This window comes from Crinia signifera, chromosome 4 (assembly GCF_055691185.1).
Source record: "Crinia signifera chromosome 4, ASM5569118v1, whole genome shotgun sequence".
In the NCBI taxonomy this organism is placed as follows: Eukaryota; Metazoa; Chordata; class Amphibia; order Anura; family Myobatrachidae; genus Crinia; species Crinia signifera.
Genome location: NC_139220.1, coordinates 272,054,763 through 272,198,941, shown reverse-complemented (window position 1 = coordinate 272,198,941; position 144,179 = coordinate 272,054,763). Strand labels below are relative to the sequence as shown.

General features: G+C 44.1%; 2 long non-coding RNA genes across 3 annotated transcripts; one reads left to right on the top strand and one right to left on the bottom strand.

Annotated features, from left to right (window-relative positions):
• Window positions 1–42,005: 42,005 nt before the first annotated feature.
• LOC146075395 (uncharacterized) lies at window positions 42,006–137,291 on the top strand. 2 transcript variants are annotated; one of them, XR_014473567.1, is made up of 5 exons: window positions 42,006–42,117; window positions 43,565–43,639; window positions 43,786–43,913; window positions 108,814–108,963; window positions 137,265–137,291. It is a non-coding gene; the product is annotated as an uncharacterized LOC146075395 (long non-coding RNA). The 2 variants fall into 2 exon arrangements; XR_014473568.1 differs by lacking the exon at window positions 43,786–43,913.
• LOC146072594 (uncharacterized) lies at window positions 120,119–133,696 on the bottom strand. The gene is made up of 3 exons (XR_014473205.1): window positions 133,113–133,696; window positions 130,423–130,548; window positions 120,119–120,249 (listed from the first exon to the last, which is right to left on the bottom strand). It is a non-coding gene; the product is annotated as an uncharacterized LOC146072594 (long non-coding RNA).
• Window positions 137,292–144,179: the final 6,888 nt, after the last annotated feature.

Sequence of the window (144,179 nt, the reverse complement as noted above, 5' to 3'; positions counted from 1 at the left end):
CTGTTTTATGCTGTTTTCTTCCTTTGAACACTAAGGCCATTATCTGTGTGATGAACAACTCTCAGTGTAATCCAATCTCTATTTCATTGTGTGCACCCAGCAATCGACTTCAGTCTCAAATGCCAACAAGTCTCTGTTATGCAACAGCATGTGAGCTTGGTTAAAAAAAAAATTGCATTCTACCTTCCCTAATGTGCAATGTATTTCCTGGAGCTGTAAGGACTCCTCTGGATTACTAGGTGTAGCTGTAATTCACACAGGAGAAGTGGTAATAAAAAAAGAGAAAAGATTGCATTTCCCCAGACAGCTTACCAAATGTGAAACACTATTTAAGGGCCTGGATACACAAGTGCTTTATTTCATCAGATTTTGTGCTGCTTGAAACACAGAACATGGAAAAATGGGGAGGAAGTTCTAAAGGGGGTGAGCACAGCCACCTCCAGCTGCGGTATGAAGTCTAGTCAAACGGGTTTATATATAGACCATAGGCAAACACACTTGGCAATTATGAGAACAATAGCATTGCTATATAATATGATCAACAGAGCTGCCACCACATCATGCAGTGTAAGGGACAGAGCAGAGCTGATGCATATGCCCAGTGTACCAGCTTCTTCTACCACATTTGCTGTATGTGTGGATCTGAGCCCTCAAACATCGCAATGGACCAGAGAGTAGCTGCCAAGATGAAGAGATAGGAGCCTTACCACGAAGTGGGAGATTATGAGCTTAGAAAGTGCAGTACTGGTTCTATTATGTTTGTTCATGTATTTATTATGATATATTTAACCGTTTCCTGACCACTTATTTAAGTGTTTGAAACAGCCTATATTATAGACACGTACTAATATTAATGCTGTATTCCATGCAGTGTGCAGTGTATAAAAATATAATTTTCAGGGCTGTTACAACTCCCGTACTTAATCCAATGCGCTGCAGCATGAGAGATTTTGGATTTCATTTGGAAACACCCCTCTAAAAATCCTCTGAGACGGGAGTTCTATTTCACATGGGATGTTGCTATGGGTAATAAATAAAGTAGTACTAGACCCCAGAATGTCTGGGGAGAAAGTTGAAATGTCAACAGCAGAAGGCTGACATTGATGATGTTGATGTGGTTAAAAAGTCAACAAAATTAATGTCCATACCTGCAAATATTATTATTGACAGAATGTCGACAATGTTAGAATGTTGATATTTCCATTAGGGTTAGTGTTATGGTTTGGGTAACCATTAGTGTTAGGGATGTAGGGGTTTATTTATCAAGAAGTGAAGAGTATAAAAGTGGGCTAGCGGATGAGTTGCCTATACCAGCCAATCAGCTTCTAATGTACTGATTATAATATAATAATATAATAAATATAATGAACAATGTACTTGATAAAAACTACCTCAAAGCTGCTTGGATGATATTGGCAACTTCTATAATATTTTTACATCTGTATAGCTTTGAGCAAAAGCACAGTGTCAACATTTCAACAATGTTGGCATTGCATCAGTGTCAACACAATGAATGTGGACAAGATATACCACATCCTGGCTGGTGACGAAGTTGTACCCACTGCATACATTTTTCCGAAACGTAGAAGAGATGTCCAGAGACAGGAACATTGTACTGGTATAAAACTCTCTACTAGCCTCCAATCTTTCAAGTGATCCCTGAAAATTCACCCCTTCAGGAAAGCCTATTATTACATTTTTATTTTTAAGGCGCCACGTGGTACGTAGCGCTGTACATATAGCACACATTAGAACAGTACAGAGTGCACAGAAATAAACATAAAAGCAACAGAACTAAAACAGAGCATAAGTAACAATAAGCAGCACAATTCATAGTACACAATACAGCTGAGATGTAGGGAAGGGAGTGAGAAGAGATGCAGGTATAGATGGTAGGTGAGTAAGAGAGCTGTAATTGAAATGCAAGAAGAGTGCTGCAAACAGAGGAGGGAAAAGGGCCCTGCTCCAAGGAGCTTTCGTTCTAGAGGGAGACAGACAGGTGATGTGAGGTACAGGTAAGAAAACCTGAAGACAAGAAGTGAGCATGGTAGGGATGGTCAGGACATGAGGCAGCAGAGAGTGGATGGACAGACTAGTCCTCTTCCTCCTCCTATCCTCCTCTCCACCCTCTGCCTGCACCCTCAACCCCTAACAGTCCTACACTGTGGCCCATGCCACAACACAACTTGCTAGGGGGAACAAAGCATGCAGAGTGAATATATAGCACTGGATCGGGGAACCATGGCTCCTGTACAATAATGTAGCTCAGGGTTGCCTCCCTGGCACTCTCCTTAAGGGAGAAAATGCTCTGTTCCTGGACTTCCCTGATAATTTATGATTGCCATCATCTGTGGTGAAACACCTTTTTTTATCATTTAACCAGCTCACCACAGGTGATGGCAATCATACATTACCAGGGAAGTCCAGGAACAGATCATTTTTTCCATGAAGGAGAGGGTCAGGTAGGCAACCCTGGTGTAGCTCAGAAAGTGAAGAAAATTAAATACAGAGTTAGGGTAAGTAGCGTGAGAAGCTGGTGTAGATGGACATATACACTGCAGAGGGAGCTGATGTGGAATCTGGCACACTAAAATGCTTACCTCCCAACATGACCTATTCCAGGTGGGACACAATGCTATATTCCTGGACTTCCCTCTTAATGTATGAGAGCAGGACCCTCATACCTCTGTCAGGACTGCGCCATTGATTTAATTCTGGCCTGCAGTACCTCTGGTCTGCCAGAGGTGCTTCAGTTCACCTTTGGCCTGCAGTACCTCTGGTTTGCCGGAGGTGCTGCTGTTGCATTTGGACTGCAGTACCTATGGGTGGCCAGAGGTGCTTCTATTATTTTCAGCTTGCAGTACCTCTGTGTGGCCAGAGGTGCTGCTGTCATGTTTGGTCTGCAGTACATCTGGGTGGCCAGAGGTGCTGCTGTTATGTTCTGCTGTTCTGCCTGCAGTACCTCTGAATGGCCAGAAGTGTGGTTTCTGAGAGCAGTACCAGCTGGTGTAATCAGCTGGATCAAAATAACTCACCCAAATCTAATTCTCTCTGCACAAATTACATCTGCCCCCCCTGCAGTGCACATGGTTTTGTCGTTTGAGAAGGAATTTGCTTTTGCGAGTGAACCAGAATAAGGGCCTATATTTTTGCTGCTGATTGCAGATGGCATCGATAGTGAACTTTTTTAACATGCACAAAATAGCATGATTTACACCAGCTTAACACATATAGGGCCTTATTCTAGTTCACTCTTAGAGGCAAATTCCTTCTCAAATGGACAAAACCATGTGCGCTGCAGGTGGGCAGATATAACATGTGCAGAGAGAATTAGATTTGGGTGGGGTTTTTCTTCAAAGTGAGATCTATATTGCAGTGTAAAAATAAAGCAGTCAGTATTTCCCCTGCACAGAAACAAAATAATTCACCCAAATCTAATTCTATCTGCACCTGTTACATCTGCCCCCCTGCAGTGCACATGGGTTTGTCCATCTGTGAAGGAATTTGCCTCTAAGAATGAACTAGAATAAGGCCCATAATATTAGATACAGTATATTGTTGGATAACGTTGCAGGATGTCTATATGGGGCCCCTAGGGGCCAGCTGAACCCTAGTCAGGCACCTAGGTTACCTTGTGGAAGATCCGCCTCTGGTCGTATCATATAACTGGGTGCAAGATTTGAATCGATGCTCAGAATTCAAATTGATTATTTGTTTACGTAAAAACATTTTTCCATATATATTCGTCATCTAAAACAAATATAGACACAATTAAGACAAGAGACTGGTGCTGGTTCTTTAAAGCCTTTGATTTCCTTGGATTTTTAGAGCCACTGCCTTTTCTTTTCCTTTTATACACAGAAGCACTGCACAGGTCTAACTGATCCATGCATGCTTCTCCAAACGCACCAGACAAATGTTAAAGTTCCATGTTGTAGTGGTGCATTCAACACAAATTATAGAAAATGTACAGTGTACCTGAGTGTCAACCAGTGCAGTATTCTTTTTGGTTTATTCGTGCTGTACATGAGATTGGTCCTCTGTAATTAATGTGCCATAATAACACATTTAGGGATAAATTTACTAAGATGGGTGTTCTGTTGAAGGTGGGATGTTGCCCATAGCAACCAATCAGATTCTATCTATTATGTTCTAGAAGGTGCCAAATAAATAAGAAGTAGAATCTGATTGGTTGCTATGGGCAAAATCCCATCTTCAATAGAACTCCCATCTTTTAATGGGAGTTCTATTGAAAAATTGCCAAGGCACACCATGAGATCCCCACAGGGCAAAACACAGGGGCCCCCACAGGAAAAAAAATACATATTTGGCACCCATGTAAAAACAATCACGCTGGTCCCCACAGATAACAAAAATAAAATACATTGGCCTTTTACATGAAAAGAAGAGACCAGTAAGAGAACAGTTGAACTGGTGGTGGCTGTAAACTGGTTTGGGCATCTGTAGATCTGGGGGCACACTTGAGAACAGCTCAAGGCACACTAGCATGCAATGGCAGAGTGGTTGAAAAACACTGCTATAGGGCCTCGGGGCTTAGTGGCATGAGCGACTGGCAACTCCTGTCACACGAAGTCCTCATATTATATCATACTTACCTACTCTGCCAGAATTGCTAGGAGGTTCACAAAATGAGGTGGTGTTCCCCGCTTCACGGAAAAGTAGCCACCTGCAACCCACCCCCTGCAGCCACCCCCTCTCTCTGGTATCTACAAAGAGGAAATCCATGCTCAGGAGGTGGTATAGGGGTTGCCCTGAGTCGCTTCATCATGGCCCCTCCCATTCCCTCACATTGTTGCACCACCACCTTTCCCCCCTCGCCGTACTGGCAGGGCTGCCACCTCCCAGTGCAGCCAGAATGTTGGCAATTATAGCACACAACGTACAGTACAGCAATGATGTGACATTACCAGCAGTCTATGGTGACAATTCTCTATATTATTTACTCAACAACTTAAACTGTCTACAATTAGCAATTCACAATCATTATACACATTTCTAAAAAGTGATATTGCATATTTACTTACAGTGGACTGAATTACATAGTGTACTGTAAAAACAGAATTTACAAGCCAAGCAGACGTCTGCTGGTGGAAAACAATAAACATCTTTATGCAAATACTTCTAGTCACAAACTAAATAATTTCACTTGTCAACACGCTCTGTGCGCCCTGCTGATGTGAAGCTGGTGACAGGGGAGATAGCCTAACAGCAGTCAATGTAATTAAAGTGACATGAGCTTCAAAAGAACAAGGAAAACCTCTCTCTCCTGTCTGAGTTCTCAGTAGCCACATGGCTGCTGTTTTTGTGGAAGCTAGTGTTCTGTATTATTGTATAGTCTATCACCTTCTCTGCTACATGAAACTACCCACAATAATAGATGTTCACAAATAAGTGACAAGGGTGCCTCTTCTGAATAAGAGCTACCCTGGCCTTATGGCATTTGCACAAAATACTGTTTGGGGAGACAAATTATTAGCAATGTTTTATAAAAAAATTCTAATTTGTCAGGAATACAGATCTGTTGGTGCAAGAAATGTTGCTGTGTCTCTACAAATTGCACTAGCTCTAAGGCACGTGAAGATTTGATGTCAGAGTTTGGCCTAAGCAATACAGCATCTGTGTATGCAACAACTTCAAACTCCTGTCTTTAGGTTATCCAGTGAGGCTTTTTTTTTTTAAATATTTTTTTATTTGCATATAAAAAAGGACATGATACAAAATACAATACATATACACATAAAAATCACATACCTACAATTCCCCACAAATACCAGACATACAATACAGATAAGACAATGAGCATATTCTTAGAATCTGGATGTCCGCAACAGCCCCCTCCTAACCTATAATATTGCCCATGCTCCTGAATACTCCGTTATTTCTATATGCTCAACAAACAACAATACAGGTCCTAATTCTTAATTCCTACTGGATATTCCCGGGAATATCTATCATTCTTCCCTCTTCTCTATACGGGCAACTCGCCCCCATACTACTACATCTCTCTACTATACCACACAGAAAATCTTTGGGAGGTGGTCAGATCCCACCCCACATTTTTCCTAAATTCAACTCCTTTTTTTTTTTTTTTTTTTAGTGACTAGTTTGTGTTTTCTGTGTAGATTATCCATTTGTGCCATATCTTTTCAAATTTCCATAAACTTTTCCTACTCTTATACACGTGTCTTTCATGCTTAAACGTATAATTAACTAGTGCTCTCCACTCATCACACCCTGGTCCTATTTTTGACAACCATTTCCTCGCTATCATGACCTTGGCCAAGGAACACATATTAATTATAAATAATTTAGTGTATTTATCAATACTTATACCATTAAACATATTCAGTAAACATCCTCCTGGCGTTAAAGCCTGTTGTGTAATTCCCAGATCAACCAGAGTCTCTTTCACTCCCGCCCAAAATTCCTGTATAACCCTACAATTCCATATTAAGTGAAAAAACGTGCCCGGTGCTAAATTACATTTAGGACACACGTCTTCCCTGAGGGCTCCAAATTTCTGAAGCCTCCCAGTGGAGAAGTATGACCTATGCAGAATAAATAATTGTATCTGCTGTGTTTTAATAGAGTTGGTTGCTTTTGAGAGTGATACAAGGGTGGAGTCCCATACCTCCTGATCTATTTCTCCCAGATCTCCTTCCCATTTCATTTTTAGGCTCATCAGGCCATCCTCATGTTTCTTTTGTAATAAGATGTTATATATCCTGGATATTTTTCTTGACCTATCCCCACCTGCCAGAATTATTTTTACCGGTGATTCCCCAAATTCTAGAGAGCTTCCCCCAATCTGGGTCTGGAGAACTTTCTTCAACTGTAAGTATCTGAAAATATGTGCATAGGACAAGGAGAACTCCCCTTTCAGCTGTTCAAATTGTTTAATTTCATTCTTCTCATACACCTGGCTAAGGGATCTAATACCTATTCTTCCCCAGAACTTTAATATTTGTGATGACTCCTCTCCTACCAAATTAGTCTCTTTAATTAAGGGATAGTCTACATCTATTTCTCTAAAACTATACAGTTTATTCACATCTCTCCATACTTTAATTGCTTGGTTCACCATCGTAAAACTCTGATCTACCTTTCCCCCTACTACCAGTCTTTGAACTGGGGATAGTCCCCCACCACAATATCTGACCAGGTCTTTCAGCCCTTCACCTATTGTATTATCTGTAAACCAGTCAGCCAATGATCTTATTTGACAGGCAAGGTAATATAATTTAAGATCCGGCAAGGCCATTCCACCTTCCCCCTTTTTCCTTGTCAAATTTGAGAAATTAATTTTTGGACGTAGGTTTTTCCAAATAAATGATCCCATCATGCTATTGACCTTCCTAAAGAAATCACTAGTTATATAATGGGGAGATTGCTGGAAAACATAAAGAAACTTTGGAAGGATGATCATTTTAAGTAGGTTAACCCTACCCATATTAGTTAACGGAAGTTTACACCAGCGTTTTATCCTATCCCCCAAATCTTGTACCAGTGGGCGTAGATTTAGCTCCTCGAAGTCCTTAGGATCGGAAGTGACCCATATTCCCAAGTACTTGAAGGAGTTCACCACTTTAAGTGGTGATCTAATATCCACGCCCCCATGGCGCAAAGGCAAAATACTGGACTTCCCCCAGTTTACCTGAAAACCTGAGAACTTCCCAAATTCTTCTATTAAATTCAGAGCCAATGGAACTCCCACGCTACCATCCTTCAAAAATAATAACACGTCATCCGCATATAAAGCCAAAACATCCCTGCCTCCCCCTCGTCTAAATCCTTCATTGGCCAGATGGCTCCGTAGTAAACAAGCCAAAGGCTCTATCACCAGGACAAACAAACTGGGTGAAAGGGGGCACCCCTGTCTAGTGCCTCTACTTATTGTGAATGAGTCTGGCTTCTGGTCTTTGATATAACAATTGCACCCATTTAATAAAATTGGGTCCAATTCCAACTCTCTCCAGGACCCCCCATAGAAACGACCACTCCACCACATCAAACGCCTTAGTTGCGTCTAATGATACAATTACCGGACAGTGGTCGTCTGTATGTGGGGCCTGTAGATGGATAAAGACCTTTTTAAGATTCACAGATGTATCTTTCCCAGGCATAAAGCCGGACTGATCCTCATGTATAATTTGACTTATAAATTTGTTTAATCTTTTAGCCAAAATTTTAGCCAGTATTTTCGCTTCTACCGATATCAAAGATATCGGCCTATAGGATTCCATTGCCTCTGAATCTTTCCCCGCCTTGAGAAGAACTATTATCTTAGTTTCAAGCATTGATCTTGGGAGATTATTCTCTAAAAAGCTTGAGTTTAAGATCTCCATAAAGATGGGTGCTATAATGTCTAGATATTTTTTATATATCTCCCCCGGTAGCCCATCCAGGCCTGGGGATTTACCATTGGGGAGATCCAATATGGCCTCTTTTATTTCATTTAGGGTAATTGATGCTTCCAGCTCTTTTTTACCTAGTACTGATATGGTTGGCATATCTATTGTTCTTAGGAAGGCCCCAATTTCTTCCTCTTTACCCTGGATTTTAGTCATATATATTGAGCTAAAATATTCCGTAAATGCCTCAGCGATCTGTCGGTTGGTGTGGACTATCTCTCCTTTCCCATTACTCACCCTCATAATTATATTAGAAGGACTATCTGCTTGGGCTAAATAAGCTAAGAAGGATCCCGATTTATCTGCGCTGGCATAATTAGACAAAGAGCTATAATGGAGGTGTTTTTTATTTACTGATTCTAATAATTCTACCCATTCTTTTTTAGCCTTAATCCAATTATTTTTATTTTGTTCTGTATTATTGTGCACATATATTTCTTCCATCACCAAACACTCTCTCTCCAATTCCAGTATTTTTTTATTACTGTTTCTTTTCTGGTCTGATAACCGTTTTTTTAGGGTACCCCTAATATGTGCCTTTAAGGCCTCCCATACAAAGCCGTTCGTAGTGGTCCCTTTATTTATAGCCCAAAATTCCCGCAGATCGCTGCAAAAGGTCTCCTCATTTCCTAGATCGTTTAACCTTCTGGCATCGAACCTCCAGAATCTATTCCCTCTATCTTCCTCATCCAAGAGGTCCAATACCAGAGGGGAATGATCAGACACCCCTCTTGCTTTATACTCCACTCCCCCAACCTTCGACATTAGTTTCCTTGTAACCCAAATCATATCAATCCGTGAAAATGCCTGGAACTGAGGAGTATAGCAAGAGAATTGCTTAGCATATGGATTTCTCTCCCGCCAGGCATCTACCCATCCTAGATCATTTATAAATTTTTCAAGACCCATATTGCCCCTTTTCGCCACCTTCTTCCCACCATTCCATCTATCACAATCATTATTCAGGACATTATTAAAATCTCCCACACATAACACTGGCAAATCTGGGGATAGTGAAATAAATTCCAATGCCTCTTTCAACACATCAAAAGAAAAAGGGGGCGGGATATAGATCGACAAAAGATAAACGTGAGATGTTCCAATAACACATTCCAAAAAGATGTATTTCCCATCTGAATCGATTTTGATCCTTTTACAAATGAATGGCAGGGATTTCCTAAATAAAATTGAGACTCCTCTGGAGTTGAATGTAAAGGATGAGTGGTAGCTCGTCCCCACCCATATTTTATTTAATGATTTCACCTTATTACCCACCAAGTGAGTCTCGGCAAGACATATAATGTCTGCTTTGGATTTTTTAATTTGGTTCAATACCAGAGTTCTCTTTATCTTATCATTAATTCCTCTTACATTCCAAAAAAGTAATCTAACCATCCCAGCCATTCATTTGATAGATATCAGCGGATTCCATTAATACAAAAAGAAACAATAAGTAGTACATATTCTCTTAGAGGCGAGTTAACCCATTTCACTCTCCCTATAGCTATTCCCATTAAATTCGTAACCTCTATGTTAGGACCTGCAACACTCATAATACAAACACTTATACATATAACAACCCCCCCCCTCCTCCCCCCACCCTGTATACCCCACACCCTCCGGTATACCTATCCCCACAGCCAAATGACCCCCTATCCCCTGGGAGACTTTAACTCACTAAGGCCACCAACGTGCGGCCTGCTCCCTGAACTTTAATTAACATATATTTATTCTGTTGCCATCTGGATATCCCCTGATGCCCACTTATCCACCCATTTAGCGGCTTCCATGGGTGACTGAAAGAGGAAAGTCTGGCCATCAAATATCACCCGCAGTTTTGCTGGGTAGAGCATTGAGTATTTAACTCCTCGTTTTCGCAGCTGTTTTTTAATGTCCAGAAACTTTGCTCTGCTTTTCTGAACTTCTATTGCGAGGTCGGGAAAGATGGAGATTCTCGCCCCTTCATGCTCTAATATTTCAAAGTTCCTTGCCAGCCGAAGGATGGCATCCCGGTCTTGGAAGTTTAGGAGTTTTATTATTAAGGTACGAGGCGGTGCCCCAGGGGGGGGACTTCTGAAAGGGACCCTGTGTGCTCTCTCAATAGCGAAAGATTTGGAGAATTTCTCCGTTCCAAACTTGGTCGCACACCATTGCTCCATAAATTTAATCGCATCTTGCCCCTCCACCCTTTCGGGGAACCCAGTAAACCTTAAGTTATTTCTCCTTAGTCTTCCTTCCATATCTGTCATTTTTGTCCTCATTTCCTTTACTTGTTCTACAACCAGGTCGATTTTTGCCACCAGGAGTACATTACTGTCCTCGATTTTTGAAATACGACTCTCTGCCTCGGTTATTCTTCCTTTAACCTCCTTAATCTCTTGCCTCGCCAGTGCTACATCTGCTTGTATTTCACTTATTTTCTCCATCAGGCGATCTTCGCTGCCCTTGATGGCTTCCATTATTTGCTGAAGGGAAATTTCTGGGGGTGGCTGGGGGGCACTGCTTTTAACTGGTGTGGTAACAGGGGTGCTAGTGGGGGTGTTGGTATTCTGGTTTCTGGCGTAACGCTCAAGTCGGGCTGCCGCTGCTGTTGCGTTTCCTGTTTTCCCCATTATGGCTTTTGGGGTAGGCAAGGGATATTTCAATTTACGCTGTACAGTTGTATATTTCTGATATGGCCAGATAATAGCACAAATTCATCCAGCATGTATACAACCAATCCGCGCAACCACTTCTCCTACACAGTCCAGCACAATCCCCTGCTAAGCACAAAACACTTGCAAAGTTCTCCTACCATGTAGGGACAGGAAGTATATTTCTCTTGCCTCCGCTCTGTTTGAGCTGAACTCCTTCTCCTCTCCAGCACCCACCACACCTCACCCTGTACCTGAATCTGTAATCCGCCTTCGGCTGACACTCTCTTCCCCCAGCTACCACCTTCTCCTTTCCTTGTAGCGACTGGTGCAAACACCTCCGTCGAGGCAGGTTACTTCGTTTACTCCCGGTGCCTCCTATGCCACCGTGCTGCCGCGCGTCCTCCGACCCGACTCCTTCAGCGTGTTAGTCGTCGCGCCCTCAGCGTCACACCGCCGTCCGCGCTTGCAAGACGTCACCTCGCCGGGATGCAGGGACAGGAACCCGTTGCTGCTGCCGGCGCTATACTCCCGACCTCCGTGTGCCTCGCAACCTCTCGTCCACCGGTCAGCCTTCGCCTCTCGTGCGGGCCAGCAGGTATATAACGTCCTGTAGCCGGGCCGTCACTCTGACTCCTCTTGCCGCCACTTGTGCACCGTAGACGGCTGTAACACCAAACGCCAGCGCTCAGGGAGTTTTCAGGATGGAAGTTCAGGGAGCTGCTCACCACACACCTCTACTCCCGCGCTGCCGTGGCCACGCCTCCCTCTTTCTATTATTGTGTATCCAGTGAGGCTTTTAGCCCTATAACAAGATGGCCACCGAGATCTCTACTGAGCATGTGCAGGGGCCATCTTCTCTTTACGGTATGAGACAGGAAATGGTGGGAGACAGAAGTCTCCTACTTAGCACCTGTCAGTCACGGCCACCTGACAGACTTGATTTATAGTTAAAGAAACAACTAATGAAGGACATTAGCATTGTCAGTTATGTTATACCTTAAGTATATTTAAAAAAGGGAGATGTTTGTGTAATTTCAATCTTATGTGTTTGGCCACACCTATTGTTGCCATGGGAGTTGGGGGTGCGGTTTCCTGTTACTGTCGTTCTTGTTTAACATGGCTACTTGAAACTAGCATGCAGCGTCTGTCCTCATTTATTACATCTGAAACACCTGTGAGATGATCAGTCCTTTGAACATTCACTAGGCATGTACTGCTCGTGCGCAGTCAGGTGCAGATCAGCCACGCTGTACACACTATCAGTCTGTAGACCTTTTTGGGGACCGCCTCCATTTTCCAAAACACAGGCACTCTGCCGCAATTTCAGGGGAGGACAGAATCTGTCGGAACCCATATGTCATGTAGCTGATAAATAATGTTGCAGGTGATCAGATGAAACAAGAACCTACTGCTGCTTTACCATATTAGTGCTATTACTGCTGCTTCCATGTAAGCAATGATAGCACCACCAACCACATTTGAATCAGGTCCATTGTTTGTACCTTCCCTCCATCTTGCACTCGTTTAGACATTATTCGTAGATCAGTAGATCTTAGTGTGGTGAGATGTCCTTATTCCCTTATTTGCCTTGTCTAGATCTTTGGTGGGAACATAATTCCCAAATCCAATAGTATTGAAGAAGTGTATTTTGAGGGCAAGATGTATCAAGCTTCAAAAAGTGATAAAGTACAGAGTGATAAACAACCAGCCAATCAGCCCTTCCCTGTCATTTTTCGAACCCAGCCTGTAACATGAAAAGCAGGATCTGATTGGCTGACTGTTTATCACTTTCCACTTTATCACTTTTTGAAGCTTGATACATCTGGGCCTCAATCTCTACCAAAGAGGAAGTACAATGGAGCCTTCCTCAACTAGCCTTCTCTGGTGAGCCATGGCTTATTATCATCTATTGTTTTTAGCTGCAATACAATACATAGAACAATACAGCAGGGGATTAAGTCTGACAGCTCTGGCTCACTTAATCCTATTAAAAGGACAGATGAGGATGGCTCCATCTGAACAGTGTTTTGCATCTTTATAATCAAGACTGTATATTTTTTCAGCGTTTTATACATGTATTCAAACCACCTATGAATAGATGTATTAGAAAGAGTAATTTTTATCTCTTTGTATCATCAATGTAGTTTACACTTAATGCTGTAGTTTACAAAAGCACATTTTGTTGGGCTTGAGAAAGCTCCCCGTAGATAACTGACATGTCGGGGATACATAATAAGATGTATATTGCTAGCAGTATTTAGGAAGCACAATATTTTCTTTCTGAATGAACAAAGATCCATCTTGGATATGTCGGCTCCTGTAATTTTCTACTTAGAAGTCAATCTTTTTGATCCTGGAAATGCTGATGGATGCACAGATGAAAGGATTTTATCACTGAGGCAGATTATATAATTTTTATCTGCACGCGTCACCTTTGGAGATTTCTTACCTACTGTCAATAAAACACATTCAATCAAAATACAGTCAAGAGAGCATAATGTGTTTGCCAACAAACAGAATCTCTCCCTGCTACCACATCTCTTTCTGTGAAGATTCAATCAACCCCGTCAAAGGCTTGATAAAACAAGAACTTGCCATGGCATGCTAGGGGGATTCCGCATAGAAAAGGGCAGGTGCAGATAAAGCACAAGATATCGGAAGGACCAGGTTGCTGTATGACAAGCACTTAGGCAGCCTTAGCTTGCTATCTGAGAGGCCCTTGTGACAAGGAATCACAGACACTGGATAAGATGAAGTCTTGGTCTTTATTTTGTAGCAGGCAAACAGCATACCAGGTAATCTACATAAGTAAGAAAGGGTACATCATTGCAACATATAGGTGTCACATCGTATACAAACTCTTCTTCATGTGGAGGTTTGCTGTCCCTGCCACACCCTGTAACCCAGATGCATCAGCCCAAGTGTGAAATGTGATGAACCTCTGCTAAGGCTGGTGGCTACAAATCAGCAAACATATGGAGGAAATTATGATACAAAAATGTACAAAACAATTTCAAAAGAATGATCATGAAAAAAAAAAGTTTAATCAAGACAATACTCCTATGAATAAATAAAGGGGAATTTTTATTATTAATTAGTTCACTACTCCAATTATGGTTTTTGGATATTTTTTTTTAACATACTTAACTGGTCCCCCCAATGGTCCCAAAGCGTCCCCCGCCGTCCACGGCGGCCTTCAGCATTTTCTTCAGCAGTCCCTGGGGTGCATTGAGCAAGTTTACAGGTGTGCCGATGACATCACCAGCGCGCCCGGGCACCCGTGCACACACGCAATGCACTCCTGGGACCACTGAAGATGCCAAAGAAGGTCCTGAAGGCCGCCGTGGACATTGGGAGACTAGTTAAGTATGAAAAAAGGGGCAGAGGGGGAACAAAAAAAATCCACGTATAAACTGCTGAAATAATATACAGTAGTAATGATAAAGATGTAAACACTGTAAAACACTGTACTTCCTCTTTGGTAGAGATTGAAAGAGAAAATAGACTGCTTCAATACCTATTGGATTTGGGATCTTTTCTGGTCAACTATGTTCTCCGGATCTCCGGATATGGGAGACTCTACCTGTATAACTGTCCCCTGTGTAGCTGTCTAATCTCCTTGCTGCATTTGCTCACCTACTCTGGTGATAACAGCGATGAACTACTGACACTGAGGTGACAAGGAGCAGTGTGTCGCTGGCATAATTTCCCTCATCTGTGGCTTCACTCCCAGCCCAGCAGCACTGAACCTTCCCTACATGCACCCTGGCATCACACATGGGAGAGGAGTTAGAGGGCTGACTTTTTGTTGCCCTGTGCCCCCAAAAAGCCTTAATCAGGCCTGAGCATCTGAGTTTGCAACCAATTCAGCAACACACACATGACACCCCTATAATAAACCTCCCATCATCGGTATATCTCTGTGCATAGCAATCTCCTAGTCACCACTCAGGCCAATACATTTCTGAGATCATCATCTAAATCGGTCTACTGACTGTGGGACGTACAGTACTGTGGGGTAGATGTATGAAGCATTGATAAGGTAGGAGAAGTGAGCCAGAGGGGAAGTGGCACATGGAAACCAATCATCAATGAAGTAACATCTATCATTTGCATAATATAAAATTATACAGAGCAGCTGATTGGTTGCCCTGGGACACTTCTCCTCTGGCTCACTTCCCCCTTATCAATGCTTCATACAGTACATCTACCCCTGTGTATGTGCTATGTGAATATAGTTTGTGTTTGGTACATGCTTTTGGCAAGACACACAGATAGGGGTGGATACAGCTGGAGGCATTCTGCACATTACTGCTTCTTCCCATGAATAAATTGCTTCAATTCCATTTTTTTAATTAATATTGTCATCTGGAGTGAATTCTTAAGATGACATAAGCAATTACAGACAATTAGAGAAATTATTTTATCAATCTGTGTGGATTTAGGAGTTTACCAATTCATACGGCTTACTTTGTCAATAAAACATTTGTTATTTGCATGTAAACGAACAAAAGGTGTTTAATAAGAAGCAGCTATCTGTTCTGGCAGCAAGCTGGAACGTGTCGGACTGTCACTCGCTCTTTCCTGCTTGGGCATGAAACGTAAAGTCTATCAACAAAGCAGAAAGCAAGAGATTGACTGAAAAAATAAAGACATGAATAGAGTAAATATTAATACATGACTAGTTCATACTGTATTTGATACTTGCTGACATTTCAGGCCTCCTCTGAGACTTTCAGCTATACTCAGGGGGAAGGAGACAGAGCTTTGCCTCATTAAGCCACGCCCCCATTGCAAGAAATACCGCAAATTGTGGGCATGCATGGAGGGGGCAGGGCTAAAATGGATCATTTGTATCATTTTAGCCCTACCTCCTCTGTGTCGTGTTAGATGTATGAACATTTATTGTGCTGGGGAAAACGCATTACTCTGTTAACTCATTACTTACACTCGGAGAACAGGTGTTTTTAATAGGAGTCAAAGCACATGACCAATTCAATTAGTGGATAATGTGTTATCAGAGGGTCCACTAAGTGTCTACATAATATGCAGCCCCTGATGGGTTTCCCCACTCGGTATTTTCCAAAGGAGCATTTTTACTAGGACTTTTCCTGCCAGCTCAGTTAGTTACCTTTTGATACCAGAATTTTTACTCTTCGGAAAAAAGGTTTGAAAATAATTGAATAGCTTATTAAACCCAGAGTATTCCTTGCTTAATAAATCTCCTGCCTAATAAAAAAATGCCCAGTAATCTTGTGGTAATTCCAAAAACTCTTAAATACAAAGAGCAACACCACGTAGGGCTACCGTAGCACAGACAACTACCCTCTATTACGGGACTAACAACAATAGGGTGTGAAGTCTAAAACCACACACCTGCACTTTGAACTCTGCTGTGGTAAGTTAGTTATTGTGACAATGGGGTTTATTCTAGTTCATTCTTTCTGACAAAATCCTTCTTAGATGGACAAAACCATGTGCACTGCAGGGGGGGCAGATGTAACATGTGCAGAGAGAATTAGATTTGGGTGAGTTATTTTGTTTCTGTGCAGGGTAAATACTGACTGCTTTATTTTACACTGCAATATAGATCTCACTTTGAAGAAAAACCCCACCCAAATCTAATTCTCTCTGCACAAGTTACATCTGCCCACCCGCAGTGCACATGGTTTTGTCCATCTAAGAAGGATTTTGTCAGAAAGAATGAACTAGAATAACCCCCAATGTGAAGAAATATCTTAAAACAATAACAACACAGAACCTTTTACATATAATCAATCTATATTTGTTAGATTTCATGGCTGTTTAACTTCTTGTATTTAAATTGACCAGTTTGACAGGCATGTCTTAATAAAACTATATGAATTAATAATTGGTAATTATCCATCATAATTATGAAATGGAAGCTGCCAAGATTCATTTTTGTTAAAACATGTAATAGTTACAAATCAAGATTAGACATATTGGGCTTAGTTCAGAGTAAGGGGTAAGTATAAATAGGTGCAAATATACCATTGATATCTAACCTTGACACTCCAGCTGGTGTGAAACTACACATCCCAGCATGCCTTGCCATAGTTTTATCATTTCGTAATAGAAAAACTGTGGCAAAACATGATGGGACTTGTAGTTTCACAACAGGTGGAGGGCCATAGTTTGGCCATGCCTGCTGTAGAGCAATTTGCATGGGTCGCATAACCATGCAGGAGGGGCAGGGGTTGGCTGTGGGGTAGAAAACAAGCAGCAATATTGTACTGGCCCCATTTCTATTATCCATTGAATGATTTTTCTCCCCTTCGGTAATAAAGGTGAGTCTAGACTTCGGGAATCATGTGATGTCAGCCGCCTTCCCCGAGCAGGCGTCGCCGCGCCAGCGTTCTTAAGGGAACGTCCGACTTTTTTTATGGCGATGCCCATAAAATGTTGGGTGTTACCCAGCTACCGTCCACTGCCCGCCCTTCACAGAGCAAACTTCATAATCGTGCATGTGCAAACCTCGAACATCGGGGACAAATTTGGCCCTTAATGAATCCGTCTGAATCCCCCCCCATTGTTTCCCCAGCGCACTGAATGATACCAGTAACCTGGTCTTACCGACATTTATTAGTGAAAGGGAGAGAAATCATTTGATGGTCGGCGACCATCGAATGAATGCTCTCCCATTCGGCCGCATGTGAGAAGATGTGTTCTCATACACCTGGCGAGGCAATGCGGGTGGCGCTGGCAGCATGGGTTCACCACGGTGGCGCTTTCCCACTCGCTAAGCAGGGCGGACCTGAATCAGGCCCTAAGTTCCATGTAGGCGATTCGGGAGTAATTTCAGCCGACTTGTGTTCAACTCTGCATCAGGCAATGGGGAAAAATGTAATAGCCCAATATTAAACTCCACACAGGCATAAGCATTCATCCACACTTACACCACTTATCTATGAGATAATGACACGTACAACTGAATTGGGCTTAAAGGGGACGGCTTATTTATTTTGAGCAGGGGCGGCCTATTTGAAACTAACTGAAATTTACGTCCCTGCTCTAACTAAGGTGGCAGGCAAAGAACTACATGGCAATGAAATCACATCAGCTAGTAAAATAAAAAAGTAATGAAAATAATAAACTCCAGATCCAAGGGCCTCCTGCCCTTTTTCCTAGGACCGGCCAACTGCCAGCGTCCTTGGCAACAGAAAAATTTATATGCGGACTTCCCAAAGGGCCATCTGCCCTTAAGGCCAGGGGTTGACCATCTGCCTCTGCCCCTGACCTCGCATATATCACTAAGGCAGAGCTCACCACTCTGCCCGAGCCAGAAAAAATTGGGCCACCTGCCCTGACACACAAGCTGTCCGCAAAAATTTCGATTTTCCAAAGTAAAATGATTGTTGAGATCCAGATGTGGGCCCACCTGGATCGGTGATGCCCACATCTCGACACCAACCACCAGCTAAATGTAAATGAAACTACCGTTCTTTCCGCCAAAATAAGCCGACAACAATTAACTAGGAAAACCGCTAAAGAAAAATTACTATAATTGAAATTTAAACTAATAATTGGGGCAGGAGGGAGGGCAATGACTCCAGAAGAAAGAGGCAGAAATAGCTGGAAGCAGGGATCATCTACCCATCAATCCACACCTCTGACTTCAAACCAGCCTATCAACATTCTTTATGCAAATCAAGCCACCTGCCAATCAAGCAAGCCAAGCCCCAGCCGAACTCCAGTGTGCAAGCTAAGGATTACTGCTAAAACCTGGTGAGTTTATGCTGCTTTCATCCAAACAATCTGTCCTCTACAGTCTTTATGGGAGCCAGGGAGATTCCAGCAAGATAGCATATACCATGTAGGGTTTGCTCTTACAGTAAATGCCTCTTTAAATCCAGTGACTATCTCACAGGCCATGCACCAACTTCTGAAAAATGGTGGTCTAATTCAGTATGGATCGCAAAGCACATTTTTCTCCTTACTAGGCAAAACCATGTTGCACTGCAGGTGGGGCAGATGTAACATTTGCAGTGAGCATTAGATTGGATGAGGTGTTTGCAAACTGAAATCTAAATTGCTGTGTAAAAATAAAGCAGCCAGTATTTACCCTGCACAGAAACAAAATAACTCACCCAAATCTAACTCTCTACAAATGTTACATCTGCCCCACCTGTGGTACACATGTTTTTTTTTTTTTTTAAACAGTTCTCCAAAATATAGGTCAGGTCTCCCTTATCCGTGTATTCCAAAAACTGAAATATTCCAAAAACCGTGGCTTTTTAGAATATTTAGGGGGTTTTTGTTTGTTTGTTTTTTCCCCTCCCCATTTTTTCATACTTACCTCGTCCCCCCGATGTTCAAGTCGGACGGAATTTTCTTCGAGCTGCATCTCTGGTCCCAAAGGGGCATTGCACGAATGCACGGATGTGCCAGTGACATCAAGGGCGAGCTTGTACACTCAAGATGTCGCTAAAGAGGATCCTAAAGGCCGCCGTGGACCCCGGGGGACACCGTGGATGTTGGTGGATCATTGGGGCACCACCAGAGGACTAGGTAAGTATGAAAAAAAATTGCAATATGCGAAAAAATCCCTTATCTAAAACGCTTGTGAGGGATACTCAATCTTTATGACATGTTCTTCATTATCTAAATTGTAGGAGATTTACTGATTTATCTAATGATGTGGTACAAACATTAGCAGGGCCACTAAAGACTGGGAGATTTTAGGCTGTGGCACTGTGAATTGTTATAAACTGCATCCTCCCTTATAGTCACCTGCCCATACAGGGACTATGCCCAATGTTAGAACATGAATCTTGTATGCAGTCCTCTATTATATAGTGAGGATAATTAAACAGTAGGATCCTTTGTGCTGGGAAGTCCTGGGGGCCCGCCCTTGGCCTGTATTCCTCTTTTGTGTTCATTCATTTACAATGTGTGCCTATTCTTCAGTAAAACCATGAAACGCCAGTCTCTTTAAATAGGTATCTTCACATAATCCATTGGAACAGCACAACGCCATTCCAAAGAGAAGCCGACGTTCTGTTGAGAAGGAAGGCTTTTCATTTATGGACTCATAGAAAGGTCCGACAGTACTGTTGTATCTTCAATAGCTTAAATGTATTTTTTTTCCTAGGGCTTTGTAAGACGAAAAGCAAATGAAAAGAAAGTTTCAGGGGAAAAAACCCTAATTATTAATCTCTCCCTATGACCGTTAGAGGTTATTCTTCTGGCCACCATGCAATACTGTTAGAAGAGGTTTGCTCAAAAGAAACACATTGTAGTAGCGATTATTGAAATGAACAAAACCAACCTTGCCACTTCAAATACGCACTCACTTTCCAAACCTGACTTTTGCAGTAAATCATACTGTAATTCACCATGCCATTTATTATCATTTGCTTTATTATTTTTTTCTCTGCAGGCAGACAGCAGCAGCCAAGTCCTCGTCTGCTTCTCTGGGAGCTAGTGAGAAGCTCCACCTACTCCTCCCAGCAGGGAGACCGCTTGCCGCACTTCATGGTTGTTCGCAGGGTCGCTTCCCCAAACCCGCCGGGCGCCGCTTCCCCAAGCTTACCAGACACCACTTCCGCAGGCCCGCCGGGCATTGCTAGGTACTGTGAATAAACCAGTAGCAGTGCCCGGCTTCACCCATCTGCAGCTTTGTGTAATGTGCCTACAGATCTGGATCTTGAATGCAGACTCAAAGAGGTGTATATAAGGTGTGCTATAGGTATTTTATGTATTAAAAAAGTATATACGGCCCACCTTTCCCCTATGGGGGACCTGCCATTTTGTCAGTCCTGGGCCCCACAATTTGTGATGGCAGCCTGTTCCCCGGAGCCCTGCTAACACCTGCTAAAAAGGATGGTACCTTTCTGGTACCAATCAGCCTTTGCTGCAGCAAGCAACAGTGCACCCTCCGTTGCTGCTGGACTGTGAAATGGGACCCAGCAAAGCTGATTCATGCTGCTTAATCTTGTGCGTCTGACCCACTAGCTGTTTTCACATGTTTTTAAAAAAAAGGGGTAACAAATTCCAACTGATTGAGATGAGCGCATCAGCAGGGATCAGCTCTTCCTCCAGCTCCTCTTCTCTAGCATTTTCCGTAGCACTTCTTTTACACCACAGCAGAGAGACAAGAATACTTTCCCCATACACAGACAGTAGATCAGCACAGAGGTATTCATTAAGGATTTCATTATTTATTAATAAAGCTAAAGCTTACGAAAATTACAAACATAGGGCCCAATTCAGACCTGCTTGCTAGGCTGAGCATATTTGCAGTCTAGCATGCAGGTTAACGCCACCAGGTTAATGCCACACTTCATGTGACCTTATTTGCCCATCCCGAGCAGGAAGGGGCATGCGCGCATTCTCTGGGGTAATCCCAGCATTTCATATTTCTCCCTACATAAACCACATTGCTCCCCACAAAAAATATTTTGCCCCCCACATAAATTACATTGCTACCTACAGGAAATATAAAATAACAATTACTGACTCCTACAGTGCCTGTCAACTGTCCTTCTCCCTATCCCTCAGTGGCAAGGGTTGCTCACAATACTATGAGTACTGAGCAACAGGCAGGAAGATGTGGATGTGGGTGGACCACAAGTTGATGGAATGTTTTGGATGCAGGTGGGCAGATAGGCTTGTTAGTGGGATGTGGCATGCGTGACCTATGACATCACACTGCTGGGCCTCCATGTCATAGGTCAGGGTCAGGACACGACTGAGCCCCTGCTTAGGCCCACGTGGGACACCTTACAACTGGTTGCAGTACGCCTGTTGAAAGAGCATGAAAAATAATATCTGATGTCCATACTGATTTGGCTAATGTATGATGGTATGGAAAATAGCACATCCAATAAATGTACTTAGTGCCTACAAGATGCAGACAGTCCAGTGTTACTTATATGTTTGTGGATGAATTCACACAAGGTCAAACTGCATTTGGAATGTATTGTATTCATTGTATACTGATCTAAATTAGTTCAAAATCAGGGTTGCCGACTTTTGAAAGCTCCTCTCCGGGAAAAGCCTGGAGAGGAGACTTTCAGCAGGAGTTCGGGGGGCTCGGCTTAAACGTGACGTCATTAAGCCCTGTCCCCATGAAGGAAAGTGACCTAATTTGCCGATCTCCGCGGAGGGGGCAGGGCTAAATGACGTGATTATGACACTTTAGCCCCGCCCCTCCCCCGGAATTCGGCAGAAAAGGTTATTTAAATGCCACGGTTGGGGGGGGGCGGGGCAATCGGGGGGGGGGGGGGAGCGGTGGTCCCCCAGAATCTGGGAGGATTGCCCACCTTTCCGGGGGGCCGGGATGGTGACCCAATTTTCGGGACCCTCCCGGCCATTCCGGGAGGGTAGGCAACCCTGTTCTAAACTAGAAGAAATATCACAGCAAATTTATAGTTGCAACAATGCTTTAAACAGACACACCCATATGTGGATCTAGACACTCCCTTTGCGCCGAGTGTGACACGCCCCCCTCAACGGCACGTGTAATCTCCCTGATTCTAGTTTTTATAAATCAGAAAGTATTGGTAAATCCTACTTTCTATACAAGATTCCAAAAATGTACAGATTTTTGTATCATGTGGTGCTGTGTTTCCTCTTAGTCTCGTGGCCCGTTAATTCTTTTGAAGTACGGAACAGAAAAATGTTAGATTGTGGTGGTTAGTAGAGAGCACCATACTGCTATTCTCCCGTAATTCAGGGGCACATTACTAATTTATAAAGATTGCAATGTAAAAATAAATAAATGAAAATCTAGGTCTCCTGAAACGTCGCCCCGGTGACTGTTTAACCAGTGCAGACTTCACAAGTGAAATACTTTTATTGATTATTCAGTGTAAGTTGTCTAACTGACATTTTTAGCCCGTCTAAGTAGCTGTTTTATTTCCCTTTCAGCCGCTTCTGTAATTACAGAATGGGATTAAGCTATATAAAAGAATTCAGCCATATTAACTTTCTTACAACTGTACCGCATTACGAGATAACCCCAGGGTAACTGCAAATTCATTTTTCCCCTCACGCAGTGCAGACGTTACCTTTATGGCTTCTCTTTCAGAATAATAATCATAACTCAATCTTCCAGGCTTGGTTAACCACCTATGTATTTCTATTACAGACGTCAAAACAATGGTACAGGCGCAATATTAATAGGCTGCTAGCAAAGTGGATTCTGCAGAACACATCCTTTCCAAGCATGCTCTGCATACATTCTCTGCCACGGAGGACAGGAGAACAATACCATACCTACCAATAGTCAAGTAATAGTATATGAGATTTGCAAGCTCTTTTATAAAGCCTGCCACCACCGCCATCTCCGCAGTCATATGTCACTGATCGTGACAGCCCCGTTTGTACTCACTGTCAGGGCCGGTAAAATAAATCCTGGGGCCCAGTATACTCATATCCCAGAGGCACCCCAAAAATATATCATTAATATAAACAATGCAGTGTTTATATTAATGAGCACCACACAGTGGCCATTTTATCACCTGTACTTTTATATTACATTTGCATAGCATAGTATTGTTATCATGTGTTGCTCTTTTATTATTTACTAGCGACCCACCCCGGCTTCGCAAGGGAAGCACTAATTATCTATAGCCAGATGACTTCTGGTGAATGGATGGGGGTGGTCATGTGACAAAGTTTTACCAGATATCTATAGTTTTACCAGATATCTGGTTCCGTTGCACAACTTTGGTGCGTTTAAGTTGCAAATAAGTATCACAGGTGATCCAACCTTCAATGTTGAAACGTTCAGTGGCATTCCGGATGGTTCCAATGAATTCAAAAATTCAATCGGATAATTGATGGCTTGTTCTTCGTCCATTACTGTGTCGATCGATTTGTATTTGAATGTTTTGCCGGGCAGTTTCAATTGAATTTGCTCATTGAGCTTGTTGATATCATCATTTTTTGGTGCCAAAACTGCAAGTTCGCACAGCCAATCTGGAATTTTGTAGTTGGTTGTTAGATTTGGAAATACGTTGTCGGCAAAAGCTTGAATATATATATATATATATACAGTGGTCGAAGTGGAAATTTTGAAGTGGGGGTATGGAAATTTTGAAGTGGGGGTATGGAAAAGTAAAGAGTGAATATAGTGCGCACCTTCAGACACCCCCCTGTCAATCAACGTCCCCTGCCAGACTGCCCCGTTGTACAGGGGTATTACAAAAGCACAATATGTGCTGCTTAGTGATCAGAGAGCATCCTGAGGGGGAAAAAAACTTTTTTTTTTTTATCTTCAGATTAAAGTGGGGGTATGCCATACCCCCGTATACCGCCCCACTTCGACCACTGTATATATATATATATATATATATATATATTATCAGTTATTTATATAGCACGCATATATTCTGCAGCACATTTGCAGAGAATATTTGAACATTCACATCAGCCCCTGCCCCAGTGGAGCTTACAATCTATATTCCCTACAACATGTACACGCACACACAGACATTCTAGGGTCATTTTTTCTTTTAGGAGCAAATTGACCTAACATTATATTTTTATATTGTGGGAGGAAACCGCAGTACCCAGAGGAAAACCAGACAAGCATAGGGAGAATATACAAACTCTACACGGTTGGGCCACAGTGGGAATCAAACCCATGACCTCAGTGCCATGAGGCTGTAATAATAACCATTACACCATCCATGCTGCCCCAATGTTACTCATAAATGTTACCTATATTAAGCAGAAGATACATCCTCTCCACATGACATGCCTCATAACTGACATAATTATAAACATCTTAATCACACAAATTACTGGATGATAGATGATAGAGTTTTTTTTTCCTTCTCAATTACATATTATCAATGACAAACAAATAGAATCACAGTACTCACTTTTTGAGGACGCACTTGAATTGAAAATCTAAAATTAGCTAAAATATAACTTTAATTGTTATTAATAAGTATCTATTTTAAAAAAATAAGTAGGAAGATCTAACAATTAATAAAGACAATCTATAAGGGGCAGATTTATTAAGCTTGGAGAAAAGATAAACTGGAGATAAAGCGGAGAAAAGGTAAAAGGAGATAAAGCACCAGCCAATCAACTCCCAACTGTCTTTTTCAAACACAGCTGATTGGCTGGTGCATTATCTCCTTTTACCTTTTTTCCGCTTTATCTCCAGTTTATCTCTTCTCCAAGCTTAATAAATCTGCCCCTGAGTTACAGAATAGTGAAAAAAGGTTGTCAATGAACAAATACACATAATAAAAAATACAGTAGTCACACCTCAGACTCAGTATGGTAAATTACTAAGATGGGAGCTTGATTGAAAATGGGATGTTGTCCATAGCAAAGAATCAGTTTCTATAAATTATCTTCTAGAAGGTGCTAAATAAATATTGGGATAGGATGTTTCTATGGGCAACATCCCATCTTAATAAATTTACCCCAGTGTGAGTGATTTTTGCACTAAGACAGGCATGTCCAAACTATGGCCCTCCAGCTGTCATGAAACTACAAGTCTTGCCACAGTTTTGCTATTAGGCTCTTAGGGAATGCTAAAATTGGGTGCCGGACGCCTCCCCGACAGACGGGATTCCGACAGTCATTCCTCCGACGTCGGAATCCCGAGAATCCCACGCCTCCCCGCTGTGCAGTCGGGATTCCGACGTCTGACTAATGACTGTCGGAATCCCGACCGTCTGGAATTTATACCACACCCGCTAAAATTATGTCAAAGCATGCTGGGATGTGTTGTTTCACAGCTGGAGGGCCACAGTTTGGACATGCCTGCACTAAGAAGTCAAGAGAGTGTTAAGCTATTTTCCAGGTGCATTATAACTAATTTAAGGATAAGCCTATACAGAAGGCAGCTGGTTACAATATCCACCAGAGTGGAAAGAAAAAGGTGTGAAAAAAATAAATGGAATAGTGTGACTTCTGCCATTCCTTCTTTGTATATAGGACAGTGAACAGGTGTTGAGTAACAGAGTACTCCATAATCAAATAAAATGAAGATCATTGATTGTACACAGTGGGTGAGATTTAATAGGATGAGAGATTCAGAAAGTGAGAGATTTGGGAAGAAATCTCCAGCTTTTTTAAAGCGGCAATCATTTATACTGCAAAATCAAACTGGTGTTGCAGTGTAAATGATTGCTGCTTTAAAAAAAAATTGGAGATTTCTTCCCAAATCTCTCACTTTCTGAATCTCTCATCCTATTAAATCTCACCCATTGACTTCTGCTTCCCAACATTTGCTAAATGCTGTGGATGATGGATAAGAGAATCACACATGGATTTCTGCCACCTTAAGAAGCATAGTATTGATAGAGAGGGTCCCCATTAAGATAGATTGTAACATTTACTTTTCATCATTTGTGTATGCATTGAACAATGAATGCAAAAACTCAACAACAGAACATGGCTCTTTCTAAGATTTGATCCATTTGCTAATTCATTTCCTTATCATCATATAACTAAAGTAACTGTCTTCCAGTTGACATTCCTTTCACCTGTTTATTCCACTTTAATCCATCCTAAAAATGACTGCTCTGTGGAAATACCCATGCCCTGCAGAGTTGAAATAAAAATATTTACTTTGCCTAAAAATCCTACAACAATACCCTGCTACCTTTCTCTATATCAGGCTTGTCCAAACTATGGCCCTCCAGCTGTTGTGAAGCTACACCTCCCAGCATGCATTTTCATAGTTTTAGAATTTCTTATTAACAAATCAGTGGCAAGGCATGATGGGACTTGTAGTTTCACAACAGCTGGAGGGCCATAGTTTGGACATGCCTGCTCTATAGGAACCCTTACTTAGAGTTTTCATCTCCTATCTTCTCCTCACACACTCCAACTTCTGCTGTGTACAGATGGAATTCGATACCACACCAAATTTGTTCTCAAAATGGACAAAACCATGCTGCACTGCAGGTGGGGCAGATGTAACGTGCAGAGAGAGTTACATTTGGGTGAGGTGTTTTCAAACTGAAATCTTAATTGCAGTGTAAAAATACTGTAAAGCAGCCAGTATTTACCCTGCACAGAAACAATATAACCCACCCACTCTCTCTGCACATGTTAAATCTGCCCCACCTGCAGTAGACATGGCTTGTCCATTTTGAGAACAATTTTGCTCTGCGATTAAGTTTGAATGAGGCCCCTTGTCAGCCTACAAAGCCACAATTGTTTTCTGAAATATACTTAAAAGTACTTGATTCACCCAACATCTGCCGTCCCAAAATCCAAGTTTGTTCATCATTTAACCCCTTCCCGACATTTGACCTACATTTACGTCATGGTCGGGATGTACTTCCCGACACATGACGTAAATGTACGTCATGACTTCAAAGTGTCACCGCGTCTAAAGACGCGGTGACAGAGGGACGATGTCTGCTGTCCCTGACAGCAGACATCTTCCCTCATTGCCCAGGGGGGGCAGTGATGCCCCCCGCCATGGGCGATCGCTGCGATTGGCTGTTCAAACGTGAACAGCCAAAAGCAGCGTTTACTGTGTGATGTGCATAATTTTGACTCTGCTGTGTCCAAAAAAATAAAAACAGGTTGAAATAATGATGTAATAATAAAGTATAGATATGGTCTTTGTTAGTTATTAACTATTTTGAGTGGTATGATTATTTGTCTCACAAGCAGAAAATGTAACATTTAGCAAATTGCAAAATGTTCAATTTTTTTACGACATTTTGGTATTTTTCACAAAAAAAAAAAACTGTATCGACCAAAATTTATCACTAACTTAAAGTACAATGTGTCACGGGAAAACAATCTCAAAATCACTGGGATAAGTAAAAGCCAAAAAAAGTTATCCCCACTTAAGTGATACCTGTCAGATTTGAAAAAAAGGCCTCTGTCAGGAAGGCAAAAACAGGCTGCGTCGGTAAGGGGTTAATGTATACTATTACAATTGGCCACCCTTATTTTATGTTCTGTACTCATGTCATTGTTTCTTGCATGACACTGATTTTTGCATGCTGTGCATTGCTGTGAGTGATTAAACAATAGTGCTAATAATATTAATGATAGATTGTTTAAGACTTATTTAATGTGTGTTATCAAAAATATTTTTCCTTCTTTAGAGCACAAAAAAATCCAACAAAGCTGCTGCATTGTTTTTTCTCCTCTTGCCTTTGAAAGTGTGACACATGGTACTTGGTTAATTGTGTTACTATTCCACAAACACAACTGATGTTCTGTTTCAGCACAATTGAACAGATGCTTAGAGTTACAGAAGGGAAAGATGTGTTACAATGTAGCACCGGCCATACATGTGGATGAATTAAAGATGTTAAAATGATATTCAATTGAAAATACAATCCTCTATTTGGTTTCACCTAGACACTCTTTCCAATATTTAGAAAAACCCATGTCCACCCTATTCTTTACAAGTACAAGACACATGGGGTTACATTTAATAGGATGCGCTTTTATCGCATGTTCCGAAATAACTCCATAACCAGCCCCGGGCTCATGAGCCGGACCTGGTTCCAAAAATATGGGGCACAAATAGCATAGGGGTCCCCCCGTATTTCTGAAACCTGCCCCGGACTCTTGGACAGGTCCTGGTTCCAAAAATAGGTTGGACAAAAATATTGTGTGTTCCCCGTATTTTGGAACCAGCACCGGGCTACAACAGCCCGCGAAGTCATGCCACAGCCAGGGGACACTTTTTATGGTCCCCCAGCTTTATCATGCTCACCGTGGCTGGTCAGCCAATAAAGGAGTCCACCCCAAGCTTCACCTATCCAGGGCTGAAGCCCGGGGCTGTCCCCGGTATCCGTGGGCTGTGGACGCCGGGCTGATACATGTAAAAGTGTAAAAAAAACATTGCTTTTTACAGGTGAACTATGTATGTGTTTTTTGCTGGTTACTTCTACGACTTTGTGTAAATGCTGCTACACAGCTATTCCCTAGTGTGCATGTGTGTCTCCGATTGGGAAACTACTGGAACACCTACTGTCAGTATCTGTACATGCAGAACTGTTGAATGGTAATTCTTTAAACACTCCATCAGTTTCACACCTGAAATTTTTTGGATCTTATCATACCCCAGGTGACCGACTTTATATGCCCGTGCCGCAGCTGCATAGATTGGCTTGTTTCAGAAGCAGCCCTTACACAATGTTCTTCTGTGTCTCTAGGACATATAGTTGCTAGCATTGAATTGATATTGGCCTCTACAAACTTGCTATTGAATGTTTGTTTTGTGGGTTACTAATGGCAATGAGCTGTATCTTCAAAAAATTATTCTTGATTGCAACTGAAATGCGTCATGTCTCCTGAGTCCATATATAGCAGCAATATTTCCGGTAAGTGTCTGTTGAAGCTGATTCGCTCCTTTTATTACACTTGTACTGCACACTACTGTCTAAGTCTGCATTTAGAGGCTTTAAGACCCATTTTGTGACATATGAAAGACTTAAGGTCAAATATAATAGACTACGAGTTTGGCGGCCGTGTGGAACTAATGACTAAGGTGATCATTCTGGTTGACTCAGTACGCTGTGAACTTTCCGCTTACCAAGTCCTTGTAACGTCGCACGAATGCACGCTGCCCCAGTTTCCCCTAGCAACCATGCGAGGGGATGTTTCACTAAGGTCATGTGCCCGCAGCAGGGGAAATCTTCCGATGGTCTGCGACCATCGAATGATTTCCCCTGCCCTTGCAAACATAGTTGGGACTGACTTATATTTGGGGGCAGCAGGAAGAAAACAGGTTGAGCGCCTGACGTCATGTGACCTCAGCTGCCCAGCACACCTCGTCCCACCCGCAATCCCATGGGAATGCGCAGTCCACCAACCATAGGAATGGCTCCATCTAATCTACGAGTTAGAATATAAATCATTAAGAGATAATAAGCACATGACCCAATTATCTTCCTTTTTGTAGAAATAAACAACATATTCCTGAAAAATAAATCAAAGTACTACAGAGAATGTAATGGTGGATTCCATTGTGTTGAGTTAATATTATGTGATGATGCTACTGTAACTGTTATTAAGTTATGTTATTGAGGTGAATAATACTACAGCAACAAAAACAGGCACAAATTACTTGATTTTAGCTGATCCAAAACACTTGAGGATGGTTTTGCAAAACCAAAACATAAAGATGAATCCAGATCCAAAACCAAAACACAGGTGTCAACGTACATCTCGGCACACTACAGTGGCTATCACAGCGGTACAGGCTAACACTTATAGGAGCTAAGTAATGTGTGTCCGCACAGCATAGTTTACTCTACACAGTGGCACAACCCAGGCAGCAAATGCATCATGACGTCAACTGGGTTGGAGGTAGCACCTCCTGCCTGTACCTGGTCCTAGTGCCTGGAGTGCAATACAGGAAAGACAGCACCAAAATCCACTACTCTATAATGGATGTTATGTATTTACAAACTGACACAATCAAATTGAACATCATACTGTACAATAGAAATTTATTTGGTCTTTTAATTTTATATACCTTCAGTGGTAGCACCCCTATGACTAATTTTGTAATCACGGTAGAATATATTTCAGAATCACTATTAGTTGAAATTTACGGACATAATATACATTCTAGGGTGGAGCTTGACATCATCAAGCCCCGCCAGCATTATAGTATTCTCACTTTTCGTGGCTCAATTTGTACCAACAGAGACAGTATTTTCAAAGAGGGGGGGGGGGTATGTTCCACAGACATGCGGGAGGCTTGCCCACCCTACCAGGGTGCCAAGTGTGGGACTCAATATTCGTGAGCCTCAGGGCCGGTGTAAGGCTGCTCAGCACCCTAGGTAAAACTTTAACCTACTGCAGCCCCCCCCCCCCCCCCCTCCCAAAACAAAAGAGGCTCCCAAAATAATTTGGTCCTCCCAGCCCTTCCCGGGAAGATGGACAAGTCCCCTGCTTTCCCTGTAGGCCTCCCTTTGACACCCACAATAGAGTACAAGGAGGAGGGAGCAGTAAAGTAGGAATGTATGCCTCAAGGAAAATTATGGTGGTGAGGTCTTAGAAGTTACACATTCCTCATAGACAGCCATGATTTTTTTATAGGCAGACTTGGTGGTGTCCCCCCTCCCCTCCCCCTGGATCCTGGCACCCTAGGCAGCTGCCTAAAGCTGCCTAATGGTAGAGCCGGCCCTGTTGAGCCTCCCAGTGATTCCACAAGTATTTTTTGAGCACAGTAAATACACTACAGATTCTCTTGCACAGCGAATGTCCTGTATATTGTTTTCACGGTTGGCAAGTGTTCAGTTATATTTTAATGAGATGATTGCCATATTATCACTACTTTTCTCAATAAACACTTCCGTAATAAACAAACTATGCCTTTAGGATTGCTTTCAAACACACAATGGACAAAATATAAATTAACATAATTAACTCACTGCACATATACTCTGACCGATAGAAAATGCCCTGAAACCTAGAAATGTGATTTAAAATGTCATGTTTTACTGACAAGTACAAGGCACAATATTTTCTTTGTAAATTGTGTTTTTATTTTTAGCTCCATTTGATTGATGTTTCATAAACCTGTTGTCAACGTTACATAATTAAGTTAGAATTAAGTAGCAAATTGTGAAGAATGACTTAATGGGCACTGTACAATAATAATAAAAGCAAAAACATATAGTAATGTACATTTTATAATTGCAACTCATCTGAAGCATCCAGTCCATTCCTGATGTTGAACAGTGAAACAGACACATCTGTCTATCTAATAGATGTAAGTGCATCAGTGTTTGAAAAAGGGTTGAGTTTAAGGATATTGTAGTTTTGGATCAGAATGATATAGAGCAGGCATGTCCAAACGGTGGCCCTCCAGCTGTTATGAAACTACACATCCCAGCATGCCTTGCCATAGTTTTAGCATTCCCTAATAGCAAAACTGTGGCAAGGCATGATGGGACTTGTAGTTTCACAACAGCTGGAGGGCCATAGTTTGGTCATGCCTGCTATAGAGGAATAACTAAATATTGGGCCTGATTCAGAATTTTTACAAAATGCTGATGTTCACGCAACTGTGCAATTTATCGGAAGCCTGCTCATGCACTGCACTGCACTAGTGCCAAGACACTTTTGTGATGCCACTCACAGTGAAGATTTATTCGCATACTAATTGACAGGAAGGAACGGGGGAATGGCAGTGAAAACGTCCTTGACACAGACCTGTCGAGCACATTTTCAGGGCCTGTTTCTGCTTTCTGCCTGTGATCATGTACGTAGAGAAACATGGCACCAGTGTTGCTACTGCTAAATCCAGGCAGCCTTTGTTGTAAGCCTCTGATCATGATAGTTGAAATAGTGACGTATTCAAAATAATGTGTATGCTAAGACATTGTTTCATTTGTGCTCCAGCTTAGATTGCTTCTATGGGCTGTTGCCCAAGCAGCCCATAGAAGTTGGCAGTACACGTGTGTACTGCGCCGGGACCAGGACAGAAGAGGCGGCAGCTGCAGCGGCGGCGACAGAGGGATGGGGGTGCCTGAATCGCGGCACCCCCGCTGCGGCCAGAGGCAGTCCCCCTCCCCCAATAAGGTACGAGCCGCTGCTGCATATGAACCACTAGTTATGTGTTATGCTAGGTACACACCAGGACGACTAGGGCCCGATCAGCACAATCTAGATCCAATTCCGATCAATCGGATGTAGATTGTGTGCTGATTGGGCCCTTTTCTGACCTGGTGTGGAGCGATTCCGATCCGATGCGCGGTCCCGCGGGTCGGTCGGTCGTTATTGAGATCCTACCTGCTGCAGGTAGGATCTCAATGACGACCATAGAACCGGGTGCGGGTCGCCATCGGATCGGACCCGCTCACGGTGCACATCGTGAGCGGGTCGTGCCCTCCCGCGTCATCGTGAGCGGGTCGGACGAGACACTGACGACCCGCTCACGATGTGCATCGTGAGCGGGTCGTCCTGGTGTGTACCCCGCATTAGAATCATCATAGTAAATTAAAGCCCAGTAAAGACACCCAGCCACAGGAGGAACATAGAAATGTAACTCAACTACCACCATATTTCTATCACAAGCATAAGATTTCTGTGCCATGGGCTGAAAGCTATTGAGATAAAGCATGATAAAACACAGAGATTTCTACAGTATTTAATATGTATACAATAACCCACAAGCATCTCATTCATAGCACCAAGCCTATGCACTCCAAATGTAAAGTTTAACAATCACAAGCAAGAATCAGGCAGACATGCCCTGGGCCATAATAATTAAAGCAGACACCTATAACTCATGTCTCCCGCTCGTCATATGCAGCCACCAATACACCTTCTCCTGACAGATACAGATATGTATATAGACAATATCTCTCCCAGAAGTATTAAGCATGATTTATCCACAACAGCTTGCAGAGTGAATTAAAGCCACAAGCAAGTCAAGCGGTCACTCCAACGCAGGGAAATGAATGATTTATCTCTCTCCAGAGGCAGGGGCATAGTGGGGGAGATACGTTCCAGTAATTTTATATACATGCTGCTCAATTTTATTACCTAATTTTATTGTTCTAGTTTAAGGGCACAATAATCCGACCATGGAAGCACTCTGGGATCCTTCTCTCTCTGCCCCTCCCTCTCTCTGTCTAAAACTATAGTTCTTAGCAGCATTTATAGGAGTATTGTAGACATTAATACATACCTGTTACAGTATTGCATTCATTACCATTTACAGAGATGCTGCAAGTGCACAACCTACTGTATGCATATAGGTCTGCAAGCAAGTGGGAACAATTTGAAGCTGTGCACTTTGGGCCTTATTCAGCATGGCTTGTTATTCAGAGACTTTTCAAATCGAGTGATTATGAAAAGACTGCGTTTCCATACAGTATGCATTGTGCAAGTGCGAGGGGATTGGTGACTAAAAATGTGTATGGATTGTAAACACAGTAATGCCACTGTTTGTCTGACAGGGAGCCGGTATTTGGGGTGGAAACCTGATGTTTTCTGGGTGTGTCTTTAAAAAAAAGGCATGCTGAGGCAATTTTGAGAAGCGACTGCAAGGTGAGTGCTGACAACTTCCACCCTGTCTCAGTCACAGATGAGTGGTAGCCTCAGACATTCTCACAATCGCACAGACGGCAAAAACTCTTCGATGGCTTGGAAATTCGTTATAGATTTGCAAATGGATATTGATCAGTGACCTATACCTTTCAACATGACCCTCTCCAGGAGGGACTGAATGATCTATACCTTGACTTTCCTTTTAATTTATGATTGCCATCACCTGTGTTGAAAAACCTTTCTTATCCATTAACATGGTAGTCATACATTAAGAGGCAGGTCCAGAAACACAGCATCCTGTCCCCCTTGGAATGGCTCTTGTTGACAGTAATGGACTATGGTGATCCATTTGTAATTCTCTCACAATTTAGTATGAGGCATTTTCTCTTAATGTCTTGACAGAAGCTTTCTCCTCACAGTCCACTACAAATTCCCACATTAGTGAGCCAAGCTAAATTAGGCCCTGTGTAAAAAGTTATATAAATCACATCCCCATAGTAAACTCCAAACATATCCTCACTTATTTTATCTTCACACCTTTTGTCCACTTTTTGAGCCCTAACCAACATTGCTGGGTCACGATATCATACAGCCCCAACAAGAACCATTGCAATCTGAAGGCCCTTTACGCAATAGACTAGTCATTTAAAAATGACGGCTTCTGCAATGTATTTTCACTTTGAGCTGTAACTGGTTTTAGCCCACAAACTCTCCGACCCATCCCTAGTCCATATCTGCTCGTACCTCCATTACATAAAACGCAACACAATTTGCTTTGCTATATAAGAAACTGTTAATAAATAAACAAATATAAAAAAATGAATTGGTATCCAGATGATAGATAAACATGCATTAGGTATAATAATAAAAGGTCGACAGATGAATTGTAAAAAGTGGTTACATTTAGAAGGTTCAAAAGGTTGACCAGTTTAAAAGGTCAATATGACAATGGCCGATGCAGAAATCGTTGATACTGTACATTTTTGTTTTGATTTTTTACATGTTTTCCAACATTTGCTTGACTTACTGTACTATCCAGGTGGACAACAATTAGGAAATCTGTAGTAACCTGTGAAGCGGTAGCAGTGGAAGCCAACTCGCCCAAAGTGATTGGTGATTGAAGCGAGCCTGCAAGCATTTATCATACCTCCCAACATGACCCTCTCCAGGAGGGACACATCACTCTTCTCCTGGACTTTCCTCTTAATGGATCATTGCCATCACCTGTGGTGACACACTTTTCTTATTAGACAACCTGTTCAAAACAGGTGATGGCAATCATACATTAAGAGGGAAGTTCAGGAGCAGAGCATTGTGTCCCTCCTGGAGAGGGTCATGTTGGGAGGCATGATACTACGTGACCTCCGTCGACGCTGATATTCAGCAAAGTGCATACACATTTAATCATTCTTCGCAACATGACCTTCTCCAGGAGGGACACAATGCTCTGTTCCTGGACTTCCCTCTTAATGTATGATTGCTATCACCTCTGTGGAACACCTTTCTTACCCATTTACCTGTTTAAAACAGGTGATGGCAATCATACATTAAGAGGGAAGTCCAGAAATAGAGCATACTGTCCCTACTGGAGAGGGTCATGTTGGGAGGTATGCATATATGTTTTTACTTAACGTAGTCATATACTACTAAAAACTGAAAAAAAAAACATGTCAACCATTTGTGCAGTTGGAGCCAGCCTATTGGAAGTGGGCATGCGCCATCCATCGGAAGGGGGCATGCACGCACAAGACACTCGCACGCACCGTTCCAACGGAGCACCCCGTTGCCGTCTGCCCCCTCTCTGGAGGCGGTCCCCATCACCTCCCTGAACCCCCCCACCTTTAACCCTGCCCATCCTTCTAAAGTGGAGATGCCCAGCCGTCAAATGACTGATACGCGCGTGCATGTGAGAGGTTCGCGAGTCCCAGTCTAATGGAGTCCCTCTCTGCCAGTGCTCACCAGTGGGGACATTCTGGTGAGTGCTTGCAGTGAATGAGAGGGGCTCCATCTGTATGTTGATCTTTTAACCATGTCAACATTTTTGGATGTGACAACCTTAACCATTGTCGACCTTATACTTTTGAATCTTTATTTTACCTTTGGCCTAATGCATGTCAAACATTTGGTGTTGACCTAAATCATGTACATCTTCTATACCACACACAGTTCATCGTTCTGGCACAGTAGAAGTAAAAATAGAAATATTTTCACCTCAGTTAAGTTATAGCCTGATTAAGGGGGGATATTGTACCCCTGCCACCACTGTCAGGGCCAGGGCCAGAGCACAGTGACACCACTAGCTCTCCTGATCCCTGTCCATATACAGTATGTAAGTAGCACAGAGGCCGCAGCTATTCTTGCAGGTGACCAGATAGATGATATAGATTTTATTTTTCTATGTGTATTTTACGGTTGTTTCATTTGTCTTTGAACTATAAAATCTATGTCTCTCACTTAGGTGGAGCTGTGACCGGTACTCAGGCATTATTACACTATTGCTTTAAATCTAATATACTCCAGCAATTTAAATTTAATATACAAAATCCATACCTCCCAACATGACACATTCCAGGAGGGACAAAATGCTCTCTACCTGGACTTTCCTCATCATTTATGATTGCAGTCACCTGTGTGAAATTCCTTTATTATAAATGAAATAGTTCAAGATAGATAATACCAATCATATATTCAGAGCATTTTGTCCCTCCTACAAACACTTCGAAAGCTAGTAAGGTAGCTAATGTGAGACAGAGAAACAGATGTAGTTTCACTTTGCTGCCAACAGGTGGCAGTGTTTCAGTGACACACAGACACTGTGCAGAGTTTGTATATTCTCCCCGTACTTGCATGGGTTTCCTCCGGGTACTCCGGTTTCCTCCCACATTTCAAAAATATACTGGTAGGTTAATTGGCTCCCAACAAAATTAACCCTATAATGTGTGTGTGTGCGTGTACATGTGGTAGGGAATATAGATTGTAAGCTCCACTGGGGCAGGGACTGATGTGAATGTTCAAATATTCTCTGTAAAGCGCTGCGGAATATGTGTGCGCTAAATAAATAAATGTTAATAAATACATAATGTTATTACCAAGTTCATTTAGCATTCCTTACCAGTTTGTGGATTCTAGCCCTCAAATGTCTGCCAAGACTGTACCACGCACAACATACTGAGATGCATTCATCACCAAAGTGTCCCTGGAAACTATTTTAAAATGTTAGCAACTATGTGCTCCTGACAATAGCGGTTTTTCATCATTCCTCTCCACACGCTCATACAGTATAATTGCAATGATTAAGTTAGGCCATAACAGAATGCGAGCATGGATACAGAGCTGTGACTTTGTTGTGCATTTCCTAACATTCTCCTCAGCAATTGAGTTCCCATACTGAGCACAAACATGCAGACGGCTTCCCATGCAGCGAGATGAGCTACAGGCGACTAGAACCTTAATTGAAAGACTGGGGAAGGCGGCTGCAGACACTAAAAGCTGTGGTTGTTTATTGGTTGCATATGGAAACTATTCATTTTTCACACCACAGAAAGGAACAGAAGGTCAAGGAGAGCAGGTGACACTTGGCAAATGGATTGTTGTTGTGAAGTGGGGAAATTTCACAGACAAGTTATAACTACAAGTTAAGAAAAAGATACATTGTACTTTAAAAGATAGATAGATAGATACAGTAGATGTTCCTTCACTACAGGGGCATGGCCAGCGCTGTGTAAGCTACTGGCCATGCCCCCAGCCACTCTGCCTCTCTAAATAGATACTGTGCGCATGTGCACAGTGTCTAATCCCCGCTTTGCATTAACGAGTAGGGGGTCTCTCACCTGTCCTAGACCCCCCCCCCCTCCCCCAACCCCGCCGTGTGACACTGCTGGCCCCGGACAGGACACAAGACTGTCACCAAAAACGGGAGGGTTCCCTGAACAGAGAGCCCTTCTGCTCCATGGGAGGATTCTGTCCTCCCTGAGCTCGCCTTAGGACACCTGTGTTACTGTCGTATGGGTAATTTTGGAAACAGTAAAATTGTACACATGGAAGTAGGAGGTATCCGTTTGTATCCGTACAGATACTGTACACAAGTCAGTAGAGAACCCGGCCAGGCCAGGTAATGTTAGGGGGTGTGGCATTATTATGGGAGGTGTAGAATAAAATACATGGTACTTCTTTACTTTCACGGCGCCAGCGTCCCCTTGCGGGGCTCGCTTCGCTCGCCCACGCTGCGGGCTCGGTGGCTCGCTACGCTCGCCACGCTAATTAAAATCAACTCCATGCTAACATGGATAGTGGAGGTATGAACTATCCATGTTGGCATGGCGTTAACTTCGTTTATTTTACTTAGTTTGTGGCGAGCGTAACCCGGAAGTAGCGAAAGTAAAGAAGTACCAAATACATAAAGCCTAGCACAGAGCAACATGTTCTGGGTAGAGAAGAAGTGCTATAGCTGTTGCTGCCAATTAATGAGGGCGCACTGGGCCCCTCTATCAAACCTGGGCCCGAGTAATTAGTACCCTCTCCAGGGCCGGTGCCACCACTAGGCAGCTTTAGGCATTTGCCTATGGTCGCCGGACACTGAAGGGCAGTACCACACACTGCAATGTACTGTACATTGAGTTGAGCACCTCCTCTTCTTTCTCGATGTGCAGGGATGAAGCAGTCCCCTGGGTGTGACCAGCCCAGGAGCTGGAACTCAGACACTGACACCAATTAAAGTAAAACCTCCCCGCCCCCCTCCATGATTGCACACAGCAGAAGTGTGCCACACATGACCATACCCAATTGCTGCATATTCCCGATCCCCCCTGTGAGTACTACCTGGAGCATGATTGTTTCATATTACCCCCCAGCGGGTACACTCATTGAGATCCGGCCGCTTAGCAGAGCCACGAACGCCCTAGGCAAGGGAGGCCATGCTGATGATGCTGCCGAGGATTAGGAACACCGGCCCAGCCCTATACTCTGCTGTGCCCATGCCTCTGTGGAGAACCAAACCCCCCTAGAGATGTGTGTATTTGACTAGCTGTTCCAGGAAATGGGGAGGAAGACATTACAGCTGGCTCCCGGTGCAGAACTGCTGCTGCAGCTGATATTTGGCTGACAGAAGACTACACCCCCCGTGATTGCTTCAGATAACCATGTACAGTAGCTGGGGGGGGGGAGGGGGAGATGGGCAGCTCTGCATCTAGATGCCTTGCACCGGCCCTGACCCTCACCCCCTCTCTTATCACCTCTGATTGTACGTAATTATATAGGTTTTTTGAGACTCATCAGCAGTGGTTCTGGCAGTGGTGGTTTATCTTGGGGCTAGGGTGCATCTAGGGCCTGATTCAGACTCAGTTGCAGTTTTGAAAATGCCTGCTTTGTCCAGACCACTCCAACAAAACGCTTTATCCCGCCCCCACATATCAACTGCCTCCCCCCCAGCTGTACAAATGTATGGCCCCTTTCCCGTACGTTTGCCAGCATTTGCATGCAAATTGATGTGCACGCTCCCAATCATACATTGGTCGACTATCATCGAATGATTGTGGCACCCATTTGCAAATATAAGTGATCCTAGACTGACTTATGTTTTGCGAGCATCTGGGACGAAGATGGGGCGGGCACTGATATCATGCGATGTCAGCCGACCACCCCTGGCAGACAGTGGCCTGTCTGCATTTGCATGGGGACACACAGCGTTTTCCTGGACACACTCACGTTTTTGTGGGCATGCCCAGGTAACGCTGGACGTTCCCATGTGCCTGCCCCTGTCCATTCCCTGTCCACCCCCTGATTGCGAAAAAGCTCAGCGACTATGCAAGAAACCAAAGTCATTCGCACATAACAGCACATGCGTATGAGCAGTCCCCAAAACATCGGAACGGGGCCAAACTCACAACAATATGAGTTAAGCAGAATCGGGCCCTATGTTTGCAGTTTGTGCTGAAGTGTGGTGCAAGTGCCATGGCATGTGCTAGTAGCCACATCTAATTCGTTATCACTTTCCAGATCTTTTAAAGGTATATTCCACTTTAAAATCGGTTGCTTGGCACCCTCTCCCCTTCTGTGGTTTCCTATATTGTCTGTGATGTCAATGGGTTTTGAGCATTTCTGACCTACAGTCTTTTTCTAGTTGTTTAGTTGGTTATCTGGTATTGCTGGGTTGTTTTAGTTGATGTTTTGTTTACTTACTTGTTTCAGGTGTACTTCAATGGTGTGAGGTGGTTTGGTTGTTTTTTGGGGGCAAAATTTGGCTATTGTGTTTTGGTTTAGGCTTGGACCCATCATTTTAGGTGCTTGGACTTTGTGTTGGCTGGGAAGTAATGGTATGAGCTGATATGGTTGCATCCTATGTCTGTGTGCAGCTGCTGAGTATTGAGGCTTGTGGTGCACCTTGGTGATAGTTAATTAGGTTAGCTGATATAGCAATTGGGGTAGTTTTTATTAAGTTTAGGGATCATTGAATAGAGGTAGCAATGAAATGGTTAGGAGTGATGCCTAGATAAATGGGTTTGGGGTGTTCAATGGAAGGTGTGTGGCATCTACTGTATTTCAAAGTATGTTTGGTTGCATGGTGGCTATGTGAGTCATATGAATTTATAGATACGTCCCATATGATTGTGTTCAGTTGCTTTCAATAGGCCAGACAGTTTGTATATGAAGGAGGGGGTGTGTATGTGTTTGTGACATAGCTGTTTTGCTTTTCGGTGGTCAGTTTGCTGGTGGCGAACGCAGTTAACAGGTGGTCATATTGCTGTGGGGGATAAGGATTATCATCAGCACAGGAGGTGGTTTCTTGGTATTGATAAAAGGTAGGTGAGTGTCACAACACAGGGAGATAGCAAATGTCAGAACGCATAAGCAGGGCCCTCTTCCCTCATGTGCTTATCCTTCTCTTACTTAAACCCTATTTTGATTTAGTGTTCATTCTAGCACCTGCAATCTTTGAAAACCAATGCATTTCCTCTTCCCTGCCTGGGGTGTCACTGTCTGCTGTGGTATTTTTAGGACAGGTCTGGTTTGCATATCAGTGCTGATATACAGACCACACTGTGCTAGAAGCACTAAAGCAGACAGCAACACCCCAGGCAGGGAAGAGGAACTGCATGGGTATTCAAAGATCGCGGGTGCTAGAATGAACACTACTTTGATTGCACCAAGTAATGCAGTTTTCTGTCACGCTAATACTTATTCCCAGAGGTGTAACTAGATATTCGCAGGCCCCATAGCAAAAGTTTTTAAGGGTCCCCTATTTAGAAACTGATGGTGTTAAATGTGTGTAAAACATTACTTAAAACAGTAAAGATGGGCCCCCTTCAGCTCTGGGCCCCATAGCAGCTGCACCCCTTGCACCTATGGTAGTTACGCCCTTGCTTATTCCATTGCCCTCAGCTAATGCAGCTACGGATATATACCCTGTACTTGTCCTCTACTGTATTCAGCTGTTAGTCACTGTTTTGTTTAATTGTTTATGTACTCTATAATTAGGGGCCGTGAATTCCTTGTGGCACCATATAAATAAAGGATCAAAAAAACAATACACGCTGCCACTAGTGTCTTGTGATCAGCTGATGGAAGAATGCCTTTGTTTTCAAATTATTTTATCGCTAAATATATAGGTCATTGTGTTTATTAGGTAAAGGTTATGATTAATAGTTTATTGACAGGAGTAAAATTGTCATACAATAGATGGCTTAACATTGACGCATAAATTATACATCCGTGTAAGTGCATATCGCTGATGAGTAAAGGTGCCCACACACTAGAACGATTAATCGTCCGATTTCATTGTTTTTGAACGATTAATCGTTCGATTTTTGTGTGAACATCGTTAACTATTTTTAATACTTACCATCCGATGCGCGTCCCCGTGTGTCTTCTGCGGCGTCGGCTCATCTTCCCTGCTGCAGGGAAGATATGCAAATATTCGGACCAATTTCTGGTCATGTGTTGGGGGCGTGGCTTTGACGCGGCATGTAAAGCCGGAAGCTGTGTTCCCCCGGCAGCTGACAGCCGGACATGTGCCAGAGCCGGCGGGGACACAGCAGGAGAAGCGACAGGAGAAGCTTCAGAAGCGAGCTCCAGTAAGGAGAAGCGGGCTCCATTACTTCTGGGTGTCTTTATTTCCCAAAGGAGGGGTGGGTGAGCTGCTTCTGGTGGGGATGAGTGCACTTTGTGAGTAGGGTAACCACACTCCGAGCAGGGCTAATGCTGTATACATGCAGCCTGCGCTGGGATGGCACTGCCCCATTCTCACACTCATCAGAGTGCATGATGGCAGTACTAGGAGTAGGGTCTTAGAGGTACTGCTGATTTGGGAGGGGGTTATGCATAGTTGCCTGTGTAACTTTTATCTTACAGCACTTACAGGTTTAACATCTAGAGTTAAATGTCTTATATTACAGTATAGATGTGCAGACTGGGAAGGAGCACTGGGACACTGTAGTTCCCAGTACTGTACTGGTAGCACAGAGATACTGTCCTTCCTTCCATGTGCCATAAAATTATTAGGGGTTATATGTATTCCTATATATATATATATATATATATATATATATATATATATATATATATATATATATATATATATATATATAGATATAGCACGGATAGTGTAATGGTTAGCATTACTGCCTCACAGCGCTGAGGTCGTGGGTTAGATCCCCACCATGTCTCTAACTAAGCACAGTAGCTAAGTGGAAAGTTCAGCAAGTATACACCAAATCCACTTGTGACAGAGCAGAATGTGCACTGAGCTGTCAATACCTTTTACATAGCCCAGCCCATTACCTTCTACATAGCCCAGCCCATTATTATAATTTTTCTGATATCTTAAGATAAATCTTTTGTCAAAATGTACTCCTTTGAACGAAATCTTTTGTGTTGGGCAGATGGGGAGTTCAAGGGAAATCTTAGGATAAATCTTAAGATCACAGATCTTTCTAGTGTGTGGGCACCTTTAGAGGTTACTGCTGATAGAGCTGTAATAGTTTGTTACTGCAGCAATGGCGCATTATCATGCAGCCCTATACATTGGCTGCATGAGATGTTGGTAGATGACTGAAGCCTAACAATACTGGTAAACTGCTACTTTCAATTACAAAACAAAATGACATTGCAACAGAAATATTCAGGTATTGACTGTTTGCCGTAAGTCTTTTATTACCCAAAGTTCTCTCTTATAAATCATATAATCGCTGAAATCTCTATTTAATATGCATCAAATAAATAAAACTAATCATTAAGGCTTTAAAGGACCACTAGAGACTGGCAAATATCTTCCTGTAATAATCCCAACAACAATAATTCAATTCAAACATATTCTAGAGCTGCACAAATCCTTTGATTTACAAAATAATAAAGCTATTGTTGCTCAAGGTCAATTGGGCTGTGCTCGTGTGATTCTCTTCCCTGCATGACTGTTGGTTGGTCTAGAACACAATAATACAGTAGAATTGGCTGGCAGGGGTATTACATGTGTCTCTTAAAAACTAATACATTTTACCCTGCAATCATATTTTTCTGTGTTAGGAAGGGATCAATCAGCGTCACTTGTTTTGAAATAATCCCACTTCAATCCCCCCCTGTGAAGTTGGTGTCTGTAAAGTAAGTCATGTCAACTCTGTCGATTTAATGAGAAAAACTGGGTATTGTTACCTTTTAATGTGTGTTTATATTGTATTTGTGTTTGTGTATGTATGTTTGGTTTTTGTGTTTCTTTTTAATTGGTATTATTGTTCTTGCTTTGTAAGGCTCCACAGTACTCTGCAGCACCGGTCAGTGGGTGAAATTTTGCCAACATAAAGCAGAGATATAACAACAAATTGTAGAAAGAACACTGACCGTGAGTCGTGAGATAGCTTATAACCTAGTCAGTGGGGTAAGTTAATATTAACAAGTGGTTTCATTAAAATAAAAAGGAAACAGTATTTCATGGAGAGCACAGTTTAAAAAAAAGAAAATGTATTGTAAACATGTATATAGTAAACATTGACTAAATATTGCATTTAAAAAAAGAAAAGTACCAAAAAGCCAAGTGCACTCTTCAAAGGTAAATGGAGCATAGTTGCCTACCCTCCTGCATTCTGCAGGAGACTCCCTGAAATAGCAGCAATCTCCCTCTCTCCCTCATTAGTCTAGCAATCTCCCTCATTTCACCTAGCCCACATTACATTGTTACATTTTTGGGGGAAAAAAGAATGGGAGACAGATACATTTACATTGAATCATCAGCATCATTTGTAACAAGTATAGTAGCTCTTACTAACTCCTTTGGTGCTAATGTACATTTGGATATATGTCATTTTAAAAGATTCCTCTTTTCACAATATCTCCATACAGTATACAGTATATGTAAATAGAGGGTGGAGCATGACACGCTCACTCAATGGGCTGCTTTGCAAAATTCCACTACCAACTATAATCTCCCTGAAACTAGTTTTCAAAAGTACAGTATGCAAGTATGAAGTAGTGTAAATTTTATTTTGTGGAACCTTCATTATAGATTATTGAAGGAGTTTTCTATGTTTTGAACCGTTTACCCGCAACATAAATAATAGCACTATAAAATATATTCTCATACAGTATGCAATAGCTTAGCCAATGGCCAGATTTAAGCATCAGTTGATCACTTTATTGATTTGGTCATGGTCATTTCCACATTTGATTATACTTCTCTGACTAATTCCATTAAAGAATATGTTACTTACTATAGTGTCTAAGTACTGTATACTTATTGTTGATGACTGCAGTAGGTTTCTATAAAAATTCTAATGTGATTTACTGATTACAATGCAGAATTATGCCCTGTGCAAGACCATGCTAAGAGTTGGGAACACTAACTTATTATTATTATTGTTGTTTAGGTAGTAGTAGTAGTAGTAGTACGTTTATTTATAAGGCGCCGCAAAGTGTCCGCAGCGCCGTACATAGCAAACAAAAAAAAAAAAAATTACAAGGTAACGTACAGGGTGTGTTGAAAGATACAGTATAAATAGGGGTATAGCTGGTATAACTAAAATCAACATCAGTTCGGAAGTAGGTGTCAAAATTGTCAAGGAGACTGAAGATGAAGTAGAGGAAGGGAAGAACAGGACAGGAGCACAGGTGAGGTAATGAGGTAGGGTGAGTACGTGAGGAAGGAGGGCCCTGCTCATAAGAGTTAACATACTAAAAATAGGTGGGTGGACGAACGAAATACAATAGGATAAGTAGGAACGGAGGGGAATGGAGGCAGGATAGGAGGATCAAAAGAGGTTAGGAGGAGGGATAGGCTAGTCGAAAAAAGTGGGTTTTGAGGGAGCGCTTGAAGGAGGTAAGGGAATCAGATAGCCTGATGGGTGGCGGGAGGTTGTTCCAGTGCAGGGGGGCAGCGCGAGAGAAATCTTGGACACGGGAGTGGGAGGAGGTGATTAGGTGAGAGGTCAGTCGGCGGTCAGCGATGGAGCGAAGAGGACGGGAGGGAGTGTGGATAGAGATCAGTGAAGAGAGGTAGGGAGCTGTGGAGGAGGAGAGAGCCTTGTAGGTGGTGGTGAGGAGTTTAAAGAGAACTCGGAAAGGAATGGGGAGCCAGTGAAGAGATAAACAGAGGGGGGAGGCGGAGGTAGAGCGGCGGGAGAGGAAGATGAGCCTAGCAGCAGCGTTAAGAATGGATTGGAGAGGTGCGAGGCGGGTGAGAGGTAGCCCAGAGAGAAGGATGTTGCAGTAGTCAAGGCGGGAGATGACAAGAGAGTGAATGAGAATTTTGGTCGCGTCACTGGAGAGGAATGGTCTGATGCGTGATATGTTGCGTAGGTGAAAGCGGCAAGACTGTGAGAGAGCACGAATGTGGGGGGTGAAAGAGAGGGAGGAGTCAATGATGACACCGAGGCAGCGCGTTTGGTCGGTGGACGTGATCTCGGTTTCACCAATGCTGATGGAGATAGTGGGAGAAGAGGGGATGTTCGGGGGATGGAAGATTAGAAGTTCAGTTTTAGCCATGTTTAGTTTCAGGAAGCGTTGGGTCATCCAGGCTGAGATGGCCGTGAGGCATTCGGAGACCTTGGACAGGAGTGATGGGGATAAGTCGGGGGAGGAGAGATAGATTAGGGTATCATCAGCATAAAGGTGGTAATGAAAACCATAGGAGCTGATGAGGGTGCCCAGAGAGGTGGTGGAGAGGGCCAAGGACTGACCCTTGGGGAACACCGACTGGCTGGGGGGTAGTAGGAGAGGAGGAGCTCGGAGTGGAGACGGAGAAGGAGCGATCGGAGAGGTATGAGGTGAACCAGGAGAAGACCGTGCCAGTGGTGCCAAAGGAGCGGAGGGTGTTGAGCAGGAGAGGGTGGTCAACAGTGTCAAAGGCAGCCAAAGGCAGGTCTTTGTAAGGATACCCTTATGTCTATCGAAAGCATGTGTAAATGACTGTACAGGGCCAGGTGTACTAAGCTTGAAAAGTGATAAAATGGAGAGTTATAAACCACTAACCAATTAGCTCCTACCTCATTTTTCAAACTCAAACTGTGACATGGCAGTTAGGAGCTGATTGGGTGGCACTTAAGCACTTTCCATTTTATCACTTTCAAGCTTAGTACATCTGGCCCTTAGCCTCAACTTCCTATGAAGGAAGGCTATTCCACTTTTCCAATACCCTTTCTGTGAAGTTATTTGTTCTCATCTTTCCCCTGAACCTCTTTCCCTCTGGTTTCAGGCTTTATCGGTTATGCTTTACAGTTCCAAATAAAAGACCGTTACATTTTTTAAATGTCTCCTAATGTGTTCAAATGTAAACCTAGAAATGTATAAGAACTAACGGAGGATTTCCCTGGAACATACATTATTACTGGAGCAATTCAGCATTATTGCAGTGGGTCGACAATCATTGGGTCGACACCATTAGGTTGACCTGCAGAGAGGTCGACATGGGTCTTGGTCGACAGGTCATTAGGTGGACAAGGGCAAGGTCGACAGTCAAAAGGCTGAAGTGCGGTTTTTTACAGTTTATTTACCCGAATGTCGACACAGTCGACCTGGACACTGAAACGTAGCACCGCGTCCCCTCAAATGGCTTGCTGCACTTGCCATGCTTCGGGCGCGGTGCCTCGCTACGCTATTTTTTTCTCCCACCATGCCCTAGCGGATGGTAGGGCATGCAATACCACCTGTCGGCACATGTCGGCTCGAAAAAACTGTGAAAAACCCCTTGTCGGCCTTGCCCATGTCGACCTAATGACCTGTCGACCTAGACCATTGTCAACCTACTGGTGTCGACTCAATGCTTGTCGACCTAATGACCGTATACCTGCTCTGTTGGGAGGACAGCTCCTATGAAAAGTGCATGTGAGAGGGGCTCCAGGAACTTTACAATTTTGAAGTTTGCTTAATATAAGGCCCCTAACAAAGAATGGGCCTGTTACAGAAATGGTGCAGAAACTTCCATTCCCCCTTGTGTATCGGGCTCATAAGGGATGATAAAAAGGCCACAAGTCTCTAACATCAGGTAATAGAATAAAGATAGACTTCTAATTTATATAAGTCAATATAAAATTCTATTTTCTTGCAGTCTTTACCAGGGACCCCAGTAAAGAGCATTAGGCTCCACTGCTGAGTGCTGGTTTTCTATAGGATGTCTATTGTACACTTGGGTAAGACATTGGCAAGTGATCTGGAGTCAGTACTGTAGGTACTGTAAAGTATAGCGCAGAGAAAGGCAAAAAGTTGAGGCTGACTGAATTATTATAAACAGTCAAGGCAGGGTTGGATTGGTCCATAGGGGAAAACCCCCAGTAGGTCTTACTGTGTGTAGTCCTACCTTCTTCTCTAGGGACCAGGTTCCGGACAGTGCACTTGAATTATAAATTGTACCTACAGTACAGTATATTGCCTTATACTACACAGGACTATGGTATATTTTCTACAGTGCATTGCTGTTATGAAACATGCACTTGCAGTATTTAATGTAGTTATTTATCATGGGGCCCAGACCATGCACTCTCTAATGGTTAGCCAAACCTCTATGGCAGCTGTCCACATCCCCTCTGGGGACTTTCAATACCCCTAAGCATGGGACCCTATCATTGCATCCCCCAGTCCAACACCGCAAAAGAGTATTGAATGAATATTGGCATACTCAGCCATGGGCCAGGGCCAGTGGTTCCATTCTGAAGAAGTCGTAGTTGCCGGATTCCCTTCTGCCCTTAAGACTTTGGTTATATTATTCAGGTACATGCTCTTGCATATAATGCACTTGTGCTTTGACAGTTCAAAATTTTCAAAGTCTTCCATAAAAGGTATTGGTATTGTCAAAGTCAGCATACAGTACACCAGTGCGGAAACTTTCATCGTCTGCAGTATTTCTTCACTCAACTGAATGTTGTCTCCTGATGAGGCTCCGTGCCACTATCCAGTTTCTGGTTCCATACCAAAGCCTTTGGGAAAACCATACATTCTAGGGGATAAATAATTACAAAGTGGTGGCAATTATACGTTGCCACTTTAAAGTGGTACTCACATGAAGCATCTTTACATTTTCAACTGGGAACTGCAGAGAAGCCACTTTGTTAATATAAATGAGCATCTTACTCGCATTAAAAATGCAGTAAAACACCACTCAGTCTGTACCAGATACATTGGGCTGCGACTTTAGCCACATAGGAGTAAGTGTTAAATAGGTACGAAGTCGCAGATGAGGCACAACAGAACAGATTCGATACAGGGTCATTTACAGACAAATGTGCAAGAGTAGCATATCAAAAATAATCAATGCAGTCTTGTTAAGTGGTTTTGACACACTGCATTGTGTCTAAGATGTACTGTATATTCAAGTAAAAAAGATGCTTAACACAATCAGAGTGGTGCAGGACCCGTCATGCCTGAGATGGGCTGTTTGGAACATCTAGGCAATAGTTTATGAGGACAAATATTATTTTGCTCATAACTCTTTAGTTTATGCAACATTCTGTTGAATTCCAGTTGGAACTGCAGGCCTGATCCGAGATGGATGGTTCTGCACTCAATTCATAGTGTGTGGTATTGTCTCCAATCTGTAGGAATACACAAATAGACATATAGTAGTGGGCGGTGGCACTCGCAGGACTTATCTAGTAATCAGGAGACAGACTCACAACTTTAGGCTATTTCAGCATATACCATCCAACTATGGGTATGGATATACAAAGATTTTATATATAAGGGGGTATTCAATCCCAGGCCAAGACTGTCGATCTGTCCCGACAGCCATGACCCTGGCCCGTTTTTAATGTCCCGATTCGCTATTGGCAAAAAGGGGGCATGTCCGCGTAACCGGCTGTAGATTGTCGAGATTCAAAGTTGAGCCCGTTCTGTCAATCTGCACCTGCCGATATTTCCCCCGTCAAAAATAATGGCGGGGATTGAATACCCCGTATAGCATCTTTTTTTATGATACTTCAGGATCATATCCATTGCGTCAATGAAGGTACTGTACATATTGGTGTCCAACTGGAAAAATACATTATAGTAACTGTTCCTTTGTAATAATACTGATTTTGTCCAAATTGGTAATGAAGTGTGTTTTTACCTTTTAAGAAGCAGTACTTTTTGTACTAGCCACTATACATCACTGGTATGTCATTACTGTGTTAATTTTTTGTACATCTATTACTTGAATCCTCATCTACCTTTAAATTGTCCAGATTGTATATACTGTAAATACTCCAGCTTTTTCCTCTCCTTATAACTCTTTGATTTTACATCTTTACACATTGTTCGTTTGTCGATGTATGTTTTGTAATGTTATTTTATATTTTGTGTATATCTTGAAGTCCCATGTCTGACTTACAACTTTATTAATGTTAATTTGTACAGTGACCCCTGATGAAGTATATATGTAGACGAAACGTGCTGGGCTCTTCTCTACATTGATAATACCTCACTCATGTCTACAATATGAAAATAAACGCATAAGGAAATCTGCATTGCGTAAAAATTTTTATCTGCTTTTACGAATCAAAGACTTTCAGAAAATATGTGGATATATATATATATACAGTCCAGAAGGTCAGGCACAGCCACAATAGAAAAGGTAAAGTCCCGGTGCCAGCAGTGGCCCCACAGAGAGGGCAAATACAATACTCACGCTGCTAGGAAGCAGCAACTGCAGCACACGGAGGAGGGTGAAGAATCACGGAGGCAGGAATCAATGCAACGTTTCGATTTTAATAATCGTCATCAGGCATAAAAAACACATACAAATCACTCACCTTATATCCCCGTTCACCCGTGCACGTACCGGTCACGTTTCGCGCCAGGCAGCCTCCCGCCGCGTCATCAGCGTGCGTCAGCCGCGTCATCGTTACCCCGGTTACCATCCACAACAAGTGTAGACGCGTTGCCAAGGGGACGTCTGAATAGCGGCGCACAGCCTAATGCCGCGGCAGAGCAAACCCGCGGTCATGTGACACAGATACAGAAGCCGGCATTCATAGGGAATACAGGCGCTGATACAGAATATGAATACAAAAACGTATGCAGCAAAGTTTTATAGAAAACACAGTATATATATGCAAACAATTACAACAATACATGCATGTAAATAGATCAATCATATAAATAAATGAAAGAATGACGATAATAGCAGAATCAGAGGACGAAATTTGCGCTGTCACTATAGATCCATCTAGGAAGACAAAAAGGGGTATATACCCTTTAGAACATGTTCAATCAAGGGACAAAAGGCAAACATTGGCAGTATACAATAGTTATACTAGAAGACAGTATTGGCATACCAAAAAATTAAAACTTAAAAATTTAACGCAGATTATAAATAAAGATCACAGAAAGGCATGGAAGCCCAAGTGGTCATTAAGACCATAGGGAGTCATGGTCCTAAGACGGTGGATCCAACGGGATTCACAACGCAAAAGATCCAAAGATCGATTACCCCCCCTCAATTTAGCAGGTATATGGTCAATAATGATGTATTTTAAGTTGGCCATACTATGACCAGCCTGTGCAAAATGGCGTGCAACAGGCTGGTCACTAGTGCCTGTAGCCAGAGCAGAACGGATCGCCGTGCGATGACCTGCCATGCGGTCACGCAGAGTACGGTCAGTCTTACCAACATAATGCAACCCACACGGACAGGAAATAAGATAAACAATATAACGTGTGGTGCAGGTGACCCTATGGCGTATACTGTACCGCTTACCACTAAATGGATGGTAAAAGCTATCACCCTTAGTCATACTACTACAGGTCGTGCAGTGTAGGCAGCGAAAGCAGCCATTGCGCCTACCTAAAAAGGAAGTCTGGGGTGCCACATCCGGACGAGGTGAAATATCTGTCCGGACCACCCAGTCCCTAACGTTCTTACCTCGAGTATAACAGGGCATAAGGTCAGTGGAAGTCAGCATAAGGTCTTTATCACTGCTGACAATGGGCCAATGTCGTCTAGCTACAGAACGGATGGAATCACTGCTAGTGTTGAAGTGGTTCACCCATGGAAGTCTAGTGCGTCCAGGTCGGTCAGATTTAGTAGAGGGTTTAAGTAAATCCTCCCTCGGGATAGCCAATGCTTTATGCTTAGCCCTAGTGAGAAGGTCAATATCATACCCCCTCACTAAAAAATATCCATTGCGTCAATGAAGGTACTGTACATATTGGTGTCCAACTGGAAAAATACATTATAGTAACTGTTCCTTTGTAATAATACTGATTTTGTCCAAATTGGTAATGAAGTGTGTTTTTACCTTTTAAGAAGCAGTACTTTTTGTACTAGCCACTATACATCACTGGTATGTCATTACTGTGTTAATTTTTTGTACATCTATTACTTGAATCCTCATCTACCTTTAAATTGTCCAGATTGTATATACTGTAAATACTCCAGCTTTTTCCTCTCCTTATAACTCTTTGATTTTACATCTTTACACATTGTTCGTTTGTTGATGTATGTTTTGTAATGTTATTTTATATTTTGTGTATATCTTGAAGTCCCATGTCTGACTTACAACTTTATTAATGTTAATTTGTACAGTGACCCCTGATGAAGTATCTATGTAGACGAAACGTGCTGGGCTCTTCTCTACATTGATAATACCTCACTCATGTCTACAATATGAAAATAAACGCATAAGGAAATCTGCATTGCGTAAAATTTTTTATCTGCTTTTACGAATCAAAGACTTTCAGAAAATATGTGGATATATATATATATATATATATATATATATATATATATATATATATATATATATATATAGTCACTCCGCTCAACATACAGGTATTTAGTACAAATGTCACTCAACACAAAATGCCTATAATTAGTGTTTTTAATATATGTGAATATGACATTAATTATGTAACAGTAAAAATTGGTGTTTAATAGTTCAATTAACATGTTAATAATTTTTGTGCTGTCATATGTGATAGTTTTCCTCGGCACAAAGCGGCCAATAACAGTAACTGGTCAGATGGTCTGGGTACAAATCGTCCTTCTATTACAAAGCAATGTGTTGTATTTTAAATGAATTGAGTTTATTTTAATGCTGAAACCTAAAATAGTCAAGCAGGGAACATAGGACAATGAATGATTTAGTCCCTAGTGCTTTGTCAGGCTGTCTGCACTACTGCGCATCAATGTACAGTAAATAAATACCATGAAATAGCAAGCCCAAATACATTTAGGACAGAGTACCAAAGGGCAGTCTTGTATTTGCCATTTAATAATTTATAACATGTTTACCAGGAAGATATGTGCTGAGAGGACTGATTGCCCTTAGGGCTGCAATTCACAATATATTATAGCTTTTAGAATTTCCCCCATTTTTACGTTCTAGTTTTACTACACTCCTTAGTGACAAGTAAAATCTAATTAAATGCCAAAAGATCAATTGTGCATTTTTGTTATAAGGTTCATTGACATTGATTCTTGCAGGCAGTAAATAAAATATTGATTTGCGTTGCTAAACTTCTAAAGAACTGCTTCAATTTTAGGAAGACAAAAGGGGTGAATCAATGTTTGTGGTGTCCCCAAAGCAATTAATATGTAATTAATCTCAATAAAATGATACATTATACACATTATGCCCCAGTATAAACTTTAACCCTAATTCTGGTCCACATGCAATGCTGCGAATTTTGCAGTGTGGACTAAATGCCGCCATCGAATTATTTCTCCAGCGCTGGCAGATCTGAGACACCTCTGTGGTGTCCCTGATCTGCAAGCACCCTGTGCGGGAAACGGCGGGCAGCTGACCTCTGCTGACGTCACCTGCCCGCTCCCCACACCCGCGTCACCCGCCGATTTGAATGAGAATACCCAGCGTTTTCATGGGAACGCCCATGAAACGCTGGGTGTTCCCATGGTCTGTGCCCTCCACCGCCCCATGCCCACCGCCCGCACTGCCATGTGCGAGTGGGACAGCAAACATGTAGTTTGCCGTGCCCGCATGCACCCAGCATCTGCACATGCGCAGAATTGTGCCTGCATTAGGCAGATGCAAATATTGGTCCCCCGTGTGAACGTGCGGGGGACCGATTCAATTAGAAAAACCCCTAGTATTCCAGTTAATGGGCCTAAAATGTCAGACATTGCACCCATGTACATACCTTTTGTGGTGGGTTGTGGTGGGTTTGTGATAATATACCAGCATCCAGACATGACTACCATTGCTTCTGGATGCATAGCACCAAGGGGAATTTGAGAGAGGAGAAGGACGGTGTTCAGCCTCCTCCAGCCAGGCCCCCTCCTCTCTGCTGGAAGCAGTGACGGGAGCCCTTTGAGCAGTAGGGTCTGAGCAGTGGAGCACTCTGACCCTACTGCGGATTACGAATTTCCAGGAAAACGGTGTGGCGGCCATTTTTTAAGCATTTTTTTATATGACTGCTGCTGCACAGCGTTGTGGAGTCTGAGCAGTAGAATGCTCATACTTCACTGCGCATGCACAGATCTCAAAAGCACCAGTAAGCTCAGAAACATGAGTGGGAACAGGTGTTGGTGGGCGAGCAATTGGAGTGTTGGACAAACCCTGCGGGTGGTGGGTGCATGAGCGACCATATCACTACTCTATTAATTCTGACTTGTTAATAGCATATTGAAAAAGTCAGAAATACAGAAATAACATGGCATTTAAGCGAGTGCTTCTGGAAGTGTCGGAAGCCATTTTGCTGGCACACATACAAACACACTGCCACCATAACACTGCAGGGACGTGCAGTCAGGGAGGCAGGGGAGGCAGTACCTCACCTGTCATAAATGATTTAAAAAAAATTACAAAAATATTTATAACACATATACTGCGCTATAAATATCTTATTAATTATTTTTATTATTTATGAGGTGGGACACTGTGGGAGTGTAAGAGGCAGCGGGAGCTGTGCCTCCCACTGACAAAAGCATCTGAAAAGCCTATTAAAAATCAATGGGAAAGCGGCATCTACACATCTGCCTCAGTGACAGGGACGCACGACCCTGTCACTGAGGCAGATGTGATAGGACCTCGGATCAGGCTGTCACACACTGCTTAGCTGTGGTGGCTGCGCTGTCTCCCGAGACCCCACTGGGAGGCCTGGATCCCGTTCCTCCTCCCGCATCAGTGGAGCCCCGGCTTGCGCATGTCAGGGTGGCCAGGCACAGCTTCATCCTCCTCCACCTGCTGTCATGTGGCCCAGCTCCCCTTCCTCCTCTTGCTGCTGCTGGAGCCCCAGCATTTCCGGCCCAACTCACTGTAACACTGGTGTGTTTATAACCCCTTTGGAGTCCGACACTGATGGAAGCAGCATTGTAGAAATCACAGAGAAAATTGTGTGGCTTCCATTTTTCCAGTGTTTTGTGCATTTGCAGTAGTAGTGGGGTCCTCCCTCCCCACTACCAACGGCCCAGTCGTTCGTTGTCGGAGTTTGCACATGCGACCACCGGGCTGGGGCCAAATTTGGATCCTGAATCTGCCCCTATGTTGCTACGCAAGGGAAGCAAATACAGTTGATTTTGTTTTTTTGCAAGGTAAATACTACCTGCTTTTGCATGAAGCTCCCAGATGTTAGACAGTTTTAATATCACATTGCCATTAAGATTTCAGTTTGAACACACCCCACCCAAATCTAACTCTCCCTACACGTTACCTAAGCCCCACCTGCAGTGCAACATTCCATTTCTGTGCTTTTTTGCTTTACTTAATCAGGCCCATAATACAGCATACCGTGGGGGGAATTTACTAAGCTTACTCATTATTAATTACTAAGGTTGACATGTTCCCTAAAATAAATGTCCATTTCTTTCAGGGACCACAAGCATACCTCCCAACTTTGAAACAATTTAAAGAGGGACATTGCGCACGGACAACATTTTGGGGTTGTGACCTAGCATCAAGGGGGTGTGGCCTATGCTTGCGACCCTCTCGGGAGGCCATGTCCGCATTGTGGCCGCTTGGTGGGGCCCGGCTAGCGGCACAGTGAGCTGCTGACCATGCCCCAGCCCCACTTGCTGCAGGGATAGAAGCGGGATAGTTGGGAGGTATGCCACAAGTAAGAAAAATGTTGTGCAAAACGTCCCCGACGGCAAAACAAAAGCAAAAAAAGATGGGAGTTCTAGTACACATGGGATGCTGCTAGGGCCAACCAATCAGAATCTACTTATCTATTTAGCACCTTCTAGATGATAATAGATAGCATTTGATTGGTTGCCCAGAGCAACATCCCTCTTAAATAGAACTCCCATCTTAGTAAATTTCCCTCAGTGTGTGTTTATTTCCTTGATACCTAATATTCAACTGAAACAAATTTTGCAAACAATCTGAAATCTTTCCCTGCTCTTCCTCCTCCCATGTAATGTAACATACAAATACCAGTATAACTCATTCCAGCTCACACTGACAGTGCTGAGAAATACCTATCAAGGTGACTGATGAAATTCTCTCAGTTGAGTTTTATACCTCCGCCTGTATTATGAATGCAACAGCGGTGTACGAGCAGGAGGGGAAGCTGCGCTTGACATGGCTGGACGCACCGCTGAGAATTCCCCGTTCTCTGGTATAGCTCTGGACAATGCTGCAGATTTAGGCAGCATCATAGTGAAATGGTGTGTGGTGACAGGAAAATAAAATGCAATTCATTTCCTGTTTGTCTGGAAGTAGAACCTCGGGCGAAGCAATCAGATGTGCCAAGTGGTCTGGCACATATATTGCAGCGGCACCGATGTGCTGGATCCCGGAGATTTATCAGCGTGGCAGTCGCCTGGCTGCTGATAAATAATACAAGTGGAGCAGCCTGTGCAAGCTGCCTGTGCGATGTGAGATTTATATATTTTGGGGCATCATAGCTGAATTTATATATAGACCCTGAGCTCCCTGGTGCTGTGGAAATGCGGAATTCACAGTACGCTGACAAAGGAGTTCTCCCTGCAGGTGAAACGAGAAAACAATTCATACAGCTGAGAGCTAAAGGCAGTGAAGGTGGTAGTATATAAAGAAGGAACTGAGTCATGTAAGAAGCCTATTATTAAATACTCCACAACAGAGGTTATAGCAATCATTAGCATGTGACAACAAAACTGTTTATTGGTACGTGAGATGATGACCATCATAATATGCTCACTGAACTTGGGAGAATGTGGTTTCTTGTCATTTATTATTATTATTATTATTATTATTATTATTATTCGTGTTAGTATTATCATCATCATCATCATCAGAGATGCAGTCTATATACATATAAAGGCCCTTATTCTAATTCGGACGGTACGGCCCGCGTGCGGCCGTACCGCCGATGTTTTTACTCTGCACATGCGCAGAGGTGAATCTGCGCATGTGCAGCCCCCTTCGCCGCAGACGTATTTCGTCCGCCGCAAAGGGGGCGTATAGGGGCGTGAGAGGCATCATGCCCTCATTTCCCTATGTGTACGCCCCGCGTTTCATGGGCGTTCCCATGCAAACGCGGGGCGTATGCATGGAAATGAGGGCATGACGCAGCTCATGGGGGCGGAAAGCTGACGTCGCCGGATGTCAGCTTTCAGCCCCCATACAAGCTACCACACGGACGATTGTCCGTGTGGTCTCAGCTTGCGGGAGCTGCCGCGGCGTGCGGACCTGCCTTCGATGGTCGACGACCATCGAATGCAGGGGGCAGCTCCCACCATGGTGGAGGCGTACGCCTCCACCATTTTTATGCGGATCGCCAGCCGTCCGTGTACGGACGGCCGTGGCGATCCGTAGGGTGGGCGGGGATTGGTTTGTGCGGCCGGAGCCCCGTGTGCGGCTCTGGCCGCACCAACCAGAATAAGGGCCAAGGTGAGGACAATTACACTGTACAATGCAGCTGCAAATAACCTTTAAAACCTATTCTACCCGCTCCCTGCACAGTTCTCACAAAACTTTCATGTGTTCTCTTTGTAAACTTACACAACCCTCTAACTGCATGTCACTATTGCTGTTTGATTGAATCATATAGTTCAACAATAATCTTTTTGAAACCTAACTGGACCAATGGGCCTGATTCAGAGATATACGCTAAAGCAATGGCAGCTGCGATCCTGTACACAATGGATGTGAAAAAATATGCTAATGCTGTATTTCCCTCTGGAAATGTACTATTAAGACACACACTGATGACAGCAAAGATCCAAGCAACTCTATACAAATACACAGTGTGGTCGCAGAGTAACCTGTGGTACCACAGACCCTACCTTGGCTACACACGCTGGTTCCAATGTGTGATATATGCACATGTAAAGATAGGCAGAGATTTATGGTAGTTGCTAAATTCTAGTGTTCTAAAGGACCTTTCATGTCCAGGGGGAGGAGCAAGGCCGGGGGACTTACTCCTTCGCTATCTATGCCACCACTGGTTGCCTTTAGTAACCAGGTGGCGAGCGAAGCGACCCTTGTTCTGAGCTTGCTCCTCCTCTCAGGGCCGGCGCTACCCACTCAGCAGCTCCTGCAAAGCAGGGAGGGGCCATGCTGAAAAGGCGCTGTCTCCCTCCCTGCTCTGCTAAAGATGCCTCAGCCCTCACTGTCACTGCCTCCTGCACGCCGCCCGCAGTGCCTGTCTGACAGTGGAGGGCAGCAGTATAAAGAGCTGCTCCCTGCACCGTGAGTGCACACAGTCTGCGCGCCGCCCACAGCGCCTGTCTGACAGCGGGCGGCAGTATGGAGAGGCTGAGCAGCTCCCTGCACCGCGCACACACTGTCCTCCTCCTGTGACCTGCCACCTCTTCCACACGGACACTTGCGCTGAGGCATGTAGCGCTGTCTGTGAATGCCTGGATGACATGTCATGTCCGGATCCGCCCCTTACCCATTGCTCCCTGCGCCTGTCAGCTGTAAATCAAATGACGAACAGGCAGCAGCACCGCCCCCCTTCCTTCCCTCTTCTCAGTGTGCTGTGCCAGTGCCACTGTCAGTCCTCAACACTCCGCCCCCTCTATCTCCTCCCCTCTTCTTCCATCTCCTCCTTCTCTCCTCTCCTTTCCCTCTCAGTCACGAGGGGGGTGTAATGGCGTCCTCAGCGTCCTGCCTACGCAGATAGAAGAGGAGAGACTGCACAAGAGTTAAACAGCAAAAGAACAGTGAGCCTTTTATTATACATGTTTATAACAATTTTTTAAATAATTGTAGATTTTTTTTATATTAATTTAGACACTTTTTAAATAATGGGCTGGGTTATGTGCCTGAAGGTGGCCATACACGCTGCAATAGCAGTGTGCGATGCGATGTCTGCTCCTTTGGGCATCACATCGCACAGTACAAAAAGTATGTGCTGCACATACTTTTTGTACTGCTTTTGGATCGCATCGCACACACATTGCATGCATGCCATGCGATGCGATCTAGCCCATAAAATTCTCGCAGTGTGTATGGGCACCTTTAGTGGCTGCGACATTTTGCGGACACAGCACTGAGATGGTGTATGCATACATGTACATGCACCCGAGATCCTCCATAGGATCGCATGTTGCATAAGCTCCCACAATCAGGCTGCAGCTTGTTGCAATGGCAATGTGAAAGGGCGCAAAATGTATGGTTTGCAGGAGGGCGCCGGACACCCTAGCACCGGCCCTGCCTCCTCTCTCCAACCCCTCTCCTCCCCTGTGACGTCAGGAGGTCCCTTATCCCACTTTAATTTAGACCTATACATAGATTTATGTCTATAAATTGTTAATATTCCTTTTATTGTTGTGTTATTTACTGTGTTAGGACATTGTAACAAGGGCCAGCAGGGGGAGAAGAGAATGACTGTTGAGCCAGTTGCAGGTTACATGACATAAAAGATGCACAGTTACTGTAAGTCAGTCTGAGAGGTTATAAAATGGCTGCACTCCCCTGGAGCATTTCGTGCTGTAAGGGAGCAGAACAGAGCTAAGATGGTTATTTGACTCTGTGATGAGGCAGAAGAGATGGATTACAGAGATGGTTCTAAAATAAGTGACTGCACCCATGTTTTTAAAATAATTTTGAAGGCCCATGTTGGGTGCTGCATTCTCAGCTGCCGCCAAATTGCCCGCTACGCATTGATGAAATTAGTCGTTAGAACAGGGTGGGAGACTATCCTGCATGTACAGCTAGTATGTATGCAGGATAATAGGGAGATGATACTATGATTGTACCGAGCACCAGCATGTGTGAGAGGCTTGCTTGGAGCTGAAAAAATCAATATTACTTTAACGTTTACCTATCTTTTGCATATGCTATCAATCTCACGACCACCGCCCTTTGGTGTGGGGATAATTGTGAGCTTCAACCCAGGCCTGGGGTACACTCAAGAGGGGGGAACTCTTTATTGGGGAGGGGGTTCCCATTTTATGTGCTTTGGCCTTGGTGACCTGGTCAAGTGAATCCCCTGGCTGTGGCATTGTTCCCCTGGTACTAGCGTTCAGTGCTGGTTCGGGGGGAGCTAGACAACCCCCCCCCCCCCCTCTCTATATGTTTTAGAACCAGGGGTTTGCTCCATAAAAACGGTAAAATTCTTAGCACAATAAATCAATAAATTCCCATGTTGTATTCTTTCTATGAAAAGTCCTTGTGATTTGGGTCAATGGTGAGACTCCTTGAAATAACAGCAATCTCCCTCTCTCCCTCATTAGTCTAGCAATCTCCTTCATGTCACCTAGCCCACATTACACTGTTACACTGTTGGGGAAAAAAGGAATGAGAGACAGATACATTTACATTGAATCATCAGCACCATTTCCCAGCACTTTACCAAGTATAGTATCTCTTACTAACTGCTCTGGGGCTCATCGACATTTGTATATAAGTAATTTTACAAGATTCCTCTCAGATGTAGCAGGCAGCACACACACCCACACTTTTAGGTGCCAGGTTTAGAATCTCTTCTCACAATCTCTCCATACATGGAACTATACGTGCCCTTTGGGTGGAGCATGACACGAGCATGACAGTCTGAGCAGCTGCCAGTTACTGAGCCGTGGAAGGGGGGTTTCTCTCTGCTGTGTACACTGTAATGTTCTGGACCTAAGATGATCACTGACATGTGTGCTGTGAATAAAGAGGTCAGACGTGTGTTATGTGTGTCCTGTGCGGCAGTCTCATGTCCTAACTACTGGGCTTGCACAGAAGAGATGTTAGCTCCATTCAAAAATTCTACAGCTACTGCAGGGCTGTGACCAGTTATATGCCGGGACTAGTAGTTCCACAAGAACCAGGGGAGCTATGTGTTGCCCAAGTCTGTTTTAAGAGGATGGAAAACGTTTAATTATTTTGGTGCCACTGATGTCTGCATGCCAGCCATGATAGCTGAGAAGATCCAGTATACCTGACAGCCTGCTGGCTGTATACCATATGTACACAATCATGTGTCCGTATACTTTCCTCAGGGTGATAATAGGATTCACTATATAAAAGTGATAAAGCCATAACAGAAAAGTCTTTGCCTCTCAGGTTCTGAAGTGGCCCTAGGGACATGCATATGTAGCAGAATCTTCTCACACATCTTATTGGTGCTAAACTTATAAAATTACAGAGAGGCTACACCACTTCCTCAAGGAGCCATCTTCCGCACTTTATTGTTGGTGCACCTTCAGTGTGCTTTTAATATTTATTTTTAAAATATGCCGGGTCCAGATTAAGGTCAGTGGGGGCCCTGGACAAAAAAGGTCCGTGCCCCCCCCCCCCCCCCCCATACCCTGGTACCAGGCCAGCGCAGGGATCCGGGCAGAGGGGTCCATGCAGCGATGGGGAGGCAGCGGGGTCCCTGCGGTGGATGAGCAGTCAGCAGCGGGGTCCCTGCGGCGGATGGAAACTAGTAGCGCTACTAGTTCCCATCTGCCGCAGGGACCCCGTCGCTGACTTTTTGTTCACCGCAGGGACCCCGTCGTTGACTTCCCATGCGTCTCAGTGACCCCGCTGCCTCCCTAGTGCTGCAAAGACTCCGCTGCCCGGATCCCTGCACTGGCCAGGTACCAGGGAAGGGGAGACCAATGTGGGGGCCCCAGATGTGTGGGGGCCCCTGGGCGACTGCCCCTGTTGCCCCTTGTATAATCCACCACTGAAAATATGTGTGTGGGGGGGGTTCAGACACTCTTTCTAGTCATAAGGCACCTGGCAGTTACTGCTCTGTATGCATTTACATCTTGGCCTAGGCTCTGACACAATTATGTAAAACCACCCTCACTGTATCCTGCCTACTTTTGCCCATCTCTTCTGATCTGTCTGTCATCACATAAAGTCCCCCATGCATCTTTTCCCCAAAATTCCCAGTCTCAACCACACTGACGATCATTGTCCATTGATGATCCGTCGGTTTGGGGCATGAAGGACCCACCAAGGAAATGCATTGGTAGGGTCCATGCTTAGGGATGTGGTCGGCCTCCAGAGGTGTGACCAGTTCCAATAGGGGCTTAGCTAACCAATAGAGAATGCATTGTTGGGGCCCATTGTTACTATATATTCAGTATATGTAGTTAATACAGTACATCAGAATCAGAATCAACTTTATTGGCCATGTATACTTGCATATACTACGAATTTGACTTGGATTGCTGTGCAACAGCCAGTTAGGTACAGTTAAACAGTGACAGATATGCAAACACATACAGGTATAGGCTAGAATTATCCTAGTGATATAGACGCAAGGAACATATACCCGCTGAGCTGCACAGCGCCTAAGCAGCCATCAGTGGTGCCACTGGTCATTGCAGCAGCCAGGTAGATACCAATATAAGCAGAGACAGTACAGTTATCACACAGGGAACACATACCCGCCAAGCTGCACTGCGTCTAGGCAGCCATCAGCGGCGCCACTGGTGCAGGATGCAGGATAATGTACCAGATTAAAAACATCATGCAGTGCAGTGTTGGGCAGTGTAATGTAACATATGTATAAATTATAACTTAATTATACAGTCTGCAACGTGTTCCATAGAGGAGGGGGAGGGCCATCTGGCATGGGGGCCCAAATCACCAGTCCCATTGTTTTAGAGATAGGGGAATCAAAATGTTTAATATTTGTTTCCATCTTGTTGATGTATGGGAGCAACCAAAGCAGCATACGGACCAATAGAAATGCATGCACAGTATATAAATGCCTGTTTTGCACACTAAATACACATACAAACAACATTGAATAAGAGAAAACCAAAAAGTGCAAAGAGAAAAAAGAACACGTCCCCACTAATTTTTTAAAATATATATTTTCATCACAACATACTGTACAGCAGTTGACTACAGAGCCGGACTGTTACCTGGACCTCACCTTCATTGCACCTCCTGGAGGGCAGCAGAGAAAAGTTAAGACTGTCTCACATGTATGCAGACTAATATTTTAGCAGAAACAGAGGAAAGTTTCCCTAAAATTATGCAACTTGGCAAATTCTATATTATTAATTTACAGTTAATAAAAGAAAAGCTTGCCTGGAGCAAAGCAGAGGGCTCTCTCCCGTCTATTGTGCTAGAAGAATGGGCTTGGGTGCTCAATAAATATTTGAAGATTTTGTCTGCTTGATGCATTTCTGATACCACAGTAAAGATCCCTGATCAACAAAGGACATTGAATACAGAACAATCGTGGCTCCCAGTATGCACGGAAATGGCGTTCACATTCATTGTAAGTTCCAATTTATATACTGCGCATAGACGTATCGGACAATGGATGGATTTCGAAAAGACGCAGCTACTTTTTATTAAGATTTTTTTGGGAGAGCTCAAGTCTTCGCCTTATGATGTTATAGACAGTTTTCTGTTGTTTGACATCAAAGCCCACCCATGAAATAACTGTTTTAATGTAGAACAATGCACATCGAGAGTATATGAGAGGTTTTCCTTGATGTGTTTTATCTTCATCTAACAAAGGAGGGGGAAGGAACACATTAAACACTGTAGCTGATATAGATAAAGGAGTGTTAAAAAACAGTATTGTCACTTTTCCTTTATTCTTTGTGCTGATTACAATACCTTCAGCATAGATACTTAGAACGGTGTTCAAGGATGAATAGTTATTTTAAACTAGAGAACCCGAAAAGTCAGGAGCAGGGGTAGGCAGCAAAAGCAGCTGTCCCAGAAGTGGCAATCTTGACATTCTTGACATGTCATAGTGAATGTCGACATTTTGCAGGGGTTGAATTGTTAACATTGTGAATGTCGACATGGAGAATGCATACTCTCCTAGAACGGGTGCCGGATGACTCACCGACAATCGGGATTCCGACGGTCATTTCTCCGATATCGAAATCCCGACCGTCAGGAGCCATATAGTCGGAATCCCAACTTACACTGACAATTTTCCCTCATGGGGGTCCACAACCCTAATAGTGGGTGAATAGAATAGGTAGCGATACTTAGGGGGTATGCAATCCAGGATCATCCCTCCCGACAGCCGTGATGGCCCATTTGTGGTCTGATTGACTCCAGATCGACAGACGGGATTCAATGTCCCGCCTGTCGATCGGCGCAATGGGGGCGTGGCAGCAAAAACGACCATGGATTGGCGATCTGTGGCCGGGGTCGCGACAATCCACAGCCGGCAGAACGGGCCCGTTCTGCCTTGATCCCGCTTCAATGCTGTTGCTAAACACAGCATTGAATAGGGAGCAACCGCTATTTCCCCCATCGGAAATAGCGGCAGTCGATTGCATACCCCCCTTAGCCCGCAATGTGCTCACCCTCCCCTGTCGGACTCCTGACAGTTGGGATTCCGATGTTATACAAGGGGTTCTCAACCTCCGTACTCAAGTACCCCCAACTGTGCATGTTTTCCATGTCTCCACACATAACCACAAGTGAATTAATTAGGTCCACCTGTGGATCTTTTAAAATGTGTCAGTGAGTAATGAGTGCACCTGACTTAGAACTTCTGTGGGTACTTGAGAACCGAGGTTGAGAACCACTGGTTTATACCATACCCCTCTGGCACCTAGCATCAATATCAGGAAGCTTCAAGGAATATAAATGATATAATGTAGCTTAAAGACTATGAGTTACCTTCCCAGTACGGTGTTGTCCCATTTTGGTGATACACTGTAAGTCTATATATCAGTGTAGAAAAAAATGCTAATACACCGATCTAATCATATTGCCTTAATAGGTAAGTAATTCATCTACACTGCAATTTCATTCATGTGGCGATTGAATAAATGTTATTTTAATGAAGTTCTTGCAATTTGCATGATACATAATGAGTCCCTAGGAAACGGTATTTGAACTTCTATGATATTACGTGTTTTTTTTCTTTCTTTCTTTTTTTTCTTCTTAGCCAGTAATGAAAAACATTCATTTGGCTTAGAAATAGCCCATTAACCCCACTGCGTGAATATATTATTTTCTCCGATTATTATGAATTTTACCAAGAAATGACAGTTGTTTTAATATTCTTCAATGAAAGCTGGTGCATAATATTTCTTTGGACCTTGAGGTCTGAATGAAATCTAGATATTAAAGGTAGAGGGACATTTCCATTATTAATTAATTTAAATTTATTTCATTTTAAGAGAAGAGTTTTCAAGGAATTCTTTGGGGACACAGCGTGAGAAGAAGTGTTGAAGGTAGTGTAGTTAAAGGTCAATAGTCTCTAATGCATGTTTCCAAAGCTCATTATACATATTGTTATAACTGATCAGTCCACATAAGAATCTATTCATGTGTAGATACTGTACTTTAACAAGCACTGAAGGCCTCTTCCTCAAACCTTAAGGGTGAAATTTACTAAGATGTGAAATACACTTCACAGGTCATGTTGCTATGGGCAACCAATCAGAAGCTACTTCTTATTTATTTACCACCCTCTAGAAGACAGTAGCCAGGATGTGATTGGTTGCCCATTTTACACGGGAAGTTCTATTTTACACGGGAAGTTGCTATGGACAACCAATCAGAATCTACTTCTCATTTATTTAGCACCTTCTAAACCAGGGCTGGGCAATTGCGGCCCTCCAGATGTTGATGAACTACACATACCAGCATGCCTTGCATCAGTTTCAGCATGGCCACATAGCAAAACTAATGCAAAGCATCCTGGGATGTGTAGTTCATCAACATCTGGAGGGCCGCAATTTCCCAGCCCTGTTCTAGACGATAACAGATAGTATCTGATTGGTTGCCCAGGGATAACAGATAGTATCTGATTGGTTGCCCAGGGATAACAGATAGTATCTGATTGGTTGCTCATAGCAACATCCCATGTGAAATAGAACTCCCATCTCCAGTAAATTTCCCTCACGGACTTTACATGGGTTATTCCAGATTTAGCTGCTGGATATGGGGCTTTCCCATACCTCAAAAAACAATCTTATTTTCAGATTTATGTTAAATAGCTTTGCTTTAATTGTCATTCAGACAAGGCTATAATGATGGGTGTGGGATTGGTGACAAGGAGAGTGGTCTGCATGGTCACTTTCGTTGGTTGTACACTTTTTTACCTGGTGGGGTGACTGGAGAAGTGCTTGGCACCCTTTTGTCCCACTTCCCCGCCTCTTGTTTGGTGAAGTCATAACAAGGGATTTTATCAGTGGCGGATCCAGAGGTGGGGCAGCAGTACAGTTTAGAATTCAAATAGGGAAGCCACACCAACTACCTCCAACTGCCATTCCAACCTGACTAACTGACAGTTTGTGTGGCTCCCCTATTTGAATTTTGAACTGTGCTGCAGCAGTAGTAGTAGTAGTAGGTTTATTTATAAGGCGCCACAAGGTGTCCGCAGCGCCGTACATAGCAAACCAAAAAACAAATTACAAGATAACGTACAGGGTTTGTTGATAAAATACAGCATAAATAGGGGTATAGCTGGTAGAACTAAAATCAGCATCAGTTCTGAAGTAGGTGTCGAAATTGTCGAGGAGACTGAAGATGAAGTAGAGGAAGGGAAGAACAGGGCAGGAGCACTGGTGAGGTAAAGAGGTACGGTGAGTACATGAGGAAGGAGGACCCTACTCATAAGAGTTAACATACTAAAAGGAGGTGGGTGGACGAACGAAGAACAATAGGATAAGTAGGATCGGATGGGAATGGATGGAGGGGTAGGGGAGGCAGGATTGGAGGAGCGAAAGAGGTTAGGAGGAGGGATAGGCTAGTCGGAAGAAGTGGGTTTTGAGGGAGCGCTTGAAGAGGTAAGGGAATCAGAAAGCCTGATGGGTGGCGGGAGGTTGTTCCAGTGCAGGGGGGCAGCACGAGAGAAGTCTTGGACACGGGAGTGGAAGGAGGTGATTAGGTGAGAGGTCAGGGCGGCCGCGGAGCGAAGAGGACGGGAGGGAGTGTGGATAGAGATCAGTGAAGAGAGGTAAGGAGCGGTGGAGGAGGAGGAGAGAGCCTTGTAGGTGGTGAGGAGTTTAAAGAGAACTCGGAAAGGAATGGGGAGCCAGTGAAGAGATAGACAGAGGGGGGAGGTGGAGGTAGAGCGGCAGGAGAGGAATATGAGCCTACAGTAGCAGCAGCTTAAAGAATGGATTGGAGAGGGTTGAGGCAACACCTGTGGAGCCACCAGTGGGTTTTACTCTATTTTCCTATAACCAGCACCAGGCAGAACCTGGACAGGAAGCTGAAGCCATAGCAGTGGACACACAGCATGAAGGCCCCTGATACAGCAGTGTCCAGACTCAAATTTATTAACCCAGGCCTGGAATTTCTCAGGAAGTTGGTACTCCCCTCAAAATGGGATCCCGCTTCTAAGACACTCCCCTGTTTGGGCTTAATTCCTGGGGCTATTCCCCTCACCCCTTGCATGTTTAATCCACCTGTATAGAAAATATTATAAACACAACACTCACAAACCAATTGCTGTGGCTATTTTATCTTATGCTGCTTTCACACCGCAAAACCTGCTCATTCCATATGCAGGGGGTGGGGACCTGCTCATTAAATATTCACTGCACGAGCGGGTCCCACTCATTAGATATGCAAAGAGCGGGACCAGCTTGTGCTCACTGAAATGGGTAGGACCCTGCTTTTTTACCGTTTCCAAATACCGTTTTTTGGAAACGGTAAATTCACTGTGGACCTTTCAGACTGCACATATTACCATTTTGAAACGGTAAAAAAACGCAAAATACCAGGTAATATGTGCGGTCTGAAAGGAGCATTAATCTTACCTTATTAAAAAATACATACATAAGTTTCACCCATTGGCAACGGAGCTCCCTGCTGCCGTCCACCACCTCCTATTGTCCATCAGCATTAACTACATACCATTTACTTGCAGGTGTGTGTGAGTGTTTTTTGGGGATGTTCCCTCTTCCCCCCCAGGGTCAGCAGTGTCCCGTGGCAGGGGGGTAGGCAGTTAGGAGTCTTCCCCTGTCACCCGTGAATAGATGCTGTGCACACGCACACAGCGTCCATTCATGCCCTCACAGCAAAAATGGAGGTGTGGCCTCGCAGGAGCGCCGTGAGTAAAGGCCACACCCCTTGCGCTAGGCCATGCCCCAAAATTTCCAGGCACGCTTTTGTCACATGACAGCCTCCTTCCACTGTATATAAATATATGTATACATGTGTGTGTGTCTATGTATGTATGTATGTATATGTTTAAAATAAAGAGAGTGTGATGTCTATGGTCCTTTTTGGAGGGGAAGTCAGCCACAGAAGCAATTATTGAAGGCCTTCAATGAACTGATTTAAATTTGCCAGGGAGGAGAGGTGCCCCCTTGAGAGCAGGAGCCCGGCGGCAGATGACTCCCTTGCCTCCCAGAGTTACGCCTCTGTCGGGATAAATCACCCTATTACAGTGTCAGGCCCCCATTTAGAGGTAAACTGTTGGTCAGTTACCTTCTTGGGATTGTTGCATTGTTTTGTATTGTTGGGGAATATACTGTAATAGTGGCATGTTGCCAATAAGAAAGTGAACTACAGCCAGCCTGTAATTATCATTGCTGGGGCGTAAACTGCAGTAAGCTCTTCATCAGCCGATTATGCATGTACTTTCCTATCATCAGGTAAAAATTAGAATTGCTGAATTGTTCGGAGAGCTGCAACTGTGAGATTTTACAGTAAGATAATACATGGTTGTGGTCTGGTGTCCTACAAAGGGAAAAGCTTCTTTTGTGCAGAGATGGTTATAGCTGAAGTCTGACTTTAAAAATGTCAAAATATGTTGATGGTCTTTCATTAGCAGAAAGCATTTTCTGGAGCACACAGAGGAAAGAGTGCACACAGAGGAAAGGTAGAGTCAGTGCGCCCCCTAGTGCATGAATGTTATCTTAGGCTACAGCCTGGTTTTCAGCAATGACCTAAAACAACAGTAAGCTCATCATTAGTTTATTTCTAATTAACCCTTTAAAAACCTTGAACCATAATGAATTAACCTGTACCCCTTAGACAACCTAAACCTACGAATAAAAGCTATGACCAGCAATGAATGCTAAACCTTCTTACTTAAATAACTTAACGTAAAAAATAATGGACATGAACACAACAGCTTGGCTTAAAAGTTACAGGTTTTTATTTGAATTGTGATTAATCTAGCAAGGGTAAACGGTGCAAGCTGCGATCTTTATGCCCACCCTACTTAATGACACATCAAGGGGACTCACAAACCCTTTTGGACCAGCCTGAGCGTTCACCGCACAGAACACGTTCAGGTCACCCCGTACAGAGCAGTATAATCTTGTTATTGATTAGAGCAGCGGTTCTCAAATTGTGGGTCCTGACCCCAAAGTGGGTCCCAACCTGCTCATCATGGGGTCGCAAATCCATGTTGCTGACCATCAGGCTGATGACTTTTCTAATCTCAGTCAGTGATTCAAAGAGTCTAAAAAAATCTGTTGAATTGTCTGTTTTTTTAGACTCCTCCCATCATTTTGTGCCTCCACAATGCTGCCATGTATGTGCTGTCTGCTGACTACACATGTGATGTGATGACCTTCTGCATCAACTTGTTTGGGGTCCTGTAATTATTTTTATTGTCTGATGGGGTCCCAGAGCAAATATTTTGAGGACCTCTGGATTAGAGGGTAGGTGCTCCACAATGATTTCATACACCCTAAAAAGCCACCAAGCTGCAGCGTTCTCCTGCCTTGATGTGCATAAAAACCAGCAATAAACACAGTGGCGGAACTCTGGGAGGCAATGGAGGCTCCAGCCGCCGGGCGCAAAGCCCTGGCGGGGGCACTTTCACTCGACTCCATTGTCTCATCCAGAGTCGGCTGGCTGGCGGGCAAGTATCCCTGGGTCCCCCTGAGAACTCACGCCCCACCTCCACTTACTTACCCGCTGCAAATCGGGTGTTTATTTCAGGATCCGCATCGCAGCTGACTTCACACAGACAGTGACAGGCAGCTGCCAGCGCCATAGAGCAGCGCTGAACTTCCGGCACTGTCTAATTGAACTTGGTCCTGCAGCCTGCGGGTCAGTGACAGGACAGCGCGCACGCCGCGCAGGCTGCAGGGAGGTAGTGCGGGGGGGGGGGGGGGAGGATGCCTGGGAAGGCAGTGGCACACACAAACGCCACGCATGAAGAGGAACATGCTGCTCAGCCGCTGCAGCCTTCTTCTCTTCTACAAGCCTCAGGTAGCCCCATTGTTGTTGTTGTTTTTTTTTTGGGGGGGGGGGCTCGCAAATCTATCTTGCCTCCGGGAAAACTACACAAAGTTACGCCAACATAAAATCAGTCAAAAAAAAAATAACAAAACAAATACAAGGGGTGGGAGGGCGTAATTCACAAATTCTAACGAGGCTTATTGCCTTGGGCAACTGCTATTTAACAGTTCCCAAGCCTGACACTCCTCCAAGGATCAATTATGATTTGAGGTCATTTGTTTAAAAAAGGAGCAGAGTACAGACGGAGCACCTGTCAGCCAGCCTGCAGGATCGCCATATGTCCTGAGCTGGTGCAGGCTGGCGCACAGGAGCTCCATCTGATGGGGATGCGTGAGCGTCTCACACGGTCGCGGGTTCCCGTCAGCAAGGCGGTGGGGAGCGGCTTCCCTACCCATCTCCTCTTCAGGGAAACGGGCAAGGAGTATGGGCAGCGAGTGGGGGCTGCAGGGGGCTGCGTGGAAACTGCCAGGAGATGGCGGAGGGCTCCGTCAGAAGGGGGCATGCGAGCATCTTGCACGTGCCACCTTCTATCGGAAGGCAGGGGATGGCGTGGGGCAGCAATTGGCGATTCTATGGCCAGAAGCAGCTCCCATGAGAGCTACTCCAACTGTAGATGGGCCAAGTGGTTCAAATTCTATGTTTCTACCATTGGCTTACTGACATGATAGGCATGCCACCCCATGATCCTAAATCTACCTAGTAACAAGGCTGTCACAATCAGCCAATCAGGAAAAACCTAGGAGGCTCAATTATTCACATGCCTATTCAGCATTCGTCTGCTCCAAGGAGTATATATACTAAACAGCGGTTTGCAAATTGCTACATATCAAATGCGGTTTTTACTTCAGAACCACAGAACTGAGGGCCTTATTCTGGTTCACTCTCACAGAGGCAAATTCCTTCTCAAAATGGACAAAACCATGGGCCTTATTCTAGTTCACTCTTAGAGGCAAATTCCTTCTCAGATGGACAAAACCATGTGCACTGCAGGGGGGCAGATGTAACAGGTGCAGATAGAATTAGATTTGGGTGCGTTATTTTGTTTCTGTGCAGGGTTTTGTCCATCTAAGAAGGATTTTGTCAGAAAGAGTGAACTAGAACATGTTACATCTGCCCCATGTGCACTGCAGGTGGGGCAGATGTAACATGAGCATAGAGAATTTGATGTGGGTGAGTTATTTTGTTTCTGTGCAGAGAAAATACTTACTGCTTTATTTTTACACTGCAATATAGATCTCACTTTGAAGTAAAACCCCACCCAAATCTAATTCTCTCTGCACAAATTACATCTGCCCCACCTGCAGTGCACATGGTTTTGTCCATTTGAGAAAGAAGCGGTAGATTTATTAAGCTCGGTGAATCGATAAAATGTCTGTTTTTTATCACCGCCCAATCAGCTCCTACCTGTCATTTTTCAAACTAAGCCTGTAACTTCACAGTTAGGAGTTGATTGGCCGGTGATAAAAACCAGACACTTTATCACTTCACGAGCTTAATAAAACTGCCCCTGAATGCTCAAACTGCAGGTTTGCACACCCATAAACTGCTTGTGGTCCATACTAAATCACATGGAAAAACCAATTATGGAATTGAACAGTTAATCTGGGTCTAAAGGTCATTTAGAACCAGTAAAGGAAAAATCACTTTTTTTTTATGATGTCAAGAACATAGCTTTTGGCCAATCAGTTTAATTATATATTTTTTTTTATTATTATTGCATTTGTAGTGAGTACCTTATTTTATTTGCATCACTGACCATATATTAATTGATTAAGCATCCTGCCCTTTACCCTTTTGAGCACTGTTTGGGGAAACACCAGTGGGGGTGTATCAGGTATGTTCTGTATTATCGTACTGGAGTGCTACGGATCTACCTGTTAAAGTTTTGCTCTCAATGTAAGAATATAAAATTGATGTACAGTATTGCTACTTTTATTGATTCCAGCTATTAGCAGAAACACCTTGGAAGAGGTAGATAGTATACACCTGTATTAGCAAGCATATGTAACCAAAGCTTTTGCTTGGACTATTCTTTCAAAGCAAACTTTAAATTAGATCTTTCTTGCTGTCTGGAAGCTCAACGCAGGGACGTCCGTTTCTATTTTTCTCTGCCCTTCATTTATTTAAACCTTTTTCCAATTTTAAAATGATCAAATATGCAGCATATTTCATTTTGTAATTTTCAGGGTAGCACTTGTATTTGTATGCCAAGGTAGTAGCTGTGTTTACACCGGATGATGAGAAAAGATTGGCTGGTTGAGAATACTCCTTCGGTAGGGCCTAATTCAGAGACGTGCAGTACGAAACCAGATGGCTTATGTTATGTATTGCCATTGTTATGAGCTCTGCATATGCGCTGGATCTGTACTGAGCATGTGCAGATCTGTTTTTGGCAAAGGAGGTTGCAGTGCTCTCTAAGGGGCCGATTCATAACTGATCGCACGTCCGCGAATTCGCACCGCGTCCTATTATTGATATATTTTGCATACGTACGGGCCACATGTTACTTTTTCCATTCCCAAGCCGGTCACAAGGTGATTGACAGGAAGTAGGCGTCTGGGGGGTGGTAATCGCCCTTTTCATGGGAGTGCCAAGATAAATAGTAGGAGGGACAGAAAATAACGCAGGGAGTGTCAGTGAAAATGGAGACGTGCCCAAGTGTTTTAGGGGAAGGGTGTGTGACGTTGCAGCAGGCCGGATATACCTGTATTCATCGCAGCCACCTAGTAAGTCTCTGGCTACTCTGAGCCTGTGATGTCTGGTGACCAACTAATCTATTGTAGCAGTGGCGTAACTGTAAAAATCGTGTCCGCAGCGAGCCCAGTGAGGGGACACGTTACGCATCCTCCCGACCTTTTCATACCCCCACTATCCACGTTGGCGTGGAGTTGATTTTATAAAGTGTGGTGAGTGCAGTGAGGGGAGTGCAATGAGCCCCGCGAGAGGACACGGAATACATGTAAAGTAATCCGCGTCCCCTCGCGGTGGCTCGCTGCGCTTGCCACACTTTATAAAATCGACTCCACGCCGACGTGGATAGTGGGGGTATGAACAGGTCGGGAGGACGCGTAACATGTCCCCTCGCGCGGCTCGCTACACTCGCCACGCTTCGGGCTGGAGTGGATAGTGGGGTTTTCAAATGGAGGCATTTGCCAAATTAATCCCAAACTAATGGACAGTCATTGAAAAGCGGTATCCTTTCTCAGTACTAAGTACTTAAGCACACTTAAATACACCAGGTATAATTTCCTGTAAACTTTTCTGCTTATTGGGAATAAGTACAAGAAACTTGGTATAAATTTGCACGCCGATCCTCTCTCAGTACTAAAGTACACGAAACTTGGTATAAATTCGCATGCCGCATGGAGGCGAGGAACGGCAGCAGGCAGGGAGATGGAAGCTTCGCCGGAGGCTGTGTGGGGAGTAGGAGGACTCTCAGGACACAGGCAGCACAAGCTGCCCCCTGGGGAGAGCTGGCAGGGGCGCTACGCTGACTACGCTAGGCAGACGTTGGCAGGCGCGCTACGCTGACTACGCGGACTACGCTAGGTAGCCGTTGGGCTGCACTGACAACGTAGCTTAGCCTACACTGAAAACGTAGCGTAGCCGGGCGCCGTGATATTACACAAGTACCGAAGCATCTTAGCAATGCAGGTGCTAATTTATTGTGATTATTGTGATTCACCTTTAAATTATCATAATTAAGCTACTTTATAACTAAAAAAAAGACACGGACATCCACTGTGTAAATTTAAAAAGGACATTAAGTATTTATTAAGTGGAATGACCCTTCTGGTAAGAGATGGCAAGGAAACACTGGATGACCAGCTCTAGCCAAATAAGGTTATAATAATGGCAGCGACTTACACGCACCAAATTAAAGGCGACTATAAACTTCCCAAATATATAACATGAGGTCACTGAAATGTCTCATCCGGCCAAGGGCATAACCTGCGTTGAGAAGGCAACACAACCCCCTATGGCATAGTATGTGGCCTGTGGTCAAGAGCGTCTTCCTTCCCAAAGTATATAATTAGAAGGGTGGATTTCTGGCACACAAAAGGAAGTGTTAACATTATAAATTCCCCTCTAATGTTACCTTTCCCAACTGCCCTGATAGGCTTAACTAAAACATCAATCAACCCCATCAGGGGAAACTGATCTGCCTAGCAAAAGATCTACTTTGTAATAAATCACAAAAAACAACGGCTCTTATACAGTATAGCAGCTCTTACTTAGGGTCAGATGCACTAAGCTTCAAAAGTGATAAAATGGAGAGTGATAAACAGCCAGCCAATCAGCTCCTGCATGACATTTTTCAAACACAGTCTGTGACATGGCAGTTAGGAGCTGACTGGTTGGTACAAATGTTACTTAAAACATGTGGAAAGTAGCATTTCAACATGTGTACCGGGTCCATGATGGATGATAAATAGGACCCTATATATCATATGCCGCTTTCACATCGCAAAGTCGGTCGCACCCAGGATTACAATCCCGGGTCCAGTGCGTTCACAATAAACTCAGGTTGCCCATTATACAGAGGGCTACATGGGTTTAACCCTTCTTATAACCTGGGTCAAATTACCGGCTTGCTCAACCCGGGTTATAAGGTTTGTCGCTTTCACACCGCACCTCGAATCGGGTCATTACGTTAGCAACCCGGCAATATCCCGAGTCCGAGGTGTGGTGTGAAAGGGGCCGTGGAAATGTAGAAATTCTTCACAGTTCTTTATGAGTATAACAATTCATATATATAAACAAACAATATAATTGATGCTTCATGCATTCAGTGAAACACAAACACAATAAAACTAGTTGTACATGTCAACCCACTTGACCCCGAGAAGTATGGGTCTTTTTTATTACGCACCTGCTGGGGTTTTTTTTTTTTACCCTTTTTTTTTTGTTATTTTACAATATCACTCGCTGTCCCACTAATAAGGCCAGACAACTGCAGAAAGCAGCAGAGATAATTAAATATGATGATAGAAGTCTCCTGCTGTCTTAGCTATGGGTAAAAATATACAAACAATGAGCAGTCTTTTATGTTGCTATTTGGAGATTTGATTTGTGATGTGACTAAGCTGGATTCCGTAAAATCGCATTATTTAAACACGGCGACAAATGAGGAAAGGGATTAATAGTGGGAAAATGTTTTATTTGATAGTTCAGTGATAACCGGCTTTGGAAACTTGCAAGAACCTTAAGCACATTTAGAAGAGAAGTAAAGAGTCTGAGCTATAGTAATGTAATAAGGACATTTTTCTAATGCAGTAGTACACAAATAAAATATGTCACACGCAAACACAGAGAATGAAAAACTGGCTGTTTGTCCTACAGTATATCTGCCAGGATACAGGGGGCAATAAAAGAGCTTCTGCCTCCAGTGGCACAGAGGGGGGCATCTATAAAGGCCTGGGTGTGCAGGAGAGTTGTATCCAAGGGCGTAACTACCACGGGTACCGAAAGAGGAGCTGCTATGGGACCTGGAGATGAATGGGGCCGACCTTCTCTGTCAAAGATATATGTGTTATATACTGTATATATTTTTCACGATTGGATGGTATGTGGGGGCACTTATAAACTTCTGCTATGAGGCCTACATATAAATACTTATGCAACTGAAACAAGCATTCCTTGGAGTGAGCACCACGGAGATGACCCTGTTGATTATAGGTGCGGACTCTCTTGGTTATTTACTTATGCAACTGGTCATAACCATGCCCTTCCGCAATGCTGCAACCACACTGCAAGGAGGGTTACACAATGACTATTTACACATAAAAAGGATCTGTAACTAACCACCCCCTTCCCAATACCTATGCCAAGCCAAAGTCCCCCAACCCTGTCTGTCTTGGCACACTGACAGAAAAACCCTTGTTTCAAAAGGAACTACTATTTTGTAATTAGTCGTGGACCTGATTAAGATCTTACGCATAAGAGAGTGACAGCTGCAGTTTATTTTTTTTCATGGGGGAGTGGCCACGCCCCCTTTCGGAGGCCCTGCCCCACATGGTGTCCATAACCCCTCCATTTGACCAGGGCCCAGCCGACATGTTGGAGCCCCTGTCTATAATTACCTGTACAGGTATTTTTCTATACTAAGAGCATATTTCATTTCTTTACATTGGTTATACTCTAGTACAGTGGTTCCCGTACTTTTTTAAATCATGGCACCCTAGAACATCAACATTTTTTTCAAGGCACCCCTAGACCAAATTTTTCTTATTGAAAAATTCACAAAAAAATATTAAATTGAGTCATTTGTATTTATTAGAGATGTGCGGGCTCGGATTCCTCAGATCCGAGCCAGCACGGACGTCATCAATCCGGGCCCGGATACGAGCAGCGCTCGGCGCTTCCCGCCTTACTCGAATCCGGGCGCACGGGCAAAACGTCATCACCCGGCGTCGGATTTTCGCGAGATCACGGAACCCTTAAATTCCGCAACCTCGCGCCGCCATCTTCACTCCAATCTCGGAGAAGGATAGGGAAGGGTGTGCTGCTGCTGTGTGTGGTCTCTGCTGGGGCCCGTGCTGCTGTGTACTGTGTCTCTGCTCAGTGATCAAGACATCACCATTGCAAGGATGACTGGTGCTGTGTTCTGTCTCTTCTTTGTGCTGGGGCCTGCCTCTGCTGAGTCTGCTCCTGTATAGTCAGTCACAGTGTGATAGTCCACTGGTGCTGCTAGTGCCACTACCTGCCCTGCACTGCCTAGTGTCTGCTGCAGTCTGCTCTCTGCTGTTGCCACTGGCTAGTGCCTACCAGTACCTATTGCAGTATATAATTCCAGTGTGCTGTTGCCCCTGGCTACCAATACCTATCACAGTATATAATTCCAGTTTGCTGTTGCCACTGGCAGTGGCTACCAGTATTTTATTTATTGCAGTATATAATTCTAGTCTGCTGTTGCCACTGGCTACCAGTATTTATCGCAGTATATAATTCCAGTCTGCTGTTGCCTCTGGCTACCAGTATTATTTATCACAGTATATAAATTCAGTCTGCTGTTTCCACTGGCTACCAGTATTTATCGCAGTATATAATTCCAGTCTGTTGTTGCCGCTGGCTACCAGTATTATTTATCACAGTATATAAAAATCCAGTCTGCTGTTTCCACTGGCTACCAGTATTTATCGCAGTATATAATTCCAGTCTGTTGCCACTGGCTACCAGTATTTATTGCAGTATATAATTCCAATCTGCTGTTTCCACTGGCTACCAGTACTATCAGTCCAGGGGTGCCCACATTTGTGCTGTATCCATCCAGGGGTGCCCACATGTGTGCTGTATTTGTCCAGGGGTGCCCCCATGTGTCCTGTATCAGTCCTGGGGTGCCCGTATGTGTGCCGTATAATTCCAGGGGTGCCCCATGTGTCCCATATCAGACCAGGGGAGATGCCCTTTTTTTTAATGAAAATAAAATTAAGGTGTTTTTTTTTTTTTTTTTACTGCAAGGGCTGTTAAATGCGCTGTAGTCCAGGGGTGAGCCAAGAGTGCTTTATAATTCATGGGGTGTTGCTTAGTAAGGTGTGCTGCTCTTTTTTATAATTAAAAGAATACACATTTTTATTTTTACTGCAGGAATTTGTCTGACGTATAATTCCATGCCTGCCGCCATGTGTGCCGTAACAGTCCAGGGGTGCCGCCATCTGTGCCGTATAATTCCATGTGTGCTGTATCAGGTCAGGGGTGCCACCATCTGTGCCGTATAATTCCTGGGGTAAGCCAAGTCTGCCGTATAATTCATGGGGTGCTGCCAAGTGTGCTGTATTAGTCCAGGGGTGATGCTAAGCGTGCCATATCAGTCCAGGGGTGATGCTAGGTGTGCCGTATCAGACTAGGGGGGATGCTAAGTGTGCCATATCAGTCCAGGGGTGATGCTAAATGTGCCGTATCAGTCCAGGGGTGATGCTACCTGTGCCATATCAGTCCATGGGTGATGCTAGGTGTGCCGTATCAGACTAGGGGGGATGCTAAGTGTGCCGTATCAGTCCAGGGGTGATGCTAAATGTGCCGTATCAGTCCAGGGGTGATGCTACCTGTGCCATATCAGTCCAGGGGTAATTCTAGGTGTGCAGTATCAGCCTAGAGGGGATGCTAAGTGTGCCATATCAGTCTAGTGTTTGTGCCGCACACTTGTGTGGCTTATCATAGTTATCCAGCTACCTCGGTGCAACCTTTTGCCCTAAAAACAATATTGTAAGGTGTGAGCTGTTCAGAATAGACTGTAAATGAGTGGAAATTAATGTTATAGAATTAGAAAAAGTCCAAAGGCGAGCAACAAAGCTTATTAGGGGAATGGAGAATTTAAGCTACGGGGAGAGATTAAGCAATTTGGGACTATTTACATTAGAAAAGAGATGTTTAAGGGGGGACATGCTCAACATGTACAAGTATATCAAGGGCCAATATAAGGAACTGTCACACACCCTATTTTCTACTAGAAAGGAATCTAGGACGCGAGGGCATGAGTATAGATTAGAAGAAAAAAGATTTCATTCAGCTAGTAGAAAGAATTTCTTTACGGTCAGAACAGTCAAACTCTGGAACTCTCTTCCCAGAGAGGTGGTAATGGCTGGCTCATTAAATGCGTTCAAGGCAAAGTTGGACAAACATTTACTGGAGAAAAACATCCATGGGTACAAATAAGAAATATAATTTGTCTGTAAAATACCAGAACCTACCAAATCAGCAATGGATATCTATACCAGGTTGAACTAGATGGACGCAAGTCTTTTTTCAGCCTTACCTACTATGTAACTATGTAACTATGTTATTGAGGTTAATATAGCATAGGAGCAAAAAAAAAATAAAAAATTATGCGATTTTAGCAGTTTTTATGCTTTTTTAACAAAAAAATCAGAACCCAAAACCCAAGAAATCCAAACACAAAACACTTAGGAGGTGTTTTGGCAAAACCCATTAGAACCCAAAACCTCAAGGTAATCAGAACCCAAACCCCAAAACCCGAAAAGTGGCCGGTGCACATCTCTAGTATTTATACATTATCCTTATGGTGTGGGACAGGATTTCCTTCTATTTGTCCACATATGTTATGACTGACGACCACCAGCACTGGATTTTGCCTGTTATATTGATCATAAATAATTTGAATTGGTCTTGAACCACCAACCCAAGGCACCCCTGCAAGTGCCCTGAGGCACCCCAGGGTGCCTAGGCACACAGTTTGGGAACCACTGCTCTAGTAGCATCATATAATACTGGCATTATCCTATTCTCAGTTATACCATTTTTTAAGGTGATGGTAAACCATTGCAGTTACTATTTGATGTCTGGAAATTTTTCCCATAATTATTAGAATTTTATTGTAGTAATAATAATAATAATAATAATAATAATAATAATAATAACAAATAAAAAAATTGTATTGCTATAATAAATAAATTGCTATAATAAATAAAGTTTGCTTTTCACCATTCAATGGTAATACATATTAGCATAATTTTGGCATAACCATTGTTGTAAATATTTATATGTTAGCTGCTTACTTCTGTTAATATCATATGAACTATTAATTGGTAATTATTGTTTGTTGCATTCCAGTAAAGGTTACGTTTCATCGATAGGTACTTTAGGTGTGAGTGCTCCAAACAGTAAGGGGACTTTTTTCTTTCCCCTTTCATATACATATACTCCAATATAAATTCTCATGGGTGCACCGCCACACGTTTTATAAGGCAACTTTGACACCAATTGTATTTTGCTAGATTGTAGATTTCCCTACTGTCTTATTACACCAGTCAGAGCACAAGGGATTAGGATCATCTCCGTCTACCCTGATACCTATATTTAACAATATGCTGGGCAATTGTAAGCTCCAATGGGAACGGGACTGATGCTGTTATGAATGAGCAATGTTCTAATCTTTGTACAGCGCTGTGTAAAGTGGTTTGATAGATAAATAAAAAAAAAACACTAATTGCGTTCTGTGAAAACGGACTGATTGATCCAGGTCAGGTTTTGCAGAGTGGAATGGTGTGAAAGCCATCAACCGTGCAGTACTTACCCAAGTCCACGTCAACTTGTAATCATTTCATTTGTTATAGAGTATTTCCATAATAAACATAGTAAAATACTGTAGTTCTGCTCAACTGTTTGCAAGCCTCGTTAGTTTAACTGTTGCCATTACTAGGGATGTAAATAAACTCATTAGCACATAATGTTTGTCAAATGTTCTCAATTAAACCTGCTTTTTATTGGCTAAGTAATTATTTTAGGCTACCGATCAGGCAAAGGGAGATGCATCAGTAGTTACTTCTGATATTGTCTGATGCATGGGTGCCTTGGGAGTAAACATTTCGCCTACCGAAAGAGATGAACGAAGAACTTTTGCACAAGTTGACATTTCCAGGGATACAGGCTGTTTCTCAGTGATATGAAGTTTTGCCAATATAGTCTTTGAGTTTGGCTTTAGATTCCCCATTCTGTACAATAGCTGCTCCGCCCTGTATAAATTTGTTGTATGCCAGTGCAAAATTAAATAACAATAAACCCACAAAAAATACTCACTTTTGCAATAATCTCGGGGAACAAGCCAGATGTCTAGGTGGGACAGGATACACTCCTTCACTTGTGCTCTGATCTACTGCCAGCTTGCACTTTGGAAACCGACAGCCTGCCTACAAAACATTTTCCAGCAGCGGGGTATGGGGAAAAACCGGACCCGGACAAGATCCAGGAATGCCGGACTGGACATCAAACTCTGCATTCTGGAGCTTGTAGTGTCCTGTCCAGGGGTGTCCTGACCGGGGGGGCTGCCTGTGACAGCTGTCACCAGGGAGAGGAGGAGGTGGAGATAAAGCCTTCCTGTATGGTCCAGGCATGTAGCAAAAACTGAAATGGTCCGGACCACATGAGGAGGCTGTAATTGGGTATGGGTAAAAACCGGACCTAGACTAGACCGGAATGCCAGACCAGACTTTAAACTCAGCATTCCGGAGTGTGTAGTGTCCGGTTCGGGGGTGTCCGTTCCAGGGGAGCTGTCTGTGACAGCTGTCACCAGGGAGAGGAGGAGGAAGAGAATAAAGCCTCCCTGTATGGTCCGGGCATGTAGCAAATCCGGAACGGTCTGGACCACACTAATCTGCCCTTCCCCATGGCCCTGGTGAAAGTTATCACATGCCACATGGTTTAAATCTAGGTACTCCAGTGCAATTCAGGACATGTGGCTGGACCAAAGCTAATCTTGCACTGAAGCATGGGCCTTAAAATAGTGAAGTATACCTGAAATCATGCTTGTCATCTATGACCCTTCCCCTCCTTCAGTAGATTCATTGGCCCTTATTCCAGTTCACTCGCAAAGGCAAATTCCTTCTCAAATGGACAAAACCATGTGCACTGCAGGAGGGGGGGACAGATGTAACAGGATGTGGTAATGTGAGCATAGAGCAGCGAATTTGGTGCCTCTGTCGATGTCAGGGGTCTGCACAAGCACATAGGTGCCAATGCACATTTGCAGATTTGCTGTGAGCGCCTCCCTGGGGCCCACCCACAAATGCTGGGTGAGCCCCAGGGAACACAGGCTCAGTGTGGGCAGCTGACAACATACAATGTCAGCGCCCGCCCCCAATTTGTAGAAAACCATGCAGTCAAAAAGTAAGTCCTGGGCTTCCTTTCGTCACAGTGCAGAGTGCATTTGTCAAAATAGTTGTGAAAATTGCAAAGCAATCATTTTATTCATCATAACGACCTGTAATGTTTACCTTATATAGTAAATATAGGACGAGATTGAATAGAGTGTATTTTTTTTGCAAAAAAATGGGCAAATTCGCACATTTTCCGAAAATCACACATTTAATACAGTAGGATGCGAATTGCACTAAATATTGCACTTTTTGCCGTGAAAATCACACATTTTGGCCTGTCAATTTTTTCTCACACATCACGCATCCAGATGTTTTCCCATGGAGACGCCTACAGCCAATCAGGGCTGAGTGCTTCCTTAGCACAGTGACAGCCTAATTCTCCCCTGTCATTACAACGGAGGAATCCGGCTCACCCCGCAGTCAGTGCGGGGTGAGCTGCTGCAGGGGACAGAGTCACCGCTGGAGCCTGGATTTGTAAGTATAGAGGTGTAAAAGGAATGTGTGTATAATAAACTTTTACTTTTCTCTGTGTCTGTAGTTTTAAAAAAAAAAACATTCAGGCCTGCTGAGACTTGTAGTTCACCTGAAAAAAGCAATGTGTTTTTTTTTTATTTGACGCGTATCAGCCCAGGACAGCCCCCGGCTTCAGCTCAGGACGGGTGAAGCCTGGGAGGGGACCCCTTTATTGGGGGGGGTCCCCACTCCCCCAGGTACCCAGACCAGGGCTGACCAGCCATGGTGCGCATGGAACGGCCGGGGGACCTTATGTAAAAAGTGTCCCCCCGGTTGTGGCATTACACTGTGGGCTGTTGGAGCCCGGTGCTGGTTCCAAAATATGGGGGACCCCCGTTTTTTGTCCCCCTTATTTTTGGAACAAGGACAGGTCCAAGAGTCCGGAGCTGGATTAAGAAATACAGGGGACCCCTATGCTTTGTGTCCTGAGTATTTTTGGAACGAGGTCCAGACCTATGAGCCCGGGGCTGGTTATGCTCAGGAGGGGGGATCCCACGCCATTTTTTTTTTCATTATTCTTTTACACAAAAATGCACATTACCATGTCACCAAGATCGCACATATCCTCAAATTCGCACATTTTCATGACTAAAATTTGCACATTTTCATGACTAAAAATTGCAAATTTCCTTGTCTATCGCATTTTTTTTACTGCGAATCACATTAAATAGTCAAATTCTTCCCAAAAAAATTGATTTTGAAAAAAAACGATAAGGTGCGGTTTCGGAACCTTATTAAAAATTGCATCCCATTAAATCTCACCCATAATCTTTTTTACACAACATTTTTTATATGAATTTATATAAGAAATGTGAGCGACGCTGGCATTTGTAGCGGATATTTTGCATATCTCTTATAGAGATGTTGGCACTCAAAGGGTTAAGTAAATCACATCATTTTAGCCAAAGACCTGTAAAATGTGTAAATTTCCCAAAATGGGCGATGAGGAATAATGAAAGAGAATTCAGCCTCAAAGTGACCAGCAATGTCTCCTCTATGAGCATCAGTCTACCAGAGGCTGAAATAGCTGGTACTGTAAGTATTCCCTATTTGCACTTGTTTGTATCGCATACCTACATACTTTTATGTACTTCGGGACACTTTAAGGTATGGGGCCCCACCCCAGTTTGCTTCAAGGGATAGGGCTCCATCCTCTCTATTATGGTGCTCCATCTATGGTGCTGTGAATAACAGGTATGCCCACTTCACTAGAAAGCAGGTGGAATGAGGGGTATCTGGCCATTCTTCGGCAGGTGCGAGGGACTGCCCCAAAAATCATGAGTCTACCACAAATTGTGGGAGAGTAGGCACAGGGGCATTGACAGCTCTGCAGTGCCTTACTACAGGAAAAGCTTGTGCCCAATGTGTTGGAGATGTCGTCATACTACCACCCAGGAGGGAGGCATGTCTGAATTGGTGAGCAGTGGTGGGTGCGAAGGTGTGGTTGCTTTTCCATGCAAGGAGAGTGAGAACTGACTTCTGTGAATACAGTGAATGGCTGTCAACACTCAATCAATTACATTGATGGACATTCACTGTCTGACCGCAGGCTGGGAGGGAGGTAGAGAAAGTTCCAGTCATCCACCAATCAGCATGCTTGCAACCATTCACTGTCTGGATGCAGACTGGGATGCAGGTAGAGTAAGCTGTAATTCACAATGAGAGCAACCAGGCAGCATTCTCGACTGCCTCCCAAGAAGCCCAGGAGGCATGTGCCTACAACAAAATCTGCCCAAGCTCAAAGGCCCCTAGAATTGGGGGGCCCCAGGGCAGCTGCCCACTGACCCCATACCTTAAGATTGCCCTATCCATAGGACATTCCTGGAGAACAAACAATGAGACTATGGGCGAGATGTATCAAATGGAAAATGCGGTAAAACCCCGGTTTTACCACATTTTCCAATGTATCGAAAATGATACCGCACTGAAGGGTATCGCCACCTTTGGGTGGCGATACACTATAGAAGCCTATGGGCTTCTTTTCGCCGCCCGCCGACGCCAATGCAAACCTGCCGCCTCGCCGACCCCCCCTCTGGCTTACCTTCCTGAAGGGTCCTCCTGGACCCCGGAAGGTAAGCCCTGCCTCCCCCTAGTGAAGCAGCCGGACATCCTTCCGGCTGCAGGGGGGAGAAGGAAGCGCCGGGGACAGCATACATAGCTGTCCCCGGCGTGAGAGGAGAGCGTGTACAGGTATCGCGGGGGGCCTCCGTCACCGCACCGTGATGCCAGCCGCATATGTTAGTACATATGCGGCAGCATCGCGGCGGGGGGGCGGCGAAGGCCGGCGATGTATTTTAATACATCCCGCCCTACATCAGGGTTAATGTTATTCGAATGTTAACAATAAAAATATATTAATAAAAAAAAATCCCTATATTATGTTAGATGTTAATAATAAATAAATAATAGTTTAATAAGGATGCATATTGCGAATTATGCATTCGAGACAGAGGGTTTATTAGATTTTGTACCTGTCCCTTTAAATCTAATCACGGCACCACAGCAGGAAAATATTGCCTGCACTTTTGCCTTTGTTAGCAAGAAATCTTCAGGCATCTGATGTCTGCTTTTAGCGGGATTATAACTGCAGTTACCCAAAAATGCTATAAACATCAAATTGGCCCTTTTCGGCCTCTCAGACGTGTTTTAAACACCATTAATGGCTTGCTCACGAAAGCAGAACAATATTTACGCGTTCATCTTTTAAGGCATTTACACAATGAGAGACTGATAACATGTTGCAGAACACAAATTAAGGTTATTGGAGCAGAAACCAAATCTATCAGGCTATGTATACGAAATGAGGAAAAGGCCAAGTGTTGTACAAGCACAGGGAGCGTGTATATCATTTACAGTTTTAAAGGAGCAGTGAGTTACTTGGTGACCTTGCTTAGGACTTTATTTAAATTCACCCTAAAATTAATAAAAAGTAGGTGTGCATTGTTATGGCGGACATTCCAGCATTGTGATGTTATGAAACATGCTCCAATATCATAGCAAAGGTTCTTTCTGGAAACTGTTCCATGGATATCTGTTATGAAAATGTGGCCTGTACTGTAGTTAGCAACCAGACATTTAACTGACAAAATGGCTGCTAGATTCTCATTGGTTGGTCATCCACACCATCTGACATGTTATTAACAGAACTGTTTTCAGAAATGTGACCTGTTTTCTATAAGCTTTGTAAGGTATGATTTTTATTTTATTTTGGGTACTTATGTAGTAGCCGGGCACCCACTAAGCAAATAGCGTAGCGGGCATTTCTGTGTAAAATAAACGTACTACTACTACTACTACTACTGCATCGCATCGCATGTGATTTTTGCATGTGATCCGATTTTCCTATGTTTGAATTTATTCACTGCTCTTTTTTACCCCCGGGCGGTGCGATCGCATCGCATAGCATGCGATCGCATTGCACTGCAAAATTGCATGCAATCGTATGTGATTTTATAGGGTGCGATGCCATTGACTTTGCTATACATTTGTATGAGATGCAATGAGATTTAGGCACCCCCCCCACTAACCACAGATGTGGTTATTAATGCGTCAACTAGAGAAGTGGTTTCCAAACTTGGAGCAGTAAAAGTCACTGGCTGCTGCTGTCTGGGGGGGGGGGGGGGGGGGCTACGTCTCTTGCCTTTCGGTGGTCCAGCGGGTGAGCAGCATGGATGTCCATGGTCATGGTGGCCCTCACTCCCTGCGCAGCGTCTTAGTCAGAGCCCCGCTAGTAGCGAAGTTAGCGGGGTCTGCGCTCCGAGCACCATTTTGGCAAAGCCAGCCAAAGGAACATCCACTCCTAGGACAGCATCCAATCAGCTGAGCTTGGAAGGTTCAAATTCCCTCAGAGACAGAAGATCATCACCAGTACAATGCTAGCCGCTAACCTTCTCCCTAGTAGGATCAGCGTCATGAGCTCCAGCTTATTCCTTTAACAGAACTTGTGTTACTCCTAAGATTGCTGCTGATCAACCTCTTCAGCTCCAGCTATTTCATTTGGTTAGCCCCCCAGTTCATATTATGCCATATTACAGTGCACACTAAACACTCCTCTCGTAAATGTAAGATACCAGCACATATTTTGATGTATTATCATACCCTGAGAGTGACAATCCAAATTACCACTTGCAGCAGTGCCAAAGATAAACATAATGTAATTAGTAAAGATGGACAGTATTCCAGATTAAGATTAAACACCAAAATGATCAACTATTTTAATACCCCTACCTTTTATCTATCTCTTTTTCTGGGGGTAGATTTACTAAGACTTCTTAAATAGACAAGTGGCGGTGTAGCCCATAGCAACCAATCAGACCTGGTTGTTAGGCTGTATATACTCGCAGCCTAGCAAACAGGTAAGCGTTGCTTGGCGTCCAGCCAAGCGCCACACCCCCACCCCCCTGCCCGAATGGTGTACGCTTACATCCAATGCAGTCTGAACTGCCTTTAATCTTGGCTGGACAAATTTGAGGTGGGCGATGATGTCATGTGACATCAGCCGCCGCCCCATGCAGGTATCCACCAGGGGAACACCCAACATTTTTATAGGGACACACCATTAATCATTGAGTGTTCCCCTGCTGCCACCCCCATTCCGCCCCTCCCACCCCTACTCCGCTCCTGGGGTTTGTGCATGCGCAGACCCCAAACAGCCAGGCAGGGCCTGAATTCAGACCCGAACAAACTGGTCTGGTTTAGCCCCTTTCTTTCTCTCATGGTTGATACATCTCCACCTCACTTCTAATAATATGCCCTGCCCCACTAAGGAAAAACATATCCACAACATGATGTTGCCACCCACATATTCCAATGTTGGCATGAAATTTGCAAGGAATAGACCCTGTTAGGTTTGTACCACCATAGCATTTTGAATTAGGGCCCATAAGCTCCAAGTTTGTCTCATTTTGGAAAAATCCAAACATGCTCTGATTTTAGAGGTAATGATTTTATAGCCGCTCTCCCATACAAGCCAGTTGTACGAAGACCACTCGATTTGGTTGACTTGTGCACATTCACTAACGTCTGAGCCTCTGAGCTCTGTGGCTCCTTCCAAGGGATCATTGTCTTATCTGTGTTTCCTTCACAAACCTTCTTCTTGCTCTGATACTGAGCTTTGAGGGATGACCTTGTCTAGGCAGTGCATGGGAGGAATGATGCAGCACTAACTTGGATATTACATTTTATAGCCTTTTTCTATCTCATACATGTCTATAACGCTAATTTTCTTAGAATGCTCTTTGGTCTTCATGTTTATAGCCTTCCTTTATATTGACAGGATAGCCAATGTTATTTGATTTAGGGGGCCTTTTATCCATAAAATGTGACATTTTCAATGATTCTCAGATAGAGGCTTAATGAAGGCCAATTGTTAAGGCAATAGCTTTCATTTGTATAAACTTTGAAATTCCACCGTACAGGGGTTGAATACTTTTGAGAGCCAACTGGATCACAGTAAAACTATTGTCTGGAACATTCTGTGTAAGTGTCACAGATTTAATGTCTACTTAGGATGGTTGAATGTTTTACAAGCCCCAACTGGAGACATGTCCAAACTATGGCCCTCCAGATGTTGTGAGACTACAAGTTCCATCATGTCTTGCCACAGTTTTGCTATTAGGGAATGCTAAAACTATGGCAATGCATGCTGGGATGTGTAGTTTCACAACACCTGGAGGGCCACAGTTTGGACATGCTGCGGACTACTGTATATATACACACATATATATACACACATTCACAACTCGCAGCAAGTTACTGTATGTAAAGAAGAAGGGAGAGGAGGAGAGAAATGTTACAGTCCAGACATATAAATATAGGGCATACAGCAGTCTAACATTTGTGGGCTACATGTAGACAGTATTTACCTTGCACAGAAAAAAATGTTTGCTCCCCTTGCATTGCAATATGGTTTGCTCCAAATTTTAAAGTTACTTGCTTTTTGCTTTATACGCTTGATTATTCAGTCCATGAGTAATATTGTCAATTATTTACCTTGAAATCCTGGTGAATGATATAGCGAATACACACTGAATGACATTGTTAATGATATCATTTATTGGCATCACCGGTTCCCCACTCTGTACATACAGATCACCGGGGGGGAAGGGGGTCAGTAAGAACTTGAGGGAGCACGCATTGTTTGTCATTAATTGTTTACACATTGGGTGATATTATAAACAATGTCGCTCAGAAGGGCCAAAATTAAGCGATATCATTAAATATATTGCCCAGTGTGTATGCACCTTTATATAAATATATATTTGCTCCTCTTGCATTGCATCATGGGGCCTGATTCGGACCGGTACGCTAGGCTGCGTATAGTCAGCCCAGCAAACAGGTAAGTGCCACCAGCCACCCCGCCAACTGAATCCCCACGCTAGCATGGGAGAAGATGTGTACCATAAACCCATCCTCTCACATGTGGCCGTCCGGACAAAAAAAAAATCATTCACTGGCCACTGACAAATAATTTTCCTCTGTCATGCCTGCATTTCCAGGAAAACTCACAGCGTTTTTTTTATAAGGAAGCCCATAAAACTCTGGTCATTCCCCTGCTGCCACCCATACTCGCCAAAGTTGTTCACACAGTGGGTTTGCACATTCATATATTTGCTCATGTCCTCACCATCGAAAACGAGGCCGAATCGGGACCCGACCGAATGGCTTTGAATCAGCCCCATGACTTGTTCCAAACACAAAGGCCCTTATTCTGATTGACGCGTACTTTACCGCATACTTTCGGATGGCGTCTTTACGGCGTCTGCGCATGCGTGGAGAACGCAACGCGCATGTGCCAGGCCTTGACTCCGTACCAGTTCGGCCAAATCCCGTCCCAAACTGTTCCCCGCAATCAGTCGGGAAATATGGGCGTATTATGGGCGTCATGCGGAATGACACATGGGCGTAGTTTCAAAGTGGGCAAAACGGGGCGGAAACATGGGCGGACACGGGGGAGTACACTTATGTTGGGGGGCGTACATTCGGATACCACTCCGAATGCACGCGATCAAAAAGGGAAGAAATGTGCGGTGTCCACAAGTGTACTATTGCTTTGCGGACACCACTCGTTCATGCGGTAGGCGAACGTACCGCCTAATGACTACAAGCATTAACACCTGAACCCAATAGAATCGACTCCTTTACTCATTACTCACTAATAGGACGCTTGTCAGTGCTTTAATTGAAACCATTGCACTTCAATTGCTGTAAGGGTTAATGTGTGCAATGCATGTGTTAGGCATGCTTGTAAGGATATATTGGCATCTAATTGATTCCAATTCCAAATAAGAAGTTTTTTATGAGGATAGGTAATTGAATAAGTGGGTCATGTGATGTATTGCAGAAGATACATAATAGTGGGTTGTTTGGCGTAAATACTCCGCTTACGGGCGGTAGCACCGCTTGGCTCCCGTTCGGATGCGGTATTCCCGAGCATACTCTGTAATACTCTGTAATACCGTGCAGAATCTGAGTGTTTCTCCCGCACACGCATGGTTTGTATGTCGTCCGTAAACACGCCCTGTTCTTAAAGAGTGAGTCCGTCCGAATGCGGAGGACCCGTGGGCGTTTCTACGGACGATGGCCGCACGCGGCAGAACACCGTGGCGTGCGGACCGCTCCGTAAGAATGCGGGAATATCCGCACCGATCAGAATAAGGGCCAAAGTTACTTGCTTTTTTGCTTCGCTTCCGAAGCAGAATTGCGCGCTCTAATACAAAAATGAATGTTTTCTGGGATAAAATAACTTGCTGTCCATTAATTTAACTAGCAAGTTAGGTTTCACCAGCTTTTACATTGTTTAATAAGAAAAAAGACCCTCTGCAGATTGCAACATGGTAATTGGTGTACTTTAGCAGCTACAGTATATGCTAGAAACAGGTTTTCCCTTAAGAATGATAAAACTCTTCCCCGCACCTGTTGTCTAAGGAGCTTTAAAGGCCTGTAAGAAAATAGTACAGGCCGTCTTACCCAAGAATGGATGCCAGTAGTTGGTGGGAAGCAAAGCTGGGAAATTATCGAGGGAAATAAAAAGAAGATTTCAAGTCTATTCTCTTACTGACAACATTACTACAGACTAGAACTGTATCTCACACCCTGGAGACCTAATTACAGCAATCCCCTCTGCACATGGAAAAGCAAAAAGGTGCGCAATAAAAATAATTTATCACAGGCTGCCAGCGGCAGAGGGGTTAATCTTTAGCACGGCTAATAAAGGACCTGCCTGAATGAATAAGATTACAGCGCACTTGTAGCCTGCTCATTAGGTGTCTTACAACATCTGCAATCCATTAACACCACCTTACAGCCCGTAAGCTGATTAATCATTGCTGACAATATAAGGGAACTCTAAAATGTTTTCAACTTTGCATGTATGAGAATAATTTCTTTTTTTTTCCCTCTGAATTTAAAGTGAAGTTATATAAATGACTAACAGTTTTAGTGGCGGCTTTAATGATTGGCATTTGTTCTTTGTTATTTGTGTACCCAACGCATCAGTTGTGGCACCCCTCTGAGCGATTTATAGAAAAGTATGATTAACTGAATGAGGCAATGAATGGTAATGCTTAGCACTTAGTTATTACTATAAAAGACAAATAAATACACGTTTCATTTCTCTTTATCTGTGGCTATTATGATAGCTTATGGAAAGATATACTGTGAAAAACTCTATGGGGGGAATGCATTTGCTTTGCGAGCGCCATAACATAATGGTTGCCCATCAGAGCAATTCAATTGTCCCCCCCCCATCAGGGCCGTCTTTCCCATTGGGCTTAATGGGCAGTTGCCCAGGGGCCCAAGGATAGTAGGGGCCCACCACAATGGAGAAGATGGCACTGTCCTAGGGAAAGGCGGCAGGCGGTGTGTAGCGGGGATCCTGGCAGCGGCGGGTGGAGGGGACCCAGGCAGCGGGAAAAGTGTGCAGGGGACCTGGGCAGCGGGCGGCGTGTGCAGGGGACCCGGGCAGCGGGAGGCATGTGCAGGGGACCCAGGCAGCGGGCGGCATGTGCAGGGGACCTGGGCAGCGGGAGGCATGTGCAGGGGACCCAGGCAGCGGGCGAAGTGTGCAGGGGACCTGGCCAGCGGGCAGCGTGTGCAGGGGACCCGGGCAGCGGGCGGCGTGTGCAGGGGACCTGGGCAGCAGCGTGTGGCAGGGTCCGTCCAGGAAGCGGAGACCTTGATGTAGTGTTGTCTGCCGCCGGGCAGGAAGCGCTGCTGTGCTGATTTTTAAAAGACTGGCCATATGGTGATTGGCCGGACGCTCAGCCAATCAGCGCCCAGCCATTATTTCCAAAATCTGCAGCGCTTCCCGCACGGTGGCAAAAAGCACTACATCAAGGTCTGAGTTGCCGCTTCCTGGACGGACCTTTCCACCCACCGCTGCCCGGATCCCCACCACCCGCTGCTGCTGCACATAGGTGAGGGGAGGGGGTTTGTGAGGGGAGGGGGGTTATGAAAGGAGGGAGGTTATGAGGGGAGGGGGGCCCTCAAATTATTTTGCCCAGGGGCCCATTATATTCTTAAGATGGCCCTGCCCCCCATAGGGCCTAAGTGCCGCAAGTGTGTGCCCAGAAGAATCAGGTTTAGCAACACAAAAATGGGCTAAACCCATAAAAAGTCCTGCTTTGTTGCGATAAGAGCCAACATAGGGGGTAATTTAGGCCTATTCGCTAGGCTGCATATAATCTGAGCCTAGTGAACAGTTTAATGTAGCCCTGGTGAACACACGCCCCCACCTCCACCCAAATCCCCTAGCTACGCTAACACATCCGCTTGCATGCGCCCACGCAGAGGAAAAATAAATTGATGGGTGCTCTGACTTTTCCTCTGTCCGCAGCAGAAGGGTAAGCCAGGACATACTTTTCTGCTACACGGTCTTTCACGAATTTGGGGGAGGGCGCTAACCAGGGGCGTAACTATAGCACCGCAGCCCCCGCCACCACGGGGGGGCGCTGTGCATGTGGGGGCGCCGGGGGCGCCGGGGGCTGCGGTGCTATAGTTACCTACCCCCCAATCCCCCGCAGACTTACGTTTCTTGCTGGTCCCGGTTCTCTGAAACTGTCTGCTGTACGGGGGCGGCCATTTTGTGGTGGTCCTCAGCAGATGAACGGACGGAGCCGCCGGGACCAGCGCGATAGGTAAGACTGCGGGGGAGGGGGAGGGGGTTAGCATAGGCGGCGGGGCGGCGGGGGGGGGGTGCTCGACGGGGCGGCGGCGGGGGGTGGGTATGGGCGCCCCCCCCCCTAACGGCGGGGGGGCGCCCAAGACGTAGCTACGCCACTGGCGCTAACGTCATGTGACATCATCCGCCTGCCTCAAGCAGGCAAGGGAAAGCCTACATTCCCTAGGGCCTGCCCAGCGTTGCTATGGGCGTGCCCACCATTTTTCGGGCACACCAATGCAACACCAGGTGTCCATTATTGCATGCGCAGTCCCACGTTACCAGAGACAGGGCTGAATTAGTATTTAGTGCATCGCTCATTTCTGCTCATCATCTCTGGAGGCGGCAGGCAGATTGTGTGCTTCCACTGCTTTTTGCTCCAAACATGGAAAACTGCGCATGTGCCGGGTATGTATTGCGAGAAAAAAGTATCCGGCGCATGTGCAGATTACACAGCCGGACGGGTGCGTAGGATACGTTATGGGAGGCAGCATATCCCCGGCAGCAGGGGATAATGCACTCCTATAAGGAAGGCCACTCTATTGATACATTTGGGCGAATTGCAGGGGAGCTTCACTACGATAAAGTGGTGAAGCGAACCTGTGCCCATAAAGAACCTTATGGCCACATTAATAAACCTACCCCTCTGTTACTTATACCCCTTCACACCGCACTTGTTAAACGGTATATTGCCGTTTTTTCCCCATTTCAGGCTGCAGTGGGAAAGTGCCCGGTTGATTTATAACCGGTTGATTTTGATAACCGGTATTTCAAAATGTTTAAAAAGCAGAGTCCTACACGTTTCAGAGCCGTTTTTTATGCAGTGAGAATGGTTCTGAAATGGTATTTAGTAAAAACAACAGATTACAGACCTGTGATAGGCTGTCCCCTGCATTCTGCTTTGAAACGTGTTCAGGGGATAAATGGGTTGACTGATGTGAATGGTACTTAAACGGTATTTAAAACGGTAATCTACTGCAATGTGAAGGCTCAGACCCTTTTTAAATATGTTTAAAGATACTGGTTTAAACAGTATGGCAGTGTGAAAGCGGTATTAGTTTTCCTCATAGTTGCTTCAGATCTGCTTTTCTGGTCACCTGATCTCAAGCCACCTGGTTGTTATAGAAACCCTTCTCACCTGCCGGTGTCCATGCACTGTACACACAGGCCATAGAAGACTATACCGTCACTTATCCTTCTGAATTACAGTACATTAAACTTTAACGCCATAACTGCTGTATTTCTTTGTATAGGCAGCAGTGGGGTTACATTTGAATCTTCTTTACACTTACAAATTTGCTTACAATATTCCAGGTATGCTAGATGAATACTTTTGTTGCAAAGGAATTGGTATAAAGATGCATATTTAGCATTAAGTTATGTGGCCCAGGGCATGGCACTGTCGTTGGCACCAGACCTCTGAGACTCTTGGGTACTTATTATCTTAGGCAGAATGGACAGTTTTGTGGTTAGCATTACTGCCTCAATGCACTGAGGTCATGGGTTTGATTCCCACCATGGCCGTAACTGTGTGGAGTTTGTATATTCTCCCTGTGCTTGGGTGTGTTTCCTACGGGTACTCTGGTTTCCTCCCTCACTCCAAAAATATATTGGTAGGCTAATTGGCTCCCAACAAAATTAACCCTAGAATGTCTGTGTGTGCGTGTACATGTGGTAGGGAATATAGATTGTAAGCTCCAATGGGGCAGGGACTGATGTGAATGTTCAACTATACTCTGTAAAGCGCTTCGTAATATGTGTGTGCTATATAAGAAACTGGTAATAATAAGAAGAAGAATCTCCACTATTTATCATGGAATGTAATAGCTTTCCATTCAGTACCACTTCTGGCCCTGGGCCAGATGTACTAAGCTTTGAAAAGTGATAATATTGTAGAGCGATGAACCACCAACCCAGTGGCGTAACTAGCTTTTGGGCGCCCCCCCGCCGTTAAAGGGAGGGCGCCCACCCACGCACCCCACCGCACCAACCCCCGCCCGCACCAACCCCGCCCGCACCGCCGCACCAACCCTCGCCCGCCCCGCTGCACCAACCCCCGCCTCGCCGCCAATCCATTCCCCCCCCAAAACCCGCAGTCTTACCTACGCTCAGTACGCGCTGGTCCCGGCTCCCTTCTGCTATGAGGACCACCACAAAATGTCCGCCCCCATGCAGCAGACAGTTTCAGAGAACTGTCTGCTACATTGGGGCGGACATTTTGTTGTGGTCCTCACAGCAGAAGAAGGGAGCCGGGACCAGCGCGTACTGAAGAAGACACTGACAGGTAACGACTGCGGGGGATGGCGGCGGGGCAGCGGGGTGTAACTATAGCACTGCAGCCCCCGGCGCCCGCACATGCACAGCGCCCCCCCCCCCCCCCCCCGCGGTCGCGGGGGCTGCGGTGCTATTGTTACGCCCCTGCACCAACCAATAATTACACGTCAGGAGACATTCCTGAAACTGGCCTTAGGTAAAGTTGGAGAAGAGTAAAGGTAGCCATACACCTACAGATTTATCGGTACTTGTTTCCTAGCACGGTGCCCGTCGTGGGTCATCGCATACCTTAAGTTAAGGTATGCGATGGACGCGACCGACGCGATTTCATTGCTATTTTTAGCCTTTTCCCCGACAATTAAAAAATCGCGTCCATCGCATGCCTTAAGTTAAGGCATGCGATGCGACCGATGCGATGGCCGCGATTTTACACTATATAGAATCTACTCCACACTATATAGAATCAACTCCACGCCGACGTGGATAGTGGGGGTATGAAAAGGTCGGAGGACGCGTACCACCGCCCCTCGCGGGCTCGCTGTGCTCTCCACGCTTCAGGTTGGCGTTCATCGTGGGGTGGCGTTAACAATGGGGGGGCATTTGACCCATCAGGGTTGGCAAACAATAAAAATTGGGGGCCATTTAACATTGTGGCTAATGTAAAATCGGGTCTCAGGGACCCTTTTACTTTGATTCTAATGTAAAAATTTTGGGGTGTCCCGATGGACACAATCTTTATCGCTGGCGCCGTGCTAGGAAACAAATACCGATTTATCTTAAGATCTGGCTGGTTGGAACAAAATCTGGTGATATCTGAGTTTGTCAGTTTTCCAGCATTTCCAAGCACATGGTCAACTGTCATTTGCTCTCATACATAACCATGTTTTTGTTCCAACCAGACAGATCTGAAGATAAATCTGTAGGTGTATGGCCACCTTTAGAGACAGGAGAATGGCACTTGCCGTAAGTTAGACATACCTCCCAACTTTGGGGCAAAATGAGGAGGGACATTTTTGCACGCCAGAGGTATGCGCATGAAAAAAGAGGTGTGGCTTAGTGGTCAGGGGGCTGTCCCGGAACAGTTGGGAGGTAAAAGTTAGATGATGTCACAGACATCCGACTGGCTCCTGTTTACAGCAATGGGGATGCCCAACCTCGAGACCGCAGCCGCTGTCCCGGCGCTTGGAGATGATGTCATCTCCGAACGCCGCCCCTGTTTACACTGTGGGTCGGTACCGCAATGTAAACGGTGCAAATCCCGGATCCGACCTGGCTTGGAACCGTGTTCCAAATACTGGGTCGGATCCGGGATTTTGGTGTAAAACCAACCAGCTCCTGTTATTTTTCAAACACAGCCAGTAACATTGTTGATAGAATTTGATTGGGTGGTAATGTATCTCTCTAGCTTACCTCTCTCCAGTCTTTGCTAAACCTTCCCTTATATAAGCCATCACATGAGTATTGGGTGCACATACTGTAGATGTAATGAGAGATACAGAAGTGAAGGGAGATGCTGCTACAGTATTTCCTAAAGCTGGAAATAACAAATATAGAATGTTGTAACAAGCACTACAAAGTACTGTACGTGTTTGTGTCTGTGTTTAATTGTGAACTGAACTGTTAATGATAAATAACCATTTGCTGTAACTTGACTCATTTTACCAGTTATAGAATAGTTTCCTCTGGTGCTTTCTACTAATTTTCGAAATGCAGTAACCTGTGCTGAATTAATTAATTGATGTTAATGTTTTGTTTAACATCAATTAATTACATCAGCACAGGTTACTGCAACTGGAAATTGCTCTGTGTAATAAATAACTGAAGAAAATTATTGTGCACAAGGTGAAATGAGTCAGACGAGAACTTATGCAGTAATTTCCCAGTGAAGATGGGTTGAGCCCAGTGGCTGTTTTTGCCTATGGGCTGCACGGCTGCAGCCGCCCAGGTAAAGTCTGCCACTGTAGTGAAGCCAGATGCAGTCTGTGAGTGACTGGCAGTGACTTCCTATTGGAAGTCCAACCTGCCAGCCACCAAGGCAGTTCCATTGGGAGGTATTCCCTCCCTCCGGAACGCCTTTCTAGGGCTTCCGAGAGGCAGCCCCTAAAATCTGGGAATTGCGCATGGGCAGTACCTACGTCGGTACTGCACACGTGTCATCTGTATTATACAGGTGCCGGGACCGTGATTCTCCTTTTATGGGTTATTGCTGAAGCAGCCGATAGAAGCTGGAAGCATGCGCAGTACAGAGGTTTGTACTGCGCATGCACCAGTTCCGGCATCTGTCATGATAGTACAGGCTCCGGGAATGCTGCATATGTGTGTGGTGGGGACCAGGAGGAGCAGCGGCTGCGGCGGGGAGCAGCGGCATAGCTACGGTGGAGCTGGCGGAGCACAAGCTCCGGGCGCAGAGATATCACATGGCACCGGAGCCGTGCACTCTACCGCCGGCTCCCCCGCCCTGCTCGCCTGCTCCCCAGCTCGCCCCGGTCTGTCAGCTTACCATCCAGAGCAGTGTACAAGCGTCCCTACACCCGCTGCCGCAGATTATTGATACGAGGAGTCAGCTCAGCACTGGCGGAGTCTGTGTGGGGAGTGAACGCCGGGATGATGACACGCTGTTGGATGCTTCCTAGCTGCATCATCATGGGGGTGTGGTTTTGCTCCATCTGTCCGCTGGTCCAATGTTGCTACCCAGCCCATGTGCCTGGCTCTGAATCCCCACACTATCTACTCAAACGGGGATGCTCGAGTGCAGAGGGGACATGAGAATTACAGCTTTTGGCAGGTCTCACCTGGAGGGCAGTTTGGTGCGGTGGTGCCTGTAACACTGCGCACGCCATGCTTGCTGGTGCTGGTACCCGCCCAGGCAGCTGCCAGGACTCTGCGGATATTCAGGTGGGTGCAGCCTGTCTCACTCTCAGCAGAGATACTGTATCACTGGGTCTTAGTGCATCCTCCTTCCTCATTGCCCGCCCCCCCCCCTCCCCCAGCAGCTGCACAATCGACTGGAGTGGCAGCCCTTCTGCAACTCCCTCAGCAGCTGGCAGCCACTCCACCACACCTCCCTCCATTCATGCAGCAGGCAGCCCTTCTGAAGCTCCCTCCCCACCTGGCAGCAGGCAGCCCCTCTGCAGCTCCCTCCCCACCTGGCAGCAGGTCCCTCTCCTAATTGGCTGCCAAGCCACGAGCACAGGCTTTTAAAATTCTGCCAGTGCTTCCACCTGCTAAGTGGCGTGTCCTGTCTCTGGTCCTGTTTTCCACCGGGGAGCCATCATTCTCGGGCAGCTAGGCAAGGCACCACCACCTCCCTTCACATTCCTGCATTGTGACAGAGCTCCGTGGCCCACTCCGGCCATAAGCAGGGAGGTGCGATTGCTCTCTAGTTCAGCCCCTCATGATTAGTTGCTGCCTGTTGCCAAATGCTGAGTTGCTGGAAATGTAGCCTTCTGCAAAACCCCAGCTGCTGACTGTCCCTGGGTCCACTCCATCTCTGTTCCTGCATCCCCTCGGTCTATGTTCCCGCATCCCCTAGATCTATGTCCCCAGCGTCCCCTCGGTCTATGTCCCCATGTCCACTAGATCTAGATCCCTGTATCCCCTTCTTCTCAATCAGTGTGGCATAATGAGAATTTTAGCTTAATCCGTGTGGCATAATGTGGATTAGAGCTCAATCCGTGTGGCATAATGTGAATTTTGATTTATTCCGTGTGGCATAATGTGAATTTTTACTCATATTCTGTGTGAATTTTGGCTTATTCCATGTGGTATAATGTGTAAGGGGCAAGTATTAATCTACTGTACAGCAGGGGGCCGAGAGCCGCTCATTAGATATTCATATATTCACTGCTCCCGATCATTTTATATGCATGATCGGGTGCAGTAAATACCCTGGTGGCTCCCGGGGATCCCCCCCCCCCACATACGTTCTGGGGCAGGCAGGGAGACTTCCATCTTCCTGCCTGCCGCCGTCCTCAGGCTCCCTACGGCGTCCGTCGCATGGGTTCACATTCGCGGTCAGGGGCAGCGAGCCCCTGCCTCATTGAATAGGGGGATAGCAGGGGGACAGCAAGGCTCCTGAACATGGTGACTGTGCAGCAAATCCTAAACAGGATTCGCTGCACGCTGTGAATATGCTCATTGAATACTGCCCTATGTATTGTATTGCAGCTGAGAACAGTAGGCCTTGGGGAGCTATGAAGGTCTTCAAGTGCAGGTCTGCTCTGCAGACACCCTCGGAGCACAGACTCAGAGGCGCTCACACCGGGGGGGTGTAAACGCGAAAACGCTGGGTGCACCCAGTGAAACAATGTCAGCAAGGGCATGGTCAGTCGGTGTTAAATGGCTCACTTAGCAAACTATTATTGCTTTTGCAAGCCAACCAGAATCAGGGCCAATGTTGCTTTCCTAGAATTGCATTCAAGCAGGGCCCTAGACCAAAGTTCTTGGTAAGCGTATATATACTTCGGCACATACCGAATGCACGAGCTTGAAATAATTAAGGGGACATGGTCTCATGGGAAAAGCCCAGTTGTAGTGCAATTTAAACTATGTCCCCAGTTGTAGTGCCATATACACATTATGCCCACAGTTTTAGTGCCACATACACATTATGCACATTGTAATGCCACCTACACATTATGCACACAGTTGTAGTGGCCTGTACTGGAAATGCACACAGCAGGCAATACATTTTATAGGTGTCAGTATTCAGCACTACTCAGCATTACACAGTTCAGTGATGTGTGCTACAGTATTTGCCAATTTCACACCTCAGAGGGTTCCTGCAAAACCCAACATCACCAAGTTAGTTTCTACAGTCAAACATCAGCACATGCCCATACAGAGGAAATGTTTTCCTTCCTTGTGTCAGTAAGGCAAAGCATGCACTTAAAGGCGTCTAGTCTATTTCAGAGTGTGCATGCAAGTGTGGCTATCCAGCTGTGAGAAGGGGTGGAGGGGGACTGTGCACTATGAAGCAGCTACAGTAGTAAGAACTGTGAGGAGGTGGGGCCTCCTTGCAGCTCTCTACTAGACTTGTGCTAGACAGACATTAAGCCTGTTATAATTGTTGGCAATTGAGTTTTACCCACGCAGTCAGGATCACCTTCTGTATCAAGCTTTATTCAGTAGACACACACTGGAAAGGTCTTTGTGGTATGATTGGTTTTATATAAACTGGAACTGGTCATAACATGAACTTGTAATGAGAACAAGGTAACTGTACATGAATATCTTTCTCTGCATACTGCATCTGTCTTTCTCCTTCATGTAACCTTCAGACACAGGAAACAACAAACAAGTATATACATACATCACAGACTGTAAGACACACAAACACAAATGTGACAGCACCGCCTGCTGTCCCTCCAGTGTAATTGCAGCTTAAGTCTCATCTGATGCATTTATTCTCAACACCCCTTCTCAACAGATGAGGCTTGATCCACGAGACCCATCTTTCTGGATAGTCTGTGATGTCTTTCTCCAACCAATGGCTTGGTGAGAATGTCTGCAGTCATCTCTTCTGTTGGGCAATATTCCAAGTTAAGAAGACCTTGTTCCTGTAGATCCTTCAAGAAATGGTATTTCACATCGATGTGCTTGGTCCTTGGATTTACCCGTTCTGTTTGAGCTAATGCGAGACATCCTTGATTATCTTCAAAGATCTTTGTAGATTCTACTTGTTTCTGTCCCAAATCAGCTAACAATTGTCTCAGCCATATTAGCTCTTGACTTGCTTGAGCTGCTGAAACATACTCTGCTTCTGTTGAAGAAAGTGCAACGCATGATTGCTTCCTACTTGTCCAACTGATCGGCCCTTCACCAAGTAGAAATATGTGTCCACTTGTAGACTTTCTGTCATTAGAGTCTCCAGCCCAATCTGCATCCACGTATCCAATCAGATCACAATTTCTGCTTGCTGGAAGATTAAGTACTAAGTTAATGGTTCCCTTTAAATAACGTATTACCCTTTTCACAGCATTCCAGTCCATCTGACTTGGCTTGGAGACCTTTCTGCTTAGAGTTGATACTGCTGTAGCGATGTCAGGTCTGGTAATAGTGGCAATGTACAGCAATTTTCCTATTGCCTTTCTGTATTGGTGATTATCTGGTAATGATGTACCTTCATTGTACATTTCCTTTATGTAGTTGGTTTCCATGGGAGTACTTGCCGGTTTTGCATCTTGCATCCCAAACTCTTCAATGGCTTCCTGTATCTTTTGTTTCTGGTTTAAGGTAAAGTCTCCGTTTTCTTCTCTTGATATTTGAATACCTAAATAGTGTGTTATATTTCCTAGGTCTTTTGTTTCAAATTCCTTATTCAGGATCTGCAGTAATTCCACTTTATCCCCTTCTTGCTCAAAACATACTAGAAGATCGTCCACATAGATTAACAGGTAGATCCACCTGTCAGTTATCTTCTTGACATATAGGCAGGGATCTGCTTTGCTTCTCACGAAGTCTTCCTGTATGAGGATTTCGTTTAGTTTTGTGTTCCAGGCTCTTGCCGCCTGCTTCAGACCATATATACTTTTCTGGAGCTTGCACACTAGGTCTGGACTTTCAGGGTCTTTGAAACCCGGTGGCTGTTCCATGTAAATATCCTCTTTTAGCTCGCCATGTAAGAACGCTGTCTTTACATCAAAGTGTCTTACTTGCATATCCTTTGCGGCTGCTACTGTAAGCAATGTCCTGATGGTTGTGTGCTTTACTACTGGAGCAAATGTCTCATCATAGTCCTCTCCATATTTTTGTGAGTATCCTTTGGCTACTAGTCTGGCCTTGTATCGCTCCACTTTTCCATCTGTGTTGTATTTAACTTTGAATGTCCATTTGCTGCCTATGGTTTTCCTTCCTGATGGCAGTTCTGTTAGTATCCATGTCTGATTGTCATGCATGGATTTAATTTCTTCTTTTGCTGCTTCTATCCATTTCTCAGCTTCCCTTTCTGGTAAGTTAGATATTTCTTCCCAGGATGTGGGTTCACATATACTAGTGGTACTAGCTTTATATGAGAGACGCACTGGTGGTTTGCCTTTGTTCTCTCTGCTCGAGCGCCTTACTTCACCTGTTGTGCACTCTTCCATACCTTTGGTAATTGGTTCCAGACCGACTTCAACCTCTTTGATGGTATCTGTTGTGGTGGTGTCACTAGAGTCAGTGTTGTCTTCTTTATCCAGATCGGCTGGAATCATTACTTCATTTCTTAGTTCCTCCACAAAGGTCACGCTGTTGCTTATGGTTATCTTATCTGTCTTTGGGTTCAGAATTCTGTATCCTTTGGAACATTCACTGTATCCAACGAAGATTCCTTCTACTGCGCGATTCTGCAGTTTACTTCGTTTTTCTGCTGGAATGTACATAAATGCTTTACATCCAAAGACTCTTATGTGTTTCACATTTGGTTTCTTGCCATGCCACAACTCATATGGTGTTTTCTCCACTGTTCTTGAGAATAATCTGTTTTGTAAGTACGTGGCTGTCATTACGGCTTCACCCCAGTATTTGTCAGGTAGTCCTGAATCTGATAACATGCATCTGATCATTTCTGTCAGAGTCCTATTCTTCCTTTCAGCTACCCCATTCTGTTCCGGTGAATAGGGTACGGTCTTATGGTGCTCTATACCGAGCTGTCTCAGGAAGTGTTCTATTCTGTGACCTGTGAATTCACCTCCATTGTCGCTACGAAACACTAGTGGATTTCTTTGAAATTTATTTGTAGCCATTGTTATATAATCCTTTAACTTGTCCAGTACTTCATCTTTGCTTTTGATGAGATAAGTAACTGTGTATCTGGAGTAGTCATCAGTGAAAGTCACTATATATCTGTTACCGCTTGGTGTATGTACTTGCATTGGGCCACACACGTCGCTGTGTATGAGATCTAGAGGTCTCTGGGCTCTGTTCTCACTTTGTTTTGGAACTGTCATTCTTGTGGCTTTGGCTTTTATACAGCATTCACACCTCATGGTTGTTGAACAGTCTGATACTGTGAGATCCTTCGTTAGACCTCTCTTTTGTAGTTCCTTAATGCTGTCTGGATGCCTGTGTCCTAGTCGTCTGTGCCACATGTGAATACAGTCGTTGTGTTCGTGTGTGCTTAATCTCACCTGTTGTACTGTCGTGTCTAGGCGATACAGGTGTTTCTCTGCTTTGGCTGTGGCTACTGTTTCTGTTCCATTCTGGATAAGACACATCTTGTCTTGGAATTTAACAGTAAGTCCTTTATCCGTTAAGCACTTTACAGATATTAATCCGCCTTCCAATCTGGGAACATATAGTACATCTTTAATTGGTATTGTTTTGTCACTTTCATTAGTACTGGAGCATATGAGCATACCATGCCCTTTACCTTCTGCAGTGATATTGGTACCATCTGCAAGATAGATTGCTTCTCTATGACTTGTGTCAATCTCGGTGAAGAAATCTCTGTCGCTTGTCATGTGACTTGTTGCTCCTGAATCTATGAACCAACTAAAGTTTGTATGTGTTACTGTCGCTTTAAAAGTTCCATTCCACTTATCTGTGCATATATCTGTGAGTGCAGCTTTCACTTTCTGCTTGGACCCTTTTAAAAGTAGTTTCTGCTGTTCTTCTTTCCATATGGAACACTGTCTTTTTAAATGCCCGATTTTCTTACATCTAAAACATGCTCTTGTTTCTTTGTTATGCACCCTGATGTCTGTAGCTTTGAGAGATTTTTCAGAGTCACTGTCCATACAATCCTGTGTGATTTCTTTCCTGCGCTGATATTCATCTATAAGCCTATTTTTCACAAAGTCTAGTGTGAGTTCTGTTTCAGGTATTGTTTCCAAGGCATTTATCAGTGCACTGTATGTGTCTGGAAGACTGCACAGGAGTATGGCTACTATGTGACTGCATTTCAGCTCTTCTCCTATAGATCTGAGCTTTGCTACCATTTCCAGCAATTTACTTATATGCTCTTGCATAGTCTGCCCTTTGCCAAGTCTCATCTGGTACAGTTTTCTTAGCAGGAATAATTTGCTGTTTAAACTGCTTCTTTCATGTAGCTTCTGCAATGTCTCCCACATGCCCTTTGCAGTGTTTTCTCCATTTAAATGGACTAATTGATCATCCTCAACTAATAAGCCTATAGTTGCACGTGCTTGTCTGTTCTTCTTGTCCCATTCCTGGTAATTATCACTTGGTCTGTCTGTAGTTATGACTTCCCACAAATCATCTTTAGTCAGCAGCATTTCAACTTTAAATTTCCACAGTTGGTAGTTATCATTAGACAGCTTGGTTACTGCAAGTCTAAGATCTGTGCTGCTTGCCATCTCTTCTGCTTATCTGCTATTCCCCTTGAGTTATACTGTAATACTGGGTTTACTCACAGTTGCTTTGCAGATCTCTCAGAGATGTTTCTGGTGCCTTAATCCTTGTAAGCTTTACTCCTGGTAACTGGGATCCTCTTGTCTGTGTCTGGGCCCATAACCTGTTGGCAATTGAGTTTTACCCACGCAGTCAGGATCACCTTCTGTATCAAGCTTCATTCAGTAGACACACACTGGAAAGGTCTTTGTGGTATGATTGGTTTTATATAAACTGGAACTTGTCATAACATGAACTTGTAATGAGAACAAGGTAACTGTACATGAATATCTTTCTCTGCATACTGCATCTGTCTTTCTCCTTCATGTAACCTTCAGACACAGGAAACAACAAACAAGTATATACATACATCACAGACTGTAAGACACACAAACACAAATGTGACAGCACCGCCTGCTGTCCCTCCAGTGTAATTGCAGCTTAAGTCTCATTTGATGCATTTATTCTCAACAATAATAACATACCCTCCAACATTTGAGGAGTAAAAATCGGTACAACTGCAGACAAGGGGCGTGACCATGAGTAAAGGGGTCGTGGCCACGTCCCCTAAACTTAAAAAAAAAACACTGCATCATGCACTTACTTAGGCTCCGGGTCACCAGGGGTCCCACTCAGTAGTCCACTCCAAATAGATCCCCCCTCATGCGCGCCCCGGCTCCTGCTGCTACACCTGACTGCGCACTCAGTCACTGACGCCTGCCTCTGCCTCACTGCCCTTTCGCGCCCTGAGTCTGTGCATGCGCAGACAGTGGGGCAGGGCAGTAAGTCTCACATTCGTCCCCTGAGCGCCAGACTGTGCACAGGGTGCGACGCTGGTGCGGCAGTGACGTCATGACGTCATGCAATGCCCGTCGGCGCTGCAAGGGACCCTTGGGAACAGGACCAGGGAGGGGAGAGCCGGGCAGCGCCTAACAATACATAAATGACCAAAAAACAAATAACGAATGACAGTACAAGACAATTTAGGACAGGTACATGGTAAATAAGGATAGTTACATCAGGGGACAAGACACTAAAGTAATTATCAGGGTGGCAGAGATGTATATATTCTAAAAAAAGTACATGAGTAGAGAGGGCCCTGCTCGTGAGATCTTACATTCTAAAGGGAAGGGTTAGACAGACAGGGGTGACACAGAAAGGGTAGCAGTGAGCACAGACAATTAGGATGAAAGATGGTTGTATTTTATGCGGGAGGTTGGGAAGATGATCAGTTCAGTCCTAGACATTTTAAGTCTAAAGCAGCCCATACACGTCCCGTTGTGGGCTGCAATAGCAGGGATCACATTGCATTGCATGTGCATGCGTTGTGCATGCAATGCGATGCAATTTGATGAAACCTAAGTACAAAAAGTATGTGCAAGCACATACTTTTTGTACTGTGCGATGAGGTGCCGCGGGAGCTCGCACCTCAAAGCACACATCGGCTCAGCACGCTTAGCAGCATGTATGGGCAGCTTAGGAAAGCGCTGGCTCATTCATTAATAGATAACAGAGAGACAGTTGGAAATAAGTGAGGATAGAGGGAGAGAGATCATGAAAGGAGGGGTAGAGTGGAGAATTATCAGAATAAAAGTGAGCTCACCCAGAGAAGGCATATAGGGGGAGATTCTCTAAGCTAAAAATGCGGTAAAAACCCCGTTATCGCCAGATTTTTAGAAGCCAATGGGTTTCTATCGCAACCCTCCGCCGCCCCGCGCCGCCGCCCCGCATCGCCCCCTCACCTGTGTCCGGGCAGCACAGCGCAGTGCTGCCCGGACCTGTGACCTCCTCCCTGCACTGATCCTCTTCCGGGTGCAGGGAGGAGGAAAGCCCGGCGCAGCAGCAGCAGCGCCGGGTGTGGGAGGGAGGGGAGAGCCGCCGGGACCTGCTGGGACCCGGCGAGTCTCACCGCAAAGGACAGCTCTTAACGCAAGAGCTGTCCTTTGCCTTAATTATCGCATATGTTACAGCATATGCGATAATTAAATATGCGATGGGCGGCGAAGGGGGGCGGAGATTCTTAGAGAATCTCCCCCATAGAAAGAGAGAAGAAGGGGACCAAGAACAGAACCTTGGGAGACACCTTCTGACAGTGGAAGTGTAGGACAGGTGGAGGCATTAGAGGTACAGCTGGGCATTTTCAGGACTGACAGTGCAAATACAAGCATTAATGATTACAGTGAATGTTCTTGCTGATGTCAAAATGGTGATGTTATTATGGAAGAATATCCAAATTAAGCAGGCAGGAGTTGTATGGTGTGACGATACATTGAACTCACTCAAAGTAGTCCTTTGGTTTTCAGAGTTGTGGTTGTTATTTCTCCTTCTGTTTCACTTCGGTAGAACGCTGGTATAACACTGCAGTTATGTTTAAATGAAGCTGCCCTTTAAAATGATGCCCTTCAAATATTGTGCACACGGCTATACCATGCACACAGCCGAAACCGGCCACAGCCTATGCCAGTGGTTCTCAAACTTTTTTGAATCACGGCACCCCAGAGTATCTTTTTTTTTTTCACAGCGCCCATAGGATAAAAAAGTTTCATATTGAGAAATTTAGAAAACAATATAAAATTATATAAATTATATTTATATGTCATCCTTAGGTTTAATTATGAGGTGATGGACAGGATTCACTTATGTTTGTTCATATAGTTTATGATTTCCTGCCACGAGCACTGGTTTTGACAATTTCAATGACTATAAATAATTTGCATTGATCCTGAACCACTAACTCGACGCACCCCTGCAAGGGTCCCGAGGCACCCCAGGGTTCCTAGGCACACAGTTTAGGAACCACTGGCCTATGCAATGATCATTAAATGCTGAGACAATGCATGTGCTCTCCTTAATTGGACTCTACCACCCAATCCCCACCCCCCTACTACAATGAGAAGTAATAAAAGTGTCTAACATAAACAACCATAGCATTCCAAGATCACATGTATCATTAAGAATTGTATGAAGTTCCCTTTTGTTTCATTGTCATTGTCTAGTGTCTTGTCTGTGTCTATGTCCCCCTTTTTTCGGAAAAATTTAAGGATACATATTGTCACATGTGTTTCGGGTTATATTTTACCTATATCGTAGACTAATACCTATGTTTACTGTAATGTTTTATAAGAACTGAATATGACCTATGTTGAAATAACAATACTTGACACACATAGAATAGGCAAACCACTTTATTTGTATATCTTTAATTCGATTGATGTAATACTATGTCAAAAACCATATAAGTGGCTTTGCTCACCGAATTGTATGCAAAAGTATTAAAAAAAAAAAAGAATTGTATGAAGTTCCTCCCTTCACAGAAGTAAAAGAGATTTTATAGTCAACTTGCAAAATTAAGTTTGTCAAAAACACTCTTCTGATATCTAAAGCAGTGAGCCGAATGATCAATTACCTATGAGAACATCAAATCATTCTAGGACAGGGGGTGCAATAATCTGCGGTACAGATCAGGAATGTAGAATGTTGGTTACCTATGACATATCAAATCAATCTAGGACAGGAGATGCAATAATCTGCAGTCCAGATCAGGAATGTAGACTGTTGGTTATCTGGATGAGAAGAGATGAGAAGTCAATTCATTCAGGATAAGCTGAAGATATGTCTAGAACGCTGGTAGAACACTGCAGTTATGTTTAAATGAAGCTGCCCTTTAAAGTTATGCCCTTCAAAAATTGTGCACACAGCTATACCATGCACACAGCCTATACAGTTCTATGAAAAAGCCACCTGTGTGCAGCAAAATGCATTTTCTAAGGAGCTATGCCCACTGGGATATCCAACTAGCCACGATCCTGTGACCCCAACCACAGAGCAGCATTTAAAATTGTGACATCAGCCCACCTGCAGCAGCGGAATCTCCAGGCGGTAACACAGTACGCTAGCAGTGTGACCGTTTGAGTGGCAGCATGAGCCCGGACATCTAATACTGGGCGGCAGTGCGATATCCTGCCTTAAAGAACTCCAACATAACGGAACGTCCTTGTGCTACCAGTAGCAGCACCCCGCCAGGCCATGCAAGCATCATCTAGTGCGGAGAGCTGCGGACTGCCGATACAAATGGCCTGATTCAAGGCCACACCTGGTCATTTTCAACATTCTGCCCCCCACATGTATATGGAGATGATCGGGTATTATCATTGATACCATAAAAGGATATCCTTGTGCACTCAAATACTTGCTGATAGACTTAGCAATCTTTTGGACCAACTATAAATATCAATTAAATCAACTTGTATCTAATTAGGATTCAGGCTAATTCAGCTTTTTATCCATTAACTACAGTATTATCAGTAAATGAATGTGATATCTTGTAGTATGGTCTGACCATTTTTATTTTTTACCCCTGAGAGGTGCATTTATAAATTTATTTATTTATATAATGTTACTGTTTTTGCTTGGTTTGGGATTTACTGTGTTATCAAATTATGCAATTTTTTTTTTACTATCGTAACTGTTTCACATGTATTATTGAGCGCCACACGGTTTTCCTATGTGTGATTTTTTTACCAGTCATTAGCCTTCTGGTATCCATATTTTTTTCAACCTACTGTCTGCTTTGAATGTTAAAAAGATATCAGTATGTACAGGAAAACTACTATCATTTGTGTGTTATTAGTTCATGTGTTTGTCTACTCTTATCTTATGACATTGACGAAGATCAGATATCTTGGTAGGACCAATTTATGCAGAAACCCAGCAAGTCCTAGGCTAAGCTTCCCATATTTTTGTAACTACCATACGTTAATATATGTATACATTGTGCCAATGCATTTCACTGAATATACTGTACTTAATAAAGTTCAAACAGTGCTATAAAGTAGAAACCTATAGATATGGGAACATTAGGCACATTCCACTGTTATTAGGTCCTGTTCCTCTCAAAAGAGCTTCAAGTACATTAGAATTGCTCTATGCCTATGTGACTTTGCACTAATTCATTTGGCCTTGCAGAGTAGTTTTGAGAGCGATAGATAAAGAAACAGAGGATCGTGCGAGTACAATCCGAAGGCACTGACATTTCACTGCACAGTAGAAGACAGACACGCGTGAAGGTTGAGAGATGGAGATTCCAGATTCTCTCTGCAAGCATATGGCACAAAGGTGAGATGTGATATAATACCTCAGGGCCTATGTTTACTTTCCAATTAGGAACTAAATGGCCAGCTGTGCCTGGAAATGTCTTGCACGTTGACCTGATTCCCCTCTGCCTTGTTTGCACAAAATGAGCATGGATTCCTGCGGACAGGGGATGGGAAACAAGGAAAGGTTTACTTTTTTATATGGAGAACAGAATTTCACACATATAAACACACATATTGAGAGCCTCTTCTGTTCTGTTGTCATGCGATGCAGATCTCAATATCTCAATTCCATTAGAGGTTAGGCTATAAAACTGTATGAGCCTGAAAAGGTTCTTGAAAAATGAATTTGATAAAATGTCTGCACAATTTTTTTAAAAACATTTAGAAAATTAACTTTTTGTCCTTTTAATTCCTTAACCCCTTTGCTGCTATGTGTCCCGTACTACATCCCACCAAAAAAATGTTGTAGTACCATACCACCCAACTTTTGCAAATCAGAAATCAGGACCTGTTGTACCTTTGGTGCAGTCGACCCAAAAATTGGGTGGAGTTACCGAGTGGGCATGGCCGTGTCTAGAGGGAAGTGGCCTAGCGATGGGCCCCTCCGTTTGTGTCACTTTGGAGCCATGACCAGCAATCCTCTAGTAGCTGTGCCGCCCTCAGCTTCCTCCCTGCACTTTCTCCCTCCCCTGCACTGAAGAGTGTCAGAGCAGCTGTAATCTCTGGCTTCCCCCAACTACCCCCCGCCCCACCCGCGGGTCACTCCCATCTGTGGGAGGTACAGTGGGACAGTCCACAAATAGCGGGACTGTCTATAATTGGGACAGTTGTGAGGTATGGGCAGGGCCGGTGCAAGGCACCAGAGCGCCCCAGGCAAGTCGGGGTGGGGGCGCCCCGGTGTCTGCCGCCCGGGTTCCTGCCCTGCGGCGCTGTAAAGCTGGCGGCGGCGGCAGCGGGGGGGTCCCTGCAGTCAATAAGAAATAACGAGCGCTATGCGCCGGGCTATGCGGAAGCCCTTCTGTTTTGGAAACACTGGCCGCACGGCGCACGCTGATTGGCTGAATCTCAGCCAATCAGCGTGTGACCAGTGTTTCCAAAACAGAAGCGCTTCCGCATACCCCGGCGGATATCGCTCGTTATTTCCTATTGACTGCAGGGACCCCCCGCTGCCAGCTTTTACGCACATATACGCCGCAGGACAGGTACCCGGGCGGCAAGGGGGGGCGAAATACCACCCTCCAGTGGCCGGCGCCCTAGGCAAATGCCTAGATTTGCCTAGTGGTGGCGCCGACCCTGGGTATGGGCCAAATGCACTAAGCTTCAAAAGTGATAAAATGGAGAGTGATAAACAGCCAGCCAATCAGCTCCTGCCTGTCATATTACTGGCTGGGTTTGAAATATGTCAGGCAGCAGCTGATTGGGGTTCGTTGTTTATCACTCTCCATTTTATCACTGTTGAAGCTTAGTACATCTGGCCCAAGTTGTTTTCATATTAATATGGTCTAGGACATGTTTTGAGCTAAAGAAAAAACTGTACAAAATCATTATGTATTGACCAGTTTTGCTTGTGGATAAGATGAAACCATGGCGCAAGTGCTGTACTGTATGTTTGAACTTCTTGGAATTGATTTCTGGCTATCATTTAAGCCAAGGTCCAGTACTCTCGGGACACTTCAGTCTGGTTTTAGTTATAGATTTTTGCAGTGTCCCACTATCTGAGGTGCACTGATTACAGCCTTGCCCTCTGTTCAGTCAGTAACGATTAGGACAGGTTCTCTTTCATGGCTTTGAGTGGGAGGCAGACAGACATGAAAATTGATGGTCAGGATGATTGAGGCATTAAGTGCCAATGTGTTTGCATAACAGTACCGCTGCTGGAGAAGTAATAAAGCTTGTTTTGTTTGAAAACTGTGTGGTAAGAACATTCTGTTTTCAGTTTTTATGCATAATAAATGATAGATCAAATGCTGCATAAAGACTTACACAATTTGTTGTCTTCATATGTTGCCAAGATCAAATACAGTAATTGTCATAGAACAGTCACCTTTGCACCTCAGTGATGCCCTATATACACAAAGGAGAATGGGCCCTGTCAACGTTTTGAAGAAGATGTAATGTGTGACTGTTTGCAAGGTTCACTGTATTAAACTGAGCCTTGCCACCTGAGACATCCTGTTAATGTATTGGTTTGCACTGATATCTGTGGTAAAGATAAGAGTGTTGCTTGGATTATTCTACCTGTTTTAAACCTTGCCTGTTTCAGTAACGAGGTATTTTCTCTCCTCATTACAAATCGCTTCTAATACATATATTTGGAATGGTAAAAAACCCAGGACAAACTGCAAATGTCTTGCAAAATCTTCAACATCCAGAGGATTGGATCTCCCTTTGATCGTTCCATATTACCATCCTACCATATGACCATTAGCCATGTCCTGTCTGGCATGCTTCTCCATTCCTTAACAAATTGTTGGACATTAATAACACCTTTGTTTTCCGGAATATGCTGGGTTTTTTTTTTTTTTACTTAGCCTCGTTAGTGTCTGCAGACCAGCCTCAACCTACTGTTTACCACAACAACCACTTGAATATGCAATATGATACTGTATCACCCCTTTGTCTCAATGACGTGACACCCACTTTTCCCCAGGGGGCTTAGTGAGCTTAGTGAAGCTGTGGGTTCTGATTAGTATCACAAGGCTTTAGCATGTGACGTGGTTTTGTTCAGAGTTCTTTTCTGATATTTGTAACAAGCATCACCCCTCCAACTCTCCAATTACCATTTCTGCAATTTAAGTGGTCCATAACAGGTCTTCAGAATTTAGTGAACTCATTATTTAAAGACAATGGGATACTGAATGAAACTGTAGAGAGAGATAAAGTGGCCATAGTAATCAGTCAACATCTACTGTAGCTAGTATGCTCTAAAAATAACAGAAGCTGATTGGTTCTCTGTAAGGCTCGGTTCACAATCTCCTAATATTTTTATTCTGTGGGCTGTGAGGGTTCCATTTCCCTCAATGACTACTCTGTTGTATCCATTGATGATGCCCCCACCACCTTGAAATGTTTGAGTTTTCCTGGGACAGAGACCAGAAGTAGTCAATGCTTACTTCTGTCACAGCTCTCAGGCAGATTACATAGATGAGACAATACTCTTGAAGTTGGAAAATACTAATAACTGTTTTGTGGAGTCTAATGCGTCATTGGTATCCACCAAGGGGATTTGAACTTCACTGCGCCCAACATGTAGGGTCCGGGCCTCAGTCTGGGCTCCAATGTGCAGGCTGGTGGTATTAAGGAATTCTAACAGACTGGACCAAACATGAGCATAGTCATCAGGAAGGGGTCAAAATCAGGCAGTCAATGATGCCAATACCAGGATCGATAGGAACAGTACCAGGGTTTTAACAGAATTAGGTAATACAAAATAGCTGAGGTCAGTAATAGGTAATCAATAGTAACTTGCACAGACAGTGCACAGGAACATACTTTGGAGCAAGATTTTAGAGCCTATAACTCTGGTGCTCAGGCATTACCTTTTATAGGGAGGTTGATTTCAATTTCGGAACACATTCAGGAGGAGCCGTATCACCAGAAACTAGTGCATTACTGCAGTGGATCCTGAAGGGCACCTACATGTTATGGGACCCTAACAGTCTCGGATCCAGTGATGCTGGACATGGTAAGTGAGCTTCAGGTTAAAAGGCCTCGTCCAACACTTCCTGTGGCAGCTTGTTGACATCATGTACCTGCTGACCCCCATATTATGTTACTTTTTTACTCAATATAAGACCACTTATAAATTTGGCTTAACATGTCTGCACTGCTGATAAACCCAAATTACTGGAAAGGGTAAATCTGGGCACGCACTATATTTATTTATTAGCAGTTTCTTATATAGCGCATACATATTACGCAGCGCTTTACAGAGAATATTTGAACATTCACACTAGTCCCTGCCCCAGTGAAGCTTACAATCTACAGTATATTCCCTACCACATGTACACACACACACAGACAATCTAGGGTTAATTTTTTGGGAGCCAATTAACCTACCAGTATATTTTTGGATTGTGGTAGGAAACCGGAGTACCCGGAGGAAATCCACGCAAGAACGGGGAGAATATACAAACTTTGCACAGTTAGGGCCATTCTGGGTATTGAACCCATGACCTCAGTGCTGTGAGGCAGTAATGCTAACCATTACACCATCCGTACTGCCCCAGCCTTACATTGTCAGTGACTCAACCCAGAGTGGTAGCTGTATTAACAAGTGCATATACTCCTGATGCTGCAGGCGATGGAGCGTTAGGCAGCATGGCCCTCGCTTACGACATCCCTCATCAGCCCTGCATATAAGGCTGATGCTGGGGACATGTGGGTGCACACATCATCAGTGATAGATGGGTACACACTAGAAGATGTTCAGCATGCCATCTGATCTCTATGGGACCTAGGGTAACCCGGTAATCTGCCAGATTGGACGACATATCGCCTACTCTGTACTCATCTTAAGGATTCACCAAAATCCCAATGCTGTGAGTGCTCATATAGGCAGGTGTGTATTGGGAACTAAAATTTCTAGAAGTGGCCTCACATGGGTGACATCAAATCAAATGTAGGCGGTACCAAAACCAAATTAGAAGGGATTAATACATAGCTACACCTGTATGAAAGCCATTGGCTTTAATATGCTCGGCAGTCTAGTGACCCTCAGACCTTTATGCTGCTGTGACAAACCACAAACCTCCACATTTCACAAAATCCCCCATCTCCACCCACTGAGACTAAACACAGATCCTAAAACCTCCATCAAGCAGACAAATCCATTACCATAATCACCCAAATATCAAAGATATCCCCATCCCTCCCCCGGTGTAGCCCAGTCACACCCCCAGATAGCATCCACTCTCTTGTCCCTTTTATACCTTAGCATAGTATTTGCAGCATTGGGTACTCTGCTCTGTAAACCAGCAGAGGTTGTTTGTGTGGGAGACAGGAAGGCAGGGCCACATAAAAAAAAAAAAAAAAAGAAAGGTCACTGGCTGATAGATGGCCTCACAGATGTGCCGGCCTATGTGGAATCTTCCCTGTGAGGCCAATGTCTAATCTGCCCCTGCATATAGGACACATAAATGGACTATATACTGTAGCTAGCCTATTCCATAACAGTTCTGGGAACCCTGGTACTATACTAAGCAGGGCCTGTGCAAGGCCTCAGGTTAGTGGGGCCGCTGCTATTCGGCCGCTCCACACGGGGTTGGTGGTGTTGGGTGATGCAGCGAGTGCCTCTAAGTAACTCCAGGGGGGGGGAGGGGGAACGGGTGATGCGGTGGGGGCCGCCTAGTCGCTCCGGGTGGGGGGGGAGTTGCGGCCACTGCCGGCGCCACTTACCTCCATCCAGGGGGGGGGTCCTGCTTCAAACTGCCGCCCTCCAGTGGCCGGCGCCCTAGGCAAATGCTTAGAGCTGCCTAGTGGTGGTGCCAGCCCTGATACTAAGTAAACAATTCCTCTCTCCCAGTACTGTACTTGGGGTGCCGGATGGCTGACAGACAGTCGGGATTTCGACAGTCATTACACCGATGTCAGAATCCCAACTGTTAAAACCCCGACACTCAGGGTCCCAACGGCCACCAGCTATTCTCCCTCGTGGGGGTCCATGACCTCCATAGAGGGAGGATAGAATAGGTGGCAAGCGTAGCTTTGTTGCGCTCCCCCCGCTGCCTGAGTCTGGGCAGTCGGGATCCCGATGTCGGGCTAATGACTGTCGGGATCCCGACTGTCGGGGTCTGATACCACACTTTTTTCCTGTCCTCCTTGGGCTCACGTTCAGCATGCCATCTGATCTCTATGGGACCTACGGTAACCCACATGTTGATTAAACCGTTGGAAATTCTTTAATATATATCCCTATTATAGGGCCTGATTCAGTTGCACGCAGATACTGACTACCAAAAATGTGCCAATGACTGAGATGCAATGTTGTGCACAGAGACACCCACCTCTGATGTCTCATACCCTGCTGACCTACAAAATCTGGAACACTTATCCTACATACTGTATGTCATGTTACTAACTACTGTATACAGCAGAGTTTTGCAAACTAACAACAGGGGCGATATTTAATGCCAGATTTAATGCCGACCGAGGTCAGCGGCAGTGCAAGATGTCCGCTGAACTCCCCTTTAAAAAAAAGTCAGAGTTCGGCAGACATCTCACATTGCCTCTGAACTTGGCTGGAATTAAATCTCGCCCATGGAATGACATAGAAAAACTGTGTGGCTTAGCTCCCGAATTAAGCAATCACTGTAAAAGGGCAAACGTGGTTGCTTTTTTTACCCTTGTATAGTTTAACAGATTATCATTGCACTTGGAAATAGCAGGGAATACATGCTTACTCACAGCTGCAACCTAATATACAAGGCAAAAGTGTCCAGACTTGTTGCCAGGTGATCATAGCCCTACTTTCTGTTTCACACTGCCAGAGCGGCTTGGTGTAGTTGGTGGGCGGGGCTATGATTATACCTTTGCATCATCATAACCACTGCCAATGAAAGTGCCCCAGCTGAGGCCTGAAGGGGGCAGCCATTAAGCCAGGAAGTACGGTATGCAACAGAGTTCCATCCTGACTAATGCTGACCAATTTAAAAAAAAAAAAAAAAAAAAAAAAAACAACCTTGAATTGCCCTGAGTCTAGCAAGTCCACATTTTATTTTTACTTAAAAAAATATTTTTATGGGTTCTATGGAGTGTAATTAAACTAAAAGCCACTAATCTGCTTCCCTTGTAAGAAAACCGAACGACTGAATGTCATCAAATATTTACTGAGCACTGGTGAATACATAATTATTATTTTAGCAGTTTACAGAAAATAAACGACAAAAGTGTTAATCTTCTCTCGGCTTTTTATTTTTCTTGATGTGTGCGATTACGAAAATACATGAAAGGTTTTGTTTCATCTGGGGAATGTGACAAATAAACAGAGGAAATAAAAAAAGTGTTTAATATATTTATGAAAACCTTGGTACAACTTACAAGATTGTAATAATGTTGTTTCTGACATAAAAATAGATCAATAGAAAATGTATTCTTAAAGATACTTAGAACTCTACTAATAGTGGTCCTGTAGTGGAGAGGTTGAACAGATTGATGGCAGAACTGTGGAAAGGGGAGAGGGCAGTCAGCAACACATGGGTGGTCATTATATGATTGGCTGTTGTTATATATGATGCAGTATGCCCCTCCCCTTTTGCAATGTGCACTTGGCTGTATGGTAATGCAGGATCTATGGCACCATTTAAATGAATGCAAATATCCATTTACAGAATTCCTGAATGTCACGCCACAGGAGTGTAAGGAGACATAGGGCGAGATGTACTAAAGGGAAAATGCGGTAAAACCCCCGTTTTACCGCATTTTCCTATGTACTATTACCCGACCGCACCGTCACCGCAGTGTAGGGTATCGCCACCTTTGGGTGGCGATACCCTATAGAAGCCTATGGGCTTCTTTTCGCCACCCGACGCCTCCGCCGAAAAACCCGCCGACCCCCCTCTCCCCCTCCCTCTCTTACCTGGTCCAGGTCCTCCTGGACCCGGAAGGTAACACCTTCCTCCCCCTAGTGACGCAGCCGGACGTCCTTCCGGCTGCAGGGGGGAGGAAGAGGCGCCGGGGACAGCTTGCATAGCTGTCCCCGGCGTGAAGGATGCAGAAGGGGGCAGAGAGGTGACAGAGACCCCCCGCACACCACATTCCAGGTATCGCGGGGGGCCTCCGTCACCGCATCGCGATGCCAGCCGCATATGTTAGTACATATGCGGCAGCATCGCGGCGGGGGGGCCGCGATGGGCGGCGATGTATTTTAATACATCCCGCCCTAACTGTCATTTGGCATAATTGTGCAATTAATGGGTTTGAGGTACATCAATCATGGCCTCTGGAAGGTTTTATGTGGACACCAATTCCCTTGAAATCATCATTCAAAACTGTTGTATAATTGTGGCAAGATCAGAGCCATTGATAATTAAGATTTAGCTTGCTGGACATTCTTTCTTCCCAGTTTGTGTATTTATGCATATACTGGTATTACGGGTATGCCTATATGCATATATCATAATATATTGTACAGTATATCCTATTAAATGTTGCCAGAGAGGGTCACATATACTGATATTGCCAGGGCCTGATCAACCAATAGGCTGAGCAGGCTTTAGCCTGGAGCACTGGGTCCTGGGGGGGCACACAGCTCCAACACAATAGATGTTTCGGATGAACCTACTAATGGAAGCCACTACGGCAGGGACTGGTCTTTGCAGATCCCATGTGGATAAAATGGGATATGCATAAACGGACTCCAAAAAAAATGGCTGCCTTCTTCTAGAAGACAGACGCTAGGCCTCTAGCGTTTGTCAGGGGAAGGCAGTGCTACCCGTAAGTGTATATTTCGGTAGCGCTGGTGTGCTCTGAACAGTAACCCCCTGGCAATGAGTATGTAGCCCTTGTGATAATGAGCATGAAACCCCAGACAATGAGCATATGCAACCCCAGACAACGAGCAAGTAAACCCTGGCAATGAGCATGTAACCCGTGGCAATGAGCACGTAACCCCTGGCAACAAGCACATAAGCCTGGAAACTAGCATGTCACCCTAGGCAACTAGTACGTAACCCCTGGCAACTAGAACGTAGACCCAGGCAAAGTTCTGGCTATTGCAATGTTCTACTTCCTGCAGGAAATGTATCTGTTTACATCCCATACATCCACAGGGTTGTTTCCGATCTATATAGATAACCTGGTTGCAGGATGCATAAGGCAACCATGATGTGGTAATTGATCAGATCTGTACCATGGCCAGCCTAGGCAAAATGAATCACCGGAACACGAGGAGGGATTAAAATGCCACAGTCCAAGCACAGGAGGGTCAGTGTGCTCGTAGCATAATTAGGGTGTGCAACTCTATCTTGTCACATTGCACTTGCATTTGATTGGAAGAGTACCTGGATTGGCAACTTAGAGAGCCACTGGATGTATGGGACCTTATAGCCATCTGGACAATTTTGTGGTGGAACATGATAAGAATTTGAGAAGTGGGTGAATAAGACAAATTTAAATCAAATTCAAAAGGGGCTATGTGACTTTCAGACGGGATTTTACTGCAACTGAAGCTTATTTTTTCCTCTTTTCGCACCTAAAAGTAATTGTAACATTTTCCAATGTGATTGCAATACAAGGTTTATGAGAGCTGCCCACGCACACTGAATACCTATATCACCCACATCAATGAGCAATATCTTGCACCCCTGCAGCCACCCCATCTTGACTCACTAAGCCATGAAATCCCTCTTTCAGATGGCTAAAGCATTCGCGTTACATCTTGAGCTATGAATTTTAATTATTCAAAATGTACTTTACTCTGTAGTTTTGTCTTCTTATTAACAGTATTGCACAGTATTCCTTATTTACAGCCATGGACTATCAGGAGAATAAACCACAAGACTTAGTAGAACAATTCCGGAAAACACTAGTTATCTTCGGAAAGCCAAACAATCCCCGTAGTTTTCCACACTAATAAAAAGCAGCTTGCATAGTATCAAAAAGTTTTGTGAAGTCACATGATCTCACCGTGTAATTGAACAGGCTAATTACCCACTAGGCACACACATTACAGGGCTGTCTAAGCACAAATGGGTAATTATGTAGCTGATTAATTAGCAGCACCGAGACGGAATGATTACCCAATAAAAATGACAAGGTAGTTACTAAATGGCGCCTCAGCATTGGGGATATATTTGCTCTAGGACATGTTTAAACCACCCACTAATAACTTCACCCAAACATATAGACAGTGCGTTTTTAGGCATAAACAAAACACCCTGTCAAATATACATTTTAAATGGTTACATTAAATTGATGTATAGTACTCAGGATTAAATAGCATATGGAAATTTGAAAAACCACTTAACTTAATTTTCTAGAACGGAGGAAGGTACCTGTGGCTTGCCAGCTGTTATGCTGTTTCAACTCCTATCATTTGTAGAAGACATTTTTTTTCCCTCAGAGGAGAATGAGAGTTGTGGCAGAATAAATAATGGTCACAAGCTCTACACTTAAATATATTGATGTGGCTTTAATTGGATTTGCATAATTATATTGAAATAGTGTGTTGCAATAACGTGGCATGATATTGCATAACTGTGGTACTTACTATAGGCCTCCTTTGCTCCTCAAACATTTGGAAGGCTAGTCTGAGAATTACACTTATTCACTGCCACCACCTCAAAGAATGTATAAACGTTTTCCACACATGCCCCCAGTGTACTCCCAGTTGTCATTTAAAATGCAATCTTTGGTACTTGTTTCCTAGCACGGCGCCCATCGCATAATGTATTTAGTGGTATGCGAGGGGACGCGGAATATGAGCCCGAAACGTGGCGAGTGCTGCTCGCCACGCTTCAGGCTCGGTGCACTCGCCACACTATCTAAAATCAACTCCACGCCGACGTGGATAGTGGGGGTATGAAAAGGTCAGAAGACGTGTACCGCCGCCCCTCGCGGGCTCGCGCGCTCGGGGGTGCATTTAACATTGCAAGCACCCATTAGGGTGCTTGTACAGTTAAAAATCGCATTGCATCGCATGCCGCTATATTGCATGCGATGCGATTGCATAAGATGCACTGCGATCAAAATCGGGGGAGCCGTGCTAGGAAAGTACCCAATCTTTTAATGTATGGAAATCCTCAAACTTTAGGAACCTTTACTGACACCCATGAATATTGTATTTTGGCACCTACTGCAGGCATTCGCAACCTCGGTCCTCAAGGCACATCCCCTTCACATCGCACCTAAAACCTGGGTTATAGCTATTGTGAAGCGCAACGGAATATGCTGCACTATATAAGACACTGTTAATAAATAAATAAATATTGCAGGGATCCAGTTCCTGGGTCAACGTTGTGTAGGTCGACAGACACTTTTCGACCACTATTGGTCGACAGTAACTGTGACAACACCTGAAAGATGATCGGCATACCTTAGGTCGACAATGACAAAAGGTTGACATAAGCTTAAGGTTGACATGAAGAAAAGATACCAACACAGGGGATGTGTGTCAACGTTTCGGGCTCTGTGCCCTTTATCAAGACATGTGGCTGAATCAAAAGTACTTACATTTATAGTGATCTGTACAGACAGCAACTCGTGTGCAACCATCACTGTTCAAACTGTCGTCGTGGAACTGATGACATCAGAAAGTAAGCAGTGCAGGGCCATGTGGGGGCGTGTTCCGATCTGTGAAAAGGGTTACCTAGGTAACCAAGATACAATAGGAGTGTAAAAATTAGTGGGACGCTGATAAGCGTGTGTTCGACTGTGCACACACTGGTCTAACATGGGGATGTGGCGACTATGAACAGGTGATGCTTGCATCTACAATAAAAAGAACAACAAATATGTATCATAAATGTGATAAACGCATCGGGTTAAATATCACGTAGATCTGGTATTATTGCATGATGAAACCATGCGGCATATGCAGTAGACAGTCCCATGATGTTAATGCAAAGCGGATAACATATATATAACACAACATCACATAATGTCTAGCAGGTACAAGTCCCGCTGTGCGAAGGTTCTCGAGCCAGCCGGCACCCAGCCATTGGCGCACACACATCGGGGAGTCTGTACAATACAGTGGATGTGTGCAGTGCGACCGCATCTGGAGACAATTTGAAAGAGAAGAACCAAATGCAAAAACTGATGCCACAACTATACATGCATGTAAGAGGGAACATGGGAAAGCATGAGAAATGGTAATGGAAAGAGGACAAGACAATTTACAGAAAGCAGGACATGGGTTGCAGTTCATTAAGGCCGTTCGGTTTAACTGTTCCAAGTCTGTGTATCCAACGCGCCTCCAGTCTGAGCAGGGTTTTACCTCTGTCGCCACCGCGCACACTGGGGGGGACATAGTCAAACCTTTTATATCGTAGATTGGGTATGGTGTGTCTGTGTTCCTTACAATGTCTGGCAACTGGCTGATCTGAGCCTTTGCTGCCTAAAGCTGCTTGATGTTTGATTTGTGTAGGGCGATCCATTCTTTAAATTGTCTAATGGTCTTACCGACATAAAGTAATCCACAAGGGCATTTTATATAATAAACCCCAAATTGGATACTGCAGGTAAGGGGGAATCGTATAGGTAATCTGGCTCCTGTCCTTGGGTGTAGGAATGTATCACCAATCTCTAGCGCACTGCATGTCACGCATTTTAGGCATCTATAGTTGACATTCTTTCGTTGTAGAAATGTGGGGGCCACATTGTCTTTTAGGTTGGACACATCATTGTGGACAATCAAGTCTTTGATATTTTTGCTGCGCTTGTATGGATGCATGAGTCTGTGTTTTTTTTTGTTTTTTTTTTTTTATTAATTTTTTTATTTTGCATTAGAAAAAGAACATACATACAATTAAAAAGAAACAAAACAGACATACATACTGTGTACATTACAACATCTCAAAAAGCGGATCTATTATGGCGACCACCACATTGTTCTACAATCTTTGCTACAATGTCCTTGTCCTTTACGTTGTGGCAGAGGCCCACAGGGACTCTAATTTGTGGCGGCACACTCCTCTGGCTACTAACCCGATACATAATTATACACCTTGCTCAGTTATATCAACCAGCCCATTATAAGGTAATGTGTTATTATGCTTACCATTTTGTCTACCATTTTGTCTAGCATAGTGGGGAAGAGGGAGGAAGAAAAGGAGAGGAGGGTAGAGTGCAAGGCCTACTCTTTTAGCTGCCTACAGAAAAAGTGCAATAGTGTTAGAGGTAGATAATTCTCCTCAGTGTTTAGTCAAAGAATATGACTTAGCTATCAACTCATTATCCTTATTTTATAGTATTATGTAACCTTAATTATCATTTTATCTAACCTAGGAGGGAAGGGAAGGGCATAGGGGTGGGGGGAAGGGGCATAGCATACTTTTTTTTTTTTTTTTAGCTACCTACGAGAAAAAAGTGCAATAGTGATTGAGGTGGGTAATTCTCCTCAGTGTTTGATCAAAAATAGAACATAACTATTATGTTATTATCCTGTATACTAGTGTTTACTTATTTTAGACCAAGTGCATATTCTTTTATCTATGTGTATCGTTTTAGTTATTGTGCATAGGCGTGTCGTTTCTCCAATGTATGGAGGTGATCCAATGGTGCCATATTTTTTCATACTTCTCTATAGTATTACGATTTAGGTGCACTGCTTTCTCACATTTAATTGTGTAATTTACAAGCGCCTTCCAACTCTCAATTTCTGGACCCTTGCTAGACAACCACACTCTGGCCAATATGACCTTTGCTAGTGAACACATGTTTATTACGTACTGTCTTTCTTCAGGCTTTAGACTCCCGTTGTCCACTATCCCCAGTAAACAACATTTAGGAGTGAGGGTTTCCCTTCCAATCCCCGAATCGGATATTATCTGGATAATTCCCTCCCAGTACACAGCCAATATTCGACAACTCCAGAGCAGATGAATATAGGTACCGGGTTCATTATTGCATTTGGGACAAATGTCAGACCTATTTTTGTCGATTTTTACCATACGAGTCATTGAAAGATATGACCTATGTAGGACAAATAGCTGAACTTGCTGGTTGCGCAGCGAATTAGTGGCCTTAGAGGGGGAGGACATTGATAACACCCATTCACCATCACTTATTAGGCCGATGTCTTCCTCCCATTTAGTTTGGAGGGAGCTTAGGTCATTACTGACATCTGTGCTAATAATTTTTTTATATAACTTGGACACTAGTTTAGGGGTAGCTAGGGTTTTTAACATTATTTTTAACAGGGATTCTTTAAAGATTGGATGGGGGTTGGGTATGTGCGACAATATCGCTGATCTTAACTGCAGGTAGCGGAAGAAATATGTCCGAGGAACCTTAAATTCTGCCGATAATTGCTGAAACGTTTTAAAACCTGCATGCCCATATAGCTGGCTAACCGCCGTCACTGAATATGGATACCAGACTGTCCGGATTTGGAGTCCTTTTAATCCCTTTATGGATTTCCCATCGTCCAGGGGATACTCTGGGTCCAACAACTTACACCCGATCAACTTATTTGCCTCTTTCCAGATAGTTATCTATTGAGTCACCAAGGGTGGATCGGTCGAAGTTGTATGGCCTTGTAATAGTTTATTAAGTGGTTTTGTCATAGGGCTCGTTATATTAACCAATGCTGCCACTAATTCGCTGTCATGTTGATCTCCAAACCAGCCTTTTAACTGAGCCAGCTGGGCGGCAATATAATATTTCCTGAAATCGGGCAGTCCCAGCCCGCCATCCCCTTTTTCATTCATCAAAACGCTCAACCGAACTTTCGGACGTTTACTGTTCCAGATAAATGTGGAAATCATACTGTTGATTTTCCGAAAGAGTGTCTTTGAAAGTATTATGGGGGCATGGTGTATAACATATAAAAATTTCGGGAGTATAACCATTTTTATGAGGTTGACCCAGCCCGTCATAGTTAACGGAAGCTTTCTCCAAGATTTAAATTTTTCCCCCATCAGAACAATTAGGGGCTGAACGTTTTGATGAATAAAGTTCTCGGGGTCACAGGACACCCAGATCCCCAAATATTTAAAGGACGTAACCCACTTTAAAGGGTGGGCAAAAGGGGGCGGGGGGTCGTCTCTTCTCTCAATTGGTAGTATATAGGACTTGCTCCAATTTATTCTGAGCCCGGAGTAATCTCCAAAAGCCTCGATGAGATTCAGAACCAAAGAGAGATGTTGGGAGTAGTTAGACAGGTAAATTAACAAGTCGTCCGCATAAAGCGACACAATGTCCCTATTGTCTCTGACTTTAAATCCCCTAATGACCGGGTGTTGTCTAAGGGCACAAGCCAGGGGCTCAATTGCCATAGCGAATAGCAGGGGGGATAAAGGACACCCCTGTCTTGTGCCCCTAGCAAGCGCAAATGGTGGAGAAGTCCATCCATTTACTGTTATTCTTGCGGTCAGATTTTGATATAATAATTTAATCCACTTAATATAATTTGGACCCAGTCCGAACATTTTTAATACCGTCCAGAGATACGGCCATTCGATGGCATCAAATGCCTTAATTGCGTCCAGCGAAATTATTGCCTCATCTCCAGCCCGTTTACTTGATATCTGCAAGTGGCTAAATAATTTGCGTAGATTTTGGGCCGTCAATTTACCCGGCATAAATCCGGACTGGTCCGGGTGAATGATTTTGTGGATATGTTTATTTAATCTAGTCACTAGGATCTTAGCTAGTATTTTATATTCAGCGGTCAAAAGGGAGATGGGTCTATATGAATCTCTATTTGTGGGATCTTTCCCCTGCTTCAGGAGAACTATTATGTTTGCTGCCGACATCGAGATTGGAAGTGTGTCAGCTTCAAAACATTCACTTAGTGTCTCGTGGAACAGGGGAGCCAGAGTGTCGCTATACTTTTTGTAAATTTCAGCTGGTATTCCATCTAAGCCGGAGGCTTTACCCCCAGGTAACTGTTTTATTGCTTGCCTCACTTCCTCTAAGCTTAGGGGAGATTCGAGGCTCAGTGTGTCTTCCATACTCAGTGACGGGAGGTCCACCTTGCTCATATACTCCATAATTTCACATTGGGTGTGGCCTAATCTAGAGGCGTAAATCTGGCAGAAGTACTCTCTAAAGGATTCTCCCATTTCTTGTTTCATGTTTAATATTTTGCCTTTTTCATCCTTAATATGACTTATGCAGTTGGATGGCTTCTCGGCTTGTGCCAAGTAAGCCATATATTTCCCCGCTCTATCTGCCCCAACATAATTGTTCTGAGCCCGGTAAGACATTATTTTAATGTTTTCTTCTTTCAGGGTGTTTAGCCAAGTCGCCAGTGCTTCTTGCCATACAGCATAAGTTTCAGGGGTGCCCTCCCTAACATATCGGGCTTCTCGGAGTTCACATTCTTTTTCCCTAGCCCCAATCAAGGCCCTACTCCCCCTCTTTACCTCGGCGATTTTTTTTTTAAGAGTACCTCGTATATAGGCTTTAAGGGTATCCCATACTACTTCTGGTGCTGCTGACCCCCTGTTCAGCTTCCAAAATTCCCCCCACTGATCTTTAAGGGTCTCAACATCGTCCATCCCCTTTAGCCAACCCGCCTTAAATTTCCAAAAGCCCTGTCCTGAGTCGTGCCCATTTGCTAGCTCGATTACTACCGGAGAATGGTCGGAGATCCCTCTAGGTTTATATTCAATCCCGACAACCTGTGGAATTAAACTCTGGGATATAAAAATTAGATCAATGCGCAAAAAAGCCCTATGGGAGGAGGAGAAACAGGAATACTGTACCCCATTTGGGGTTTTTTCCCTCCAGATATCCACCCACCCGAGGTTTCTTAAGAATTGATCGAAGCCTTTATTTCCCTTTATCACTCCCTGTGGGTCACTCCGCCACCTGTCAGCTCTTGGGTCCATTATGTTGTTAAAATCACCCATACAGATGACAGGGGACAGGGGAGACACTGCTGAAAATTCGGCTGCTTTTACAAGAACATCAAAAGAAAAAGGGGGGGGGGGGAATATAGATCGCAAGGATCACTAGCTGTTTGTTATTAACTTGACAGTCAATAAACACATATCGCCCAGCATTGTCAATTTTTATCCTATTACATATAAATGCTAATGTACGCTTTACCAACAATGAAACTCCCCTTGATGAAGAGGTAAATATTGAGTGATATGCGTTGCCAACCCAGGGCTTTTTCAGTGCCATCACTTTCCCTCCTACCAAGTGGGTCTCTAACAGGCAGAGGATGTCTGCATTGTACTGTCGCAGTTGATTAATGACAAGAGACCTTTTAACTTTATCATTTACCCCCCGGACGTTCCAAGACAGCAACTTAATCACCCCGGGTTGGAAAGGCATCTAAAACATTTATTTAATCGCTGTTTTCCTGCTTGCTGAGTTTTAAACGGGCTTTCGCCATTGGCCAGTGTTGCCGCCACGGCACGCATAGATAATGTCAAAAATGTACACATCAACATACAACATAACACAAACCCCCCTTTCTCCCACCCCCTCCCTATACACCAACCCCCCCTTGGCGTATCTATCTCCCAACCCATCTGCTACCACCTCGTCTGGTGGGGCTTTAACTACTGGCCACCAACGTGCGGTGAGCTCCCTGGGTTAGTTATAACTTTAAGGGGTTATGTGCTGGCGAGCTGATGTGCCCCTGGGGCCCATTTATCGATCCATTTGGCTGCTTCATTCGGGGAGAGGAAGAAGACAGTTTCACCCTCTGCCTCCACTCGCAATTTGGCGGGGTATAACATAGAGTATTTCAGGCCTTTGTCCCTTAATTTTCTCTTTATTTCGATGTATTTGGCCCTTTCTTTTTGGATCTCAATGGCGAAGTCGGGGAAGAAAGACAGTCATTATATGCAATCGGCCCCTTTTCTCTAGCCAGACGGAGCAACGCATCTCTGTCCGTGAAATGTAGCAGCTTCATTATGATTGTCCGCGGTGGGGCTCCTGGGGGTAGGGGTCTGGAGGGAACTCTATGGGCCCTTTCGATCGAGAAGAATTTTGAGAATGATTCGCTGCCGAATTCTCCTGTTATCCAATTTTCCAGAAACTTAATTGGGTTATGCCCTTCTTCTCGCTCTGGTAGGCCGATCAATCTTACGTTGTTCCTACGATTTCGCCCTTCGATATCTGCGACTTTGCTTTTCATGTCGCGAAGTCTGTGGTTTTTTTAGTGCTGGGAGATTGACATCCGTGTTGATAATTGGCCATATCTTCTTAGCTTCAGTCATCAGTTTGTTGCTGTTAGTGGTATAGAATTGTGTCCACACCATGCAATCTTTTATTGCATGGTTCTCTTTGGGTCTCAACAGTTCATTTCTGTCAAGTGCGAGAACTTTTTCTTTAGTTTTCTGTAGTAATTGCTTTGGGTAGCCTCTTACTTTGAATTTTTGCATCATGGCAGTTATCTCGCGATCTGCATCATCAAAAGAAGTACAAATGTGTTTTGCTCTTAGAAATTGTGAGTAGGGAAGAGCCCATTTGGATGCTGGAGGATGGAAACTGCTACCTGATAGTAATGTATTTCTATCAGTCGGTTTATGGTAAACTTTGGTAGTGAGGCAGTTGTCACTGGTTTGGCTTATTAGAACATCTAGAAAGCAAATCTCTTTATAGCTGGATTGGCTGGTGAATTTGATGTCGGGGTCTTTGAGGTTGATTTCTTCCATTAACTTATTGAATGATTCTTGAGTGTCCTCATAGATGACCAAGATGTCATTGATGTATCGGAAGTAGGCCTTGATTTTGGAGGAAATGTCTGGATCAGTGAAGAACAAATCACGTTCTACATCGTGCATAAATATTTTTGCCACACTTGGAGCTACGCATGATCCCATGGCAACCCCGGATTGCTGAATAAAGAATTTATTATCGAAGAAGAAGTAATTGTTTGTAAGTGTCAAATCAAGAAGTTCAGTAAAGAAATTGCTGTCAGGACCATTGTACAGACCACTGCCCTGAACCGCTCTCTGTACGGCAATCAGCCCTCTATGATGGGGGATGCTTGTATACAATGATACAACGTCAATGGTACAAAGTAACCTTTGTGCTGGTAAGCATACCAATAGGGTGTTGGTGTCTTTGAGGTACGTATTTTGTCTTACGATGGGTTGGGGGAACATGTCCAGAAATTGGGCCGTTGTATAATACAGAGAATCCCTGGCAGCTAATATTGGGGCGGCCAGGGGGGTTGCTGGCATTTTTATGTAGCTTGGGTAGAGTGTAGATGAGCGAGACTTTAGGAAAGTCTACAGTTAATGATGCTTTGATGGAGTCCAGAATGACATTAGTGGAGACAGCTTCTGACAGAAATGTATCTAGTTGCTGCTTGCATGTAGATGTGGGATCTTTGGGAAGTTCACGATAGGTCTGTCCATCAGACAGTTGACGATAGATCTCTTTATTATAATCTGTTGTATCTTGTACAACGATTCCTCCTCCTTTGTCCGCGCAACGGATTACGATGTCCGTATACTTGCTGAGGTCCTTTCGCGCTTGATTCTCAGCCAAAGTCAGATTTCTCTGTATCTTTGATGGTTTGGAATGCATAGAATTGATTTGCAATTTCTGAAGCTCTTGATTGCTGGGTTGTAGGAGATGGGATCATAGGTGCTCTTTTTGTGCAGTGTGTAGTCATGTTTAGGGATAGTTGTGTCACTGCCAAAGTGTTCTTTTAATCTCAGTTTTCGTCCAAACCGGTACAGGTCAATCTGGTCATCAAAGGGGTCTGAGTTGTAGGTCGGGACAAATGATAGTCCTTTGTTGAGAACCGACATTTCAGGATCTGTTAAGGTTCTTTTGGACAGGTTAAATATTATGATTTTTTCTTTCTTTTATATATATGGAGTTCAGACTGTCACTCACCCCAAAGGGAATCTTGGTAACCTGGGTGACCAGCGAAGTAATAATTCAGGCAAAGGAGTATCAAACAAGCGGCGGCACTCGGCAGGACTTTAAATAGTGACAAAACTTTATGGTATCAAACCAGGGTTTCGGGTCAATAAGCCCCCTTTTTAAGGTGTACAGAACCCTATAAAAAGGGGCTTATTGTCTCGAAACGTTGGTTTGATACCATAAAGTTTTGTCATTATTTAAAGTACTGCCAAGTGCCACCGCTTGTTTGATACTCCTTTGCCTGAATTATTACTTTGCTGGTCACCCAGGCTACCAAGATTACAGTCTGCTGGTGCCCTGCCTACCAGTACCTACTGCACTAAAATAACACTTTGTAAGAACAGTAAATATTAAATGAAGATCGTTTTTGACCATAACTGCCATCTGTTGCCTTAGTAAACGCTCTCTATAATTACAAATGTACCATACTGCAGATACTGTCTATAAAACATAATACCAAATTGAAGACTTTTTTATACATATATTTTAAAACAAAACTTTCTGTAACATATGCTACAGACATTAATTATAATACTTCAAATTCAATTTTGTAACTATGGTAAAACATACAAGATTAAATTAATGCTATTTTAACTATTATTTTTAAAGTACATTTTAGCTAAAAGGTAACAACTTATGCTATAAAATGCATGTTTCGTAGTAATTATTTATGTAGTGACTAATAATAATAATAATAATAATAATAATAATAATAATAATGATGTTATTTATATAGCACTTTTCTCCTAATAGGACTCAAAATGCTTGCATTAGCCTTTTACAGCACAAAATACAAAACAAGCTTAACAAGGGACATTAGTGAAATGCTTGTGTGAACAGGAAAGTCGTGAGTCTATTTTGAATGTTTCCAGAGTGGAAGCTTCTTGAACTGAGCGGGTAAGTGAGTTCCACAGAGTTGGAGCCACAGCACTGAAAGCTCAACCCCCAGATGAATTCAGGGAAATTCTGGGTACTGTTAGTAGTCTTTCATCAACCGATCGTAGTAATCGAGTGGGACAATAAGGGATCAGAATCTGCTTCAGGTACCTTCGGCCCTGGTCATGTAGAGCTTTGAAAGTCAATAAGCCAATCTTGAAGTTCTGCACCCCCAAGCATAAGTCTTGTTGGTTGGCTCTTCTGCAGTCTTGTCCTGTGACATATCATAAACACCCCAGTCTTATCAGGGTTCAGTCACAGCCAACTGGAACTCATCCACTCCTGAAGCTCAGATATACAGCCATTTAGGATTGTTATTGGGTTTTCAGTACCTGGAGCAAAGGACAGGTATAGTTGTGTATCTTCCAGCATGTAAACAGCAAAAAGCATGGGAGATAATATGGAACCCTGCAGGACACCACATGGAAGTGGCACTGGTGATACAATCCAGATGAAACTGTTTGTGACCTACCAGTGAGAAATGATGTGAACCAGCTAAGAACTGCGCCATCCAACCCACAGAAGTTTTTCAGGCGCTGAATTAGAATATTAAGGTCCATGCCCAGCGGTGTAACAATAGCACCGCAGCCCCCGCCACCGCGGGGGGGGGGCGCTGTGCATGTGGGGGCACCGGGGGCTGCGGTGCTATAGTTACACCCCCCCCCCCAAATCCCCCCGCAGACTTACCTATCTCGCTGGTCCCGGCGGCTCCATTCTTCTGCTGAGGACCACCACAAAATGGCCGCCCCCATATAGCACACTGTTCTCTGAAACTGTCTGCTGTATGGGGGCTGCCATTTTGTGGTGGTCCTCAGCAGAAGAAGAACGGAGCCGCCAGGACCAGCGCGATAGGTAAGGCTGCAGAGGATTGTGGGTGCGCGGCGGGGCGGCGGGGGGGGCGGGCGCCCCCCCCCCTAACGGCGGGGGGGGGGGGGGCGCCCAAAACTTAGTTACGCCACTGTCCATGCCATGGTATCAAAAGCTGCTGAGAGATCCAGAAGGATTAAGATTAAACAGTCACCTCATTAAGCACACTTACCAGGGCTGTTTCAGTGCTGTGTCTTCTCCTGAATCCTGACTGGAATGGATCATAAATATCAGGGGATGACAGGCGGGTTTATAGTTGTTCTCAATAACTTTTCCGAGCCTGGGGAGTCTGGGGAGCCTGGGGAGTCATACATGTGACATTCAAATTTAAAATGTATCTAAGTAGCTATATAGAGAGATTAATTTCCAAAAAGTTATACCTGTGTAATGGCTGCATGATTTTTCATCATATATATTTTTTGGAGACAGTTTTCCTTCTACACCATGTAAGGGCTTTTCCTTGACAGAGAAGATTCTGCCTGTCTGTCCCTTCCCTCCACTTCGTATGTCTGCCTTTGATATTCAGGGAGATCTGGAGGCGTGTGGCAAGGGCATAACTAGATATTTCTAGGCCCCATAGCAAAAGTTGATAAGGGCCCTTATATAGCAACCAATGGTGATAAATGTATACTACACATGTAACTTAAACAGTGAAGATGGGCCCCTTCAGCTCTGGACCCCATAGCAGCTGCACCTCCTGCACCTAAGGTAGTTGAGCCCTTGGCATGTGGGGAGATTTGATGGGCATTTAAAATGAAAGTCACCCCTGTCTGTCTAACCCTCCCTTTTTAGAATGTAAGCTCTCACGAGCTGGGCCATCTCTCCTCATGTGCCTTTCTTAGAATATATAAACCTCTGCCACCCTGATGCTTGCTTCAGTGCCCTGTCCACTGATGCAACTATCCATATTAACCATGTATTTGTCCTAAACTGTCTTGTGCTGTAATTAGTTATGTGTTTTTGCTAATAACTATGCTCTGTAAAGCGCTGCGGAATATGTATGCGCTATATAAGAAACTGTTAATAAATAAATAAAGTCTGAGGTAGTCTGAAGGGAATGGTGGGGGACATAAAATGCATGTGAGGAATTCTATGTACTTTTATATAAATAATATATCTACAGTAATATATGTACAGGAAGACCATACTGCAAGTGGCTTATATAATTTATTAAATTAGCCAGTAGGTAGTTCATACAAATATACATATCAACAAGCTAGAGCATAGATAACAGCATAGTGGTTTCTCAACAGTCCCAATGGCAATTTCTGTGCATAAACATATTTCCTCAAGGGTCAGCCATAGCAATGTATGCCACACCATGGTAATATCTGCCCACCGTGTGAGGGATCCATCACAGATCCCTCTAAGCATTCCCCGCGGCCAGCGCCGTGCTCTGCGCGTGCATAGACGGACTCCCCGGTCTCTGACCAGGAAGTCCAGTACTGTGGCCGCATCGCAAGGGACAGCTCTTATCGCAAGAGCTGACCCTTGCGTTAATAATGGCATATGTTAGAGCATATGCGGTTATTTAGAATGTGGTGCCTGGCGATACAGGGTCACGGATTTTAGAATATCCTGCCCCTAATCTTTCCTGTTTAAGTACATTCATCAAGCATGGTGCCCCTGTCATTTATTATATGAAGACAGAATGAACATTGACGGAAGACGGCCTTACCAATGTCTCGCTTTCAAAAAAGGTCTTACAGAAATTACTGGAATCGGTGACTGATAATTGCGCAATTTTTTTTGTTCATTTGATTAAACACATGATATTTAACCATATTCGGATGACAGAATAAGGTAGGAATCATTCAAAGATGTTACTCAGATTCTCTTTTTCATATGTAGGCCCAATATTCCCTCTATATTACTCTTGATTTACATTGTAGCATAAGCATAGCATTTGTATTAAGTATTGTGCATGTATTTCAGTCTGTAAAAGAAGGTACAAGCTGAGCCAATTGTAATTTGCTGGAATTGCTACTTGAAGTGAAGGAGTTTCTTTAGTGAATGAAATTGAATAGTACAACCAAAAATACTATCCTACAATACAGTATATATATATATATATATATATATATATATATATATACATAGGGAACGAATGGCACTAGTACATCAAGTTAGCTGCTGGTCTGCCGATCTTTGCCACTCATGTAGTCGTCAAATGACGTACAACAAAAAGTGGAAGAAGGGAGAGAGATTTATGAAGTAAAGAGGCAGTTTAAAAGCCACCCACCCACTATATGCCAGAAAACACTCCATCTCGGGTGCCGGAGGACTCACCGTCAGCCAGGATTCCGACAGTCATTGCACCGACATCGGAATCCCGACTGCTAAAAGCCTGAAACACGGCCAGTGGCTATTCTCCCTTGTGGGGGTCCACGATCCCCATAGAGGGAGAATAAAATAGGTGTCAAACGTAGCAAGCCACCGTGCCTGCAGCGTGGCGAGCAAAGCAACCCCGCAAGGGGCTTCGTTGCACTCCCCCGACTGAGTCCCCGCAGTTGGAATTCCGACATCTTTTTAATGACTGTCGGAATCCCGACTGTCGGGGTGTTATACCACACCCCTCCATCTCAACAAAATTATAGGCTGATTTAGTTGTAAAGGTGTCAATTCAATAAAGCTTCTATAAATGAAAAGAGGTGATGTTGCCCTTAGCGACCATCAGATTTATGTCTATCATATCCCTAATGCATCCTAGACAGTTATAGACATCCCATCTTTTCATTTTAGAAGCTTTAGTAAATTTACACCAAAGTTGCCTGCTCTGGGGTTTATAGTTACATTAGCCCTCTGTAATTTTTGCTTTCCTACAGCATTTATTTACCATTGGACTAAACATCCCAGACTGACCTGGATGCCAGGGTATGCTGGGACTTTGGTTAGCCAAATGTCAGTACCACATTAGAGCCTTATTATTAAGTCATCACAGAGTTTCATTGGTCCATTAGTTCACCTGCAAAAAAAAAAACAGTTAATCTCTATTGTTATTACCTGTGGCCCCCACGGTCCGATTCATCATTTTGGAAGGGCACTAGTGGTATTAGAAAGTTTTGGTAAAAATGGTAGGCAATGGCTAGGTCGACAGTCACTAGGTCAATAATGGTTGACGGTGACATGGGTGACATGGTTGACAGTGACATCTTGAAATGGTAAAAATACCAACGGTTGACATTGAGAAAAGGTCCACACAAGCTTATGGTTGACATAGACATGGTCACAGCAACGGACTGGGCCGCTGAATCGGCCCTGGCATTTTGCACGCACTCTACCTTTTTCGCGCACGTGCACACGTCGGGCACACGCTCACAAGTGCTGCACATGCATGCGCTGCCTCTCCCGGCTTGCAGGAGAGAGGGGATAAGCAGCATGTTATGCCTCCCTCTCTCCTGGACTCCAGCGGCACTGATCGGGAGGCGCTAGGGCAAGAAATCGGCCCAACTGGCCATCGGCCCCTCTGGCATTTGCCAGAAGTGCCAGATTGCCAGTCCGGCCCTGCATGGTCAACATGAATGATCGACATGAGTTTTTTACTTTTTTGTGTCTATGTCCACATATGTGGACATGAACACCCTATAAGTGTAATTTGTACATGGCCCTTAAATTTAAGGTGCAAGGCCAACCAAGGGGCATAACCACACATCCCTTGTGCGTATCAGACCCCTAGAGATGTTATGTGACCAGATACTATTAGCATAAACAGGCCCTGGCGTGGGTAGTTTATACCTTCCCTTTCCCTCTTGTCATCGCCCTTATTCGTGATTTAACATAACAGAATGCCCCGGGATGGGCCAGTTCTAAAAGGGAAGCCCCGATATGTTGTGAGTAAGTTGTAAAAACTGTGCATAGATCTTACAGTCTATTAAAGAAATTTGGTTTATAAATGTATAAATGTATTGCGTTCCCCAACTATTCTCTCATTGTAATCAGGTTTACCTTGATAAAAGATTTAGAGCCATCCTCTTTCTTCCGGCCCCTCGCAGAAAGTGTGCAGTTTGATCATGTCCTATTTGCAGTCATTTCAGACTGTCACTGTATCATTTAAGAAGACATTAATATAAATTGACTGCATCACCATAGTGACCCAGGGGACAGCAGCATTGTTGACTTAGACGATAAGTATAATTAAGAAGATAAATGAAAATTACAACACTATTAATAATCTGGATTTAAAACAAGGGGCAGGTTGAATTGGCTTCTGCGAGCTTCACAGAAGGTCACCTTCAGCTGCTTACGCATTAATGACCACAAAGCCTGGAACTGACGCATGCTGAACCGGGGGCTATAGTAGTTGTATTATAGCTATTTTCTGTGCTTTGAAAGTGAACTTCCGGGCAATAGAAAAATTCCACCTTTGCAGCCCTGAGAGTGATGTGATTTTTCTATTAAATGCCATGATTTTAGTGTTAATGCTCTACCTCAGGGCCCTGATTCTGGTTACTGGGGGTTCGCATGGTGGACTGATGGTGAAGTTCTGCCCATGCGCAAATGCGCATGTGCAGGACTTCTGCGCGAGCGCCCTCACCGACCTGCACTGTCAGCATCGCACTCGCAGTGCTGAGGGGAGAGGTGCGTGGGAGGTGCGGTGTTCCCATGTAAATTGTGGCGTTTTGCCGGGGGTGTGCCCTGTCTTTGGCTGGAAGCCCGCAAATATAATTCAGTCTCTGCTGTCTTATATTTGCGGGCCCTGGACAAATCATTAGCTGGTCCGCGACAATCGAATGGATTCTCCAGCAGTGGGCACATGCGAGGGAATGTGTTGTGAAAACACGGCGGGTAGGGGAGCGGTTGGTATTTGCTGGGCCGGCAGGGCAGGCTCTCTGGGACTCGGTAACCTGCAAGCTTCGCAGCATACTGAGTCAACCAGAATCACTCCCTAGGTGTACAAGCATGCATTTTTATTTCTACATATTATTACGTGTATTTATCCTACTAGTACATAGCATTACCTATGCTAGTTCATTTTATGTAATGTGTTCCTATTTCTTTTAAAATAACTGTCACAGGGCAGCTATATTTTTAAAGAGAGGTGTGGAACTTGCAAATGGTTGGGCCAGGTGCATAGTTAATAATACAGTATGCCACACTGTGGAATGCAATATGAACACCAAACAATACAGATTGCATCTCAATTACAGTTCAGAGAGCATTACAGATGACTGTTTTTACAGTACAGAAAGGAAAATACAAATATAATAGGAAACCGTTTATGACAGGGGGAAGTAGAGGGTGATAAAGGCAGGCAATGGGTGTCAGAGGGGAGCAGATGGTCCTCTAGAGGAGCCATTGAGTGAAGTGGAGCATTTGGTGAGAGGGGAAGTGGGGTGCAGGGGCGATGCAGGAGACTTGCCCACTCTCCCGGGGGGCCAGGAGGGGGTCCCGATTTTTGGAAGCCTCCTGGCCATTCCGGGAGGGTAGGCAAGTATGGTTTCACTGCATTATCAAATTAGAGATATTGCTCTCAGAGATGTCAAACTTCTTCTGATACAGTATGTCACGCTTTTCCTTTGTTCCTCTTACCAGCTCTCAATGAACACTTGACACAATGGGAGTAATGATGTTCCTCAGCGGACAATGAAAATAAGAAGCCCAGGAACAACGCAATCAAGTCTGATTTACTTGGTGGAAACCAGTATCTTGCATATAGTGCAATTGAACAAAAAATAATAAAAACATAATAAAAACACAGACAATTTTCTTTTACATAATAATACTAGCAACCTATGAATATGTTAAAGAGCATAATTAGATTTTTCGAAAAAGAACAAAAATAATAAACAAAAGAAACAACTTTACTCAGGTGGAAATTTTTCTATTAGCTAATTATTCTGTGAATATAATAATAGCGAAAATGCTTCTTACGCAAAGACGTGATCCTCTAAGGAGACGGAAGAGGGGTTGAGTGCCTCAGATTAATCAAACAATGCATAGAAAAACAAAAACTAATGAAATTAAATTTTTAGATAACAATAACATTTGGGTATGTAAATGGTATGCAGTTCTGGGAATAGACTCAGTTTTTGTATTGAATGAAAAAATATACACGTAGCTGGTCCCAGTCCTTTGTTCCAGCTGCTGACAGCAAGTTCTAATTTGTTGCATTTTTAATTTCAATTGCCACTAAATTTATACTGCCAAAAATGTATAGGGATGTATCATATTGTTTAATCCATGACACCTTGGCTTTCTTTTCCCTGACAGGCACAAGTCAGAAAAAAAGTTTTCAGTTCATACAAAACTTTGGAAAAGATTTCTGTAAAACACAGCAGTGTTTATTTAGGACAGTTTAGGAAATGAAATGACTGTGATGAACTGAAATGTACGGTACTGTAGGTATCAACAAATTGGTCTATATTTATGTAAGTGGCGAGCGCAGCGAGCCCGTGAGGGGCGGCGGTACGCGTCCTCCGACCTTTTCATACCCCCACTATCCACGTCAGCGTGAAGTTGATTTTATATAGTGTGGCGAGCGCAGCGAGCCACCGCGCCCGAAGCGTGGCGAGCGCAGCGAGCCCCGTGAAGGGACGTGCATTACTTCACAGGTATTACGCGTCCGCTCGCCGCGCTTCGGGCTCGCCACACTATATAAAATCAACTCCACGCCGACGTGGATAGTGGGGGTATGAAAAGGTCGGAGGATGCGTGCCGCCGCCCCTCGCGGGCACGCACTAGGTGAATGTTTGCAGAACCCTTCTATATCAGTTATTTTGCCGGGGAAAGTAGCATTTGATTTACACTAACATTTTGAGAAAAAATACAGCTTACAAGGAATCTGCCATGAGTAAAATACAAGTTTGCTAATGGATTTCCCATATTAAACAAAGTAAAATGTCAATTGATGATCAAGCGAGTTCCAGAAGTCTTTCTGCCACCCGAACTGATGAAAAAAATGCAGAAAATTAATCAAGCCATTGATGAACTCATGTTGACTGGGATTTTATTTGGAAGGGTTAAAAGGGGGCATCATTATTTTAAGAAAAACACATCTTAATTTGTGTCAAACAGGTGACTGGTTATTCCATCATGACAACGCACATGGCCACCCAGCACTGAGTGTTAAGACTTTTTTTACCAAAAAAGATACCTTTGCCTTACCCACTGTATTTTTTTTTATTTCCTCAGATGAAAAGAGACTTAAAGAAAAACATTTAGCTGATATTGAAGAGGTGAAACAAAGAACTGCAAAAGTACTAAAAGGCATTAATGATGATGAGTTTACATTTTTTTTGGAAAACATATTTGGACAAATGCAGTGGCGGCTCTTACCGTTCTGGAGGAGGGGGGCTGACGCAATGCGCCCCCCTCTTCCCATGCTGCTGCCACCGCTGTGTTCCCCGTCCACCGGTCCCCTGCAGGGGCCAGCGCATGCGCAGTAACTTCATACATACTGCGCATGCACTGGCCCAAGCCTCCATGTTCTGCCTTTGCAGGAGCCCCCGTTGGCTTAATCAGGTTACTGTTTTGGGGGCTGCTGTACATTTGCGCACAGAGAGGCATCCCGGAGGGAGGGAACACCTCCCAATGGTACTGCCTTGAGTGACTGGCAGGTCGGACTTCCAATAGGAAGTCACTGCCAGTCACATTGAAACCAGAGCAGTCTCACAGACTGCATCTGGCAACACTTTAGGCAGAGAGTGGCGGATTTTACCTGCAGCCCTGAGGTAAAAACCACCACTGGACAAATGTATTGATTCAAGCGAAGATATCTTTGAGGGTGACTGAAGTTTCAAATTGTACAAATAAATACACTATTTATATGGTGGAAGGACCTGTTCTTGATACTGCTTGGCTTTGTCAAAGGTCTTTGTTGAGACCGAAACGTTAGCCCTGTCATGTAAGCAACAATAAATCGTTTTTTCTTCACATTTATTCAGCGATTGGTGAGTGCCCTCTTTTTTGTTCTCTCTCTCTCTCTCTCTCTCTCTCTCTCTCTCTCTCTCTCTATATATATATATATATATATATATATATATATATATTTGCCACGAATAAGACAGCACACTCCTCCTTAACTTCACCTGCCGGGGTGTCTCAGACCAGAAGGCAAACCCAAACGGGAATTCCCACAGATCCAATATATTTAAAAAATAGACGCACTCACCGGACTTCTTTTTTCATGCTTTGTGGATTTTAATATACATACCACAGCAACAATTCACAACAGTGGGTAGGATGGTCAACGTTTCGGCCTTATACAAGGCCTTTTTCAAGACCCCCTCTCCTGTCTCCACCAGTGTGCAACTAAATCTAAGACAGTGTGAGCCTTATATGCCCCTAAGGGTACCTCCCCTTTGCATAATTAACAAGGGACTTATTACCAATCGAATCAAATAATGTGCACCTGCACCAGTAGTCACACCTGATGATCATATGTCCACTTACCCTATGAACGCTGCCACCTCCAAACGTATGCATCGACAGGGAGTGCATCAGTGGACATTGCAGATCCGGCGTGCGTGTCACTAGCCGGTCTGCGTTCCACTCGGCGGATGTGTCTGACGGCGTCACTTCCGCCCGCCGCTATGTCCGTTGGGAACACTATGCTGTATATTGTAGCTCCGGCATGCGTTCCACCAACCGGTCTGCGTTTCACCGGGCGGATATGACTTACGACGTCATCTCTGCCTGTTCCTTATGTTGCAGAGCACTTTAGCGTTCCACCAGGCGGATGTGACCACCGAAGTCACATCCGTCCATCGCCACGCTCGTTGACGCCCCTTCGAGTGTCAGAAACCAAGTCCTGCGTGTCACACAGCGATCTGCGTTCCACGCACCAGGAAGTGTCTCATAACCCGTCCATACAGACGGGGAGACCTCAATCAGACATATGATCAAATGCGACAAAGCACAGGGGCTACATATACAACTAATATCTATCTTGTATTACTATAGGCGCCCCTTTTGAGCACACATGGCCCACACTATCAACTATACAACACCCATATTAAAAACAGTTACATTTTTATTATTTTTTAATTTTTTATAAAAAATAGAATTTAACCAGGCGCTTGTGTACACTGCCTATATTACCCATGTGTAGCCCAACAAGCCTGATGGGTATATCACTATGGGCAAAAAGCTACTACTGGTGCAGGTGCACATTATTTGATTCGATTGGTAATAAGTCCCTTGTTAATTATGCAAAGGGGAGGTACCCTTAGGGGCATATAAGGCTCACACTGTCTTAGGTTTAGTTGCACACTGGTGGAGACAGGAGAGGGGGTCTTGAAAAAGGCCTTGTATAAGGCCGAAACGTTGACCATCCTACCCACTGTTATGTGAATTGTTGCTGTGGTATGTATATTAAAATCCACAAAGCATGAAAAAAGAAGTCCGGTGAGTGCGTCTATTTTCTAAATATATTATATATATATATATATATATATATATATTTTTTTTTTTTTTTTTCAAAACAAAACAGGCGGCATGTATATAGATAGATAGATAGATAAATTCCTTTTTCTTTAGGGTACCCCGTTGTATCTAGAGATGTAAGGTGTAAGGTGGTTCTGTTGGATATATAGGGACAGAAGCTGACGTATAGGCATGAGGGGTTCTGAGACATACTGTATAACAGGGCATGTTTGGGCCCCAATACATACAAAGAGGGTTGAGGGGCTCTGAGATATATAAAGAGGCATGAGAGTGCTCTCTGATAAATTGTTAGATAATTTAAGGTACTGTACGTAAAGGTTTTATCTGAGTCTAGTTAGTTTCAGGGGCAGATGTATTAAGCCTGGTAAAGCGATAAAGTGGAAAGTGATAAAGCACCAGCCAATCAACTTCTAGCTGTTAAGTTACAAAATGGGTTTGAAAAATGACAGTAAGGTGTTGATTGGCTGCAGCATTATCACCTTCCATGTTATCCATTTACCAGGCTAAATACATCTGTCCCTTTATTTGCTTTATGATTTTTTTTAAAGATATAGACAGTGAACACACTCTCTTGTATAAAGTATACTGGAATTGTACCTTCACTATAATGTTAATTTAGAATAAAGTATATATATATATATATTTATATATATATATATATATATAATTGTCCTTCGGTCCCGGCACTCCTCCTGGACAACTAAGTATATTGCTCCTGGTGCTTAGTACAGCTCCAATATTTGTTTGCAGAAATAAGTGTCACTCAGGAGTCTTGATTCAAAGCGGTGAAACGGGTATGCTTTATTCCTATTCCGTCCTCCGGAGTGACGTCCAACTGTGTGGGAGAATCAAGCGGCGTCTGTGTGCAGAGGACGGTGATCGGGCGCTGGACGTTTGTTTTACCGTGTACCTGTGAATACCGCATGCTGTGACCTTCCCTATGCTGGCAAGCTGTTGATTTTAAACCTTCATGTATGTGAGCCTATACATCCAGTAAAAGAACTGTTATACTTTTGCTCATTGTGCGCTTTTCTCATTTCTTTTGAGATATATATATATATATTTGGACGCAAGACATATAATCGCATCGCATCGCATCGCATGCCATACACCCGATGCACTGCGATGCGATTTAAAATTGTATAAGCCCCCTATACGATGTTTAATTGTATAAGCACCTAATGGGGGCTTACAATGTTAAATGCACCCCCATGCCACCCCCACTAGGGTAGTACGCGTCCTACGACCTTTTCATACCCCCACTATCCACGTCGGCGTGGAGTTGATTTTATATAGTTTGGCGAGCGCAGCAAGCCACCGAGCCCGAAGCGTGGCGAGCAGACGCGTATTACTTTACATGTATTCCGCGTCCGCTCGCCACGCTTCGGGCTCGGTGGCTCCCTGCGCTCTCCACACTATTTAAAATCAACTCCACGCCGACGTGGAGAGTGGGGGTATGAAAAGGTCGTAGGATGCGTACCGCCGCCCCTCGCGGGCTCGCTGCGCTCGCCATGCTTCGGGTTCACGTTCATAGTGGGGGTGGCGTGGGGTGCATTTAACATTGTAAGCCCCCATTAGGGTGCTTATACAATTTTAAATTGAATACAATTGTATATGCGATACAATGGCATACAATTCGATGGTATACAATTTAAAATTGTATAACATCGGCTGCCATCGCATCGCATCGCATACCATCGCATGCCTTATGGTCTGCGATGCGATGGGCGCCGTGCTAGTACACATATATATATACCATATATATATATTCATATGGTGGAAATTTACAGTACTAAGATGGGAGTTCTATTTCAGATGGGATGTCGCTATGGGCAACCCATCAGATACTATCTATTATCTTCTAGAAGGTGATAAATAATATACAAAGCAAATTTTGCTCGGTCGCCCAAAAGCAACATCCCATGTGAAATTGAACTCCCCACTTAGTAAATTTCCCCCAGTATAGCTCTATGGTGTCATTGAATAATAATGGAGAAGTACCCATGGAAGCTTAAACCAAATTTTGACAGACAAATGTACAAAATTTCACATTAAAATGCAAAATATAGTAATTATTCCAAGTCCTAGTTTCTAAATTTTGCCATAGGGAAAAAAAAAAATTCAACCAATTGAATTCAAACAATCAGAGGAGTACAACATTTTAATATTCTAAATTGAACTGAATATAAATATGAATCAAAAGTTAATTGAGAGGACAGGTTACATTTGACCACATACAGTATACATTAATCTTTGTAGGTGGAGGCTGATCATAAAGTTTGGTAGGAAATGTTTTTTAATGATATCTAGCCTGCGGTATGAAGTGTATAGAATAATATGTTATATATTTAGTTAGTGAGAAGTGCCTAACCCAATATATACCCCATAGCAATTTGCACAGAAATATAGAAAATGACTTGAACAAATGTTTTAGCAACTTTAAATTTGGCAGAGATCCCAGATTGTCGCCATAGCAACTGCTCAAAAGGAACTGCATTATATCTAAAAACATGTGCATTAATTAGGTATGTATGACCTATTTTCATATTCCTAAGTTTTTGGATACTTTTGATCATGATTAGAGTCATAGGTAAATGCAGGAGGGGTTTCCAGTTGTCCATAACCCATACATTGGCCTGACCATTGGCTTGAATCATGAACACAATATCAGTATAATATAATACAATTGTACTAGAGCTGCAATCGCAACATACCTTATAAGGGACACAATGCTGATGCATATTCCCAGGGCAGCAATGTGTATAATCTGAGTGCTAACTAACTAAGCACACCAGACCAGAAAGACCAGAGAGCAACTGCCAACAAGAAAAACAGGTGCATTTACATGAGGTGGGAGAATGTGTGCTCAGAAATCTGAGTTCTGTTTCCTACTGGTAATTAATTTTATTTATATTTATTATAGAAAATTTTCCTTTTCCTAACCACTTATGTTATTTATGAAATATATATTGTTGACATAGAAGTTCATTTTTAAAGATTCTTTTCCCTACAGCCAATACTATAGATGAGATATTCTCAAACTTGGTGTTGAGGGACCCCAAACAGTGCATTGTATAGATCTCATCAGTATTACAATTAACTAATTTGCACAACACGTGGATTTCTTAAAATGTGTAATCTAATAAATGGGTAAAATTATTTTTGTATCTGTGTATAATATATGCTACTGCTGGGCCAACTAGTATACCTGCAAAACATGCACTACTATACAATTGATAGTGATAAGTATGCTGTATTACAGACACTATCCAGTGTATAAGGAGACCCATGTATTCATACTGTGCATGTCCTGGGCCAGTACAACCTTTTTCTACCACTCTATCAGACTCCCAAACTTTCTCCACATAGTTTCTGACATGGTGCCCACATCTAGAAAAAAAGCATTCAGTTCAGCCTAGTTGGCCTTATACCCCTTTCAGACATACTACCCGGGATTTTAGCCCCTTCATGGGCTGGTTACAAACATTTGTTAATCCCTCCACACAGAGGCGGAACTACCAATGGTGCAGCAGGTGCATTGCATCGGGCCCCAGAGGACTAAGAGGCCTACTGCTCCCTCCAACTGCTGTGTGGCATATTGTGAAATTGGGTTGGAGTGGAGGGGGGGACCCATAGGATATTTTTGCACCTGGGCCAACCACTCACAAGTTTCACCAATGCTTCCACCCCTCTAGAAATCCTGGATGTGCCCATATGGGTACCTTTTGTACAAACTAATCAACATGGTCATAAGCGCTGTACAGAGTATTTCAGGAGAATAAAGGGATGATGCCATGAGGCATGCAGCTCTGTGTCCAGACAAGAGCATAACTATAGTGGGTGCAGGGGGTGAAATTGCTGTGGAGCTCACCTCTATTGTAGCTAGTTCATTTTGCCAGCCTAGCCCTGCAGAGGGCTTGAATTACGAAGGGCTGGTTGACACCTGCTGAGAGTCTCCTTCTGCCAGGGGGATCCTCTAACTTGTGATCAATGACCTGGGAACATGCGCCAGAGTGAGCATGTGAAAAGATTTCAATGTACAGTATCTCAAAGCATGAAGACAAGAGTGGAGCCCAAGCTGGGCCAAATGTCGTGTACAGCCTGCAAGTGCTGACAGGTTTGGACTGGCCTACCTATAATGAGTGCACGGTGTTAGGTGCACACAGGCCCCTCGATCTGGTGGAGCTCCCACAGCGCACATCCTGCACCCATCTCACTATACTAACCATTCCATTGGCCTGGCACTGGCTACTGAGCTGCAAATAATACTGGGGGAAATGGCAGCCATGGCCGTTTTCTGGTGATTCGTGCATGCAAAATACAGATGTTACTGAGAAAGCGGCTCAGAGCCATGTTCCCCAAGACCTGCACATGAGCAGTAGACCAGCACATTGCTAGAGTCTACTGCATCTCCAGAGAAGAGGTGGCCCAATCTGAGACTGCACACGGCCCCTCTTTTCTTACAGCACCTGTGGGCCCACCGGAGTACAGGGCAAATCCCTGATGGGCCTCACTGCCTGAGGGTCCCATCCCCTCCTCTAAAGT